This window comes from Gallinula chloropus, assembly GCF_964237585.1.
Source record: "Gallinula chloropus genome assembly, chromosome: 2".
Classification (NCBI taxonomy): domain Eukaryota; kingdom Metazoa; phylum Chordata; class Aves; order Gruiformes; family Rallidae; genus Gallinula; species Gallinula chloropus.
The window spans coordinates 147411669-147555847 of NC_140086.1; the positions used below are offsets into that span (position 1 = coordinate 147411669).

The following is a 144179-nucleotide window of genomic DNA, read 5'->3' on the forward strand; positions in this document are numbered from 1 at the left end:
GCCTTCCAGGAAATCCGTGAAGTAGTTGACTAAAACTGTCTTTTCAAAATATTAATATGTGAAGAGGAATAAGGTAGAAATGGTAGAAGTAATCAGGTGGTCCTATGGTTAGGTAGCAAACTGAGCATTGTGTGATAGTGGAGAAACTAGTTTTTCTTTCAACTGCTCCTTGCTGACCATCTTCTTTTATTCAATTGACTTTCCTACCAGAGTGATGTGATTCCCCACTCATTTCCCCTTCCAAAGGGTGGGAATGCTCATTTCAGGTGAATGGAATTTGGAGATGGAAATACAATAGCATGTGGTTTACCATATTCTGGTAACTTTAGGCTAGTTTCCTGCCTGAAATACAAAGATAAATGTAGGTAGACTTTAAAAATTGGCTTAGATTAAATGTATGAACAGCTGCATAACATTAGGGAGAAGACTGAATTGCTGCCCTTGGTTTAATTGGGCTCAAAGGTAGTCAATGTTTGGGAGTCTGTCTTCTAAAATAAGAACTTCTCCCAACTTGGGCAACATTTCCATCTTTCTGTCTTTTCAATTAATTATTTTTGGTTTGACCTCTTCTCTAGATGCTGTTATTAGTGTTTGACACATTCGGCAGCTGCAGGGGAAGCAGAGCAGTGACCTGACTGCCCTTAACAGTTGTTTCTCTGGTCACTTAGCATATCGTGATTTCATTTTGTGCCTCTTAATAGATTTAAAAAGGAAGTTTAATAAAGCAGCTGTGAAAGTGAAAGCACTATAGTGCAGGTGAGTTGAATCTCATCCTGCAAAAGTAAAAATGGTTTTGCCACCAGCTATTTTACAGTAAGGGAGACAGTCAGCACAGGCTGTTTCATAGAATTCAAGTTTGCATTGGTGAGTTCTCCACTGCTCTCTCCTTAAAGACAAGTGGTGCTGGGATAATTCTAACTTGGATACTGCATCAACATGAATCTCTGCATGGGCTAAATCACTCTGTGGGAAAGCAATTAGTATTATGGGCAAAGCCACAGATGTTTTCTGTTTGCCAAAGAAGAAAATAAAGGCAGTTGTGGTTAAAGGTGTGAGGATCAAAAAATCAGACCGAGTGGCAGGTGTTGCCTGTAGAGGTGAGCTTTCTTGCTAGGCCAGGTTCTGTCCGCTGGTAGAGGTCTCAGATCTATCTCCTGACCTCTGTGGTTCCAGGAAGACAGCTAGCTCTTTCTGTTGTATCCGTATGTTAAAAGATTTTGAGGGTAGTCTTGTGGTAGGTGCTGCTGTTTTGTTGTCTTCAGTGCTGTTTGATGTTATTGAAAGGTATGACACGGACTGCTTTCTGTGAGGTGGTTAACTGAAAGCTCAACAGAGGGTGGTGGCCAATGGCACGAAGTCCAGATGGAAGACAATGACAAGTGGTGTTCCTCAAGGGTCTGTGCTGGGACCAGTGCTGTTTAATATTTTTATTAATGATGCTGACAGTGGGATGGAGTGCACCCTCAACAGGTTTGCTGATGACCTTGAGCTGAGTGGTGAGGTTAATGTACCAGAGGGAAGGCATGCCATTCAGAGGGACCTGGGCAGGCTGGAGAAGTAGGCCCAGGTGAACCTCATGAGGTTCAACAAAGCCAAGTGCAGGGTCCTGCACCTAACCATACAGGTTAGGAGATGATGTGCTAGAAAGCAGCCCTGAGGAAAAGGACTTGGCAGTACTTGTGGATGTAAAGCTGGGCTTGAACTACCATTGTGCATCTGCAGCCCAGAAGGCCAACCGCATCCCGGACTGCATCAAAAGAAGTGCGGCCAGCAGATGCAGAGAGGTGATTCTGCCCTTCTACTCTGCTGTGGTGAGACCTCACCTTGAGTAGTGTGTCTGGCTTTGGAGCTCTCAACACAAGAAGGACATGGACCTGTTGGAGCGTGTCCAGAGGAGTGCCACAAAAATGATCAGAGGGCTGGAGCACCTCTCCTATGAAGACAGGCTGAGAGAGTTGGGCTTATTCAGCTTGGAGAAGAGAAGGCTCTAGGGGAAACTTACTGTGGCCTTCCAGTACCTGAAAGATGCCTGTAAGAAAGCTGGGGAAGAACTGTTCACGAGGGCATGTAGCAATAGGACAAGGGGTAATGGTTTTAAACTCAAAAATGTACATTCAGGTTGGATATTAGGAAAATAATTCTTCAATATGAGGGTGGTAAATCACTGGAACAAGTTGCCCAGAGATGTAGCGGAGCCCCCATCCCTGGAGATATTCAAGGTCAGGCTTGATGGGGCTCTGAGCAACCTGATCTAGTGAAGATGTCCCTGCTTACTGCAGGAGGGTTGGACTAGATGGCCCTTCCAACCTAATGTGTTCTATGATTTTATGTCAAGAGAAATTGGTAGTTCCAAGAACGTTTCTCATGTTAAAGGCTCAGACTGTAGTCACTGAAGGATCAAGTTTCTTGGGGTTCTTAGCAAACTTGCAAGACCTCTCTTCCCCTGTGAATATAGCTACAGTCTATATAGCTGGGCTTTGGAAAGCACTGTTGCTTGTGATGATGATCTTGTCTATATGAGTCAGGAAGGTAGCAATATATTCTAAAATGCTTCATGCCCTGTGTCAATTAGGTCATCCCCTTTGTCCAACTGCCTGGTAGTTCTGAAATTGGTTTTGTGTGCATTTGTGCTTCTTACACATACTTTTTTGTGTTTATTTCTTGTAGGAGGAGGACTGCCTTTTGGATTGTGAGCTACTTGGACATGGTAACACAGCTCTACTTAGAGGGTCAGGCCTGGATGATTGGGATTTAAGGTGAGCCTGTGACAACTATGAGTTGTTGGGGTTTTTTGGTTTGTTGTTTTATTTTGTTGTGTTGGTTTTGTTTGGGTTTGTTTTTTTTTTTCTTATCCTGGAGTTGTACCAAACATTTAAAGAAATATCTGTGTGTGCCTCCTAGTGCTTGTGAAGTTTTAATAAAATCCAGTGCTATAATAGCTAAGATCCCAGAGTAGCCTTTAGGACCTTCAGAAAAGCTTCATGCTATTCAAATACTTAGGAAATGTTAATGCTGCTTTAAGAAGACGTTTGATTTGTTATGAAAGCAGTAATAGGTGCTCCCAAAACTTCATCTCAGTGTGCCCTGAGAGGGAGCAGTCAGCTGAGATGTCTGGTTCCAGCCTTTCTATTATTCCCTCTTCCAATTCTTGTATAACAAAATAGCTTCAGCCATTCTAGACTACAGACAGTTCCTTCAAATTAAACAATTTAATTAATTGCAGACCAGTAGTGTACCATTTCTGTTGCTTGCTCTTCATTCTACAGACTTTTGATGATGTATTTGCAGTTTAGGTTTGATTCACTTTGTATTCAGTTCTTGGCTGTGGGAAAGCATTTCCTTAAGCAAACACAAACCAAGAACAAAGGTCATTTTATTTGTGCGTACGTTTGTGTAGCAGGTTCTGTCAGTCCCATAAAGGCAGAGCTCCCATTACTTGTGCAATGGATGGGATTAATCTGGCCCTTGGAGACTGTGTAACTTTTGTGAGCGGGGGAGATGTGATTTCTTGGACATGATCAGAAAGATCTCACTGTCTTGTATCAGCAAGATAACGTATAAAAGTTCTGTTGCTTAACTTCCCTAAAACAGAACTGATGTCTAATTCTGCCCAAATGCCCTGGAAAGAGCTGTCATCGTACTATGTCTCTTGCCATATGTAGCCTTTGTTTTTTCCTGGAGGTATGGTAGGAATTTGTTGCTCCAAAGCTATCTAAGAAGTGCTTTTCTTGCAACTTCCCATGCCTTCTGTAGGGTGGAGGAAGTATAAAGAATGGAAATTTGAATAAAAACTTTTGTTGCATTTAAAAATCTAACTTAAAACCCCTCCAAATGTTTTAATGGAAAATACTGATTGAATCTTGACAATTCTGAATTAAAACATTTGTATAAAGTCTCCTTCCAAAAATGTTTAAAGCAAGTATATTCACATCACAGTGATGAGCTGAATAGTTTGTGTGGTGAATGAATAGTTTAGTGAAGGAGAGTAGAAGTAGTCTGTTCTTGCAAGACTGAAGTATGTACTGAAAATCATATGAACAGTCCTGTGAATTTAGACTTTGAAGGGTAATACCTACTTAAATAAATTCTTCCAGCAAAGACTCAAGTAAGTCAAGCCTCCAGAGCAATTTCTTGCTGAACTTGCTTCTTAGTGTATACTGCCATAAAATGGTTGTAACCTTCAGAAGATGATGCTATCAGACTATGTGGATGGGCATTCTGGCTGTATTTTAAAAAACAAATCAACAACTAAAATCCATGAGGATTATTTTAGTAGTCAATGTAAAGAACCAGAGATCGTGCACAATTCACAGACTTAATGGGATTAAGACACAGCTTGAGAAGGTCTGATAACTAAACCACAGGCTATTTGGGTATATAATCTTCAGATGAACATATTTAAGTCTTTTCACAGTATCCTGAAATATTATGCAGTATTTACTGTACCCATGACTGGCACATATATATAGTAAGCAATTAAAGAGGCTCCAGATTATCAGACAATAAACTGATGGAAGGATGTTGGTGATCTGTTGGGCTCACGACCTAGCCTTCTGCTTTGTTGCTGGAGCTGCATCTGCCGTTGACCAGTTAACTTTAGAGGCTGGGAAGCGTGCAGGGCGTAATCAGATGAGTCACTTGTGTCTGCTGCAGTGATATGAAAAGAGTACAGTTTGTGAACAGGGTGGTTGTTTTGGAGGTTTTTATGTTGGTTTTGGGTTTTTTTAAAAAAAATATAGTTTCTTGGATTTACTAACAGCATCGTTACTAACCAGTTGTCATGTGCCACCTGTATTGTGTAGCTTCTACAAAAGACAGCAAAGCCAAGGCTTCATGTGCAAGTTCATGTGCTGCCTTGCTGGACACTTGAGCAGCCCTGCTAATGCTGGCTTATTCTTAATTACAGAAATTTCAGCCAACTCTTGCTGTCTGCAGCTGGCAAAGCAGTGAATTGTTTCATTTCTGCCATCTAGGATAGAATTGAAACACAGGGGGTGCCCATTTTTTATAAACCCCCTGCCTGTGCAGCAGTATCCATCAGGTTAATGTCACATGTTGAACACATGTGCTGTGTTCTTTCTAACCTAGCTGGAAATTTCATCCTCTCCTTTCTGAGGATAAAGGCAAAACCATTTATTTTTTATTTTTTATGATTTATTATTTGTTTTATTATAATATTATTTATTTTTATATTTATTTTTTCAGATGTCTGTAAGCCTGTTCCACTCTACTATGGAAAGTTCAGCTGCTTTTCTAAATACTTTGTAAGCTGAATTCTGAATGTTTGCACAGTTTTAAGAAGTAATGCTGTGCAGTGTCTTGCAATCTCTTGCTGACCCAGAATATTTTTTTTCCTGTTTTGAGAACATTTTACTTGAACTTGTGCATTTGACTGCTGCAGAACAGTAATACTAGACTTCTTGCAAAAGCCAAGCTTACAGGCAATGTCATCCTCTTAAAAGTGATTTGCTCTTATACAATTAATGTATGAGAATACATTTTGTTAAAACTGTGTGTTTGGTGTAGTACCTCATGTGCATAGTGTTCTCTGGCCATATTACTCATGTTCAGTTTGTCTGAGGACGGAAATATTCATGTTGGATTAGACTGGCATCTTGTTCAGAGAGTTGAGGTCCTTAGTTGTGCTTAGAAGTATACCAGCTCATTCCCTTCTACCTTGTTGGTAAGGTCTTTTGCTGTTTTATCCATTCAGTTCTTCTTGCATTCTGGGATTGCTCTACTTGAAGGCATACTCAAAACCTTGATTTTTGTCATTACAGATTTTTTTGTGTGTCTCTGTTTAGAGCACTGGGAATTTTTAGTGAAGATGTTGCCAGGTGAAAAAGGGCTAGGCAGGGAGAGTGCAAAAGCATCTTTCTTACTGCTACATCTCTCTTCAAATTAGTAGTTGTTGGTAAGAAAGGAAGCTATAGTTGATGTCACTCTCAGAAGCTTAACATGCATTTCTGCATCGCCTGGTCTGTTGCCAAATGTCCTTAGCTATTTATTATGGTTAACAAAACAGCATCCTGACTATTTGAGAGTTGTAAACTTTGGGTGAAACCGCTAATCCATTTAGTCTGACGTCCGTTCTGGCTCTGTGGGCTTCTTTCTGTAGTAATGTCTGTCCACCTGAGGCATTTTGTCCTAATTTCCGTTCAGTGAAAGATTTCAACTTTGTTTCTAGGATCTGAATTACTCATGCCTCTTTCCAAAGGTTTTCTTGCAGTGTCATGCTGAAAATACCAGCAATTTTCATCTTCAGGAATATTTTCTTTTGCCTGAACTGTAGTGACTCAAGAGTGTTGGTGTGATGTGAAGCAAGAGAAGGTCAAGAAATCTGAGCATGATGACTCAATTGCACTGCTTTTCCTGATTTCTTTGAACTGTGAATTCTAACTTCATTAGTGGCTCTACAAGTCTTGGTGTTGGAGACTTGCAACTGATACCTTTTCTAAAAACAGATAGAGGGGGTAGAGGAGGGGGAGTACTCTGTTTATTTCAACAACCACAAGCAACACTTCCAAAATACACTTGTGGTTGTATTGCAGTTATGAACCTGAGGTTATCTAGTGATGACTAACATGGTGAGGCAGTAGCCTAATATGTCCACGCTTTATTTAGAAAAGGTAGTTCTTATTTGAGTCAAGGAACAGCAGTGTTTCATTCACTGTGTTTGCTGAGTCTCTAAGTACAGATACCGTGTCTGTCAGCACCTCACACTGCAAGATACAGAAACTCCCCTTTCAGGGTCTGACTACAAAATCTTAAGGAATTGCAGTACAGAAACACTTTTCCTCCTCCACCTTCTCTCCTTCTAAATGCACTTCCTAGGCTGCCCTGTGGTTTGATCAGTTAGCAAAGAGTTGTGATACATCTTCATCAGATTGATTTTTTTTATTTTTTTTCCCCTCTCTACACTGTGATGATTTTGTTTTTATTTAGTGCTGTATTATCTCAGTGGAGTGGTGGTTCATAAATAGATTTAACAGCTTTTTTTAAATTCTTCAGGTAGAGCCTAGGTTATAATAGTTATTACATAAAGAACCCTACATCTTAAGAAACAATACTACTTTCTTCACTGTGGAGATTAACCTGTAGAGTCTGTGTGTGCATGTCTTCAGCAAGGCAGAAATCTTCTACTGTTCTGCCCATTTAAAAACCAAATGGAAGAGTAAAGAGTAAATCCTCCTTGAGAAAAGGGGAGATCCTTAGTTTTGGAAGTACATACAGTTTTCGTTGAAGATAAGCTGGGTTGGAAGTCATAGGCTTTGACAGAAAATGTGGCTTCACTCCCATACACAGACAGCGCAGCCGCATGGGGAATCACTGAAGTCTGTGGGACTGTCCTCCCTGACTTCTTACCACCTTTTCACTCATTCAGAGCGCAGGGAATTGCTTGGCCTGTGGCAGTAACACCAACTGTAGTACACTTCTGATCAGGAAAGAATGGCTGGTTTGTTCTGCTAGAGAGACAAAAAGTATTTACTGTGTTGGGGTTTCTGGTTTTGGTTTTTTTTCAAAAATAAATTAAAAAATCCTCCGTGGGTTGTGTTAGACTGTCACAGAAACTTGGATATGCTAAATGAGTGTGGTTGCCTGGCTGAGCCAATAGGGATGGCCAGGCACAGGCAACACTTTAATCCCAGGAGAGGGAGGAGGGGTGAATGAGCTGGAAGATATAAGCCGAAACAAAGCCATGCTGTCCTTCTGAGTCATTCGCATACACTGGATGGGTAAGGCTTCCTGCTTCCTGGGGCACAGAAGTGGGGTCATGATTCTAACAATGGATGCTGGTAAGTCACTTTTTATTGAATTGGTCTTGCTCTTTTTTCTTTTTTTCCTGGAAGTCTCTCCTCCTGCCCCCAGCTGAAAAGGGAAGTGTCTGTCTCCCCTTCTGGGAAGCTGAACTGTAAAATAAATGTTTACTCTAGACTTCCCAAGCTGTGTGCCCTGTGTTACGCTGGTGTTGCTCCTTGACTTCTGCATTGAAGTGCATATCCTATCATGCAATGCAACGTTTGTCTGTTAAATGACAATTCTTTTTTAACTGGATCTGAGAAGTACCTGATGTCGCAGTCTCTTTGATAACAGAGGTTAGAGTCTCTGAAAGACACAGGCTACATTGTGTGCTTGCTGTAAGTAGCAGTGAACTAATGTATTGGCTGTGCCTTCCTTTACTCTTGTGTTTGCAGAGATTTTATGTTGGGGAGGAACAGGGAGAAACAATTGCATTTCTCTAGTAGCCAGTTCTGATTTGTGTGTTTATAGCTAACCAAGTCTATGTCAAGAGAGCACACACAGCATTTGTTTTCTTTCAAATTAGCTGCAAAAGTGAAATCTTTTCACACAGTTCCTGTGTGATAGGGAGAATGAATGCAAACAGTAAGATGTTGAGTGGTTTCTATAAAAGAAACAAGCGCTCCCAGTGCTGTTTCTTGAGAGGGGGTGTGTTTCCATGTCATTACTCGCATCCTTGAAATTCCACACTATTAAAAAGACCTCGGACTTTAAATGGTTATGGATAGGGCATAAAGCACCAGTGGTTGTGCACTGGCAGCATGCTCTTACCAGTTGCAAACATGCCTGCTGCATTTTTCAGAGCTCTGTTGAACTTTTGTCAGCAGTTGGTTCAGCTAGTTTTTTTTCTCCATGGCAGGGAAGCAGAATGTGACAGGTTCTGCAGGCTGTGCTCAGTGATAAACTTACTCGGGCAGATCTTGCTGGTCTGTTTCATCTCCTTGTCACATGCTCAGTTTATTCCATGCTCACGAAAAGTTCACCATTCCCTGTGCACCTAAATTGATTTGGTTAGGCATTTGCTAGGGCCTAAAAGGGGAAAAAAAACCCTCTGTGCCTCCTTCCAGCTTTTTGACATCTCTTAGAATTCCAGAAGGTGACCCAGCTGGCTTCTTCATGCACAATTTAGAGGAGATAGCAAATTAATCCATTTAACCCACCCACACTTAATTGAAGTTGGTTTTTAATCATCTGTGTAGACAAGATTGAAGCCAGTGACCCTTTTTGTGTTCGTGGCATGTTACGTGCTTTGCAAATTGTTTAAAACACAGGCCCACTGACAGAGCTGATAGAATTTGATGCAGGCTCAGAGAGGAGTGGGATAGCTATGGCTGGTAGTTTTCTGTGACATGGAGATTTTTTGTGTTGTGACCCTTTCATTAGAGTTGTTTCTAGAGGAGTAGTGTTTCAGGCCCTTCTTAAAGCTGCAAATACTGTCAGTTATCAATCCCCTTCTCTACCCCTGCTTCTAGAGGACGGACTGATGCCTGTGTGGTAGATGTCCTTCCCAATATTATAGGAGGGTGCCCTGGCAGTGTTCAGGATTTATGTGCTGGTGGGAGATAGAGATCCAGGCTTTTTCCCACAAGACACTACTTCTCCTTAGAAGTACCAGAGTTCCTTTACAGCACTGAAGTAATTTATCTCTTTGTTTTGGAAAGACTGTGGAGATGTTAATGTTTCTGTAAAAATCTTTTTTTTATATATACTTAATGTTTTATGGTTTCTTTACCCTGTGAGGTGACCCATGAAGATGCTGCTGCTCACCTGCGTTCACTGGATCTAAACCTGTGTTCTCTGGATCTAAACCTTTTCCCAGAACATTGTCACTGCACTAGTTTCCTCCCAGTGGTTGTTCTCAGAGTTACTGTGACTGGCATGGTCAGTAACATACATTTTAGAAGCTCCTAAACAACAGTTCTCAGCTTCTCTGTGGGAAAAGGATTCTAGCTACCTGAAAGAAACATTGTAATTTATAACTCTGAGTTCTAGTACTTACCAAGTGTGCTACAGAAAAGATAAGCAAGCAATGCAGTGCTTTAATGTGGGACACAGAAAGTTTACCTGCTTGGTTTTGCCCACCTTTTAAAGCTGAGCTTGCAGTTCTTAAAATTTGAAATAAGCAAATGGTTACAAGTCAGGGCTGATCTTTTTTTTTTTTTTTTTTTTTTGGTGGGAAGGAATCAAATTCTTAATCTGAAATTCTGTTCCTTAAGATAGTTGTCAGAATACATGTCTGCTTGCTGCAATTTTCATTAAATGCAATTTGTTCTGCTGCATTTGTCTTTGCAGCTTGTAATTCCTTGCAGGAGCAGGGCTGAAAAAGTTTTGGATGTGGGGAGTAAAACTGAGAGCTGCAAGATAGAGTTGACAGTATAATTGGATTTGAAGCAGCTACAGACTGGGACTGTTGCAACAGCTGATTTGATCCTTCTGAGTTTCGAGAGCTATTTATGGTAGATTAGCTGTATCAAAGCTCTACTGTTCCAACCATAAAAGGTTGGTCGTATGTGAAGTTGCCACACTGCATTTGGCTTAGTCCTCTGAAGTTGGAGAGCCTATAGCTTTTTATGTGGAGAAATCCAGTGATGGATGGAAATACTAAAGGCAGATCAAGGAATAACATTGTTGAGGACTTCAGATGGCAGCGAACTCTTAAAAGGAGGTTTTCACTAATAAATTTTTTGCTCTGATATTTGGAATCAGCACTTGGATATAGCTGCTGCATATTTACTGCATTTGGTGAACGCATGCTTTTAGGAAAGCGCTGTTCTAAATTTATCTGACTTATCTGAATCATCTCGACTGCACATGCACTTGCCAGCCTTGCATGTTGATATTTGGTAACTTTTGTGAAGTCAGTTTTCTGTTTTCTTAGCGGGTGAATGTTGAGTCCTTTGAAAAGGCATCTTAGCTGGAGTGAGAAACTCCTCTAAAACAAGAATTATGAAAACCCTGGCTAAAGGCAGCTTCAGGCGTTATCAGTGCATTTTGAGAAGACTTTGACCCCTTCTGTTGCATCTGTACCTTCTTTCTTTCATCCCTTGTGTAAGGACAGACAAGTGGATTTTAAACAGGATTCTGAAGTAAGTAGCACCTCATCCAGAGAGCTTGCACACAGTCGCTTGAGACAGTTGCTTGAGAATGTTTGTGGCTTTATCAGGTTGAAATGTGAGTGGGTTTATTCCAGCCTGTGCATGCCAGTCATTCAGCCTTTCTTGAGGCATTTTGTGTTCTTACTCTTGGGATTTTGCTTAGAGGATGAGTTCATTCTGCTATGAGTGGAAAGCCCTGTTCCTGGTTGGTTTGTGTGTGAGGGGTGTCTCTCTTCTTTTTCTGTTTTAATAGGTTAACCTTAGTCATGGTACTACAAGCAGCTGTCAGAACACTTCTATAAAAAACCCAATGTTTCAGTAGTAATCTGATGTGTTTAAGAAGTTCTGTAAACACATGTGAATACTGTTGCATTGGATAACGCTGTTGTATTTTGAGACTTGGATCGTTCTGAAGAAATCTTCCTCCAACTTCCCATTCTCTTATTTTTAAATATTATCAGGGTTCCACAGGTGAAAGTTCCTGGAGCTGTTTTACCCTCCTTTTCTGCAGCTGTATCAGCTATTAAAGGGGGCAGAGGGGGCATAAGGGGCAGGCGAATGGGAAGAGGAGGTTACTTGCTTCAAGGATGTTCTAGGTGTTGTGTTTTAATCTCCAGAAACACAAGAATAGATTCCTTGCCAAGGAAATAAGTTTTGTGGTTTTCAGTTTCCCTTTCAGGAACTAGCAATTTAAGGCAATACTCCATTTTGTTTTGGATTACAAATCTTTATTTCTCTCTCAAATGGATCTACACCTTTTATTCTGAAATATATAAACCTGTGTTTTAACCTGGAGAATAACAGAAGACAGAACATGTCTGGAGAGTTACTGTTTAAAAACTACTTAATTAGTTTAGGGATAGGAATATTTTATTGTAATAAACCCCCCCATAACATGTCAGATACACATTTAAATACTTACTTCTATTTGCAGATTTTATAGGAGATGATATCTTCAACCTGCAGAGGTAGGGAGCGTTAGAAAGAAAGTGCCCAATAAACATCTTCCTTCAGATAGCTTGTTAATTTTTTGATGTGGATTAACAGATGTTTACTTCAGTTTTATACCTGACAATTTTTTTTACATTTCTTCCTGTAAAATTAATATTTTTAATAGGCTTCCTTTTTGTGTAATCTGATTTTTTTTACTGTGCTACTTGCATTTTAAAAATCAAATTGGCATAAATTGCCCAGCCATTTTAGCTCTTAGAAACCCTTTAAAAGATGTCAATGCCTTAAAAGCCTTAAAACAGGCCACAAGGACATCAGGTGTGGAAGTTAGGTACCCCAGTGTCTACACAAGATCAGGAAGACACTGTTAAAAGCTCTATTTGAGTGCTAGGGTGTAATGATGGGAAGTAACAATATCAGATCCTCTTTGCGCAGCACAGGTTAAACTTGTTGGAACAGGTAAACTTTCCTCCCTGCTATCTCTGGGGAATTCATCAATTTAAGCTTAGTTCTACCTCTTTCAGTGCTGTTTTGTCTTTATTGCATTCCTAAATTATATTCTTGGCAAAAAATTTTCAGTGGGAATTAGGATTTCAGATTTCTAGGAGCTTTGCACAGAAGGACTATAGCTTTGTACTTGGGTTTGTTTGCTAAATTCCTTGGATTTGATAGCTTTTATGGGATAAAGAATGTGGGAACAGGCAAGCAGTTGTAATCTGGTTATGCCACTTTGACTTTCTATACAGAGAGATTACAGTGTATTTGTACACAGAGCTCCCTAAAACTGTCTAGTTAAGGACAAGTGAAATGGTAATACATGTTTCTTCTTGAGCCATTTGTGATCAAGACATTTCCAGCCAGGTCAGAGGAGTCTTTTGGCAGTTTCTGTGTGGAAAGGGTGTGTGTATTATCCTACATATATCATAATGCATCACAGACTGATGTTTCTCCCTTGTTTAGATCCACATTGATGAAGTGGTTTGAAAGGTTTATATACTCTTAGCATATTTGTGTATGCAAAACATAATTAAGGATGCGTAGAATTTGTTTTGTGGGTTTGGTGTTTTTTTAAATGCAACATTGTCATTTTCCTTGCTTAGAACATGTTCACAGGGCAGAGGCATTAAGGTTTGCAGTGTGCTGTCTTGCAGAATGCATAGGCTTCTCTTTCTCTACAGAGAAGCCTCCCTTTGGCATGGTGGAGGGGAATAGTGAACCTTCAGAGAAGGCAATGCACAGTGGTCACTTTATCACTTCACTGATTTTACTGCTTTAGCAACTAGGCACTTGAGAGTTAATAGACACATCGGAAGGTGGTGATTTTTTTAATGAGCAAAACATGTCCTGGTTGGAATCTGCCTTAAGCAGATAAGAATGCATTGGGTAACTGGTGATAAAAATGCTTCTGATGTCAGTTACTTATGTGGTGGTGTGTTGTAAGAAGTTTTTCAGTAGAGAGACTACAGCAATTAGACATCCAGTCTTTACAGATTACTTTTTTAAAGTCTGAAAACTGTCATCACTAGAGCAAAGTGAGAGACCATACCATCAACTAAATCCAAATCAATCAGCAAAGTCAGATTTCGTAGACCCAGATTAAAATAATTCAGATTTCCAGGCATATGTCTCTTCAGGTATGCAAAAAAGCATCATGATGAACTTGGACACGAAGCACTGTGTGTTGTAGTAAGTACTGCTAGGTATGTTTGTAAAGTAACTTGAGGCTCCATCAGGCCCCTTTGCAGGAACTATGTAGAAATCTTGGCAGTCAGCAAAGACCTGCAGGATTTCATTCTTGCTTCATTTTATCAGCCTTAAATTTATCCAAAATGACTGTCTATACCCTGAAATAAAATAAAGCTTGCACTGTGTCCTGTTAGCCTGCTGCAGAAGGAGAGAACTGGGTGGCCTCATGTTTCAAAACAGTTGCACCAAATAATCTAGGGAATACACAAGTCATATGCTTCACATGAGACTTTTTCAATATTGCCCTTTCTGACAAGAAGCCCAGTTAAGCCTTGGAGACACTTAGAACAGTTCTTTAAGTCTTAGAAAATAATTACTCCAAATTGTTCATATAAGAATGAAAAAAAGGGCAGTCTTTCAATGTCCTTTCCCATTAGGTGCCAAAACCAAGGTAAGTTCCTACTGGAAGCAAGGTTTTGGTCAGCTTGTTGGCACTCCAGCAGTGAGTAGGAGTTGGAACTGTTAACCCTGTACCCACAAGTTGGGTCTGGGATTTGAGACCTGGGTTCACTTGACTTTGGTGTCAGTCATCATAACACGTGCTTGCCTTCAGTTTCCATTAAAAAACCTTGCCTGATAAGCAAGCAACTGAGGCTAAACAACTGATGCAGTTGTTGTTCCAGCAGCCCCAGATTTTCACTTTTTGTTCCTCTTCATTGTGAAGACAAGAAGCTATTTTTTGCAGCAAGTAAAGCTAATCTTATTGCAGTTAAACCATCCTGGGCTCATAACTCATTGGAAAGAAATAAACTCAAGGATTCAATGTTTGCTAATTCTATGCAATATGATAAATCCTTGGAGTTGAGAGAAATGAAGCTTACTGCATGCCTTAACTCTAGTTAGGGTTTTTAAGTTTATACTAAAACTACTTCAAACAAAAGACATATGCCAACTCTCCGAGTTGCACTCAGTGAAACCTGTGTGCATTGTACAAGCTCACTTTGAAAACATAGGTCCCACACCCATCCTTTCATTCTGATTGAGTAGTAAGTAAGGGTTGTCTCTGAAAGCAAGGAATCTTTACGTTTGTAGCAGGAGGCTCTGGAAAGTTTTATAACTGTGAAATGAACTTTTAAAACTACTTTACAGGCTTAAATACTAAATTCTCAGGTTGAGGTTTCTTGTGTTTTCTCATGAAGTTATTAGTGTGGAAACAGTAGAAAAACACTGTACTTCATGAAATACCACAATTTTGGCAATAAAGCTCTACACACTAAGATACTCTGATTGTCAGTACATGGATAGCTAAAGGCATTCTGCAAATGTAGTTACGGCAGATGCGATTTCAGTATTTTCAAAATGCATATCACTTGATATGTGCAAATATTGGAGATGTTTTAATAATTGGAGATGTTTTAATAATTGCTTTCTTAGTATTTGGGGTGGAGTGAGTCCTGAGAATGAACAGAGCCACTAAAAAGTCTTTTGTAGTCAGTTCTGCTTGTATAGCTATCATCTAGAATTGTGCTTCAACTGGTTACATATATTTTGTACCCAAAATGCTAGTGAACCCGAACACCTCTGGAAGAAATGCATTCTGTTTGCAAAAACTGTATTGTGTGGACAACTTTGATTATTTATATATAATATTCTTTTTTCTTTCCTTGTTGAAGTTTCTAGAAAGGAAACGGGTCTTTTGGCTTGTTCAGAGCAGGAAAGACTAACTGAACTAGCCACATACACTGACATGGGTAAGGTCATTTAACTTTATGAAATGCCATGTAAATCTACCCTTAACACTTCCAAGGATTTTGGAGGAGTATGGATTAGGCAGCTTTAAAGGTACCTATGTATGTGTATACGTATCTGTAAAGGGCAGATAGAGTGATGTGACTGTATTGCCACTTTGAGCAGATGTGAGTCATGCGTGAGGAGCCAGGCAGGAAGATTGGCATGTAGAAACCTATATCCAGTCTTATCTAGCTACTGATTGTCATGTGTATTTGAAGAGTGACTTGGCTAGATGGAGATCTCTGAGGTGGAAAAGGGGCTACTTAAGCTGTAGAGAACCATGTTAGGTTAGGCTCTTTGAAAGACTGGCAAAGAGTTGGTTACCCTGAAGTATCTCACAACACAAAAGAAACCAGATTTGATGAACATCTGCTCACATGTAAAATACAGTGCCAGATAAGAGAGAGAAGTGTTCTGCTTAAAAGGAAATCTGGTAACACTGAGTTGTGATGTTAAAGCTCCCAGACATGCAGGTGGATTTATGGCAATTGCTAATCGAAGAAAAAAAACCCATTAAGTCACAGATGGGACTTTGTGCACTTCATAGCTGCCCGGCTTTAAAACAAGGGATGTCAAGAGCAGCCTTGCCGTTTGCTTGCTTATAGACTGGTGTTTAGGGCTTCTTCAAGTGGGTTCAGGTTTTGGGATGGTGAGTTTCAAGTTGAGGTCTCCTAATTTCTTTTGGAAATGCGGTTTGGTCACATTCTTTTCCTTCAGGAAGGATGGTTCTTTCCACCTATGTTAGACACTGAGGTACACCTACTGGGTCATGTTCCTGCAAATGCAGCAGGCTAGATATACCAAGTTCTTCTGACTGCTTTAGTCAGCTGATGGCTTGGATTGGCAGATGGTAATAGTGGAAGTGGCAAAATCAGTTTAAAACACCAGTTTAGGAATACCTCCCATTCCCAGTTTGCTCCTGAACCACTCTGCATGTGCATCAGTTGGCTACATGGCCACACAGGTAGGGCAGCTACTCTGTGAGTGTTTATTCCCATCTTCTCTAGTTCCCCAGTCCTGCTCACCATGGCTGTTGCAGTGCTGGGGCTGATTTAATGGGAGTGGGAGGGGTTGGAGTTGAAAAGGAGCTGCTCCATGTGGTGGGAGTAAGAATGAAGGACAGGTGAGTAGGGAATGCTGTCTTGGCTCTGGTTAGCTGGCAAGAGAAGGGACAAAAATTATGGACACTATGTATGACCTGTGAGGTACTTTGGTGCTTTACATTGCTTTCTTTACATCAGGTGGATTTTAGTATTGAAATGTTTGCAACTCAAGGTCTATCATATCATATTGATGATAGTCTCAGCTTGCTTGATTTTAGAGGCTTAAACTGCAGTAAGGCAGATAGGACAATGTGTTCTGCGAGTGTTGTGCTAATATTCTTATGCCAAAGAAAACTTTTCTCTTATTTTGGCACCATATGGAATCTTGGACCAAGTCTCCTTGAGTTTCTTCTAGCCCTGTGTTAAAATTGCCCAGTTATCTACTTCAGTCATAGACATACCTCTGAAAGACTGTCATCAGGACTTAAGTCTGAACAACGTTCTACTTGAAATTAGTTCTGTATCTTTCATTTGAGATGTAAGTAAACTTTATCTTGAATTATGAAGGCTTTATGTGTTGTCTGTGCTGGGTTGTTCAGACTTAAGAAAGAATAGGTGTAAGTAAAGCTCGGACGTAATTTTGAAGTGCAGCTATGAAAGACTTATCTTTGCTATCACAGGAACTTTACAGCTTGATTGAAGCCAGCATGGAAGTAACTAGTTTATAATGAAACATTACTTAATGGATGAGTATCTCTGAAATAAACCTAGAGCCTTTAATTGAGTAGACTTTTGCGAGTAACTTGCAATTGCCTGTCATGATGTGAGACTTCAGACAATGAAATGTCATGACAACACACCTCTGTGGAAATAATTGTCAGGAAAAAAATTACTCCATGCACAGTCCTCTTGGCACACACAGTAAATCAAGAACTCTTAGGCTTAGTTGCCTTGGTTTATCCTCCTGGCATGGCAAGCAGCCTTCCAGAGCAGGTGACTTCTGAGTGTCAGAGAGAAGCGAAAGCAGGAGTTGGAGAGATTAAGGATGAGGGACCAGGCTTTAAGTCTGAAACCTGGAGCTGGTTTCAGGGAGACCCAAGGGAAGTACTTAGAGAAGAGGAGCTCTCTCATGCTTTTGTTTTTACTGTCTTGATTGGATAAATGGGCTAGTTTAAACAGGATCTTCGGGTCACATCTCTGCTGGGAACAGACAAGGTTGATATACTGGGATAATAGTCTGAGATTTAATCTGAGTATTGCATCATGGGATTACACCCTAGGAGGTGTAAATGACTAGCTCTCAACATGACTTCACTTACACCTTGTGTACCCTGATTGATGCCTCGCTTGATACCTCAGGGTACTTTATTCTACATTCATGACTTCAGTGGCTGTGAAACGCAATGTGCTGCTCAACAGCATAATGCAACAAATGGTTTGAGTTGAAGTCAACTCTGGATTGATTAACATTAATATATTGCTACTCTCCTGTAGCATATGATAATTAATTGAATTACCTGGTAGTTTTGTGATGCTTGCGTTGCTTCCACAAACGTGTTTTTGTTCTGTCTATTAGTGGGGGAGCAAAACTCAAGGGCAGCTGGTGCATATCCCAAGACTGGTAGGCTGAAACCTAATCATGAAAGTGGATGCAGCTAAGATGTATTCCTCTGCCTGCAAAGGGATGCTTTGCTGTCACTCCTGCTGGTTAGACATGTATGAATCTTCCTGAGACACAGGACCACTTTTGTCAGTTCACTAGGGGTTAAGTGTATTCAGTAGAGTACAGTAAAAATCAATGTAGTGGTGCTACTGTTCCCATGGCCATCAAGCTGTACTCCCTGTGGGTGGTCTAGTAAGGCAGACAAGCTTTAAACATTTGGAAATATTTACATAATTCGGGACCCTGACCAACATGGCTGTATATCCTACAAGAGTATGGTGTGCCAAAAAAAAATTGGGCATTCAGCTAGCCAGATGATCATATTTTTCCTTGAAGCTAAAAGTCCTGCCTACCACCACCTGCAAAGTGTTGTAGTTGTTGAGCTTTAAGGGTTGACAACTACCCAAACCTGGTTTTATTGTAGCCTAGAGATTTATCTTGCAGGCCATTGCAAATAAAGAAAGAAATGGCTGTAGAGTTTTGCATGGCAGAATTGGTTTGGCTCCCACCTGCCCTTTGAAGCTCTTAAGCCAGAAACAAGCTTTCAGTCAGGGATTCTTGACATAAGTGATTTCAACCTTCTGTTGTTGTGTTTGGGGTTTTATTTGTTGTGGTTTTTTGTTTGTTTTTTTTTTTTTAAATAATATAAAAATCTCCATTTCTGCTTCTAAAGGATTTATCTTATAAATGAAAGGGCCCTCTCCCCTCCCCCCCAACTGATCTATCCCTGTTAGTGCAAACAGGCAGCTTGTGACTTTGACAATAGTTCTTTGTGTTCTGAAGGCATAGCATAAATTATTGCCCTTCCCTCCCCTCCCCAAAAGGCTGGGAAGACAAAAACAAGGCCAAATAGCTTGGTTTCTCTCCAGAACCAAAACAGAAGTACTGTAACTCAACCACAGTTATGTTGTGCTTGCTGTACCCAGAGCAGTGTCCAGGACTGCCTGTAGTACAAAGCTTTTCAACAAGTTTTGGTCATAATTTACAGTCCTATTCCCAAGCAGCAGTCTCTGACCAAAACTGTGGCCTGGAAGCTATAGGAAGCATCAGGTGAAAAACTGCAATTGATGGATAATATTCTGCAAAGCCACTTTATTTATGGTACTTCAAACTTTCTGGACTGGCCTATAGACCATTGTGTCAGTCATAATTTTAGCCTTTCCCTTTTTAAAATGGGATCATGATTACATCCTTCAGGACTTCTGACCTTTCTTCTTCACTGTCTGAGTTCCTGGTCTCTAATTTCCCATCCCTTTCCCTTCAAGGATTGTATCCTTTTTTATTACTTAGGTTATTCTTTATCTGCCTTTCTTTCCCCCTTTTCTCCTGCTTTCCATAGTCTGCAAGTCCCATTTTGGAGACACCTTTAAATACTGCAGTTACCAAATGATACTGTTGGAAATGACTCTTTCAAATGGAGAGTTTTTCATTGCTTTTTAAATATTTGGAGCAGAAACTTTTATGATAGATCTAAACTCTTCCTGTGTTTATTTGGTGGTGATGAGGGGAAACCTGCATAATTGCTTCAGTTTTCTGAGGTAAGATTGGGCGATACCTTCAGAAAGGTCTATTTAACTTCATTTTGGTCGGAAATGAGAAAAGTAGTTCCGAGCTCTCTTGAGCTGCCTCTCTGCTGAAAAAGGAGAAGCATAGGCAAGGAATAGATAAGAGAAATGACAAATACTGTTTGGCTTTCTAGCGTTGCCTTCCAGTTTGCATGAATATTAGGAGGAAGCTTCTAAGTAACTGGCTAAAAATACACCTGACGATACAGTTAATGTAGCCTTAAATTTCACATACCTTACCAACTGTGCTCTAAGCATTGTTTGGCTGATTCAGGTCTGCAAGTGTTTGATCTGCCCACACTGTGAGCTAGTATTGAGCTCTCCTTTCAGAACTGGAGATGCTTTATATCTGAAGATGGTTGGGTCACGTTTCTGTGAAATGCAGTAATGTCCAAGCCAGTGATTTAAAACTGCAACACTGTCACAGCTCTGAAAAAAATAAACATCTGTCAAACAAATTACACATTTCACTACAGAAGAACTGTTATGCCTCTTTGGTAATGGAATAATGTGTCACAAACTTTATTTAGCTGTTGCAGTGAGCTTGTTTCATCTGACTTGTAGCGCTTGCTGAAGCAAGCTGACTGTGAAATAATTGTCTGCATGCATCTCATAAACCCTTTGTGGTTTGGGCGACTCTTCTCTCACATAGGAGAAGCCTCTAAAGAGCTGGTTGTCACGTGCTTGGCTTGTAATTCCAGTGGCATCTAGGACAGAAACAGGAGGAGATAAGGGAAAAAAGGGTTTTATCGTCTAGGAACCGATGAAGCCTGTGAAGAAGCATCATGTCCAGCGGAGGGATTAATAGGCATCCTTAGCAGTAGCACTCAGATGGCTGCTGTGTCCATTAATCTCTATGAAATGACCTAGATGGTTGGACCAACTGCAAGCTTGATGCATTTTCTGACAGCATAAAATTGGCTTGTAATAAATACACTAAGGAAGCAGCAGGAATAATGGAACCTATTTGGGAACTGACATGCCATTGGGTTTTCATAAATCCCTGGAAGTGTAATGCTGGCAAATGAATATTCATAAACCAGGCTATTAAAATTTTAAGAGAACCTTGAGGGGTTGATGATGTCAGACTCCACAGAATTAATTATAGAGATGCTAAAATTCTTGGCTAACTAGGCTGAACGTGCTCTCACAGTAGTTTTTACACAGTGCAACAATCGGAGGGAGCCACAGCATTAGATGTAGATCCTGAATCTCTTAATATATTCCCTGAACTGAAAGTCTACCAGTGTGGAGAGGAGGAAGTATTTACATCCAGCTACTGTGGAAATAAATCAGCTTACAGTAGTTCTGTTGCTGATCATTTCTTTTGTGCTTATTTTTATTACTGAATTGGTCACAATTTCTGGCTTGCTTGCCAAGAAGTGCCCTGCTGGGCTGGGAAGCATGTGGTGGCTCTCCTGAAAATTGCCAGTTGTTAAATACAATGTGTAGCACTCACTAGGCTTATTACACGGGATAATAACACTACACTAACTTTACTTACTCAAAGTAAATGTCAGTTTTAAGTATTGTTGCTTCATTTTAAGAGTCTGTTCCTCTCAACAGAGTTATGAAAAATATCTCATTTTTGTTTTGTAGGATAGCAGTTTTTTATGCTGCTTTCAGAATTGCTGATGGATTGGAGAGAGCTACAGAAGTCACAGTTCTAGTCTCACTTGGCAGAAACAAAGTGAAAAATATCTCACTTTTGTTAGTGCTCAGTCTAGGGGTTTTTTTTCTTTTTTTCCCCCTCTCACATTTTTTCCAGTATTGATTGAAACTTTAGAAGAAATGCCAAAGCAAATCCCTCATATATGTCCTTGTAGTGATACAGTGGCCAAAAATGCTGAGTGGGATTTTAGCTACTCTGGAATCAGGGTAAAGACCTAAATTTTAGAACCTTAACAAAATTGACATTACTCTTCCACTTCTTATAACGTGTAATTCCCTTCTTAAGTAGAAAGGGTGAAAAGAAGGAACATATCAGTGTGTTTCTTGAATCAAAATCTGTAATGCAGGACCCTTTTCACAGTGCAACCCATAGGAGAAAGAGGAACGAAATAAGAACTTGGATTTTTTTTTTTTTTTATCTGGGTGCAAAGCTAAAATCTAAACTGAACGAGACTAGTAACTTGTTTTGCTCAAGGAACTGGAACAGTTGATTACCCCCTTTCTTTTGGCAGAGCAAGGAACAGTGAACACTATAAACACAGATGAAGCAGTTCTTAAATCTCAGAAAAAAAAAAAAAACCTGAAAAAAATCTCAAAACATCCCAAATAGGATTCTGAAGATTTAAGAGTACTTAGAAAATCGTTATAACTTATTTTGAAATGGAAATTTTTCTTCTTAAGACACAACTCTTCATCAGTCAGTAAATGTAATAGAGATGCTGTAAGGCCATAGAAGTACAAGAAATGTTAAAAGTTCAAATGTGCTTTATCAGAAATAATGTTCCCAAGGACTCCCACCAGAAGGGCAGGTGCCACAGGCAGTCACTAATATCTAGTGAGACATACTGCAATTTTGAGAGAAGGAAAGTCACTAACTTGAGCTTTCAGCAGCCCTTGTTGTAGGGTGACTGAAGGGGCAGCATCTGCTTTTGTGTATAAAACACAGGCTTGCCTTTTTGACAGAAGCCTTTGGAGTCCTATGAGAGGAAAACATATTTATCATGTAATCTTGCCATTTATCTGATTAAGTAAGCATGAATACTTCTTGTATTGCTCAGTCTTGAGACTTTTTACTACAAAGAGACTCAACCCACAAAAACTCATTTCCCCAACCACCTCTTCCCACTTGTAGCTTACCAAAGATGCTTTAACTGTGAGATCAAGCAGGAAAAATAAAAACATACATTTGTAAGATGTGTTGCATGATGGAAAACAAAGTTCAAGACTCTTCTGGAAGAGAGCCTCTTGAATGTAACTTGCAGGCAACCAAAGCTGTGTTGATTGCATCAGTGCTAGAGACAAGGGGGCTACTTGCCGTGGAGGAGGAACTGAACAAATGCCAAACCTTCACCACAGGTCTATCCTCTAGGAAGAGAAACCTTGTTTCTTTGAATTCCAGGTTTTTCTTTCTAGTCTAAATTGTTCAGACTTGCTAGATGAGGAATCTGCATTGCTGTGCAGATGCAGGCCATGTCTGCTTCAAGAGACTTTTTGAGTACCCTCACAAGGTGAGCAGTATCTACAGGCTTAAGGATTGATATAATCAAATCAGCCATCCATCAAACAAGAGATGCAAATGGTTTCTGCCATTGAAGCCAGGTGTCTCCATGGTCTAGAAAGGTTGGAAGTGAGAGACTGGCTGCATGGTGAGGGTGATGCTAGGAAGCTGCAATGAAGTGGACATTTTTTTCTCAACTCAGCAGCACAGAGCCAGTGTGCTCAGAGGAACATAAGGAATAATCCAAGCTGAAGATTGTGCAGAATATGAACTTTTTAACTTCAGGAACAAAATTTCTTTAGCTGAGGAAGATGAAAGTACCTTTCAATAGATACCTTCTCTTTCTTGGTTGCTTTAATGCCTTTTTGTATGGTTCCTGTATCTGACCTTGGGGATATCTGAGAGGAGGAAGATGAGAAAGAAAATATGAATGGAACCTTTTTGGTTTGTGGGTTTGTTTTGTTTTTTCCTTGAAAGAAAATCCGCTGAAGATGTGGTAACTTTCCTGGTTGGGAGCATTTCTTGCTGTGAGGGAAAGCAGGATGGAGAAAGGAAATGCAGCAGATCCTGATGTTGCACTTGAGGTCAAGTTATAACTTCAGATTCCTCCTCACTTGGTCTCCTCTGCTGCTTGTATTCCCGAGGCTTCTGGGAGAAGGGAGTATCAGGAAGATGGCAGGCCTTGTTTTAATTTCGTTTATTTTTGTCAAAGTGGGCTGGTCAGCAGCTGTGTAAAAATAGTCTCCTCCTCCTGCCTGTGGGAAGAAGGGGGATGTGATCTCAAGGAGCCATCTTGCAGGTATTGCAGTGAACAGTCGAGCACTGGGGATGACGTATGAGCTCTGTCTTATTCCTGTTTTGGTACATTGATGGTGCCTAATTTGAAGCTTTATGCCCGGTCATTTGTCAGCACTTCAGTTAGCTCCCAGCCCTCATTCATAACCAGCACTGCCTCTGCATTTCATATGCCTGTGCCCTCCTATCTGGAACCAGCCCTTGCTCTCAAGAGCAAATACACTGCAATCCTGAAGATAGCACTGTGATACAGGCAGTAAGTGTCCTACAGAGTACAGCTGCGTGAGCTTCAAGCTTTGCCAGCTTTACAGGGCTTTACACTCTCTGCCTAAAAGCAGATAGTAGAATTCTCCTCTTTCCTTTAATGATTAATAAGCAATTACCAGAGGGGTTTGTTGTTTGTTTGCTTTTTCAGCCAATAAACTCTGCGTTTATTTTGTTGTACAGGGACAGTTAGAGGAGCATATGGCTGTAATGATTGTGCAGAGCTGCCACTCATTTTGCCAAGTTGTTGTTAGTGTGCATGTGGCCAGGCAGCGTTTATGAAAAAGCCCTCCCCTGCCTGCTCCGGCATTGTGTCCAAATAAAGGCATGTCTGAAAGGGGAGCTGAGCCTTCAACTGCCAGACCTTAAAAAACAAAAAAGAGAAGAGGGGAAGAAAAAAAAAAAAAAAAAAAAGACCTTTTACTCATGGATTGAAAAGAGGTGATTTATCCACAGCAAACTGCTCCTTCCCCATCTCCCCCTTCCCTTTCTCAAATTAAGTGAAAAAGTTGCTTTTAAATTTAAATCGTGACAAATGGTTGGTTTACACTCATGTTCTAAAACAGACAGTTCAGGAACCTAACCATCAGCCCGGGAGTCACCTCAAACTTATTTAAATGCCTGATAGGTGTGGTTTCATTTGGTTTGGGTTTTTTTTTACATATATACCAATTTAAACAGAAAATGCTTGTGTTCCTGAAAGGTATTTAGTAAGTGAGCCTTTCTTTGCATGGAAGCTCTCCTCTGTGTGACCAGTGGAGAAGCTGGATGGCTACCTTTATCGTTCAAGGTAGTAGTTTGGGTGACTTTGTTTTTTATTATTTCTTAAGCCAGAAGTACTCTTTATCGGGGTTTAATACTGGGTTGAAGCGACAGAGTGGTGGTTTGCTGTGTATGAGCTAAGGACTTAGCTAGCATGAGGTTGTTAGGAAGAGGTAATTTATTAGACCAGCTGGTATGGGGGGAAAAAATGAGGCAAGCTTGCAGGCACACCAGCACTTCATCGTGTCTGAAATAGAAGCAGCAGATTTCAAGGTTAAACAGCAGTTAAGAAAACTACGTGGTTTTATCAGACATGCGTTGAACTGTCAGAGAAGAGCTTGCTGGTATGATACTCCTTCAGGGGAGGCGGGAGGGTGAGAAGGTAATTGTTTTACTGGAGAAAGAAAGAAGGATTTTACAGCCTGTTAAACAGGGAGAAGCTATAAAACTAGTACCTAGTGGGCCTGTGGCTGTTCTCTGTATCAAGTCAGGAAATTTCAGTTGTTTGTCTTCGCTTTGGAAGGTTTTGTTTTTGTAGGTCGTTCTTGAGAGTCAGGATTGCAAGATCAGTCATTTGTAGACAAACAGACTTGAGTTTATGTAGAGGAATTTTATTAGGCAAGACTAGCTTCAGGCAGTCTTTGTCAACTGGTTTTCATCCATAGCATACACTGCGACTTAAGGCGCTACCTAGCAGGCAATTCACAGTTGTAAAGGTAATGGCAGAATGTAAAAAATCACCTCTGTTGTTTTATCCTCTTTTAAAAAAGCCTGAAGAACTTCCAAAAAATCAGATCAAATCTATTCTAACAAGAAGCCTTGAGTGCTATTGAGTGGTTTTAATCTATAATTTTCCTTAAGCAGAAATGAAATTCAGAGTTGAAATAACAGATATTTCACTCATGCTGCTAATAGACTTAGCAATGTGCTGGGTTTATGCTTTAAATCGGGAGATTTTATCAAGATGGATCTTTCAGTATACATTGGATTATGCACTGTCAGTGTATATTGGACTGTACACTGTGGAGAGCAGAAGACGACTATTTGGTGCTTTTTTTTCCAAAGCTTTTCAGTACTTTTCTGCAGTGTAGTGTCCTAAAGTGCATGATACTGTGGTTAAAGCAATGTCAGATTAAACATGGTAAAGTAGAATTCATTATTCTCTAATTTGTCTGATGACTTGCTGCTTTTTCATGGGCTGTCTGTACAAATGCCATCTAAATGAACCTCTGGTATATATTAATGGTTGCTTGTAAAGTTATGATATCTGGCTTTATCACGCAAAACTGACTTTCAGTGTCAATTATAATGCTCAAAACAAATGATGCTTTTTGAGTGGTGTCAGGAGTCCCGGGAACCATCTTGTTCTTTTTTCTGAGTCCCACTGCTGGATGTGAAGAGGGCAGAGCTGTTGACTCAGCTGTGTCCTTTTAGTACTGAAGGGGCTGGATAGGTAACCCTTGCATTTAACCCAAGCTCTGGGTAGGTGGAGGTCAGAAAAGTTTAATCTAATTTAGATCAATTACTTGCCAGGAAAGGGGTGTAGTTGCACTAGCATTTGTCTTTCTCTGCCAGAAACCAGCTTCCTCCAACCTGCTGAATCAACAGCCTGAAAAAGGTCTTGTATTAGGAGCAGTTTAACAGTAAGTGTGATATATTGAGGGAGAGACTGCAGCATCTTCTGTCGTTCTTGATGTTGTAAAATGTGATATATCTGTGTCTTAGCTTTCTTGATGGCATATCTTTGCCTGACAGGAACTTTCAAAGATTAAGGTATGTTTAAATGTTGCTTTCATATGGTGCTTCAGTCACTGAAGTTGTTGGTTCCATGGCTAGCACTGTAACCAAGGTTTTTGTGTTTTGTCAAATTTTTCAATAAAATACCTGTACTTAGTTGCAGATGCCCTCCACCACTGCCACTTTAGTACCACTGCTTTAGTAAGCTGTCTTTTGGGTCTCAGGAGACTTCCTGCAAGCCTAAGCTGGACACCAAGTTTTAAGGCTTTGGGTGACCTGAGTGTGGTCTCAGTGTAGCAAGTTCACAGAGAAGGTAATATAAGAAGCTAAAACTAATGTGCTGATTTGATATTTCACCAAAACCGAGTAGGAGCACTAGGCATTCACATAATTTTTTATGTTGAAGTTACAGAACTCTAACTGGAGCTTAATGGAGAGTCGTGGCTGGGTTCTGACAGATACGGGCTTGCTTTGTATATTGGCTGCACGTTGTATAGGTTGCTTTCATTTATGGCAGAAGTAACCAGTATGCTCTGTAAAGTTGGAGTAAGAGTCTTTAGAGTATTTGTAGGACCCCATCCTTATGCATTAATATTACCTATGTTTGGAAAGAGAGAATAAACTGGCATAATGATGGATTAAAAATCATTGCTATGTATTATTCTACCATAATGGGACCCAAAATCTGTACTGAATTTTTCTTACCACCTTATTTTCCAAACCCTATCTCTTAGTAAGGGTAACTGAAAGGAAGCCAAGGTCCTGATGCAGTCTCTAAATTTGAAAATGTAATATCCTGTATGGAGCCCATGCTCGATTATTTTCTTCACAGTCTAAGATATCAAGAGGGAGCTGGGGGGAAGCAATGTCTACAGACAGCAGTTAAGCTGTTTTGTAAGGGAATAGAAATAAAATGTAAGTTTTATTTTCCTGGGGTGGATAAACTCGTTACAGTATTTAACAATGTGTGTTACTGGATGAGTCTTAAGATACTTACCTCAAAGTAGTGAATGTGAAACTCCCTCAGTGTGCTTCACCCGTAAGGAACACACAACTAAAAGCTTATCACTAACAAAGGGAAACAGCCGCTTGACTTCTTAAATAAAGCAAGGTAATGTTTTATACCAGTGCAGATTTGTGGCGTTCCCAGTGCTGATTCACCTTGGCATCCCTTTGTCTCCTCCTTTCTCTTTTCTGCATTTTTATGTTTGGAAGTAATTTCTCAAAGTTACTTAGTGAGCTGCCTGCCTTCTGCTTCTTTCAAGTAACAATTGAGTGTTTATTCTAACAGATATTCTTATAGTCAATAGATGAAAAAAAGTATTTTAAAAAAAACCCTACCAACCAAACTTTTTTTCCTGTGAACCTTTGAAAAATCCACTTTATATGCAGATGGCTTTTACACACCCTCAGACCCTTGAAATATCAGAAACTAGATGCTGTCGTGTTGTTCCTCCTAATGACTTGCAAGGAATATAGATAATTCTTGGCAAACAAAAGGCTCCCAAAAAAAGCAACTAGTTGAGCACTTACATATGCCAAACTGTTTAATAGAATACTTTCACACACACACATATACCCTTGAGGGAAGAAAGTGAGAATTTGACTATAAAAATAAAATTATGCTTTCCAAGTGAAGTCCCTATATAGTGTCCTCTCTGTGCACAATCCTCTAGTTTGTTCAGCCTTCACTAAATAGCATTCTGGTGCTCTAGATGTCTCCTTGGATAGGATTTTGTTATTTTACTGCATATTGTGAGCTAATGCAACTCCTGGACGTACTCCAGTCTGTGCTGTCTTGACATCTAGACTTTGGGTATAAGCTGCTGATTATGGTTTCAAGCTTCCCAGGAAACAGAAAATAAAAAGCTGAAGAAAATGCTGCAGCTTTTCACAGTGATCTCATGCATGGCCACATGCTGTCAGGATGTTTAAGTTTCTTGTATGGAGTTTTAAGGCATACTTTCCATAGAAGATTAAAATACTGCTGTAGTTTGACTTAAAGCCATTGGCAAGCAATAAGCATTTAGACAAGACAGTTTAAATGTCTTGACTGAGCTTTTTTTCCTGTTTACTTGACTATTTAAGAACTTGATTTTTTTTTAAGTCAAGGCAAGATATGTGTATGCTGAAGTGCAACATAAATCGCTAAATCATTTATTTGGAGAAGCTGCTGGACTATCTAGCTCTCCTACTGCCTTAATTTATCCAGTTTTTCCATTAACACTTATAAAAATCAAGCCAGGTGTAGAAAGGCAGTGAGGAAAACAAGCTTCTTGCTTGGACTTCAAGATTCTTTCTGTGGAGCGTTGATACAAAATTTATTAGTAAATGTGCCTGTAGTGCTGCTTTGCTGAAATCAAGTTCCCAAATAGCTCCCAGAGGCTCCCTGTGGTTGGAAGAGGGACTGTTTTCATGCCATAAGAATACTTTTCTGCAGACTCTGTGAGCAGGGCACTGTGCTGTCAATAAACTAGGTGCATGTCAGTGAATTTCCTGTGCACCTGTCCCATACACACTATGATAATGTGCTGAAGCTCATGTACATCTGCTGTTTGGATCTGAAACGGGGGTCCAGCCTTAGCTGTGGTGCCTGTGAGGATGATGGGGCATTTTAGCAAGGAAGCTTTTCAGGGTCCATGCCCCCCCAGAGTTCCCCAAGGCTTGTGACATCTTGCTTCTCTTTGTCCTTGATTTGGGGAGACTGTGGTGTAGATGGCAAAGAAAAGTCTTGCTGCAGAATTTGCCCCGTTTCCCTGCTGGGTTTTGCAGCCCATCCCAAACTTGGTCTTCCTGCAGCAGCTTGAATATGAACAGCTGAACATCTCAGCACTAGGCTGCCTCCATGCGTGAGTGAGGATGTTGTATCATCACCTGGAACAGGGCTGTGTCCCACTGTGTCCTGCTGGGTAAGGAGCGTTGTACTGCGTGTCTGACTTCAGTGATAGTCTGTTATTCCTCAGCAGTGGCTTTGCCTCACTTTCAGACTAACACTTCTGTAGGCATGGTTTTAAAATCTGCGTTGTAAGCCTGCTGTGCAAGAACTTAGTCCAGCACCCTTTCTGTAACTGGTTGTTAGGTGTATTACTATAATAATCAGTGGCCATCAAGACATCTAGGGAGTCCTTCATTCTTTCCAACTCTAATTTGTTCAAGCTGCCTGTCTTTTCTCTTTTAAGGGATGTAACTTTTTTCCCCACCTTTTTTTTTTTTTTTTTTCTTTCCATTACACGTGCTCAGTGGCTCTCTTCAGGCAGCATAGCATTCCTTTGATGCTATTCATGGGACAAGCAAGTTGACTGATGAAGGGGAATTTACCTGCCAAAGAATTGCTCTGCAGTTTTTGGCCCGCTTCATAGTGTGCTGCTGCAGTTAAGCTTTGTGTGCTCTAGGTTGGTTCAGCTATCAAAAACACCTTTCCTTAGTTTCCCATGTGGAGATCTCGCCTAGTAAAGGAGAGAGTAAATACCGAGCCTGGTAGATTGGACATCCCTTTAGCAAAGCCTCCCTGAATAGGAAAACATAAACCCAGCTCAAGATGGTAGCCTGGTTTAGGAGTGGATAAAAAGAGTCATTGTGGTGGGACTGGGTCCCCAGTGGGAGACTCTGCAGTGGGAACTGTAGAAGAACCAGAGCAGAAGTGGAAGGAGATTGAGGAGCACTGAAGAACACAAGTGCATTATGATGGGGTACAGGAGAAGGGGAGGTAGGCAGATGCAGCAGAAATAAAGTCAAAAGAGAGGGGTGGGCAAGGAGATGAGAGCTGGCAAACTCCAAGGGGCAGAGCTGGGAATGGCAGTTCTAGTCTCGGGAAGATATGTGAATTTCGGGGCAAAGCACAACTGGGCTCTTCCCAAGTGTCAGTAAAAGCCGTGGTGAGGCAGTGTCCCTTCCCAGCCATCACACAGGCACCAAGGCTGCACCAGCCTGGGGGCCTGTCCTCTGCACGTTCTCCAGGTGGCACAGGGAGACTGGACTATAACCAACCTCTCTGTTCCCTGAGCAGCTGCCTTTGTTCTTTCATTTATAGACTGTTTTCTCTGTTCACTACATAACATTTGCACAAAGTCATGATGTTTTGCTTTTCAGCTTGAACTGACCATCTGTACACCAGGGGAAGAACACCTCCCTGTTACCTCACTGAAACCCCATCTGTCTTCTCAGTGAATGTGTGCCTGCAGCACCTAATTGGTAATTACGTGGTAGATGTGTTTCCTCTCGTGTGACCCAGGGCTGGGGTGGCAGTTGACTCCATTAAGATCACTGGAAGAAGCAGCCTGTTTGTGGAAGCGTGTGCAGCAAAATTCTTCAGCCTAGATTTAAAGTAGAGGTCTTAGGTTAGACATTACCCTGTTCTTTCAGCATCGGTTTTGATGGGCATAGATTTTGCTGATACTACTTTTCTGTCCTGTTCTTGATGAATTCAGTAAAAACTTTACTTGCTCAGTGCAGAGCTAGATAATATAAGTACAATAACAGCAATGAAAAAGATGTGCTTCTTCATGAGGGTGTCTTCTCTAGCACTTAGGTGTCCTTTTGCATTTAAGTTATTCAGAATAGAGATTAAGAAATGTTAATTCTTGTGTGTCCCCCATCTTTAGCAGAGTGGAGGAGATACTGCTGTATTTCTAAACCATCCCAAAAATTCCCGAAGTCTGTCTTATGGAATTCATAGTATCTGTAAGCAGAGATGGGAAATGGGAGTATTAGAATGGAGGAGAAAAGTTAAAGCTGTTGCTTTACCTCCCATTTAAAATTAAACCTGCAAGAGAGTAAAAGCATTTGATAGTGTGCAGTTACACAAATGGTCCTAAATTAGCTGGTGTTAAAGAAGTAGTTACCTGTGGGGGTATCACAGTGGTTTTTCTGAATGTGCCTGAGTTTATCAAGATCCTGATTTTTAACTAAGAGAAGAGACAGTGTTCCCCCTGCTACTTTGAGTGTGTGTTCTGAGAGACTAGAAATGAATAGGTGAACCCATAGCTCTGGCAAGTGGTGCAAACCTGATAGGTTTCTTCTTGTCCCAGCCTGGATGTCTGTGTAGTGTGACTGACTTCCATAGTTCGGGGCTATCCTGACTTCTTCTAAAAACTCTGTTGACAGGTCTAATGCACACACACCAGTCCATCTCATTCCTAGTGTGTTATTTATTTTCCTGCAGCATACATTATTGATGCTAGATAGTCATAAGAGCACACTGTGCTGCTGATCTAAGCAGATCGGACACAAAGTGAGTTAGCTTATTTTAGAACTACTTGTGTGTAATTGTATCTGACTGCCCCTGTTTTGAATGTGTGTGCCCCATTTCTTTGTATTAGTGAAACATATTTAGGGTGAGAAGAGTCTTTTAGCAGAAAATCAGCAGTTCTCAGCCAAGATCTGCATGTACATCTGGGCACAGCTTCAGCCCAGAATGATAATGGCTAAGCTTACAAACTGTCAGCATGATTCCCAGCTGCAGTTTTTAATATGCACTCCTTAGAGCCGTATATGCTACCACTTTTAATTAAAATAGTGTTGAGTCTCAGGTTTGTTGCAGCAACAGAATGTAACTCTCGTAGTTTGGTTTTACTGGGGTGCTAATCATGGTTTAGTTTTACTCCCTGTGTGTTAGAGATTCTCTAGCTGTGAGAATAATTTGGTAAATGTATCGCTACATCTGGTAGTGCTGGGTAGATATTTAAGGCACAGTACTTAAATACTCTGGAATTTAATTTTTACAAGTCCTTTTTCTAGTACTAAGGAGCTGTGATACAGACTTCACAAAATGCAAGAACTAAAAGTTTGCTGGGTCATGGTCAGGATCCTCGATTTGCTCTCTGGTGCCCTCCTGTCCTCCTGTACTGTCTGTGCCCCTCCCTGCTGACTCGAGACAGTCTCTGCAGCCCTCCAACAGCGCACTTGCAGGGGATGCTTCTTTCAAGGCAGCAGAGTGCTTAGAAGATTGGACGCTGGGTTTAGAAATATCAGGGTACACGTAACATCTGCATTGTCCTGCTGTTTTACTGTTCAGTGCCAGATATGGGGAATGAAGGGCAGAAACGCACTGTCTGTACTGAACTGTATGGAAAAAGCTGCTCTGAGCACCCCCTTGGAGGAGGCTCACAGCAGCGCTGCTGGAGCAGGTGACCCATGCTGCTCTCTTGTCTGCTGGCTCTAACCACAGAGAGGTCTTATGGCTTTGCTTGCAGACTCTGTGCTGGGAAAGAGGAGAGGATGGTGTCCAAATCTAGCATCTTGAAATTACCTTGGGAGAGATACAAAGGAAAAACTAGTCTGAATCACAGGAGAGGCAGTGAGCAGCAGAACTAGGGGTTTTTTTTTGCCAGATAGCTATTTTGGGGGGAGTATATCATTACTTTTGAAGCCATCTGTCTAAATTGCAGTGAATCTCACTATAACTGATCAAGAGTGTTAAATAATTAAATAGTCATGTTGAACTGAGTGTCTGTACGTTGCTTTCATCTAGTTCACTTGGTTCTGGTGGTTGACAAGTACCTGTCTGCTGCCCTGGAGCTGCGAAGGTGGCTGTTTATACCTGTGCTGCTGGCCTACTTTCAGTCAATTCATGCAGTGAGAAACCTGATTATTTTTTCAGTCTAGTGGTCCTGAAATGTGCTGTGGTGAAAACTACCCGAATTCACCACAGTTCCACGCTGCCTGCGGTAAAACTCAAGTATGTCTCCCTCGGCTGTGGGCTGCTTGCTGAGCTTAACATCTCACGGAGAGGCAGGAGAGCTCCTGACCAGCGCTGCTGTGCTGAGACTCCCCTGGATCTGCGAGCGCGGGGACGGCAGAGCGGTGGCACGGCTGCCGAGGGGGCCGCCTGAGCCCCCTCCGCCGGCCGCGGGGGTAGGTGGGCTCCGGCCGCTGCCGTGCCGCCGGCTTGCGAGGTAAACACTGGGTGACCTAGAAGCCAGCCAGTCAGTTCGCGTGTGGCCTTATTAGGCAACCCGCGGCGGCAGCGGCGTCTGGGGACGGAACATGCTGGATGGCGGCGGGGAGCGCGCAGCCCAGAACGGATCCAGCCCAGACCTCGGGAGAGACGACCCAGTACTGCGGCGCTGGCAGCCGGGGAGCTGCCGCTGGCCGGGCGCAGCTGTCGGGCTGAACGCTGCTCGGGGGACATGGAGAATTCTGCCTTAAAAATAAAGCACAACCAAACCCTTTTGTGTCAATGTTAATAGCACCAGTTCTCTTTCCTGACGTGTCTTTCATGTGCCTGCTTATGACCTTAGGACGCTAGTTCAGGCTGTCATTCCATATACTGGAACGCTTCGCCCTGGCCTTTGCTAAGAAATGTGTTTTCATTCCTTGTGCTGCCTGCTCTCAGCCACACACCTGAACTAAGAGGAATGGTTTGGGTTGGTTTTTTTTTTTTTTTGATGTATGACTTCAGGACTTGTTTCTTTTTTCTTGTGCAGTTTTATGCCCTTTATTGGAAGATTGTTTGCTACTGGCTAAAGCAATGATCATGCTCCCAGGAGAAGGGAAATATTGGCACCTTCTGCCTGTTTGCAGACCAGGACTCAACTAGGTTGTTTCATATCCACCTCATAAAAACTGACTTTTGTATGGAAGAAGGCTTAACAAAACCTCTGTAACTTTTTTTTTTTAGTAAAATACCCACAGCTTTAGAAGTACAGGCAGGTGCTGTGCAAGCTTTCCTGGACAGCTCTGGGAAAGCTCTTCAGATCTGTCTCATGATGAACTTGCCATTAGTGTTTGGTACCCTCCTGAGCACAGGGCACGTTTGTGATATTTTGCAAGGGCCTTGGGAGTGTCTGAGGACAACACAGAGAAAAGGCTGTGCCTGCTATGAATTTAAACCTGCTCTCTAGAGAACAGGCTTCAGAACTGCAGCATCACTGTGCTAAACAGATTTTCTTTCCTCATGAATTTTTGCTTAGCCATGCTGGATGCAAATAAAGGCTGGTACATGTGCTCTTTTATAGTGACATTATTTTCAGTGACAGGACTTGAAGTTGAGCTGTCCTACCTTGACCATCAGTTCTTGAATAAAACACATGATTCTGCTATATTTCTTTTACTAAATATTTAATTTTCTGAGAAAACATTGCAACATGCTATAAACAGGATGCAAGCCAGGGTCATGGATTTGTTGTCTGCAAGGCTACTGTCTGCTTGAGGCTTGAAAATGGCACATGTTTCAAGGTCTTCAAGGATATGATGTGGCCTGCAAAATATCACATCACAGTGGTAAACAAAATTGATGTTTTCCTAAGATGACTATCATGAAGAGCCAAAGAACTTTGTTGTAAATTCTTTCTTGTGGTATGTGTGCCTCTCTGCTCCCTTACTGGGCTTTCACACGCATGCAGAGATAACAGTGCAGAGGTGTTCAAGAGCAGCCAGGAGGAAACTCAGTAGCATGGCTGTGCTTTTTGCATTGTTTAACTACCCAAGGCCACTTGCCACTCCAGGAAAGGAGACAGCCTTGTGCAGGTTGTACCATACTCTAACAGAAAGTTTTCTGGAGACTGAAGAGGCTAGAAGCATCAGAAGATGGGGAGGTCTGTCCTAGGAACCCTGGCCACTTGTTTGCAGGACAGAAGGGTTGCAGACAGTCTTTCTACAGAGTGCTTTAAGCCATTGGTCATTGCAGCAGCAAAGCTTTTACTCTCTCCAGTAGTAAAGCAGCTGCCTATTGTATGATAGCGCCCATGAAGGATGTCCACAAAGCCATGGCTAACCCTATGCCTTAAATCTGAAGTTCACTTGCTTTATAGTGAGCCATGATCTGAAACACTCTCAGACGTTGTTTTGCTAAGTTAAAAAAAAAAAAAAAAGTCTCCTCAAAGTCCTTGGGCTGTTTAATCATTTAAATTGTATGTGTGGCTGGGATAGGAGATCTTGCCTTATGCATTGTTTCCAGCTCAGTCCCTGCCTAACCCCAGACCTGTGTGTGCCTGACATCATCTGTTACTGTTTCAGGCCCACCAACAAGTCTGACTGAATTTGGATAATGTGCCTCACAGGTATATCTGATTACCACATGTGAGGGGCATGGTTGGCCTTTGAATTTCCTTTAACAACCTAGTCTAGACTGATCCTACTCCTAAGGAGGAAAACCTTGAAGATCTTTAATTATGCTACAGTCTTGCCATGCGGTTTTGTGAACAGTGATATGAGATGTAGGAGTGTCAGGGGACATTACCTTCACGTTCCTTATTCTGAAAATGTGTTGCAGGATTTAAAGGTGCTAAAATCTCCTTTTAGGAAGCTTTTGAATGATAAAATTAAACACTTGGGTGAGATTTCTTCAAATCTGAAGTAGTAAAGCCAGAGACCGAGAGGTTCTCTTAGAATATGCATGGGAAAATATCTGTTGTTCTCCCTTTTCCTAGAACACGTGAGTAAATATTCAGAACAAAAAGACCATCCATATTCTTCTAACACAACTGTCACCTTGTCTTAAATAACTTAGTCCCCTTTATGACACTTACTAATCACCTTTTTTTATTTCTTTACACATAACCTGTTTTAAAGTATACACATGGGCAGCACAGTGCTGAAGTTTATCTGAAGGCTTGTCCAAAACACAAACCACCAGCCAAAAAGCAGAAATCTTCTTGCTAGGTTCGTTATTCAAAACCTGTTGCACAGTGTAAGTGTGTGTGTGGGGGGTGAAAAGTCAAAAGGATTAAAATTGCTTCCCAATGGATGTCAGGGCACTTTATTCTAGTTTAAAGGAAGTTGTCAGAGTTTCCATTTAGGAAATGAGAATATCACCTGTCTATGTACATGGGGTTTGCGTCAAGAACAGACAACTGGCTGGCATTGCCAACCCAGAATGTCTACTGTGTTTCCAAGCCAGGATACTTCACATGGCTTGAGATGATAAGTTTGTTAAGTGATTATGCTACTGAAGTAGTCTTTTCTTAGATTTTTGACCTGTCCTTCATCTTGAGGCTAAATTATTTCCTGAACACCTTGGTAGAAATCTCAGGAGAGTGAGGGGAAGGGTAAATAAGAAAGGGGAGGCACTTCTAGTGCCTTGCCACTTACCTTTGGAAATGTGCCTATATGCCAGAAAGTGACATGTGGCTTGGAGTGGGTGAGTACGCTGGAGTCTGGGAGAAGAGGAGGTCAGATGGAGTGATGGAAGAGAGTGGTCTCATTTAGACTTCTTTCAATCTTAATTCCTAGAATCACAAAATGGTAGGGTTTAGAAAGGACATCTGGAGATCATCCAATCCAACCCCCTATTAAAGCAGGATCACCTGCACATAATCACTTCCAGCTGGGTTTTGAATATCTCCAGAGAAGGAGATTCCACAATCTCTCTGTGCAGCCTGTCCCAGAGCTCTGCTACCCTTAGAGCAAAGAAGTTTTTCCTCATGGTGAGATGGAATTTCCTGTGTTCCAGTTTGTGCCCATTGCCCCTTGTCCTGTCACTGGGCACCACTAGGAAGAGTCTGGCCTCATCCTCTTGGCATCCACATGTTAGATATTTGTAAACATTGATTAAATTCTCTCTCAGTCCTCTGCAGGCTGAACAGCCTCAGCTCTCTCAGCCTTTCCTCATATAAGGGATGCTCCAGGCCCCATATCTCTGTAGTTCTCAGTCTTCCTCACTGTCCGCTTGTCTAACCTATGCTTCTTGCTTATGATGGTGTTATGGGATACAGTGTCAAAAAGCCATACTGAAGTCAAGGTAGACGCCATCCACTGTACTTCCTTCATCTACCCAGTCACTCATGCCATCACAGAAGGTAATTCTAGGTCCTAGACACTGCATCTCTTTGAAGAACAAAATCATCTTCCTCCTTGCTCTGTACTCTCAGCATTCATCATCCGCAGCATCTCAGATCTTACCACAGCTCACCTTGACTTGCTTTTCCAAGGGCACTGTCATTGTCCAGAAGAGCAGTGGAATAAAATTCATTAACTCCTTTAGACATCTGCCCATGAATATGGGTAGATAAGATTTCATCATCTTGTTCATACAGATCAACTCAGTTTTCCATGCTAGTAAGAGTCCTGTTTGCCTAACTAACATATTTGCTGAAAGCCTCTTTGCAGTCACTGTGGGTTTTCTTTTGTCTGTATTCTTGTTTTTTGGGTTTTCTTTTTTTAAATTATTTTTAGGCATTCTTCAAACAGCTGTCATGGGCTTCTTTGATTTTTGTTTTTATGATAACTGCAAGTCACAACAAAGTATCTAGTTCTCCTTATCATAGAGGAACACTTCTAAATATAAATTTATAAGCGATCAACATTCAGAAAGAAAAAAACCCCGTGAACTTTGTGGGATCTGATTCAGAACTCTTCGGTACTTTGGGGTTGGCAGCCTTGTAAGTTGGGAACAGTTTTGCAGGCCATTTATACTCCAGCTTTGATTACAGCTATTAGTTTTGCCAGACAAAAGGAAGATATTTTCCTTCTCTTCCTGTGGGAAGCTTCAGAACAACATTTAGCTGCCAGCTGGTCTTTCATGAGTAGTCTCAGATTTGAAGTGTACGCATGCTTTAACCTCTAGCTCTTTGCCCAGATGACTGCAAATGTAACTTCTAGCTGGGCTGCCTCCCTTTCTAGCAGCTGAACTGTTGTTCTGTCTTTGTTTGCTTATGTTGGAGGCTGTTAATACTCAAGAATTAATGATGACAGAGGAGGACAAGAACGTTACTACCAATTTGTAACACAGCCTTGATAACATACTTTCAGCATAATTCTAGGTCCTGGAGACTGGATCTTTTTGAAGGACAAAATCTTCTTCCTTCTTCCTTTGTCAAGTATGTGGAGATGGATTTCTTTTGGGAAAGACTTCCTCCTAAACCTACTGTTTCCAAACAAGTAGCAAAAAGTGAAATTCAAGGCTGCTTATCTTTGTACTATTGCTTGACTGACTTGGTGTTTTTATCAAGGTGTCTTCTCCACTGGCAAAGCTGGTTAAGGGGCAGCATGGAGACCTGTCTTGCAAGAGGTGATCCCTTTTTGATGGAAAGGAGGGGCGCAGTTACCAGTTATCTATAGTTCTGTCTTTTCAGTGTTCTGTGTGAAATGTATAGTGTTGGTGTAATACCCTAAGGCTACAGCATCTCTTGGTATTAAGAGTTTTGATGTTGGAAGCAGTGTTGGTACATACTCCTCATCTTGAAATGAAGCTGAACAAACTCTGAGGTCACAGATTCTGCACTGTATATAGATGCCATGCACAAAGCCATGACTAACAATCACCTTACAACCTAAGATGAGGAGAGCTTGAAGCCAGACTCTTGATTATGGGTGGTTTTGGTGTTGGATTTTTTTGTTTTGGTTTGTTTTGTTTTTTTTGTTAAGACCTTGATACAGCTGTTCCCTTTACTGGATATTTTGTTTTCTTCTATAATAATCCTCTTTGGTCCTATGAGATGGCCCCTGTGTTCTTGACTTGCTGGCTGTAACTAGTAGGGGCAGGAGTCCTACTCCCACTAAAGCCCCTCACAAGTATTCTTTCACAGTTGGTAGTTAGAGCTGATAGAGAAACTGGTTTTCTGCTGTGTTCTGCAAGTAGAGTTTGAACAGTGCAGAACCCATTTAAAATATACACATTTGTGAAAGGCACTCCAGAGTTTTTCTGCAGCTCTCTGCACTTTACCTTTTGCATCTTGTTCACCAGAAGGATGCTGAGGACTAAATGTTGGAGATGATGTACAGCAGAGGAATGTTGGGAGCCTGTTGCCTCCCTCCACAGATAAAAATGTACCTCCCCTTCTCTGACATACAGGACATCACCAGACAGGGATGACAATCAAGCTGAGCTCACCTCCTTTGTTATTTAGAAGGGTCAATCCCTTTCCTGATCTCAAGATCCTGTGCCTTTTTCTTTGTTCTAGTAACTTCTGAAAGCATATTCAGCAAAAATAAAAGGGAACGTTTACTACCAGTTTAGTCATCTAACTGGGTCACTAGGGGAGCAAGACCTAGCAGAGGTCTTGCAGAGAGAAATAGGTGGGACTGGCTTTTTTAGGCACCCGTGAGCTATTGCATCAGCTCACCTGTCATGTCTAACTTCTCCAACCTTGCTGAAGGCTGCAGCTATGAGATTTATCACATGAATGTTATTTATCTGCTCTTTATAAGAAACAGTTCCCTTACTGCCTACCAGATGAGTTACAGGTGCCTAAAAGCACTCCAGGTAAGAATACCTCTATTCACAAGACCAAGGAAGCAGCCTTCACACAGGCAGAGCCTGCAAAGAAGGGACCTTTTCAGAACTGGGTGTCTCTTATTGATAAACCAGATACTGGTCCAGAACATCCCCATTAGTGGTTACCAGCAGCTTCTTTGTTATTTCTACACTGCTTCTTTTTTGTGTTTTAAGTACACCTGCACTTGTGTCTAGGCTAGAAAGCAGATTTTCAGGTTAACTGCAAGTTTGGATTCATGTCAACTGATTTTTTAAACTTCTTTTTATTTTTTTACTGTTTTTGGCCTTCACAGCTGGTCAAGAGTGCAGCGGTGTTCGGTTTGTGTTCTGGGGGTAGTGCTCTGCAGTGATTAGAATGAAATGTGAGAGGCAGTAAGGTTACAGGCAAAGAAATAAATCTGTTATGTACCATCAGGTATTTCTGAACAGAGGATATTACTTTGCGAGTCAGAGCTTCAATGCCATGTTCCATGTGTTGTACAACTTATTACAGGGTGCTCTGTACTGTTAAAAGGTTCTTTAGTTAAGGTAACTCCAACATAATTCATGTTTAAAAAGGAATAAACAAGGGAGTACGAATAGCAGGGGCATTAGGAAGGAACACCTATTATTGTGTCCATTGCAAGAACTTGTGAGCATGAAAAGTGGTGTTTTGATGATCCTGACAGGCTAAATACAACTTCATGGTGAGCCAAGAGAAATTAATATGGTTTTGATAACTCAATTTTTCACTTGTGGTTTAGCAGTCTCTTTCACAATATCATTGCTTTCATTTGCCCTGTACATAGAAATTCCCAGCATGGATCAGGGTCTTGTTGTACCAAGTATCATAAAATAAGATTTAAAAAGACAAGAACTTGAGTCTTGTGTTTTAAGGCTACCTTTTCATGGTCCTGACAGCCCCAGCCTTGTGGGGAGTTTTCTACAGATAATAGTTAAAATCTTTTTGAAGGGATGAAGTCTGTTGGGGGGAAGTTCATAGGCAGTTACTGCCTTTGGTTGGATGGGGTTAAGTGCATGGACCCATTTCAGTCACATATTCAATGCTCGTGTGTGTGTGTGTGTGTATCTGTGTGTGTATGTCTGTGTGTGTGTCTGTGTCTGTGTGTGTGTGTGTGTGTGTGTGTGTGTGTCAGATGATCAGGTAGTTCAGTGTAGAGGACTGAGCCACAGTTACTGAACCATTTTGAGCAAATACTTCCAGACTTTCAAAATGAACTATAAAGGGTTCTGACTCTCCAGTACAAAATCCATCAAATCTGTTTAATAAAAAAATATGGTAGCTAGGCAGTACTTTTGTGCAATTTTACACCTTCTGTCTCAAATTAAAATATTTGGAGCTGAAGTGTCTGTTCTTAAATCCCCACCCCCACCAGTAATTTTGCTCATATGTTATCCATAAATCTTGCCTGGTTTAAATGTTCCAACTAATAGTTAGGCAAAACGTTTAGCATAATGATATGATTAACAGAGTCCATTTTTTTGGCAGCCTGGATGCTGTTTTTCTTAAGCAAGCACTGCAGTTTATCCTGATTAGAGATACAAAGGAATTATTCCTCTTCTTGGAGGCTTTTTCTTTTTTTTTGTTCCCTTTTTTTTTTATATATGAGGATTTAGGGGTTCTGCATTCATTTTGCAGGTATATAGTGTGTGATTTAGCTGGATCTTTGAAGTGGTAATATTATAAATCTCCCAATCACCATTGCCCAATCTGTTTTAGCATTCATGTGCCTAATTTCTGTTTGTAATCTGATTACTGGCTTGAGCTCCTCCAGCTTGCAGCCTATTGCTATGCATTTACTGTACTCCCTGGGACGCGATAGCCTGACAGCTCCAGTCCTGTGCTATGAAAAATCTCTACACGATATTGCTAAGACAGGCCTAGGGCTGTGGCTGCTTGAGAATTAGCTGCTATTGTAGTTTCTCTTTGCCGAATCCTTTGTTTGTGCAACCATGTTCAGAAATCCTTGGATCTCCAGCTATTTGGGAAATGTTAAATACTCTGAGGAGCAAGGTAAGAGTTCCAAGTACGCAGAAGAAAATGCAGCTCATTTGTGTGTGTTTAATCTCTTGTCTGTATGTATGCATGTGGAAATATTGTTTGACTAGCTCTTCTGCAGCTCCATTAGCTACTTTAGCAATCAGTGTACAGTTAGTCACCTAGGCTATTTCATTATTTCCTAAAGGACACTTTTAAAAGATCCGATTAGATGGATCTTTTAATTAGCTTAGCTTGCCACCGACTTAGGGTTTTTAAATATACTAAGTAATACTGGAAGACTGCATCTACCTTTTTTTTTAAAAAAAAAATCAGCAATTTATTTCCTATTTATTAAACTATGGCTATGGGGTTTATCTGGTAGTTTTGTATCTAAGAGGGAGAAGGACTAGAACGAACAGCAAATGGTTAAACTTGTGAGCAAGTTTGATTTACAGTTCAGTAAATATACTCTTAATTTCAAACACAAATATTTAAGATTGTTTTAATGTGGTTTTGAGCGTGTTTATAATTCTTCAGTGAAAGAAGGAACAAAATGCTGTTGCAAAGATTTTCCTTCTGTGTATCAGGTACTGTGAGGGTGAGGTTTTTTTCCTTTAAATTAACCATTGCATTAAGACTGTGTTAAACCGATGTTTCTCTTGGGGTCATATTTATTTTCTTTTGAAGCAGAGTTGTTTTACTTTTTCTCCTTTGTTTATATTTAATGTTAAGACTTCCATATTGTAGTAAGTTAGTTTTATTGGACTCTTTATAGGATTTAATTCAATCAGGAGGAAATACATAAAATATAAAAACTGTGTAACAGAATGTAATTGCCTGTTTGGTGTTTTGTGTTGGAGGAGAGGAAGAGAGGAGCTTGCCCCTGTGAAATACAGCAAAGTTTTTACATGTTATAGATGTGGTATATATGAATGTGTTTAATGGGTAGCAAGAGTCAGACCGGCTTATGTGCCCCCTCTTAGCAGCCTTTCTTCCTCCCTTCTCCCAGCAAAGAAATAAGAGCTACTTTCTTCCCTCCTCATACCCCGCTCTGGTTTTGGCGAGGGTAGGGAGAATTTCTCTGTGGTCTACTTGTGGTTTTCATGGTGGACAGCTGGTTTAGTGCCAAAAACTGTAGGATGGGTTATATCCCGTTAGAACAGCTATAAATTTAAGATATGCCTGGTTCTGATTAGCTAAGCTGATACTGAGCTGGTCTTTTTAAGTTACTGCATAGTCTTCTCACATTAATGCAAGTCTGGCCTTTTTAGAGGATACTTACAGCATGGAGGATTTGTTTTAGTGTTGTAGTGTAAAATAAAATGATTTATATACCATTCATACTGTTTTTCTTCTAATAGTCTGTTTTGGTCTAACAAGATGTTTCTGTGTAATCTGTGTGCTTTATTCGCCATTTACTTGGAAAGAGAAAATGAAATGTTAACAAAAACAGGAAAAGTTGCCTATTAAAGTTGAAGAATGCTATTAGCAAAGCTGCCTGAAATCTGCAGTGACTTGTAGCAGATGCCTAAAAAATGCCTTTTTGCACATTTTAAGCCTCTTTGTCAAGCTGTTAAAATGATCTTTTCTCATTTACTTTTTTTTTAAAATGTGTTTGCCTGGAGTTTTAAAAGACACAGACAAAAGATACATTGTCTAAATTAAGACCCATGTTGTCAGCAATAATAAGTTTAATTGGACCCTTTCTGCAAAAATAAGAAATATACTACCTAGATATATAAATATTTGGTATAAGCAAAAAATACTTTCTGCCAGTTAGTTTTTCTTTGAAATCTCAGTTTGGGGCAGAGTAAAAGGGATGTTGCTGCTTTTGAAACATTCTAATGTCTAGGTACTCAGGTCTGTCTTTGAAAAACAAAATGAACAGGGCATCAATGACCAATTAATTTAGGGTTTTGGGACAGTTGATTTCATACAGATGGGATGGAAGGCAGTTTTCCCGTTGGGAGTGAATTAGTAGTTGCTTCATGTGTTTTTTGATAGCAGTCACAGACTAGGTGCTCCTCTGTGCCTTGGGTAGCACTTCTCCAAGATCTCTTAATAGCATCCTTGTTGAATGGAGGAAGCCAGTACTTGGAGCACTGTTCCAAGTGTGTGGAACATTTCTGTCTTCTGCAGTGAATATGCAGTTTTTATGGTATTGCTCAGCTGCAGCCCAAAAGACTTTTGCTCTTTGCAGCACTTCTCATTTGCAGAGTGCTTTGTAAACATGTCTACCACCCGTTTTGCAAGCTGGGAAACTGAGTCAAGGAGTTTAAATGATAGCCCCAGGCTGCAGTGCTGCACCATGAGTATTGGGATTAGAACATGGCAGTTCCATAAAGTGTTCACACTTTTGGTTTGTGTACATTTTTTTTTTTTCCAGTGGAAAAGGACTATAATTGGAGACTAGAAACTAGTTTCCCCTAAGTTCCCCATTTATTAAAGCATCTTCACTATGGTGTGGCTTGTGTTTTTCATTTCACAGATTTTGACAAAGAAAACTCAGTCAGATTTAAACCTTCGCGGTTGCTCCAAAGGAAGAGAGCGTTCAGGTAAGGTCAACTCTTTCTTGACCGCTGAAGATGACCGGTTGTACCATTAACTCACAGTCATTGCTTGAATCCATGTTCATTCTTTTGTCAGGGAAAATGAGTATTTGTCCTCTCGCAGGACCAAGCTTTGCCATAAAGCAGATGCTCTGAACATGTATTGAAAACACCAGCTGCCTCCCAAGTCATGTGAAAATTCACAGCTCAGTGCTAAGGGAAGAGTCCCACTCAGCACTGAGCTACCAGCCACCACAATGCCCATTTTTCCTTGCATGGTGGGAGATGGAGGGAATAGGTGTATAAGACACACTGTGTTATGGAAGGCAAGTAGGGGGAAGTAGAAATGAGAGAAGTAGGGAAGGATGTGACTGTAGAATGGACCTTTTTACATAAGAGTCCAGAGAAGGAAATTTTCCTGGAGGTGGAGAAAAAGAAGAAAAATGAATGCCAAACACCTTGCTGGCAGATATACAAGTGGATTTTCATGCTTCTGTTTCAGTCTCAAAATCTCAGTATATCCCATAGCTTTAATCCATATGGCAGGGCACTCTTACCACTGGCATTTGGATCAAACTTCTGATTGCTTTTGGGCATGTAACTAGGTTAGTGGGACAGCTATTTAGAAACTCTATGCTGCTGCTGCAGCAGCAGATGAAGTTTTCAGCCTGGAATCCCTGATGTATAGAAGCAGCCCACACATTGGTTAAATTGCAAGAGCAGTGTAACTACTGAGGCTCAAATACTCTATTAATGCTAATTTATACATTTTTTAAAAATAAAAACTATTGAGGTTGTGAAATATTTTTGTCTGTGTTGTAATAGAAATTGTATGAATTCCTGAACATTGAAGAGTATAAGTTTGTTTGGAACCTGAGAACAAACCACATACAAATCCTGTGGAAAACAAACTTGGAGGACCTCATCCTGTTCATGGCATTTCATGAACCATGACTACAGGCTGTATTTCAGGAAGACAAAGTAGAAGTTCCTCTTTTGGTACCTAGATTTAAGAATAAAGAATTCTTGCAAATTTATGATTTTTTTCGTTTTTTCATACAGTGAAGCCTAAGTATGCCTTAAATGATTTCAATAACAAATACGCATAGGCTTTCTATGAAGTGTGAAGCACAGAAACTTCTGGTGCTGCTGCTCAGTATCTGCACCTAGATTTATAGGATGACTTGAGAAATTAAGCAAGGGTTAATTTTAGAAAAGGGTTGCAGATGTGTTTGAAGATACTTGGGGCTGAACCATAACAACTTGATAAGCCAAGTCTGAGACTCTGCTTAAATAACTAAATTGCTGCTTCAACTGCTCCTTTAGCAGAGAAGCTAATAAAGCAGGGATGTGTCTGGATGGATTCCTTGGAAGCGAAACGAAGTCTTTGCGAGGAGTTACTTAGGAATATATTATTTTGAAACCCTTATGAGTAGTGTCCTCTAATTTATTCTTTAAATTTTTTTTCTTGCAATTTTGAATTGCTTTAACATCATTCTGACTTAATTTAGATTTCTAATGACTGTTCTTGTTCTTGTTGAATACTGTGACATGTCCTAAATATGCCTACTTTCATTTTTAGAACTAATTTTATATATGTATCTATAAATACCCAATTGTTTGGCTTGACTGTCATCTTCAGAGCACTGCTTTGCCTCTGTCTTCTTGCTGTGCAAGTTAAAGCAATGTGATCGATTGGTTTAAAACATTTTGTGTTTCTAATGTGCAAATACTTAAAACAGGCAGTGCCAGCTGCAGCTTTGCAAGAGAGCGCAAAAATGCCTCTGAAAAGGAAAAACTCATCCACTGTTGATAATACATGACTGTGAGAAACTAGTTAATCATTTAAAAATAACCAAGTAAATAAAAGTGACAGTCTCTCCAGGGAGATGGCAAATGAAGTCCTGAGGGAAACTGTGAAAGGACTTTCCACGAAGCAGATAACCTGTGATGCCGTGTAGCCCAGCGAGGGTTAAGCTTAAGAAGATGTGGTTATTAAAAGAATTTTAATGAAATCTGCCAGTGAGCAAAGGTTGGAAGCCACCCCCAGTACAAAGGAGGAGGAAGCTTAGCTACAGGAAGCACTGAATGACCTTGAGGAGTAATAGAAAAGGGATGTAATGTAATAATACTAAGTGCACAGTTGTGCATTGGGGGCTGATAAATTTTTCTGTCACTTGCAGCTGATGAAAGCAAAGCCTTGGCATATTAGTTTCTCATGCGAGGTTGAGCAACCCATACAGTGTAGTTATAAAAAGGCAAATGTGTTGTAGATCCTAGCATTCATCTGGCTAGTCATATAATAATGCTTTCTCTATTAAAATTCCTATTTTTATAAGATACTGCTAAGACCAAGTCTGGAATGAAGACTATCCAGTTGTAATCACCATCTACAAAAAAGATGACATAAAACTGGGACAGGTAGAGAACATTTTTTACAGAGACTCAATGAAACTGAGAACCTGTCGTGAGGAAGCTGAGCAGATGTAGAAAGCATCTGTTGGGGAAAAAAAAAAGTAAGGTAACCAACAATACAGTGATGAGAAGAAATGGATGGAAACCCAATGAAAGACATTTGGACTGCATTTGGATGGTGTCTGGCTTCAGAGTCCCTGGAGTTTGGAGAAAGAGGCAGGACTGAACCTGACTAGTTTGCAGTATTTAAAAAGTTTGTTGAGGGTGTAATAATACAGTTTGTTTTAGAACCAGCAGGCTAGTGACAGTACTGATTCTGTATGATTTTACCCTTGGAAATTTGTGTGAGACTGAGGCATAGTTGTGGATGTTAGCACACAGTTGATTTAAACAAGGATTTTGCTGCATGAGTGAATGTTTTCTGCACTGAATGCCATGTTTATAGAAACTTAAGGTATTGTAGTTGCAAGCTTTGTGGAAGCATTTGGAGATGCTGCTAAATAAAGTCTAGGTATTCAGAAGTCATGAGCTGGGTCCCTCACATTTGAGACAAGTCTTAAGTAATTACATTGATTTGAGAAAAATCAATTTTGGGTTTTATTTATAGCCCTAGGCCAGTATTATTTACATTTTTCAAACTCATCCTCAGACAGAAAGAGTAGAAACTACTTTCAAATGGAAACTGGGAGTCCCTTCACCTAGGGCTTCTCCAGAAGTTGTGTCTGTAAGGAAATAACATCGTGAGGCTAACGAGAATCACAAGTGTTTGCAATGCTGTGTTAGGCATGTAGAAACATGCAGTTAACTCTCAGTCTCAGATGACCCATTTGCCTGTGGCTCCTCTGTCCTATATTTTGGGGTTTTGCTTAGTTCCATTAAACTGTTTTCACCCTGTAAGTCTACAGAGTTTTCTGTGATGGATGGCTTATTGCTGCTCTTCATCTTCTATTTGCTGTTTTCTGTAGCAGCTAACATTGCTTTTCTTGGCAGCACCTGGAATAATTTCTGTAAGTGCATTTGTTGGAGATTATTTGCAGCAGGTGGCATGGTGCCTGAATGTGACACAGCCCAGGTTCTTTATTGTCATTTCAAGGGTTTTATTCTCTTCTCAATGTCTTCTTGCAAAGGAATATTATTTATAAATTATAAAAAAGCAAATACTACTTGGAGTTCATGAGAAATGTTATCAGTTGTTATATGTTAAAACTCTTTTTGATGAGAAATGGAATAATGAGAACAGAATATATATGTATTTACTATTTTTTTATTTTCTAACCAAGTACTCTTGATGAAATGGTATGTAGTTCTTTAAAAAGCCATAAAAAACTGTACTAAGAAAGGATTTTTGTAACAGTAAAGTCTTGCAATTTGTCTTCCCAGAATGACAATAAATCATGTGGCACATCACAACCATGGCAAAATGAAGAGCCCAGGATCGCTGTGGATTTTTATCTGTTACAACTGTCTACACAGCTTATTAGAGGTTTTAAGATTAGTATTAATTTTCTTATGCCTGGTTGGGATAGCTTAGAAGTAATAATTGCAGAATACAGCAATTCTCTCTCTATTTTTAAATTACCGAGAAAGATCTCACTTTGTTTACCCACGAGGAGGACTTCATCCAGTAAGTCTTTGTAGACAGTATCTACTTTAGACCATTATGACACCTACAGTTTACATTTAAAATTTGTACATGAAATGAACCTATTTAAAGAAATAATTTTCTCACTTAAAGGGACATCTTTGCTGTTTACAAAAGACAAGGCTAAATTATCTGCTGGTTGTATTAGTATATTAGTATAAAAAACCCAGAGATCAGTACAGTAACAATAGGGCAGTTGTGCAGAAGGCTTCTAGGTGGAGTGTATACATACATCACTGCATTTGATGAAATAAGTTTTAGTATTCATGGAGAATCATTCAATATAGATTATTCCAAATGTAATTGCTAGTAGACCATTTTGAAGGCAGTCTCTGGTCAGTAATTTAATGCAAAAATGTGTCACAGTCAGTTCCAAACAAGTTTCAAATTATGTTGGGTTTGGCTTTGTGAGTTTCTTGGGGTTATTTCTTATTTCGTTCTTATGGAAAATATTTTCTTTGGTATCTCTGTTAGACTGGCTTGCAGTAAATTGGTTACATCTTGGCTTTATTTGATTTGTAGCAGAAACATCCACAGTTCTGTAAACCAGATGTTGCTTTCAGTTTTCAGAAGGAGTTCTCATTTGAAGATAAAGAAGAACTTGCAAACAGCACAAAGGATATTGATGCTAATCTCTTAGCAGTCCTTCCAAAAGGTAGGTAAGGGAGACGCATTATGAACACAAGTGGCAATTTAACAGCATGTGAAGTTCAGTATATGCAAGAGCAAGGCACACCTAAAATCACTTAGGCATGAATTTTTGTAAATTAGTTTTGTTTTCCCTGTGAAGTATGCATAGGGGATGAGATGGGGTGAACCAACCACAGTGTGCTTTTAGAAGGCCTTGTTACACCCCTGCTTCTTAAAGCTCAGGGGTTTCTTTGTGCAGTTAGAGTACTACTGAATCCAAGGTCTGAATTTAGCAGGTAATCATAGCTCTTTCCAGCCCCCTTTGGCCACTGGTAGAATCCCTGTGCTTGCATGACCAGCTCACTACACGCTGAATTTCAGTCTTGCATGCTAAAGGACCTGCACTATATATGGGGTTGGGGATTGTTGGGCTTTTTGAACTTCTTAGTCCAAATAACTTCTGAAGAACACAACAGTTCCATTTTTATCTTCTAACACAGTTGACACAGAGGTGAGAATTAATTCCCTTGAATTATTTAGAGGAAATCATAATATGCTTGGAACTAGTTCTTGATGTGTAAAGGGTAACGTTTGACTGAAGAACGGTGTGTAACCAGCATGAAGACGTTCCCTTCACTCAAGGATGTCGTGGCTCTCGGAACTTCACTTAAAATGGTGTGTGTTCCTTCAGAAAGGAGCCCTTCTTCCAGCATGTCACATTGCTGCTTTTATAATATAATCATTACAGCTGTTCAGAAAGAGACTTTTTTGACACCGTGATGGAATGGAGTGAAACATTTATATGGTACAGTCTTTAGAGCACTAGCCACTAGGAATATGTAGGCCCTCATTCCATGTGCATAGTCTTGGGCTCACGCTAGTTCACAAGTTAACTGTGAGAGCCTTCACTCACAAGTTGATTTGCAGTGAACTGATTTCTGTTCCAAGCTGTCTTTATTTTTTAAAGAAATTATTCTTACAATAAAGGCATCAGATTTGATATGTACCAGACTTAAAATCAGCAGAATATATTTAATTTTCAAGTGATACTGACTGAAGTGGGGTTCAAAGAGTAGCTGAAGATTTGCATGTTGCTGGCTGCAGTTAAGCACTGAATATGTTAGTATGCCTCTGCTAGCATAAGCAGAAGATAAATCCTTCACTGACCTGGTTTATAGACCATCGTCTTTCCAGGCAAGGAGAGGAGGAGTTGTGATGCCTACTGGCCTCATTCCTTTTTCTGTCAAATTTGCCTCAAAATGAATGTATATACTTGCATTACAATGGCTATTCACCACCTCTAAGAAATCAAGCTTCTGGCAGGTAAACTTTTCATCCACATCTATTCAGGCTTCACAAATATATGTGCTCACTCTCTACTAAGGACTCCTGGAAGGCTTGATTTAGTTTTTACAGCTTCTGTATTTTAAAAGTAAAACTCTCACATGCCTGTAACTTCATCCGCACGCATCCCCTCTGCTGTTACCAGAGAGCTTTCAGCAAAAGCATGTTTATGTGCTATAACAAATGTTTCTGAAAAATTTCTGAATTGTATAACAAATCTTTCTCTTTTATTTGAGGAGTTTTTAAGGCATTTTTATAAGGTGCACTCCAAATACACTTTGGGTATTTTTCTGGGATGAGACATGGAACAACATTGCTTTTGCTAAAATACAATGAAATTATAAAGAAAATTCTGCTCAGAGGGTCTACAGTTACCAAAATGAAGATGCCTCTTGGCAGTCTACCTTAGAGCATATCTTAACAGGGCTGTTCCTGAATGGTAGCTCTTCTTCCTGTTGCCCTTAACTATATTGACTGGTTGTGCTTACACATGCTGGGATGAAGTAACTTAGATAAGGAGCTTTTCTGTAAAATGAATTACTTTAAGCTTCTCAGTCTTTTCTTGTATGCTGAACCAGATTTTTGTGCTACGTTTTAGGTAGAAGCATTGTTACTTTTTAATAGTGTTATGGGTGTCATCGAAATGTTGTAGGTTCTGATGGGTCATGTGGAAAAACATCACATGAACAGATAGGAAATTGGCACCAACATATTCAAATTGCAAACTAAAAAAGAGAAGCCTGATGATCTAAGTTTGCAAGGGCCAACTAGTGTCCTTGGGAATAAATTTTTTCTAACTGGCTTTTCTGTTTTGAAGTCAAATAGTTTATTCAGCAAAAAGAAAACACTAGAGTAAAAGGGTTCCTGCATTTTACCTTCTTTTTTTTTCTTCTTTTTTTGTGCTATTTTTTCCCCTGCTTCCACAGAAGAAAATATTGTTGAAATTGTTTTCACAAAAACTCTCTGCAGATGTTGGCCAACCTAGCTGAAATTGCTGTTTGGAATCTCAAGTGTGGAAAAACTGTAAGGCAACATAGAGTAGTCCCATGCTATTTTAGTCCCATCTTGTTTGGGAAGGTGTTGGAGAGATGCTTCATGAGGCCAGTGCTCTTTTTAGGACTGCAAAGCGGTAGTAGAATCTCTGGAACTTCAGCTAACACATAGCAAGAGGGTGTTGAGCTAATGCTGCTGGGAGTTCTTTGGATGTTCCACATTTCTTGTGTGTGGACAACTTGTAGTCAAGTTTCCTTTTTTGGGGAAAAAAAAAAAAACCAAGAAGACTGTAGTGCATGAAGCTGTGCTTTAGAGCTTTATTAAAGCTATGTAAAAGACCTGTTCTCTGATGATGGTTTTAGGGACTGAAGAAACTGGTGACTAGGGAAGAAAAATGATCAGGATATGGATGGAATGTGGGTTTATTAACTGTGAGCTGTGGAGGCCTGTGACCTGTCTGAAGAGGCAGAACACTTGTGGGGTTTATTTTGACCATTTTATGTATGTATAGCCAACAGATGGAACAGAAAAACTCTTAATACAGGAACAAACTTAAACAGAAGTGTATTTGGCAGAGGTGAGAGTAAAGTATTTATGAGAAATCATTTCCTTTGGTGTGAATGTGAGATGAAGGCTGGTTCTCTGTTTAATACAGTTCCATTGCTAGCACAGCTTGAGTAGGCAGAGCATCATGCGGAACTGCTTGTGCATTGAGAGAGAAGTCTATGAAAACACAACATTATGGCATGGTTTTGCTTTGGTGTTAATTCAGAATGCAAATTTTGCATTGCCCAAGTCTGGTTACCATCCAGCTCCAGCAATCTGGGCCTGGAGCTTGCTGATGTTCACTGGCTAGTTTGCACTCTCAACCTGGTCAACAGTGTAGGCATCCATCTCCTTTGCTGCAGATGCTGAAACTAGGCATGGAAAAGGTCTCTCTTGGCTTAGCACTGGTAAATTGCTGGCATGATTACAATCTGAGCTAACTTGACTTGAGAAATTGAAGTGGGTAGCCTGAGTCTGCTTTCTATAAAAATGTAGAGTGAAGGAGATGTTTTGGAGTGTGGCCCAGTTGATTTCTTTCCCTTGTTCATCACACATTCTCAGTAGGCACTCATCTGTAGCCTCAGACACTGTATTCATACCTCATTTATTTGCTTCTCTGACTAGTCATGATCAGGTTACATTCATTCTTGCTGATCCAAGATGTTTTACCTGGAGTCCTAGTTGATTTTTAGCATGTAAGTTTGATATGACAGCCAGTGTCAGTAATATGTATTGAGGTATGAGCACTGGTAGTGACTACAGCAAACTTCCTGGGTATGTGTCAGCTCAGCTGAAACCCTGTCTTACCTGGAGCATGTAAGCTCTTGCGGTAGGGGAGAGGGAGAGAAGGTGCATCTGACCTTTAAAAGGGTGGTGTTTCAATAGTGTTTATCTTTTAAGTATCTAGAGCAATGAATTTTGATAGGGAAAGACTTGATATATCGATTTACTTCTGCAGTGTTGTGGAACTGCGTCATCTAGACACTCTGGAATCATCGGGTATTTCTGATGTGAGTCTAGGGCTGATGGATGACTCACTAGGCTTTGACTTGCTTTAACTTTTGATCCCTGGGTCAGCAGGATGAGAGCCACAGAGGTGCATTGCATCAGAATAAGCGCACACAGCCCTTAGTGCCATGTCTTTGCCAAGACAATGACACGGAGGGGGTGCAGAGTGTAGGGTTTTGTTAGACACACCCCACATCCCCCCCCCGCCCCCCAGTCCTCTGCATCCTTTGACAGCCCAGATAGTTCCTCTTCCTGATTGTAAGGAGTTGCACCACGCTTGTTTATGTTGCACTCACTATTCCAGTGTGGTTTGCAAACATCGCTGATAAGTGTGCACATATGTGTATGTTTACAGGGATTACTTCATCTAACATGCTTCCTGTTGGTTCGCAGGGTTTTGTGAACTGTGACAGCTGTCTGCTACCACAGCAGGGAGGGAAAGTGTGTCCAATTAAAACTGCAAGGGAAAATTAGCAAAGTAGAAAGTGGTTAACCATGCAGGAGTATTGTGGAGGTACACAGTAAAATTTGCACTCCGGTCATGAGTCGCTGGAATTCTTGTGATTTGCTCAATATAAGGTGGAGGAGAAAGGTAGGGAATAGGGGATACAGTTTCTCTTTAAATGTAGTCAGTGCCCAATGTTTGTGTAGACAGAGTAAGCAGTAATTCCATACTACCTGCTTTTGAAAGGGGTTGAAAAGTGCTAGGATGCACAGCAGATTGTAGCTTGGAAGTACCTGGAGGGGAGGACTCCTTGATGTTTCCATCTATGTGCCTAATGTACTTTTCACAATGTGAGCTTAATAAACTAGCAAGAGGAAAGTGCTTGTTCTGCAACAAAAGCTATTTCAAACCCCTTAATTTTATGTAAATGTTCCTTCTTGTTCTGAAGTACTTTAGCAAGTTTCTGTGAGTTTCTGAAACTTAGTAGCTTATAAACTGCATAATCTTTTGTTGTCTCAGTTTCAGAATTAAGAAAACTGTTTGAACCAAACAACCAAGATTTTTTGGAAATGAAAAGGTAAAAAAAAAATAAGTCTTTGGCCTATAAAACAAAACACACAGCTTGTTTTGTTACCTCCTCTTAGAAACTCTCCCCTTAAGTCTTCCAAGATGTCTGATTTCACATTTTTCACTTATTTTTTTCTTTCAGAAAAGAAAGAATAGCTAGACGATTAGAGGGAATTGAAAATGATACACAACCTATGCTTCTACAAAACTGTCCAGGATCAGTCACACACCGTTTACTAGAGGAAGATACACCAAGATATATGCGTGCAACTGATCCATACAGTCCCCACTTAGGTAAGTAGTATCTATCAGTCAGTCTTGCACTGCTGAATTACTTGGTATTTACTATCCTATCATTTGTGCAGCACATGAAGAGCTTTATAGAAGAGCTGTGGTGAGGGTGGTTTTAAATTGCCCTTTAGTCCTCTGCTTGTCTTATTTGGAAAAGGCTGTTTTTCTGTGTTGTTTTAAAACAACAATAATTTGATATGAGACTCTTAAAGAATTCCAACGTAGACACATTTCTTAATCGTTTCTATGTGCTTTTGGAGACATAAGAGCAAAAATGTCTAATGTGTCTGTGCAGTCACCAGTACACTTTGATTTGGAAGAAAATTGGAAGCTTTCAGCTCACTGGATATGAATGGTGGGTAGGGTGCTCAGAGTTTTGGGATGGTCTTGCTCATATGTGTTTTACTTCTGACAGGAAGATCAAATGAAGAGGAGGAAACTTCGGATTCTTCTGTAGAAAAACAACCCAGATCATCCAGATACCGAGCAGAAAACAGAGGAAGTAATACAGAGCCCTTGTATAGTACAGGAAACATGGATGTCCAGGAACTAGAGTCAAAAGCAGAAAGAATAGCTAGGTACAAGGCAGAGAGGCGGCGCCAGCTGGCAGAAAAATATGGATTATCCCTTGATTCTGATTTGGATTCTGACTACTCATCCAGATACACACGAACAAGGAAAGATCCTGACAGTGTGGAAAGAAAAGGAGTGAAAAGTGAAAGGCAAGATGATGAAAGCAAGGACTCTGGCTCCCTGTATTTGTCCAGGACTGAGATGAAAGAGTCAAAGAGTGTGATTGCTGAATCCAAAGAGTACTCCAGCCGTGAAAAAGATGGTGTTCCAGATAAAGAAAGCCTCTCAAATGACAAGAGTGATAGAAAAGTAGATGATGACAGTGCCATTAGACAGGTTTCTGACCCCTCAGCAACCTTGGATAATTCTGTCTCCCTTTCACTTTCCGAACGGGAATCTTCCTCCTATAACAAAGTGCCAATATCACCAAAGCAAACCCCCAGGGAGTCCCTTTCCTCACCAAAGCGGGCAGCCTCACCCATCCATTTGCAGAATGACCAGCCCTTGCACAGTAACATCAGACAAAGGTAAACATGGGGTTTATTTGTTTATACAGTAGATTACTTTGTTAATCACCTTCTGCAGAAGTACTTATGAGTATGTATTTAATGTCTTTATTACCCTTGAGAATGTATGTAATGGCTTTGAACGTCTCGGGCTGGATTGGTTGGTTTTATTGAATCACAGTGTGTTTCTGATGCAAGGAAGTAGTGGGTATCCATTTCTATGATTAGCTATGTCCTTGGTTTCACTTTGTATTTATGGAATTTATGCTAAAATTAGGCCCTTTATGGGTGGTTGGGGGGTGGAATAACCGATGTTTAAGATATTTAAACACACTAGAAATTGAAGTAGTTGACGTTACTAAATTTGCCTTTTTTTTTTCCTTTCCATCTTGTTTTTGTTTTCTTTCCATAACCTGTTAGGGCAAGTCTTTAACTTTTTTTCCTCTGTATCCTGTGATTGTTTAGGTGGGGATTTCCAAGTAAAAGCAGGTTATTTCTCAGTGAAGATTTTAGTAGCTTCATGATGACTTCTGCCAAAACGAAACAGGCTTCAGAGTTAGAAGCTGAAAATTGTCTTCTGTCAGTTGAAATAATAGTTGATTTGTTTTCCTGCTGTGAAAGTGTAAAAACGCTTTTGAACTGTGTTAGTTAATCCTTCAGATAATAATTAGGGGGTGTGTGTGAAGGGGCAGAGAGGAAAATTAAAATTCCATGCTGAATTTGGAAAACGTATTCTGAATTATTGGTATGCTGAATTACTTAAGATTTGACAAATTTACTTAACAGAGTGACCAGATTCTTCCAGAAAGGGGGGTGGGGGGAAGTTTTCACTAATTTCACATGGTAGTTTCACACGGTAGTGCAAAAACAGACTGTCAGGATGTTATGGTGATACACAGTGTATGCCTAAGAATTTTTAGAAGTATGATTTTTCTCCCAAGTGTGATTCTTTAATTACTATGAGGGTGGATAAGTGGAAAATATTAACTGTAAAAAATTTAGTTAAAATGTTGCAGCTAAAAATGACATAAATTGTAATGAGAATTTAATTGTGAACACATGTGCATCATGCTGAGCAGAGCTGACTGTTTCAAAAACACTTAAATGAACTGACGTAAACTAAACCATTTACACTTTTTTTGGATTTTTTGCAGTAGGTTCTGAAACAAGCTACCTTACTTGACTGGACTTCCTTGACCTTCCCATCAAAATCACAAAACTTGATTCTTATTGTTGTGCCCTTTCTTATTAACTCATAGAAGTATACTTTAAAAATTGAGTGAGGAAGTAACCTTCCGTGCCAGAAGGTTAACCTGTTGGATTGGTGATGTAATCTGTTTACCTGACCAGTTTACAGTCTCTGTATACCTGACCTCCTTTTTGTTTCACTTCATTCCATATGACACACCAGTAGTAGTATCTTAATTTTTTTTTCATAGCCTTTCATTATTCAGGTGACTTCTCATCCTGTTCATGTTCTTCAGACAAATTTGTGGCTATATGATATATCACTGGACTCTCCCAATGAAGCCAAACTTAAAGAAATACTGTCATTTCAAAAAAGTCATTAGAGGGAAAGTCAACATATTTAGGAAGTACTGTCTTGTATTTAGTTTATGTTTTAAGTTTGCAGTTCTGCTACTGTAGTAAGAAAAGTAGTCATCGCAGGATCATCCATACAACTGAGACAAGAGCTGTGTTGAAACTCCTTGAGCTGACTAGGTTAGTCCAGACTCAAAAAAAACTTGTATCTGAAGCAGTCCTAACTCAAATACTGCAAAATATTATTCCTTATCTTCAAATGGTCAATTTGAGATAAATCTCTTGACTAATCCAGTTCCTGATAGGAAGGAATATTGGAGCAATGGAGTGTATGCAGATTGTTTTCTTTGCTTTATAAGGTGAAGGAATGGACAAATTTTTCAGCCTTAGGAAAGCAGAGAGAATAGCCCATCAAACTTCATAGCCAGGAGTGTGTGTCTGCTACAGTGTAAAATGGGGGGTTATTTTCCTCACTCTGCTAAAGCAATGCTAGTCCCTGTTTCTGTGAGGGGAAACCAATGAACGCACCGAAGAATGAAAAGCTCTCTGGTTTCTCAGGGGAAGCGGCGCTGCTGGTGGGATGGCAGCTGCCTTGGTGAAACAGCATGTTGGCCATAGAGAGATACCCAAACCTGCTCATTCACATGTTAGCCTTTAACGTGGAGAAATCAGGCTCCTTATAGAGCTCTTTCAGTTTTAGCTAACAAGGCTTTTTCTAATGCAGCTCTGCAAACCCATACAAGTTCAGAGGAGCAGAGCAGGCTCAAGGCATTATCAAATCATTCACAAATTCCAGCTGTTTCTTTTAAGAGCTGCTACTTGTAGTGTTACTTTTTTTCTTATGGCAGTGCTATACAAATGAGAGACACGGGGCAAAAGCAGCAGGACCAAGTCGTAGCTTAATACAAATTGCTGACCGCATTATCACTAATTTTAGATCCTTTCTGGATGAGGCTTCAGTCAGTACTTGCATAAACTATGAAGAATAGGTTTTCCACACTTGATCTTTCAAAGGAAATAATTTGCACCTACCAAGATGTGGTGTAGCTCTTACAGCAGCCAAGACCCAACTTGGCATTTGGTCTGTTGTTTGGCTATTTGGGATTAGTCGTAGGTGGGATTTTAAAGAAGTTGCCAGGAGCCCATTCTTCATTTTAATGCCCCTGACAATATCCGTTGCCAGTGCATGCTCACTGGTGTGATGCTCAGAGATTTAAGAATAACCTTTGAGAAACTCTTGTCCCTGCCTCTGAGTGGTAAAGAAGTCATTGCCTGTTTGAAGTTACTGTATGGAAGGCCATTTGCCCAAGCAAAATAAGGGTTAACACCAGCTTTCCAGGTGGATGCTGTTTTGAACTCAGTTCCACATTTATATAGGTTGCAAAATTGCTTTTGTTAAATTCACTGAATTCAAATTGGAAAATAGTGGCACTTTGCTTTGGTATACATATGAAAGCTTTGTGCCCTCAGTCCTAAGACGATTTAATAATGAATCCTATTACCCATCACTGGAAGAAAACAAAGTGCTGAGAAGGTATCATTTGACGTGTGCTGCCTTTGGCTGCTGAAGTGGCTGATTAACTGTAAATTCAAAACATGGCTTGCGTTCTTCTGACTGCTCTCTTCAAAGGATGACCAAGTACAAATAATGGCTGTTTGGGCTGTGCCCACTATAAAAATGTGCCAAAGTACACATTTAGAGAGAAGGAAGTTTGCTTGCTACAAAGCAATTCCAGCTACCTGATCAGCTGCTGGGAAAGGATTTTACCTCCTATTTGGTCCTTTTCTTTAGGAATTCAGAACCATTTGGAAGCACAAAAGGTGTTTTAACAGTAAGTGTTTGACTTTATTCTAAGCTTCATTTGGATAAAGTGACAACTGTAGTGAGCAGTTCTCAAATTGAAATTTATTTGCAGTAAATACACTGTTGTTTTCAAGAACAGTTGTTAATTTGACCTTTTAAAATTATATTTATTAAAAGACCAGCAAAGACAAATCGAGGTGGGTGTCCTGGAGCTTAATTTGGGATTTTCATCCCAAATAATCCTACAGCAATGCCAGTTGTTCCTTCACAGGCAGCGATAGGTGTAATGGAAAGCAGCGTGGCTGCTTGCCACCTCCGTGGAGTTTGTTTATAAACGTTAGTGTGCCAGACACTCTGCACTTGGGAGGTTAGAAGTATTTGATGTGATCTGCTGAGGGACTGTAGCTGAAGGCAGGCACCAGGGAAGTCTGCCTGAGTAGCTACACATAGGTAGTCTGCCAACAGCCTTTCCTGTCCGGCGTGAAAAGTTGCAGTTCTCTTGTTTCTTTTTATGCTTTTAGCTCCAAAATGGAAACAGAAGGAAGTTAAGACAAGATCGAACTGGGGGTTACTTTGTTTTTTTAAGCTTTTCCTTTCCCCTGTTACCAAAGGACATGGCAGGTTTTAATTGATCTAACTGGATTTAGATTTATGAAGCCTTTGTGATGCAGGGCTAAAAGAGGAGAGAGGGGTTCCAGCTGCTCTTGAGAATTTCTTAGGAAGCCTGATATAGCCTTCTGAATTTCTAACTTCATTAAATTCATACTGATACTTCACTTTGGACACAGTGGTCTTTACAACTTTGATCCACAAATTAAAGGAATGATTTTAGCAACTTTTCCAGGTGCTCTTACATAAACCTTTCAAACTGACCTGTGATGGCAAATGGAAAAAATAAGACTGTGTAGTTGCTTTCATTTCTGAAATTCTGGGAAATGTGCATTAATTAAATTTACCTTTGCTGATCACTTAAAATTCAGAACATCTTTTAAATATTTGTGGAACTAATATGGTAGTTTGTTTCACAGTTTATCACCTTTCAGTTTGATTAATGTGCTATACTTTTATTTTCATGAACAGTCCATCTGTGATGGAGCAATTAAACAACAAACAAGTGGTGGGTAAGGAATATTGGGAGCAAAAAAAAAAAGGAGGGTGTGTTGAGAACTCAAAAATTACCTACGTTCTGTTTTCTGTAGTAGTGCAGGGAAAGCAAAACCTGAATGGTTTCTTCAGAAAGATTCGGAAGGGGACACACCTTCACTTATCAGCTGGCCTTCCAGGTATAAAATACAGCAGTGTGGCTAACAACCAGACTAGAAACCTCCCCTTTCTTTCCCTGTGTTCCGTCTTCATTTAACACGATAATCAGCTGTTGGTTTTTTTCTGAAGCATCTGCTTTTACTGTAACTTACCAATTGGTATTTTGCTGAAATATAAATGCCCCTAGCTTCTTCCATGGCTACCGTCATTCTGGATTCTACTAATTTTTATAACTTCTTTTTTTATGCCATTTTGTATTCTGCAAATCACCAGATTTTTATACCACGCACCAATGCGGTTTAGCATTCCCTACAATTAATTCCTTGAATTCCAAAGGAAGTGGAACAAGAGAATGAAAAAATAAATAAATACTGAGAAGTAAAGCAAGAACTTGATCAGACCTACAAGCAGCTGCTTTCTTCCACTTTGGTAACATAGTTAGCCCACTGTGAGAAGCATCATAGGGAAGAGACTTTTCCGTGTTCCTAATCAAAGTTGTTCTTATAACCCGGTACTAACACCGGTGTGGATGTTCGGGAGAAGGCTTGGTATGTGTACTTGAAAGAACCAGTTTTCAGACTGAACACGCTTTCCGTGATTAAGTAACTTTGGGAATGGAAGAGATACTGTGCATGCAGTATTTACAAATGCTTGCTGTGTAAGCTGTCCAAACAGTGCATCTGTAAAATTATAGGAGAGCTTACCTGCAGTTGTAGTCACTGAGCAAAGGCTGCCTCCAGCAGCCCGTGCTTGGCTTCCATTAGTGGAGTTGCATTAAGTGTCTGAAGGTAGAATACAACTGTCTGGATGTTAAACAACAGCTCAGAGGTGTTTCTAGAAAGTACACTGAAGTAAGGTGACTTTTGGGAACAGTCCTAAAAGTTCTGCATGTTAAAATGTAATGATGTGTTCTAAAACAGAATGCCTGGGATTGATTGCTTGTTTGGGGTTTGATGGGTTTTTTGGTGAGGGGGGTTAAGTCCTTTTCTCCCTAACAAGCCTTCTGAAGAGCAGCAGCCTTGCAATAGTTTCACTTTGGGCTTTAAGGCTTGCACTTTCAAGGTTTTTCTTACTTAACAGGTTACACTATATGTAACATTTGAGATGTCTTATAAACAAAAGTGGGAGTAGAAAAGTCTGGCAAAACATCTGAAGGGCTAAGTGGAGAGATAACAGTATGGGCTTTTTTATCCCATTTCCCAGCATCTCGGTATGACGTAAGCTGCCCAGTGTTTAGGCAGCTTCACAAATCTGACCATGTACATGATCGCAAATGGAATTTTCAATTTCAGGCAAACCCAACACTTAGATAATATGAAAAGCATCATCTTGCTTGTTGGAGGCTATGGGTATGTGCTGTTTGACAAATGCATATAGTGGCCTTGTGGCAACATGCTGTATGTTTTCAGAGCTTGCTCAGTTACCCTCGCAGGAATCATGCATGTTTGAGGGCCTCTGACTCACTTTTGAGCCATGTTACTGCTAAGATTCAGGGGGGAGGAAGGGGTTGTATCATAAGATTGTTTTCTTTTATGTATCGACTGCCTTTTATTTTAACCCAATGTTCCTGTCTGTACCCATGGTAGGTGTCTGTGTTCCTTCCCAGATTGGGTATCGCTGTTCACAGCTATAATCCTTTTTCTTTCTTAAAGAGTAAAAGTTAGAGAGAAACTGGTGAAAGAGGAAAGTGCTCGTGGAAGCCCTGAACTTGTCACAGACACAGTATCTCAGAGAAAATCCCATCCAGTGCCAGCCCACTACATGCCTCTTCAGACAGAAACATCTGCCTTTGATAGGGTTATAAATCAGCCCGTCAGTTCAGTCCGCCAACCAATACATGGCTATATTCAGCCTGCTGGCATTGCTCACACAGCTCAGCTGATGGCAACAGAAGAACCAGCAAACATCTCTGTTGGCAGCCTCCTACCAGACAACGTTAGCCTCTTAACAAAGCCGTCAGCAGCCACTGCGTCAGAGAGTGAAAAGAAAGAGGGACTCGGTTATGGAGCAAAGCCTGATGAAGGAGATTCCTTGGAGGGTGAACAGGCTTCCAAAGGCAGAAGACCAATATTGCCATCTGAGATTCGCAAGCAAGGGAAGAACCATGAAGGCCTCTTTGGAGGAGAATCGGATACCCCCGAGGGGAGTTCCTCTTTCGCAAGCAAGCTGAAAGTTAACTCAGAAGTTCAGAGGGAACTGGAGTCCATTAAGAGGCAGGCTCCTGAGCAGCAGTTTAAGACCCCTGAGAACATAGAAAGGAGTGAAGCTGTTATGTACATACAGAGTGGGTCTGTATCGCAGCCTGCCAAGGCAAAAGCTCCTGTTTGGAAAGTGTCGACAGCAAAACATAAAGTCCTGACTCGCTCAATGTCTGACTATACTGTGGCTCCTAAGCTAGAAGCTTGCAAAAGTAAGAGTATGGAAGCAAATGCACCGAATGGTGAGATTGGCATGGTTGACACAAAGGTCTCTGTTGCCCAGCTCCGTAATGTCTTTCTGGAGACTGCTAATGCCAACAAGAAAACGGAACTGTAGGTGACATTTCAGATGTATTTTTGTGTGAAACTTGCACGTCCTTGGCAAAAATTACACACACTCAACATCAGTTGTGTTCGGCACTTAAAGCACACAGCTTAGCTCTCACCAGTGTGTATTGGAGGCTGACATGGTTTGAATCCTGCTTCTTTGCTTCTGCTTGCTAGTGCAAGTTGTGATATGGGGGAGCTGGAATGTGTACATCTGCGCATGTGACCGGAGGAGCATGCAGAGTGATCTCTAGTGAATTGTTGAGATGCTTAAATCTATGCTTTACTTCTCTCTTTCTTTTCTTCCCTATGCGCTTTCTATCATGTGCTTTAAAAGTGAATCTCGGTTTGAGATGTCAACGGCAGGTAGCACTTTGTCTGCCAATGGTGACCGTGAAAGAGGGCCACGAAGGCCGAGGCGCTATTTTTCTCCTGGTGAAAATAGAAAGACTTCTGAGAGATTTAAAACTCAACCTATAACGTCAGCAGAACGAAAGGAGACAGATAGGTAGGCACGTACGTAGTTCTGTGTAGCGTTCTGGTGCAGGTAGACATGAACAAGCTTGTGAAGAGACTTTGTTTATTAGCATAAACATTTTGCAAGGTTATTGTTTCCCTTTAAAAACAATCAAGTATTTGTTACAGCTTCCTATAAAATAAACCCCCAAACACTGCCAACAAAACCAATTTGTTGCAATTCCTCCCCATGTAAAATGGCGAACAGTGAATCATCATAAAGCATTATAGCTGTCTGGTTCTGTGTAATGATAAATGCTTTTGTCTGGTTTTATATAAAGAGTTTCCTTTCCATCTACTCTGCTTTATCATTTACTTTTTTGTAAACAACTAAAACTACATATTTTACTTTTAAAGAACTGGCAGCAAATCTTAGATTTTTATCTTCTGCAAGATGAACTGGAAATCATTTTCCTTTACTGTTTCTAAGTTTGGCTGCAATTGCTCGTCTGTATGCTTTATTAAAGGATGTCCCAGTGGAAACTTGAAACTTGAATATAGATAGTTTTCCCACCTTTAACTCTTTTGAGGTCCTGCTATTTCAGATGGAGTTTGAATTCAATTTTTTCATTCCAACTAACTTATTTCTATTTGATAATTTTTCCCTAGGTCACTTTTCAGTGCAGAAATACCAACTGCTGAAGGTATGTTACTGTACTATTTTCTGAGGAAGAAACGGGAATAAATGTGCTTTGTTCTGTTTTAACTGAAGAACTACTTGATAATGAAAACAAAGTCCACTTGAAAATAACTATCATTATATATGATATGCTTGAAGTACCAATTTTCCTTGGGCTGTGTCTACCACAGACTTGATTTCAAATGCATTTAAGTCCAAAAGTCTGTCTATGGATACTGAACTTTATTTAGGAAGCAAGGGGGCGGGTGGGGGAGGGCAGGGGATGGTTTGGCACTTGTCAACATAGTTGAGTTCTTTTTCCCCTGATTCAGACCGGAGGCAAGCTAATTGGTGGGGGAAAAATGACACATTTTTATCAGTGGTCTAGGAATAATAATTTAAAAACTCTTTACTATAGTGTGAAACAAATACTGGTAGTGTATTTTCTAGCTAAGGAAGTTGCAAGATCCTGGTTATTAAATTATATAATTCAGCCTGCCATCTTGGTTCTCTTTCTCTCTTGCCACTCTCGGCAAGTCTGGCACAAATTAAGTAGGTAATCTCATGAGTAGCTAAATTTAGTTTTAATGCCTTATGCTATTTGAAAGCTGATATTCTCTGCAGCTTTGAGGTGCTGGCTGTTGGATCTAGAGGATGCTGATTTCACCTCCTAAGGATACCAGTTGGGCCTATGAGAAATGGGGACATAAAGTGCTAATCAGAATGACCAGCTTCCAGGAGAGACCATCTTGTGTGGCCAACTAATAGAAAATAAATGTTCTATACAGCAGGATGAATGCTGACCCCTAAGATGGTCTTTTAGTCTAATTGTTTTCTTGGTCCATGTGTTCTCATAGGCTAGTGTAAGCTTGATTATTCATAAAGGTTGTTTGGATAACTTGAGAGCACATTAACTGTCCTGATGACAGATCTTTTGTTCTCAAATCCTGTTAAGAATTTTTCTCTGATGCAACACGTGTAAATACAAGTAAAGTTTACGCAATTTCATTCATGATACATCTTGTTAAAAAGGAGTAGCAGCCATTTATTTGCTGGTGGTGCTTCTTGTCTATGTTGTAGAACATAGTTTTTGAGGAATTCAGAAATCATTTAGTCAAAAACCTTTTGCACTTAATGCGCTTGATTCATTACATTCAGCCTCCTTTTTACCCCCTCTTTGTGTAGATGAAGAAAAATTGGATGACCGAGCCAAACTAAGTGTAGCTGCAAAGAGGCTGCTTTTTAGAGTAAGTATTACATTTTCTTAATAGAGCACCAAGTAAAACATTTCTTGGATGAGACCCTGAGGAGCCCAAGGTGTGTTAGAATAAAGTGTAATGCAGTTAACCAAGCCCAAGCTATGGAACTTTTTTCTTTTACTACTTCAGACCTACTTACACAGTAGACCTGTTGCTCCATATCCTTCTTTAAGAACATCATTGAGAGAGATGCATAGTTAGTTTTAACTGCAAGATGCCTACTGTGCCATCACATCCTGCTTCTAATCCAGAGATGGACATGCAGGAAATTCACTACTTTGCATGCAAGAAATCTAGAAAGAAAATACTGTTTTAAAAATTTTCTTCCATGGTTTAAATTATGACATATGTCCTCTTAGGAAATGGAAAAATCATTTGAAATGAAAAATATTCCTAAACCACCTCCAAGAAGTTCAGCGGTAGAGAGAAGGTTGCGGCGCTTGCAGGATAGATCCCACACACAGCCAATCACCAGCGAGGAAGTGGTCATTGCAGCTACGTAAGTCCTGTACATATGTCGGTTCTAACTTTGGTTCCTGATTTTTAAATGTAGGAATGGGTTCCATCTGTGTGATGTTTACAGCTTTGTAGCAAGGAAAACAATTATTGTTAAGAGCCCGTTTCCTTGAGAGTCACCGGGGAAGCTGTATTGAAATTCCTTTTCAGAAGTAAAGAGACTAGTAAAGCTTGAGTTCTGTGAAGTGTAATTTGCAGAAAGGTTATGAACCTGTAGATTAGGTAAACAGGATTAATCATAGTCTGGGTTTGTGACTCGAATGAAAAAGATACTTTGCATTGAGGGAAAATCGCAGTTTCTTATGGAATGTATTTGTACTGGGGAAAACCCTTTTCACTCTGAAATCGCAAATATACTTTCTGGAAATGCATTTCTTGCACTCTGATCATACATGGTGACGTTTTCCTAAGCAAGGAAAGTAATTTGGGGGGGAAATTAAACAAAGGCTAATGAATATTCACCTAATGATCTACTAAAAGATAGCTTATATTATGGGCAGTGAGTAACTTCAAGAGACAACCTGTTTGCTCCTCTGGAGTTTTAGGTCTTTCAAAGTGTTTGAAGTTACTCTGCAAAGGTCAAAGCAGATAACTCAGTTAATTAAAAATAATTGCTATTTGTTTTTTTCTGTTTTGTTTTGTTTTGGTCTTTTCTGTAGTTAACACTTAATGTATTGCTTTTCTTAATGCTTTTTTCTTCTCTCTCCCTGTGAATTTTCCCTCCTTGGCAATTCTTTAAAGTGAAACTGCCCCTGCTTCACGTTCTGTGAATACCCACTCAGTAGTGACAAGAGTACCTAGTCCCACTGTAGTTAAGAGCACTGTACAACCTATCAGGTACTGGGGGGGTTAAAACATGCATGTGACATGGAGCACAAGATTCCTCAATAGCAGATGCATCTTTAAAGTCTTGAATGCCTTTTCAATGTGTCAAGTCAATTGTCGTTTCAAGAATGTTTAAAACATTGGTCAACTTCTTTTATGTTTGCATGATAAAATAACGCTGCTTTTTCTTTGTCAAGCATCTGTTTTCAGGACCTTTCTAACCACACTTACCTGTTGTAGAAGCATATTCTTATTTGTAAAATAAATGAATTTGCATGTGAGAGAACCTAGCAGAACCCTCTTTGCTCACACTTTTTTTTTTTGTACAGTAATGTCGTCTTGAGATGAAAATACCAAAGCTGGGTGCTTTATGTCACAAGCAGTACATACGCTCTTTGTCTGTCTCTACATATATTTTTTTAGTTTCCAAAATTAAAGATAAGAAATTGCACCACCTATAGGTAAAGTCGCAGAATACTCTTCAGCTGTTCTGAATGAGAGAACTGTAGCCGAGACCACGACGCGGAGGGGGGGGGGAAGAGATTACTGCTACTACTAATTGCATAAATATGGCTGAATGTAGCTAGAGGTGAACAAAATACATTATTGTAGAGACAAATGCAATTACAGCTTTTATGAATGAATGTGTCTGCCTTCAGCATTGGTCCAACCATCTTCAAAATTAATGGAGTATATTTTAAAACTATTTCTTGTTGTTTAGTTACTCAGAACAAGTCAGTCTCAATTTTTCTCCACTTCAAATTACAAGAGACATGATTTATGCTAACCTAAAAGCATGACTAACTTGGAGCTTAAATCCATCTTTTAAATGTTTTTATCATGTGTGCTCCACAAATTATTTCTAATCAAATTGAATTTATATAAATTGTACTGCAGGACCCCTGTTTGTCCTCTGGCAAGCATCTCAAGTGTCTCTCCATGTGTCTGTATTCTCTATAAAGAGACAGGTCTGAAAAGTGTCTCTTCAATCTTGAGTTCCCTTTTTAAAAAGATGATGTCCCCCAATCAAATGAATTTGTAAATGAAAATGTAACTTTTTTTTAAATCTTCAGCTGTTGAATTAGAATTCATCATGCCAATGTTGAACCACTGCATAACCACTTAGGCTGCTATATTACATTGGCTATTGTGCTTCACGTGCAGTTCTGCTTCTATCAGGTTGAGATTCTAAAACTTCGTAATGGCTTCTTCAAAACTCATTTCCAGTTCTGTTTCTTCAGCTTGCAGGCATCAGCGCACCAAAAAATTTTAGCTAAAGAGGAGATCAGGGCAGCCAGAGAGGCAATGGGGCAAGATCAATCTGATGAACCAGATTCTTCTACATTAAGTATGGCAGAAAAGATGGCTTTGTTTAACAAACTGTCTCAACCAGTGTCCAGGGCCATCTCCACAAGGAGTCGAGGAGATATCAGGCACAGGAGAATGAATGCTCGTTACCAGACTCAGCCAGTCACTCTTGGAGAAGTTGAGCAGGTAAGTCCCATCTTAGCACTCTTGTTTCTTTTCATTGGAGCTTTTTCCAGTAAAGATGCCACAATAGCTGGCCTTTCCTGTGAGAGTTGATGACGTATTCACAGGAAGAAGCTTGTCAGGAAGCAGTCTTCTGACATTGAGGAACAACATCCTCTAAAATGCTCAACTTCATTGGTGTGTTCTTTAAGTAATTGAAGAATGTGTCATCTTCCTGATCGGTGTATGCTGTACCTTTCACAACATCTTGTCTTTTCTGGTTGAATATAACATGCCTTCTGAAAGTCAATTCCTGACCATAGGGATGAAAACTGTGACACACATCATCGTGCTTTAAATATATTTTCAGGAAATTTTGGAGCTTTGCTGTGTGCAACTTTCAGATTCTTTCCTGAAAGCACTATGTATTTCCATTTTCCCCTGGGAGGGGACATTTGATTTTTACTTTTTCATTTTTCCCTAAAGGCAAAATACTTTTGAAATTCAGAAACTCATAGTCAAAATGAAATTATTTAATATGTGCAGTGGAATTGGGCTTCCTGTTCTGGAATCCTTCATATAATTGGAACTGCAAAGGAATGCCTTTTTAGTGAAGTTTGAGCATAAGAAGGGCCAGCAGTGGTCTTTTAGAGCTGATGTTCATCATAGCAGAAGCCCCTCAGTATTACAGCTGTAAAAGAAATCACTAACAGCAAAGCACTACTCCTTAGCATGTCATATTTCTAGGGATTTGGATCAATCTGAGTGTTAGGAAGTTCCTACCCTTCTCTTTCTATATGCTTCATCCCTAATTATACATTTTCCATATTACAGTAATAAAATAGTGAGAAAGAGGGATTTCTCTACCCATATTGGTGCAAAGCTGTGCAGTTCTGTAATTGTACTTTATGCCTACTTAGGCATGAAGTAGTAGTAAATATTTGGTACATTATTTGTAGGAAGACTTCCACACCTTACCTAGTCCTCTTTCCACTCATTTTCCACGTTTCGCACCCTGGCGTCTTGGTTGGTGGTGTCACTAACTCGTTTGGGGGGCAGGAAGGTGATGAGCAGAAACGGGCTGTAGCAGATGAGAAAGAAGTGACAGCCAAGTTGGTTTGTCAGACTTTTGGAGGACAAACTTCCTTCAAGTAAGGAAACACAGAGGAAGGATGTTTTGTCATTTCTTTCTGAACCTAACAAAAGAAACCAAAAAGGTTTTTTTTATGGTGAGCTGTTCATTTGGAGTGTTGGGATATTTTGAGATACAGTAACAGTTTTCTTAGGAAAACCTGAAAGAAAGTTGCCAAAATAGGTAGCTAGAGGTTATGCTACCAAAATATGTAATTGCAAATGTAAGTATCTTGTAATTAAAGCTGAAATAAATCCCTTTGCTGTTCTTCTCCAAATTTCTAATTCTGATAGATGCAATGGAAAAAGACTAAGCTGGAACTATTTTCTTAATCTTTCTTTGGCATCTTTGAGCCAGCTTAGTAAGCATTGCTCTGCTCTCCTGTTTCTTCCATGAGTGTGTTGTCCATGAAATTCACATGTGCATTTTAAGTTTTCAGTTAATTTCTTCCTACTGGTGTGGTTTTTTGTCTTCCTTTTGCATGCTGCTCATCAGCCCCAAACAACAAAAAAAGCCAAACAGAAAACCTCTCCTGATTGGTGTGGAGGCATGTTTGTCAATCTCGTTCACAGATTTTTGTCTCCTTTGAAGAAGAAAAAGCCAAGCTCTGCATTTTTTGCATCTTAACTGCCTCTGGCAAAACTTCATAAAATTATTATGGTGGATGAGAATTGTTCCACTGTGGAGGCGAGCAAAGCAGATTTGGAGTGTTTTTTAATATGTTTCTTAGATTCAAAGACTTTGCTCAGGGACGTACATGACAGGCAGTGTTCACATTTGAAAAAGCCTTAGACTAGCAGTCCTGCATGAAGGTGATTTATGTGGCAGGAGCCTCAGGAATGCCTGCCCCATGTAGAAGCACAGCACGGAGCCGAGTCTCTCTGGCACTGAGCTAGCTCCAGAGCTGGAAGCTGCAGAACGGTATCAGAGCAGAGCTGTGCCAAAGCTAATTAGCCCTGCTGAGATGCAGGGTTGATTAGCTTGGACACATGGCATGGCATCCGGCGTCTGGAACCTGAACTGATTTCTTTCCCCAGTGCTGCGCAGCACCATGCCAGTATGAGCCATTTCCCAGAGCCCTGACACAACGTCATGTTGCATGCTACACATACCTTTTATTCCTAAAGGTGTTGCTGTTCACATGCAGTCGTGTCTTCCCTGGGTGGAGTAATCTATCTGCAGCCAAATTATGGGGACATTCTTGTTCTCCTTATCAGTTTGTAGACTACTATAGAGCATGATGTGATTAGACTGTTTTGGGAAACTAATGATTTCAGAGCTTTTTAGCCCTTTTTAATATTTTTGTGATTATTCATAGGTACAGAATGAAAGTGGAAAAATTGCTCCCCTTTCAACTGCAATTGCAACATCAGTTTCATCGATGGCATCTGCTCTCTCTGCATTGCTTGCTGGAGACCTGCACACGAAACGAGCGAGTGAAGGAAGCACAAGTGCTGCTGCTAGAGCTGATTTGAGATTCCATTCTTCAGCAGAAAACTTGGACTCTTCAGGAAAACACGCACAGAAGTCAGAACAGTGGCAGCCCTCAATGGAAGTGTTAGAAAGCAAAAGAGCATCTAAGAAGCATGAAGAAGAGAGGAAGAGGTTTCTAGCACATGAAGCTAATGAAATTATGAAGTACGGCTCCTTTGAGGAAGGAACTGCACATCCTGTTCCTGAAAAAACAGGAGATCACCATAAAGAGGCAACATACAGCTACCTGAGGAAGGGCAGCATGGAACTCCTTAGTTCGCAAGCACTTTTTCAGCCTCTTGAACAGAAGGAAATGGATACTGGCATGCAAGGCAAATGGGAAGTCAAAGAAGGCCAGTCCTTTGAAGAAAAGATGGATTTGGAAAGTGTTATGAGAAGCAAGACTTTGCAAAGAGGTGCAGTATATGCTTGCTACTAATGCAGTCTTGGTTAGCAAATGATGGTGTTTCTCTAGTTTTAAACATCTTCGTTTCAAGCGTTACCAAGGCTGGTTATGTTTCCCTTTTTAACACTGCTTAAAAGTAGAGAAATATCTGTGGAATCTTAAATTTTACAAATACAGTTTTCTCTCTGTTATTCTTTCAACACGTGAGCCTTTAAAGGTGGCTCAATTTTATTCAGATTTCCTGACTTTGGAAGAAGTGGTATTATATCCTGAAGCCAAGATTTATCCTTTACCTCTTTTGCCTTTGCCCCTGCCCTCCAACATGCAGAACACGCTAAACTTCCTGCTCTTAATTGGTTCTTGTGCATATGTGATTATATATTAATTACGTATGTACATATATAGCTATTAGTGGACAATTTTCAGATAACTAATTTTGCAAAGCTACTATTACTTTCTCTTCAGTGTAGTGATGAAGTATAAACCAAGTAATTTCCAAAGTAATTGCATTTCTGTATGCACAGTATAAATCAAACTTAAGTAAACTCATAAGTAAAGTCATAAAGACTTCAGTTGGATTTAGAAATAAGTTGTATTAGTTTTCTATTGTATTATGATAGAGTACAGGACCACAGTATCCTGTGAAGTTAATTTATTTTTACTGTAATGGTCTTTGAACAGGTGTAGGAAGGAAGGTATAGTTCTGCCTGTATTCCTCAAAAGCAGCATCTGTTATCCAATTAACTTTTGGTGACTGCAGGGGAGACGGAGACTGGAATAAACCAGGGGCAGTCATGTATCAAAGAAGTGTTGTGCTTGTAAAATATCAAAAAGAAAAATTAAGATTACTTGTATTTCCTTAAGGATAACTGTAATGGTGCATTTCTCTTTCATCAATGCAGTTTTTTCCTGTGGTTTAATTGCTGCTTGAAAAAACAAAACCAGAAAAGCCCCCAACATCCTCCTAGAAAATAATACCTTTATTAGGCTATTAAATGTCCTTCTTGGTATGCTGCTTAGGCATGAAACTGCTTTACCAATAAGTTATTTTTTTATTTAAATGTTGGCTGCTTCTTTTCCCCTACTCTTTGTTCCCTGCTCACTTTCTTCTGTCCATTTATTTTCCTGTTGGTGTGATGACAGGAGCAGCAGTTTGTGCCTCATCCATATGGAGTTCAGAACTGTGCATTGAACAAGGTGTTCTGTGGCTTCATGTGAACTTGAGTTGCAAATGGCCAGTCTATGCAGCAGATCATACACCACGATTAATCTTTGTACTCTGGCTCAACCAGAATTTTTTTCTCTATTAGTGTGTGATTTGAATGTTAAAAATCAGACTTGCTGCTTCAGTGCTAGTGAGGTAAAAGATGTTTGAGAACAGCACTAAGTCTAACTCAGCATTTCTCTTTTAAATGGGCAGACCACGCTGAGCCTACTTCTGAACTTACCAGCGCATCAGCAATGAGGACGGTTTCACAAACTGCTTCTGCAGCATCCTGTAGACTGCAGGAACTCTCTGAACAATTGGAAGGCAAATTTTATAAGAATTCCTGTGAGATGTTTTCCACTGGAGAGAACAGAGCACAAACAACTGAGGATGTCCTTGATAACTCCAGCAAAACTATGTCAATTAAGGAAAGGTACTTAAATTTCACTTTTGAAAAAAGACCATTATTAGGCTGATGGCACTAAAAGAAGCTTTAAACCCGATTCTGAAAAAGCTAAGCAGTGATTAGTAGGCTTTATTAGATGTCAAATACTAACAGCAGAAACATGCAGCTAATCTGCCTGACATGCTTATAAAGCAGATGGTGAATGAGCATTACTGTTGAAGAGAATGTGATAAACTGATTTTGAAAAAGCCACCTGAAAAATCAGTAAGTAGAAGAAAATGAAAGTTGTAAAAATACATGTTCTAGTAACATTTATACTGATATGCTCAATATACTTCCCCAGGTTCTGCTTTCAATTGCAACAGTTATAATGTGAGGATTTGGGGTTTTTTAATAGCCAGTTTTTTGTTGGCCTAAGGGAGTCTCTTTTAAATGAGCTCATAACAAGTAGTCAAGAGCAGACTCTGTGATGCTTCCCTCTCTACTTGAGAAATATGTGGTTGCCGTTTTGACTTCTGAGAACTTACTGTAGCAATTTTCAAAGGGTAATAAGTTGGACGGGTTTTTTCAGTGTATTAGAAATACTTGTTCCAACCCAAGGTCATTCTGATCTGAAACAAAATGTTAAGTGTTTTGCACTTGTGAGAATAGTAGTTCATGGCTGGAGCTCTAATAGTGCTGCAGTTGTAAAAGTCGTTCTAATTTAGTTAAAAATTTGAGAGTATAAATTCAGTCCCAAACTGTAAAAGAACCAGGTAGCATTCTGGTGAGTAAACTTATAGTTGCTTGCTTCAGGTTGACAAATAGAGGCCTGCCTTTATTTCAGCTCTCCTGCAGTGCAGGCAGAACTAATAAATAAAAAAGGCTGCGTGATAAATCTTGCTATGTAAAGGTATTCCCTCCCTTGCTGAGGGGGGGTGTGATACCAGAAACTCCTAACCATTGTTTTTAACACGATTCCAAAGCATGCTTCTTAAATTCTTGTATTTCTAGGAGATATGTGAATCATCCTCATTTGTTGAGTATCCCCACTCCCTATTACCCGCTTTATCAAGATAAAGAGGGGCTACAGGGGCAGCTATAACAGCTGTCCAGTCTTAGTTCCCCTTCTGAAGGGTGTGCTTACCTTTACCAGTTTAATGTTGTTTCATTTAAAGCAACCTTCACCCCTGTCCCACCCCAGCTCCCTTCTGTAAGCTTGTCACCTGTCCAGGCAGATAAGGTTTAAGACCAGTAACTTCAGTTCACAGGGGGGTAAATGGTCTGCCTTTCCTGATTCTGACAGGGAAAAGATGTTGGAGGGAAGGGAAGATCCAAGTATTAGCAGCTGTTTCAGTCCTAAATTTAATGCTTCAGTTGAGTTGATCTCTTGAGGAACTGATGTTAAAGACTATCAGTCACACTCACAATCTGGAATTGCTTTCTTTAGGCCTGCAAGACTGTCTGTTCAGTCCCAAAGCTGACAAAAGAAAATACCTGCTGTCTTGTCAGGAATTTGTATGTCCTGATTCCACAAACATCTGTAAATGGTAGAGCTGGTATCAAAATATTTTAGCCTTCCAAAATAGCACAGTAGTCTACTTCTTGGCCCACAACTTAAAAACTACAACTAGTTCTTTTCTTTTGCTTGGCTGTACTTTATGCCAAGTATTCATAAACCTCAAAGAACATTTCTGCTACAGATTAACTATTACACTTTGGAATTCTTTCTCCTCTTACATTCACTAACTTCATCTTCCCATCCAGAGGATTTTTCTGGCTGTGTCAGACATTCTTTCACCTTCTGGAAGAACAGCTTTTCCACAGATGTAATGATATTTAGGCAGAATGCATTCATGCTGGTCTGGATGAAAGTGATTTTCCATAAAGATTTACTTCACTGAACTAATGCTATCCTTGTGGACTGAGTGCATACCTGGCATTTTAAGAATTACCTGTATTATATGGAAGAATGAAAATGATGATTTTTTTCAAGGAAGAAAAGATACCTGTCCTCTTTTTCTGCAAACAGTCAGCTTAAGAGGTGTGAGGGAGCGAAGGCTCATATCTTTGAGTCATTTTGGCAGTGTTTTGTCTTAGGCAGTCCAAGCCAACCCACTGATGTGTTATATATAAATGGCAGAAAACTTTTTTTAGTTGTCTTGCCTTCAGGAAGAGGAATGTCTTGGAGGACTTCGAAAGGATTATCAATTGCATGTAACCACCTGTCTTTGTGCATTTATGGAGACCAAAGTTGCCAGAAGGCCACCTCTCAGCTCCACTTTAGAAATCAGCTGCATGTCATGATCACCATTCAAAAAAACCTACGGAGAACTCTTAATTTTTGGTGGACCTCTTAACATCATTCATTCCTTCTCAGAAAGAGCCCAGCCTAAACCTATTTGCAACCTTTTTTTTGATGTATGGACACCAGATCAAGGCTTTCCTACACAGACTAGTCCCCACTATAGTGAATTTATGCACTCTTTAACAGTTGGCTTCCTTTTTGTAGTTACTCATCTCATATTGGCCTCCAGGATTTATGATTTAGCTGAAAAGAACTGGTCAAGTGCAGCCAGTGGAGTACGTGTGAAAGCCAAGCTTGTGTTCAGTTTAATCTGTCTCAAGGATAATACTACCAGCTATGATAGTAAAACATTGGTGTAGAAATAGTACTGGGGAGGGGGGGTGTTGCTATTTTGGGTTTTTTTGGGTTGTTTTGGGGGTTTTTTTTGGCCAAGGCTTTTCCTATAACTCTGTTTAGGCAAAACCATTGTTCAAATCTTCAGTGTTAATCCAACATTTTGCCTTCCATTATGAATGCTTTTGGTTTGAACTCATCCTGACACCTCTGGGGTGATACCTATCTTGATGCTACTGTCTCAGTAGCAGGTGAAAGAAGGCGGCAGAGCAAACTGGGCAGATACCTGGAAACCTTTTTTCTTTCAAGAAAAGAGTAAACCTGATTTTTTCAGATGGGAAAAGGAACTTTTGGAGGCAAAAGCAGTATGAATAGCACTGTGAAAGTGAATAATGAATGCTTATTCATTATTTATCAAAAGTGGAAAACTATAGAGGTATGAAATGAAATTAGTAGGCAACAGGCCTGAAACAAATTCAAGGGTTAGACCAAATAATTGCCTTATTTTTGCAGGCTTTCCAAAGAAATCAACTGCTGTGACTACTTTGAGTTAAGCTCCTGAGCTGGTGGGCTTGCTTGTGACAACTAGTTCAGTAGTTCTTGCATCTTTATGCATACAAAAGTCCGCCCTCGGGTCGTGGCAGTCTGAGTTGATTGCTGTTTCCATCCTTCAAAATAAGTGCTTGGCTTTAGGTTTTACACAGCAGTGAAGTTTTCAGTGGTAAACAGGCCATACATGTTTCTTTAAGTAGTGATTTCTTCCCACAAAACAGATAAACATGTGTCCTCACTCTAGGAACAACTTGTTTCATTGCATGTACAAGTGAAGAGTGGAAGGCTAGTATGAATCCATCCTTATGACAAAGGAGGAAAAGTCTCCAGAGACACAGAAGCAGTCTTAGAATTATGAATTTTCTCTTCCTGATCAACCAAGCTGTTTTGGGTAGTAAAGTCAGGCTCAAAAAAACAACAAAACCCCACAAACAAACAAAAAAATAACCCCAAAACCAACCATCTGGCTCCTATGCTGAGCAGCAATCGACATTTCAAAAAAAAAAAACAAACCACCAACTCATCTTAGGCCAAAGCCAACCAAATTGCCTTCCAGTGGCCAAATTGCAGCTTCAATTATCACAAATCATTTCTAAGCAAAGTTACCCTGGGAGAACATAACTATTAAAGACAAATCAGCTGTGTGGTGGCGATTAAGTCCCATCTTGGTCTCCTCCACAGTTTCACACATGCATGGATGCATGCCAGAAGATTAGTTCTGGGCAGTGAAATCTTGTATACATTCTGGAAACAATGATCATGGCTTCAACTCCTTACTGTGAGTCCTTCTCACCCCTACTCATCCTGTGCTGTGAGGTATGAAGCAACCAGGCAATATGAAGCCTGCCAGTGCTGCCTGCCTGGGCAGGAAGAGAGGAAATAACTGCTTTCTTGACTACTAACATTCTTACTGCCATTGTATTCTGTGGATTCACTGGTTTCTGTCTTCTCAGTTTTTCTCAAATGACTGCCTTAGGACCAATTGGTCATCCTTGAATAGGTCAGTAGCACGGTTGCACACCCTGGATTTTTGCAGGAAGCATCTGCCTGAAACTTAGCTTCTGACTAGACCTATTTGGTCCTGCCCTTTCCTCCTTCTTGGAGTTTTAGGACAAGACTTACTGTGAGGGTAACAGTAATTGCATCTCTAAAAACAGTCTCCATATCTTGTGGTCAAAATATACGTTGCCAACGCTGTAACTGCGAAGCCTGTTCAGTTATTAATAGGGTAAAGGGGTTTGTATGATCCTTACTGAAATGTCCTAGATTAAAGAAAGTTAGGTAGTAAAACTTAATTCAACCAAAATAAGACTTACTCAGTGGACCGAGTCAACTGTTTGCACAAGTATTACAGATAATGTGCTTTATGGATTACTGACAATGAGGTCTGAAAGCCAGAAAATCCATACAATTAAAAACTTCTGAGGGAGTTAAACTGAAGATCATGTAGAATTTGTATTCCTAACCTACTTCTCCTGCCACCAAAACTAATCACATCACAGTTTGTATGGACAAATAGGCTCTAATTCTAGCAAAATAAATCTGCATGCTGTCCCTCCAGAGCCAGCTTTGTGCTATATTCAGAATTTTGCTTGAGAATAGGAAATAGTACTTACTAAAAGATCCTACTTACCTGAGATTAATAGTAATCCACATTTTAAATAGAAGATATCCTTTCAGACTTCACATCTTTAGTATAGTTAGCACCAAGTTACTAGTGCACTGGTACTACAGATTTGTGTGACAGCAGTGCCTGTGCTAAGTGAGGAGATAGTGACCCCTACAATTTCGGTAATAACTTCAGTCACTGGAGTCACAGAGAAGGCAGTAACTGCCAAGCTGTCACTGGATGTGCCTGATGGGGCCTGACTGGTGGGTGCCTGCTGAATTGAGCTCTTTCTACTTGGGTTTTGTAGAAAATATTTTTTTAATGAGTACAATAAAGACCAAAGGTAGGATTCATCTTATTATCTTTGGACATCTACAGCATAAACATCCATAGGTGAACTAGTCACTCTCCATGCCTTGTCAATAGAAGACAGGGGGAAAAAGTGGTGATTAATCTAACCTATTTATATGTCAACTGTAGAATAACCTGTGTTGTACCTTGGTCTCCCTTGACTGTCTTGGCAGTTTCCCCTGTCTATACAAATTAACTGGGGTGCCAGTGGCTTGACAGGTGATTCCTATTCAACACGTTCAGTAAAAGCTTGATGTTTGTGAGCTTTGTGTATGTATATAAAATGTAAATAACTATAGTTAAGTTATAGTAACTATAGTTAAGTTATAGTTATTTAAGTTAGAAAACAATTTTAAATTTTCTTGAATGCTGCATTAGTGGAAGAGTAGGGGTAGCTTCTGAGGACAATAGGAAGTTACACATACAGTGTTTAAAGCCAACTGTTGGCATGGTTTCTCTTCTAGGTTGGCATTGCTGAAGAAGAGTGGTGAAGAAGATTGGAAAAGCAGGCTCAGCAGAAAGCAGGAGTATGCAAAAGTGTCTGGCACTGATCGTAGTGCACAGATGCAAGAAGTTGAGCAGCTGTTGAAGAAGGTAACTTCTTGTTTGGAAAAAAAAATCTTGCTTGAAATGCCTCAGCTTTTTGAAGGTTCATCCACCTGGACAGGCATGCCTAATATTAGCTACTAGCTCCTGCTATTCATTGTCACGCTTGTTTGAAAAGCAGTTCTCCCAACATGAATGCTCTTTAAATGGGAATGTCTTGGGACATCTGCTGTTGGTTACAGTGTCTTTATATCAGCAGATTGGAACCGCAAAGTACGCCTGTGAGGCTTCTGAAATGTTTAGAGGTAGAATGACTTAAGGCTTTTTTTCCCCCCAATGCAATTGGCTTAAGACTTTAAGTTCATGTCTTTTCTTCAGTATGGGTGAGTTTGCAAAGATTTCAGATTCCTAAAGCTGTGTTCTCTCTGTGAATACAATTTTTTGAGCAGTAATTTTGGATCCTAGAAGCACTGAGGAAATGCACCTAACAGAGCACTGATGAGCCATTTGGCTTTTGGTTGTCTTGCATGATCATTGGTGTTTGTGAATAGCCAGAACCACCTGGACAAAGATTTTATTTGTCTTGTCAGTATTAGTGAGTAGAGTGGGAGATGGGTAGAAAGGTGTAGGGGAAAGGGAAGTCCATGTTGTTAGCACAACGTGGCTATGTCTATAAGTGAGTAGGTTGGGGTGCCCAGCAGGGAAGTGGATGCGTAAAGCAGAAGGAGCTGTTATCACACCGTACTTGCTTGTTTTGCTTCAGGCTAAATTTAATCAGCTCCTGTGGTCCGACTGCCCTCAGCAGCCATGGTGTTATATGGGGATCCTGAGTGCGCTTCAGGGCTTAGTTTCATCTAAAAGGGTCTTTGCATTCAGCAGTGTGAACCAAAGAAAGTGAAGGTCAGGCTGGACATTTGCTTCAAAATGGACTGCTGGTTCAGACCCCAGGCTGATATCTGCTACTCCCCTTCTGAGCCTGGCATTCTGAAAATGAGCATCAATTAAAATAGCCTTTAGTTTTTGGAGGAGTATTTTCACACACAAGTGAAGATAAAAATTGTGTTACAAATTTAACTAGTGGGGACAATGATCATGGAATCACAGAATGGTTTAGGCTGAATGGGACCTTAAAGGTCATCAAGTTTCAACCCTCTGCCATGGGTTAGGGACACCTCTCACTAGACCAGGCTGCTCAAGGCCCCATCCAACCTGGCCTTGAACACCTCCAGGGAGGTGGCATCCACCACCTCTCTGGACAACCTGTTCCAGTGCCTCACCACGCTCATAGTGAAGAATTTCTTCCTAATATCCAGTCTTTGGATCCAGTTCTTTAGTTGAGAAAATACTTTCTGTTAAATAGTGCAGACAAACAATATCAAAAATTCTCCTTTTCCATCCGTAAGAGTTAACACACAGTCTGTCATTGAGGATAAATCTGACCCTAAACATGTGACTCGTCAATGATTGTGTGTTAAATGGATGGGAAAACAAGAAAGCCGATTTTTTTTGCAATTCAGTTTATGGGGTTTGTTTTGGTTTTGCCCTGTGGATTTACTCAAAAATCCAGTTGCTTGTTTGAAACATGTCCTAAAGCAAAAACAGTTTCAGAGTAAAGCAAAATTGTGGTCACATTTTTAACAGGCTAGTCTCCAAAATGACAACTGTTGAGATCAGATAACAAATGTACTCCAGCTAAAGACAATGGAGTTGAGAAAAAGCTTTAAGCAGCTGCCAAGATTTAGGCAGAGACAAAACCTTTGTTCTCTCTTCTGGCTCCTCAGCACCCATATCCTCCCTGCTGCGTGCAGCAACTTCACTCAGCATAGCACAAGCTAGGCTTTTAAAGCAAGTAAGAGAGCATGAAGTGCTTGAAGGGTACAGGCTTTGATGTGGCAATGCTAGTAGTGGGAGATTCTGTGACACTGGGTCACCCACTCTCTTGGTTCGTGTCAGCTCCTGGCTATTTACAGCCTAAATCAAAGGATTTGCATGTCTGCCAAAGGGTGTAGTCTTGGATGTATGGAAAAAAACGTTAGTCTTATTAGATACACAACTCTCTGAACTGTATGGGTATTTGTGATGCTGATTCATTATGTGATGCATGATAAATAATGCAAAGTTCAGCTAAGCTCACCACAGTGCTTACAATGCATCATGTCAGCTGCCCTTAAATCTGGAAATAGTTATTGGTAATTAATCAATGTGATGGTTGTTATCCTTTGAGGACCATGAAAAGCAGTGTGCCACCGAAGTCTCTATTTGTAGAAGAGCTTTGAGACCGCAATGTACTTCAGAATCTTAGTGCTTTCAGTTGCTGGCTTGTGATAGAAACGCAGGAAATGTATTGATTACTGCGTTTTCAGCTAGTTAAAATCCAGTTTCCTCACGGGGCAGTCGTGCATTGACGGCAAGGGTGTGTAAACGTCTGTCATGCCCCGCTGGTTCACAATAATGCCTGAAGGTTTTAGCTGTGGTATCACTCCTGTAGTCAGGCACGTTTTTAGGTTTTCTTTTGTGTGTGCCTGTCTTTTAAAAGGTTATCTAACTTGTTCTGGAGATTTCGTTACTGAAGCGTAACTGTATAAAACAGAACTTACAAAAGTACATTTAGATTTGTTATAAACAACAGAAGTTGAAAGACTCATACTCTTAATAGAATAATTAAATTGAATAATGCTGCTTGGTCACCTCTAGTCAAAATGCTTCTGCATAGTCTGCATGGTGAGATTATTTCTCCAAATATATTAGAGTCATAAGTGGGTAAAACTGTAGAAAAAAAATAAAATTAATGGAAAAACTGACAGAGCAACCTTAAATAGGGAAAAAGGGGAATAAGGCATTAACTGAAGGAGATTGAGATTTATTTGGAAGTCCAGCATCTGCTTTGGTGATTGCTGAGCATATGAGGAAAATTCGTTGGAATCCGAGAGACTTCTTAAATTATACATTTGTATGGTAAAACATACTTGAACGATTCAAATGGATCTTAACATCAGGGGAACAACTGTACACTAAGGAATGTTTTACTGGGAAAAAAAAAATCCCTTTTATTTGGGGAAAATATTTTGCCTTTAGTATATTTGTATCCATCATCTTAAATTAGATGAAAGACTTCATTTTGCTGGTTTGTGTCTTGGGTAGAAAAATTAGCTAACTTTTGAAATCTTTCCTTTGGATCAAGATAGCAAGATTTACTAGGGTGAAAATTCCTGTTTTATAGTCAGCCATTTTTAAGAGACCCTGATTAATGTGATTACCAGCTGCATTGCAGTCACATTAAAGCAGTGAATGACATTTGAAATACACTTAATTCTTATAGCCAGTTCAAATTGCAGCTCAGCACTGGTGTTAAAGGCTAGGACTGAACAGTCAATTCAGAATTACTCACAGATGAAGCGTGTAAAATTCCTGAAGGGAGCCCTTAAAAAGTGACCTTTAGGCAAAACATTGTTCTCTTGCTGTGATAATAGTTTTATCCATGTCATGTATGGCATTCACTCAATACTCATTTACTTCTAACCGAAGCTGGCACTAATGATTAGGCTTCGTTTTGAGCCATTCTAATGAGCTGCATTTACCCATATTCCGCTCAATGTTCCACATTTGCTTTAACCTATGGAAAGGAAGAAGAATTTCAGTTGATAAAGCCATGGCTAATCAGCTTTGGGTAAGCCCAGCTATGAGGCAGGGGCTATTGGCTTTGTTTAGGATGGTGTACTCACCTTCGCAGAGTGCTGTGGGCTTAGCAAGTCCCTCCAGATGGCTTTTGAGTATCTCTGGTTTAGTACACATTCCTTCCATTCATCCAGAAAATAGATGGCTTGCTATTTAGCAGGGTCTGATTAAACTTGCAGCAGAATTATTCACGTTGTGGTTGACATGATTCATCAATTTAATGGTGCATGAAACACAGACATAAAAATTATCAGCATATGAAAAGTGTATCTTCTGGCTGTGCTGTTTGGTTCTGTGTGGAGCTGCTGCGATATTGTTACTAACTCTTTTCATACCTGCATGCCGTGGCTTTGGTAAACATGCTGTTGTATTATGACAGCATTTTTGATTTCTGGCTTTCATATAAGAATTTTTTTTTCTAGAAAACTAAGAGATTCAGATTTACTTAAATTTAAGAAATTAGGGGAAGATGAGTTATTTTCCCCCATCTTCATTTCTGATAGTCCAGTTCTTTTCTAATTCCGTTGCTTTGCTTCTCTGCCCTTGTCATAGGAACCTGTATTTGCTTCTACTTACTCTCCCGTTATACCTGCTCTCCATAAATTTCATCCTTTTCTACCTATTAATCAGGTGAGCAAAAGTCTGCACAATTTAAATGCTTGACAATTTCAAGTAAGCCCATTTTGACAGGTTTTGTGGGTTTGTTGGTTTTTTTTACATAGGAAATTAATAAGCCTCTCAACTGATTAACCAGCTTAGTAAATGCTGCTTTAAAGAAACATAGTATTATGCCACTATGTTGCTTACTCTTCTTCAATATGCACTCTGCTAGTGTTTCTCTTAGGGGTAGCTTTTCTAAAAATTCTGTGTCTGTTAGACTATATAGGTGAGAAAGTAAATGAAGGAGACATTGCATTCATTTTAACACTGAAAACTGTCAAACTGTTAAAAACAGCATATAGAAGAAGCAATATGTAACTGCACAGCATTTAGTTTAGAATAAAATACTGTGTAGCCTGACTTCTCTGCAAGCAATGCACATATACAATGTAAGACATAAAATCATCTAATTCATTGACTGTGAAAAAACAAGCTGCTTTTGCTCGGAGGTGACTTTCCTATAGTGGTTTTCCCTGGTCCTTGTCTGATGATTTTTGTTGTGGTACATCCTACTTCTGTTCTCTGACTGTCCCATCTTCCTACTTCTCTCTCTCTCTTTCTTTAAGGTCTGTAGTACTAGTTTGAAAGAGTCAAGCTCTCTGATTTCTGATGAACATCATCCTTGGAGATGGAAGGTGAAATGCTGTACAAACTTCCTATTTAATTATCGGAGGGAGGACTGAGAAAATTACATTCAGGCAATAGTTAACTGTGTGTGTGTGTTTGGGAATGGAATTCTGCAGTGTTTCCAGTAAATGTTAGATAAACTTCATGGGAAGTGTTCTTCAAAATCTTGTCCATGGTTCTGCAATTCCCTCATAAGCAATTAGTTATGAAGAATTAATGGATAATGAGAAATAGAATCTTTTGTCAGCTAGAGGCACATAATGAAAGTGTCTGAGCCAAACTAGAATACTGAATCTTGATCTGAGAAAACAGTACCCATTGCACATGATCAGGGGTTTTAAAATAAGCAAAGGCAGGAGCAGGCAAAGAAACAAGTGAAATAATAAACAAGGAGAGTTCACTAGAAGGTCTCAGTACATCTATGCAAATCTATATCTACTTTATTACACATCCTGTCCTTTGGCTTCCTGCTCAGATCTGTGGTTGTAATACTACAAGGAATCCATTGGGTTCTTCATTCCCTCACAAAATACAGCGTATGGCGCATGTGAAGAGCATTCTGGCCAGCATGCCTCATGGTGGTGAATCCCAAGGAGCAGATGGTCGCTGCTAGAACAGAGGATGATCATTATAGCAGAGGCTACTGGAACTACCATAAATATTCTGACTATTGATATTTATAGTTCCCATGTTCATTTTCACAGCTGTTTGTTGAGGGTGAACTTTTACTCTGAAATGCTTTTAATTAAAACTTAGATTTGAGACCAGTCACTGAACTGTCGTAAGTGTAAGCTCTGGATTTAATCTAGCTTTATTGCTCTTCAGGTAAACTATTAATTTTGTTGTGACACCAGCTCTATGTACCTAGAAGATACAGCCTAATTTAATAAAATAATATCCCTCTGGTACTGAGAGGAAGCTCTTCAATGGGCTGTTCATCCCATCTATCTTAAAAGGAAAACACCCAAAAAGTTTTCATGTTCCCATCGACTAGGGTGAGCTACATCCAGTCCTCTTAAAATTCCTTCCTTTTAGCATAGTATCAAGGTGCATACAGATTTGTTTAGGCTTTTTCCTGGCACAATTAAATGTTTTGGGTTTTGCTTCAAGCGCGAGTTGAGTATTTTCCATTTTGCTCAAACCACTTCTGAGCAGAAAGCCATGCTTTTGCACTCCTTATGACAAGACCCATATGAAGTTGCAGGGGAAAACAACACAGAAACTTTTCCATATTTGTACATCTGTTTAGATTCTTTTTGTGCTTTTTTCTGTCTTAGAAGCCTGAATTAGAACTTGTATTAAAAAGAAATAGATACGTTTTGGATTCTTCTTTTATAGAATTATAATATTGGTTTTTAGTGGATCTCTCTTTTAAAAAATACAGGGTTTTGTGTTCACTCTTGGTTTGGACTCTCCCAGGTAAAGGCAGTCTTGATCTTCAACAGAGAAAATCCTGAATTATCTTTATTTCTTGTATTAAAATCCAAAGACGACCCCCAAACAACAGATGCTAACAGGCTCCCACTCTGCCGTCTTGTGACCTAGAGGGGTCACTGCTTGATCTGGAAAATTACAGGGTACAAGATGGAGCACTGCCTAGATGTTTCTTGCATTGAGTCTATAAGTGAGCCTATAATTCCTTTTCGGGCTTAAAACAGATCTTTTTGAAAAACACAGAGTCTTTAAACTGTCAACATACAGAAAATTCCCTGCAGTATTAAGTAATTATTCTTGCTGGGTAAAACCTAACTCTTAACCCTCTCTTCAGTAAAAATAAATACTTATCAGATTTAATCTGCAGTAGATTTTTCCCAAATCTTGAAAAAATATTTCAGCACTTTACTGAAACCTTTCAAAACTGTCAGCACCCTGGGTAGAACTGCAGAGGCTGGAAATGGATGAGCTATTGCAGTACAGATTATCTGTAAGAACAACTGCTCTGTGGGAATTTTTCCCTTTCTCTGTCCTCCTAACTGACTGGTTTTTGCTGTTTCCAAATACACATTTCTCTTTAAAACCTGGTTTACCAGTTTTTTTTCTGATAACTTTTTTTTTCACCCATCTATGTGAAGATTTCATTACCTTCATCAGTCTGTATGGTGGTGCCATCCTGAGGGCCTTCTCAGCAGAACTCTCTCTTTTCTATGTGTGTGAAGAAATTTTGATGGAAGTTGGGGTGGATCAGATCACTGCCTGCCTCTTTTCTGTTCACAAATAATGTTTCAGTCACTTAACCAGTTTTCAGCCTGTAAGCTGAATGGATATTTTTATGTTGCTCAGAAAACCTCAGAATGTCATCTGTGATTAAGTCAAATATATTAAAGAAATCAGAGGTAACTATGTTAACATATTTAATCATACTTGATCTCATCAAACTTACCATTTTGATTAAACCTGTTTTCCATAATGCCAGGTGGAATGGCATTAATTATGCATCTGTGCTTTAATTCTTTATTGATTGTCTTACAGCAGTCTTCCCTTGAGTGTCTGGAACAACACACAGCTTGTGTGACCTGTACCTACTTTAGTTCTATTTCTTCTAAATATTGTCCCCATCTGAGCTTTTAGCAGTCCTACGTGTTTTCCCATTTGCAAAGGGGGGATTTTTAGGGCACTGCTTTCAGTTACTTCATGTTGCTGGATGCCAATTCTCTTGATCTTTTTTCTGTTTCACTTCATCTAAAGAATTCATCATTTGAAACAAGAGGTATCAATGAGCACATGGAGGTATTTTTCATGACTAACTCATTTGCTCTAAGCCTTTTCTTGTTTAATGGAAAAATAGCATTGGAGCTGTTGCCTTCCTAAGCTTTTGTTTATTCCTGACACACTAAAATAATTCTTGGTTTGGCTTTTTATTTTGGTCTTTAGTTCCCCTTATCAAAATGTCACAGTTACGAATTTAATTCTTCTTTCGTATATTAATTTCTTTTTTTACTTGGAAATAAATTTTGTACCTAAAACCTTGTCAAGTTTTACTTGTCTTGACATATTTTCTCCTAAACAGAACATGTTTTGACCAGCTCATTCCTCCATAAATGCTGTCATTTTGGCAACTGTGAAAGCTTTCTAAACTACCCCCAATTACCAGGTGTATTTGTTCTGAAATTCCTTTTGACAGTTGTGTTGATTCATGTTAGTTTTCCAGCTATAGAAAATTAATCTTCTTTTAAACATCACATATACTTTTGGTTTTCACCAGCACTGTTACAGCAACTTTAAGGGTTTAAGGAAGGCTTGATGTCTATTCACCTTACCATATTTTTTAGTTAATTTATTTAGTAGCTCTGAGCTTTGTAACCTACACATCCAGTCTGATTTATCTTTGATTTTAGGAACTCCAGGGATGTTTTTCCCCAAGGAGCAGCTTGAAATCTTCCATTTAAAAAAAACCCAAAACACCCCAAAACCTTTGCCTCTACCAGTAGACAGTTACTCTCTTTTGTCGTATGACAGGGCTCCAGAATTGCTTGTGATCTTTCTTACAGTGTATATGTGTAGTGATTAACATACATGGGTTCCAGGACTGTCTCTTCAGCATTTCCAGTAGCTCTGCACATTCTAGAGCTTCAGACCACTGCATGCCTCTTTTCTGGTTAGAAATACTTAGTTAACTAGTTTCTTCAGGTATTTGCTGGCGACAAAATTCAAAGTAAAGCCCCCTGTAAGAAAACATAAACAATACATGTGAAAGAATCCATATGACTCTACTTCTTCCTGCCACTCCCATACTTACCCTCAAATTGTAGTGGAAGTCAGCAGCCTCATGGAGTTAAAAGTATTTGTTTTGTGTATGAAATATCACTTGTGGTTTCATTGGGTATGTATTAATTTCCTGCCAAAATCTCCTTTAGTATCTTGCTTTGGGATTTTTTTTCCTACCAGCTGTTCATCCTGGAGGTGTCTGTGCTTCAGATATTGGAATGGGTAGAGATTGGGGGAAGTGGAAAGAGGCTACTTCCAGAATATTTATTTAAAGCATTCGAGTGCTTACAGAGAAGAGGAAGCAATATTGTGTAGACTTGCATCTTGTTACTTCTATTGAACATTTTGTATTTCTAGGGAAAGATCCGAGGGGTTTATATTGATTATCATGACTTGCAGTCATAGTGTCGGGCTGCCCAGCTATCTTCCTAATAAAAAGAGAGCAAGCATTACCACAGAGGGCTGCAGAAATGTGTGGGGGAAGAGGAAGGGTTGGAGGGCTTTCATGTCCTGGTCCATGTACAAGCCACTTCTTGGTTTGTCTTTACTCTTCTAGCTGATGGATATGCTGTTCCTGGTAAATATTGAAGGCTATAAAAATCTCTATTTCAGTATGTCCTCTGCAGTCACAGGAGTTTTATATAAAGTGACTGCTTATTTTATTCTGTTTGATTTTAAGAAAATAAATAAATAGGAATATCTGGGCATGTATCTCTGCCTTGTATCTCAAACCAGAGAACAAAGTTTACTTTACGTTCACAAGTTTTTGGGTCCTTTTTCATTTCCCCTCTGTGATTGTATGAGCTAGAGCTGTGATAAAGCTTTAGACTTTCATGTGTTTGTTTCAATTTTAGCAGCTAGGCTGTAAAGAAAAATGCAAAACAGCACACAACTTGGAAGTAATTCCAGAGCTGACAGTCCCATGCATTAAAAATACTTTTATACTTTATTTCTGTGCAGTATAATTCTCAAAATGTTGCTACTTTGTTTTTTAAGATAAGTGTATTGAAGCAATATTTCTTTGGCCTGATCTAGCTACAGCAGAGTATGCAAATTCTGTTTCTTTCCTCTTCAACTTACCCTCATCAATCCTTTGTGTTAGTAGAACTAAGTATCTTAATACTCCTAGCTGCTCCTAATCACTCAAGCCACTCAAGCTCTTGGCTCCCACCCTCTAAAGCAAGTGAGGAAAGCTGAGGGTGACCTATTTAAAAAAAAAAAAAAAAAAAAAAAAAAGATGGTCACAGTCACTGGAAAAATATTCAATAGCCCACATGACATAGGAGCTAAAGTCATCATCCTCCAGAGAGACAGGGCTGCTAATCCTGTCTGGAGAATCCAGTTACAGTATGAGAGTGATTGGGAAATCGCAAACAGAAGTTTCACCTCCTTATTGTTATTCCCTGTGCCACCTGCAGATTTGCACACTTGAAAACACCTGCTGAAAGTCAGTTTAGTGATCTCACTAGTGCAGCAAGCTGTGCTTCAAAAGAACAAGGTCTGGAAGGTTGTCATATGCAGAGTATTTGTTTGCTTTGCTTAGAGCCATTTGCCTTGGCTCTTAGCTTCAAGAAAAGGTCAAAGAGCACACACCAAAACCTTACTTTCACAGTGTAACGGGGCAGCAAGACAATGAAGTTTCTCAGGGTCAGGTTCACTAAGCTGTGCCTGTGACTTTCCTTTAGTAGCTGGTTCTCCTGTTCTCTTCCCTCTACAGCTAGCAGTTGAAATGTTCAGCCAGTCCGTTGCTATATCCTGGTTACCTTATCTGTTTTTTTCAAACATCTCTTTCTCTTTTCCCCAAAAAAGCAGAGAATGACAGATAACCAGGAGAGTCAGATGACCATTGAAGAAAGGAAACACCTGATTACAGCTCGAGAAGAAGCCTGGAAGTCCAAGGGTAAAGGAGCAGCCAATGACTCCACACAGTTCACTGTAGCTGGACGAATGGTAAAAAAAGGTCAGTGATGAAATGATCTTAATATAAATAAGCTACTGCTTATCTGTCTAGTCAAAATAAACTCTAGTTAAAGCTATGCAGACACAGTATCCATGTTTAGCAAGAGGACTGTTTATCTTCAACTGAATATCATGTTATGAGGCTGTTCACTGTAGCTTCTTGTGGCCTTTGGTATGGATCCATTTTGTCTGCACTGTTGCAGTACCACCCAGTTATTACTGGGCTCTGCCTGGTGGTAGCCAATCACTTGAATGGCCATATGTTTCTCACTTCCTGCTAATACAACCAAGAGCACACAGTTGGATTATTCTTTTTTATTGTTCCTTTGAAAACCCAGGTGCACTGTTTTGAGGAAAGTTGTGAAATCTAGCTCTTGCTATTGCTGGCACTTCCTCTACTCCTAGGATCCCTGGGAGTATTTTGCAACCATGTGTGGATTTTATGGATGCTCTTTTGGACAACTTGAAGTGTTGTATTTGGCTGAAGAAATCACTGAACAGATTTCTGCATAGAACCAGGGAGTAGAAATGACAAGGGAGCAGTACTGACGTTTTTGGGATCTCTTTAATTCAGTCACTGTTTCCAGATGCAGTTGTTCTTCTGAAGTGGACAGAAGTCTCTGAAGGCTGCACGTGGTAGACAGAAATGTAGCTGTTCGTGCAGTGTGCCTAGAATGGCAATAACTTTGGGAAGGCAGCACCTAAACTGATCTGTTGTGCTTAATGAATACTAAATTTTATTTTCTTAAAAGAACCTGCTGTTAAGTTCAACAGCAGTGATCCTTGAGTTAAATGACAACTGCCAAAAAACTAATTGTGGGGTAAGAGCAGCACTGCAACAGGGAGTAACTCCATTTGCAAGCTAAGCCATGTTCTGTTGCAAATAAACACAAACTTGGTATTAGGAATTACATTTATTAGTAATGTATTTTAGCTGCTGCTTACATTGTTTCACTGCTAGAAACACCAGTGGTCAGTGTTTAAAGACTAACCTCTTTCTAAAGGTCACCCAGAAAAAGTGTTCAGTTGTCCACAGATTGCTTCTTGGGTCTTTTGCCAAATAGGTTGGTCTTTGGAAGGGAGTAGAAGGTGATAACATTTGATCATTTTAATGGGAAAAGTACCTTAGAAGGATCTCTTTAGGTGCTGCGATCGTTCTTTCGGAGAAGCAAAGTAAAGCAGTGACAGTGGCATCAATAAAAGTAACCCAAGTGGGATTTTATTCAGATGTGTGCTATTTTTGTTGCCTAAAAGAATAAATTATCATGATGAGTTTTTAATTTAGGAGATGATGAGAAAGCAATGCAAAATTAAATCCTTGTTATATATATATGTGCACAGATGCTGTATTTAATTGCTTCTTATGGCTGAAAACTTTTCAGTCCCAGTTGGAAGGTGATCCTTTACTAACATCTGAAGCGGTTCTCAGTGCAGTTTTGTGGATTAAGTCCTGGGAGAGCTGCTTAAGTAAGAGCTGTCCCCTCTCAAATACATCTTGATGAAGGCTTTACTGGTTAACTTAAAACCTGCTGGAATTTTGAGTCTCTTAAGTACCAGGGGAAAACATTCTTTGTGGAGAAGCTACTCGATTACATTCTAAATCTGTCTTGGTGTCTGACAATTATGACTTGCTAGGAGTTGCAGTAAGGATAGTGGAAATGTGATTAGCATGCATTCTCCCAGCACAATATCAGTGTAATCTGATAAAAATAACTAAAGGCTTAAACTTCTGTAGCGCAGCAATTAGCTAGCTATGGTCAAGTGGAAAATAGATATTAGAGGAAACTTTAAATGTCAGTTTCCCTGTTTACTGAAAATCTAGGCAACAAGAGGACGTAAGTGTGATCCTTTGCTTTCCTACTTAATAAAACCCACAAAACCTACAGAGTGACGTTTCTCTTACTAGAGCAACATTGATTCACCTAAAAAGAAGTAAAAACACTATTTTATCCACTGGGTCCAGAATTAATTGCTTAATGGTAGTTACTAAAGGAGAGCATTACAAAAGGAGGGAGTAGTGCTTGATACAGTGGGGACTCTGACTTCCATTTCTATGCATTCTTAAAAATGAAACAGACCCTTAGAACTACTTGGATTAAGGACAGTGTTCACAGGTCAGCTGCAGCCTGCTGTGTATTAATAGAGATGGATTTACATTTAAAAAGAGGAGTGAGGGTTTGGTGGTTGTGAAGATGACAAGCAAGAACTTGGGGGTTTCCTTGCTAACCATATCTTTTAGTTCAGAAGAGTTGCATGTTTTCAAACTGTGGCTTGTTGTAGAACTGGAGTCCAAGATGTAGACCAAGTGAACTGCTGCTACCTTGAAATTGAGCAAAACGACTGCTGTATTCAAGAAAGAGCATGTATCTTGTATTAGATTGCTTGCAGACACTTGGAAACCAAACTTTGCCCTTGTGAACAATACAGTGTCTGAGGAGCAGACAAAGCCATATGTTCTCCAATCCCTAAACAGCAGCTGTGGAGGCTAGGGAAGTATGAAGGACTGTAGGAGATGGCCTGGTTTGTTTGCTTCCCCTAAATCGTTCCCTGGTCGTCGTTGGAAACACGGGCTGACCTCTGACTGCATTACCCATGTTCTCTGTTATGCAGGCCTGGCTTCTCCCAGTGCGCTAACACCGGTCGCATCCCCTTTCAGTAACCGGCAGAAGTCCACCACTCCAGTTACAAAGCCCTTGGAAGGTAAGGAATGAAAGTGGCTGAAACGCATTCGGGCTTTTTTACTTCCTGTCAATTAACAAATTTTACTCTCTGGTTTGCTTAGAGATTGAAGCCAGGCCTGATATGCAATTGGAATCAGATATGAAGCTTGACAAGTTGGAGTCATTCTTGGGAAGGCTGAATAACAAAGGTTGGTAGAATTAGAAAAGGTGTCAATGTATCCACTCTCCAACTTCAGTAAATCATTTTAATTACCTCTTAGTTAAAATACCTGCTAACAGAAGCAGAATATTTCTTTGTTCAGGCTGCACTTGCTGATCACAGTTTATTTTTGTGATGCAGTCCTTGATAAATTTTAACAAACAAGCATTATGCTGTTTTCTTAAAACCATACAGTTGGTCTGAACCATATCATCATAAGCAGTGAAACAGCTTTAAATGTAGTTTAACCTTGTTAAACTCAAGATAAGACACAAAGCTGTTCATTCACTGTACTGATTTTTTGAAAACTGGCTCTCTGTAGCAGCGCATGAGGCTTCCTTGTACCACTTGTTGGCTATTTCTGAAGCTGTTTAGAGTTCTCTGGTTCCATCTCATAGGTCTGTCCGCCATCTGTAAGACAAAAATTTCTTATAACTTGTAGGGTGTCAAATACCATTTGAAAAGTATTCACACTCCAGCAGAGGAGGCACTAGTGTAAGATAATGAGTGAGCCATACTCACTAGTCTGAAGTAGTGACTTTTCCATTTGTAGTTCTAGTAGATCTTTTCTTTTCTAGATCTACTAGAACTACAAATGGAAAAGTCACTTTTGAAAAGAAGAAATGTTATGGTTGGAGGCAAGACAGACTATCGAAGACCGTAAAATGCTTATATCGTCCTACAAAAACACCTCATTTTTTTATATGTCTCAACCATTTTGTAATAAATAATGTTGCATATGAGTATCAGTTACACTCAGTGTTTATAATTCTTTTCCAACAGATTTTCTGTCATCTCACCTTGAAATTCAATCACTTTAAAAACAACCAAAAAACCCAAACAAACCACCACCACCCAAAAAAAAACCCCACCCCAAAAACTAACAAGCCATGTTTACCTGTTATAGGGTTAGAAAATCAAGTATGATTATTTTAGGTGAGGTGTTTTTTTCCTGCAGTTGCTGGGATGCAAGAGACAGTGCTGACAGTTACAGGGAAATCTGTGAAAGAGGTGATGAAGCTGGATGATGATGAAACATTTTCCAAATTTTATCGCCATGTGGATTTCCCTTCCTCCTCAGTGCCTTTGGACCTTGATGAGGACTTTGATGCCATCTTTGATCCTTATGCACCAAAGTAAGAACTGGTCTTTTTCTCAGATTGTTTTGAATGCAGACATAAGGGCAGTAGACAAAGTGCTTATCTTCAAGTCATCTTGTCAGTATCTTAGTACTGGGCATGTCCATTACTTCTGCTCACCTCTGAAATCATTGTCCTGCCTGAATCAAGGAACTGACAGTGATTTCCTAACAAATATCACACCCTAAATCAAAGTAAATCTCCTGACACTAGATTACTCTGACTAGAAAAATGAACTGATGATTATAAACCCTGCTTGTTTTTCAGGTTAATATCTTCAGTAGCAGAGCACAAACGTGCGGTTAGGCCCACGCGCAGAGTCCAGTCCTCTAGAAACCCCCTGAAAATGCTGGCAGCAAGAGATGATATTCTTCATGAATATACTGAGCAGAGACTGAATGTTGCCTTCATGGAGTCAAAGCGAATGAAAGTAGAAAAAAGTAAGCTAATGGGATGACTTGTACAAGACACACTGGCTTGCTATTTTCATTAAAAACAAAACAAAAACACCCCAACACAAAACCACAACCAAAGGACTGGGACGTATTCTCTGAGAGGCAATAAATTGATCAAGGTTGAATGTAAGCTGGGAAGATGGGAGTGAAGGGCACCTGTGAGTCCCTCAGGGAAAGGTACCTGCAGCCACCTCCTGTGCATAGATTTAATTATTTATTTTCCACACAGGCACTTTGTGCAGAGAGAGAGGGAGTGAGTGCCAGTGCCGCTGTGTCTGCAGGGTGAGCACAGGAGACCAGGGAGCGCAGATCTAGCATTATGGTATGCTGGGGGCAGGGGAGAGAGCTGGTAAGAAGAAACTGCTGCTCGGGTACACTGGCTTTAATTTAGGGTCTTAGGTTTCTCTTAGAAACTGGAATTAGCCTTCTTGACTCCAAAATACTATTTTCCATAAAGGATCAGTGCACCGTGGCAGGGCTTTGAGTTCTGCTTGCTTTCTCCTGGGGACGAGGCAGACAGCAAGAGACATTGTAAAAATTGTAACGATTTATCAAGCCACTTTTCCCACTTAATGTAAAGTTTTTTCTTACCACGTTTGAATAGGGGAGATCATCTGTAAACACTGTATGTATTGATGAAAACAGTAATTATATGCCAGGTGATGAGAAGCATTTCCCTGAGTTCTAAATGCATAAAGCACCTTGGTTGAAAAATAAGCAAAAGGAGCCAAGAATTTCAGCTTTAAGTTTACAGTAAAAGATGACTCAGACTTTGAAATGTAAATGGCTGTTGCATCACACTAGCTGAGACAAATTTGAAGAGAACTTCAGTTAATTAGCCTTGGCTATTCTGCTGTCTTTTATCTTTAATCAGTTGTAAGGTACTGCAGATCTATCTATAAAGTACTTCGCAAAACATTGGGTAAGACGTGTTTCCTAGCAAAGCTGGTATTGCTGCCAAGTAACATGATTCTGACACTGACAGTTTTCTCTTGGATGGTATCTAGAAACTTAGATACAACTAAACCCACAAAGCTTTTGGGCTAGCAGTTAATGTGAGTTCAACCTGGTTTTGCTGTTGAGTAGGAGAAATAACGGAGTGGTTTATTTTCTTTTTAATGTGACAACAAATTTCTTTTTAATTCTGTCTCTCTTTTTTTGTTCTGTCTTGTTTTCTTCTGTTTTTTTCTCCAACTGTTTTATATATAAGTGTCTACAAATTCAAATTTCTCAGAAGTAGCACTTGCTGGCTTGGCAAGCAAAGAGAACTTCAGCAATGTTAGCCTGCGAAGTGTTAATCTAACAGAGCAAAACTCTAACAACAGTGCTGTGCCATACAAGAAGCTAATGCTGCTACAGATTAAAGGTATGCTGGAACTGCTTTTACTTTCCATTCAGGATAGGCTCATTTTAAAATACTGGAGTTGCTACCACAGTTGGTTGCTTAGCTTGTTCTAGATCTCCAGCTCAAGATTTATGTCCTAAAAGAGTGAGAACTGTGTCATAAATGCAACGCCTTACAAATAGATTTACATTGTGGCCACTGGTGTGTGTTTTCCAAGGTTAAAACAGTATGTTTCACAAACTGTAGCCATCTTCTGTAGAAATTTTTGAACTCTTCTGTTCTTCCAGAGCTCAGTATAACTTGGAAGAGACATGACAGTGTTCTTGCTCCACTTTCCCTTACAGCATGTAGGAATGTATCTGATTTTGCAAAATAAAAGCTACTTTTTTGACAAAGTAAAATTCTTAAAACTTTTTGCTGCCTACAGAAACTATGCCTTAGCTTCACTCACACAAATGTAAAGGATTCTGGAATTTGGCTGCTGTCTGCCATTTAATTAATTCATTTCTTTCCAGAAGGACAGAAAGTTGTTAAAGCAAGAACAGGAAATAATAGAAATAATAGCTGATAGGAGGCAGCGAGGTTTTTTTGCTTCCTGTGAGTAAATCCTTTTTTCACAGTAGTGGTCTTTTAGTTCTGTTTTAACATTCTGTTTCCATATCTTTTGCTAAATGTGCTGGGATTGTTTGTATTTCATTCAAAACAAATTAGATTTGGCATTTGATAGCAGTAGTCAAAGGAATATAATTAGCTTTGTTTTGTTTTTAGGAAGAAGACATGTTCAAACGAGATTAGTTGAACCAAGGGCCTCCTCTCTGAACAGCGGAGACTGTTTCCTGTTGTTAACTCCACATTTATGTTTCTTATGGGTAGGAGAGTTTGCAAATGTCATAGAAAAAGCAAAGGTCAGTACAAGTTGGGGTTTTTGTTATTAATTTTTACAACTGTCACTGCATATGTTTATTTGATGTCATTGAGCCTTAGTGCCAATTGTCTCCAAAAGTGGCATGTAACTGATAGTGGCAGGTAGATAGGCAGGATTCCTACAGATATGTTTTAGCCTGTGCAATGAATGAAAGCTGACACGCAAGTGTGCAGGTTGTGAGGCTGCAAGAGAAAAGAGGATATCCTCAGGAAACAGATTTTCACTCAGACAAAAATCATCTGAATTGCAGGATGTCCTTTTTATTCCTGTGTTCATTAAGATCAAGCCTTGTTTTAAAGCAACTGAAAGAATGAATGTATTGCTGTAGCATATCGTCAAGTGTCTGTTTACTTAGTGCAACAAATAGTAATTACAATAATTTCTCCTGCTCTTTGCTCTATAATATTCTATCTACTTTTGCCTTCTCCGTGAACAAGATATGCACAAGTATTCCAAAGACTTAAGCAATCCTGTTCAGTCAACTGTTAATCTCTTAGGCCTCAGAACTTGCAACTCTAATTCAGACGAAGAGGGAACTTGGCTGTAGAGCTTCTTATATACAGACTATAGAAGAAGGAATAAATACCCATACCCATGCAGCCAAAGACTTCTGGAAACTCCTCGGTGGACAGACAAACTATCAGTGTAAGTGTTCATACAGTATCAGATGTTTTATAACAGTAAAATAGTTAAGTCTGTTCCCTTTAAAGGTAGCTGGATGTTAAAATTTATTATTTTTATATTATTTTACTTAAGCTGCTGGAAGTCCTGAAGAAGATGAGATGTATGAAGCTGCAATAATAGAAACAAATTGCATTTACCGCCTTGTAGAGGATAAACTCATTCCTGAGGATGACTACTGGGGAAAGGTGCCAAAATGTACCCTGCTACAACCAAAAGAGGTACAGTGCTACTTACTGCTCCTGTGATAAGTGCAAGAACATACAGCTGATAATGACTTTCACTGCGAATGCCCTTGGAAAGGCTCACTGAAAATTGTGCCTTCTGCGTTTCTGAAAAGCTGCTGGTTTTAGTAATAAGAGCTCTCTAATCTGCTAGTGAATTAATGCCATGATTTAACCTGTCAGGCAGCTAAAACAACCATACAGTTGTTTGCTCACCATCCCCCCTACTGGGATGAGGAGAGAATCAAAAAGAAAAAGGCCCTGGCCTTACTTGCATTACAGTGTTGGTTGTGGGTGTCACTGCAAAAAATCAGATATTTGGAGGAGTTTGTGTTCAACACACTGTCAGCTTGCAGCACAAGGAACTGGAGGATCAGGGTATCACTTAACTTGTGGTTTGGTTTTTAGGTGCTGGTGTTTGATTTTGGCAGTGAAGTATATGTATGGCATGGAAAGGAAGTTACTTTAGCACAAAGAAAAGTGGCATTCCAGCTGGCAAAACACTTGTGGAATGGCACCTTTGACTACTCCAATTGTGACATAAATCCTCTGGACCCAGGGGAATGCAATCCTCTCATACCCAGGTATTAAAACTCAAGTCTAATCTCATTGCAGCAACTTTTCCTTACTTTACTTCAGTGTTTAATTTGATTTTTTTGTTGTTGTTGTTGTTCCCTTGTACAGAAAGGGACAAGGACGCCCAGACTGGGCTGTGTTTGGCAGGCTCACAGAACATAACGAGACCATACTGTTCAAAGAAAAATTTCTTGATTGGACAGAGCTGAAGAAACTCAATGAGAAGAATTCTAGCGAATCCCTTCACCAGAAGGTGCATACTATAAGCATGCTAAGTATGTCAAGCTAGATGACACAGCTGGGATGGAAGCCAGGGAAGCCAGGTCTCAAGGATCCAGAGCACTTTCTTTATCTTGCAGGCTTTGAACTAGGGGCAAGAACATCACCGCCTGCAGTGAACCCACAGAGTTGCTTGATGTCAGTGCCGAGCAGCTCAGTGAGCACTGCCAAGGTGGCTTTGACAAGGCATCAAATGGTGACAGGATCTCAAAATACTGTTTGAGTGGAACAGTGGGTTAAGAAGGAAAAAGCTGTGCTCAAAGAAATCTCTTCTGTGTTTTTTGACAGGAAGAATCCAGATCTGACTCTAAGCCATATGATGTCATGCTTATGGTAGCTGTGCCCCAAACGACTGTAGGCACAGTCTTGGATGGGATGAATATTGGCCGGGGCTATGGACTTGTAGAAGGAGAAGACGGGAGGCAGTTTGAAATTATCACTGCATCTGTGGATGTCTGGCATATCCTGGAATTCGATTACAGTAGACTGCCTAAGCAAAGCATAGGGCAGTTTCATGAGGGAGACACGTATGTGGTGAAGTGGAAGTACATGGTGAGCACTACAGGTTAGTGAACAATTCCATTTCATCCAGCTAAACCTGCTGCTGTTAGCAGTGAGATCCAGACCTAGACTTCCTTGGGTGTTGAAGGTTGGAAATGCTAATCTAGCCTTCCTAGGCCATTAAGAAGTAGAGCTGCTTATTTAATTTTGTAGTTATTTTTCATGCATCAAATGTAATACTGTCCATCTCTCCTTTTACCCAACAGTGGTGTTGTACATGTTCACAGGACAGCTCATTAAACCAGAATTGTGCCCACAGCTTAACACCACAATAACTAGGCAGCTGGACTAATGACAATGGTCTGAATGTCTTGCGAGAGGTAGGCTTAGCAACAAGGAAAGCCGTTGTTGGGAATGGAGAACAGTAACAATGACAGGAAAAGCCCTTGCCAACTGATTGCCCTTGCTGTCCTTTTTGCTGTTTCTGGAAACCCTTTGCTGTGGCTTTCACTCAAGTGGAAAACTTTAGTAGTGTTCTGACAAAGAGCCCAAGAACAGCAGGTAAACGTTGAGAATCAGTCAGCTCAGTATGCTCCTTGGAACTCTCCCTCCTGGCACTGAGTTAGGAATAGGTGGCTTTTGCGGTAAGTAAAATAGAAACAGCCTAAAAATAATTGTTCCAAATAGGAAAATATTAAAATTGGTTGAAAGCAGAATAACAGCTATACAGCTTCAGGCTTTTAGCCAAAAAATGTAGGTAGGTCTTATTCCGGATCACTGAGTTCAGATACTGGCAAATCCAAGAAAAACAGAAAAGCTTGTAAATCTTGGGAGAAGTGGGTAACACTAATACTGAACTGTAAACAGGCTCCAAATCCAAATGGATGAAAATGTATTCCATCACTCCAAAAGAGCATAAATTTTTATGTAGGAGGCAGTACTTTTACAGGCTGAATGAACAGATAAGAGTGAAAACCATAAATTTTAGAAGTGACTAGTGGTTTGAGTATTCTCAAATTGAAAAAAGCAGAATGCTTTCTCTGAAGTATTTCAGTTGGATGCTGCTCAGCATTGCAGCAGAAGGTTTTTTGGTTGGTTTTTATTTTTTAAGAATCTGTTTTAAAGCTCTTGGGTTGTTTGGGGTTTATTTAATCTTTCATTATATCTCTCTATTCAGTATTCATTGAAAAGAGTAAAATACCCCATAATTGGTTGTATTGTTGAACTTCATTTGCTGCAAATGCTTGCTTATCATAACAAATAAATATTGATACTTTTAAAAAAAAAACACCAACAAAAAACCAAACTGTTGCTGCTAGCCCACTTTCCAGACCAACATGAAGCACTGAGCTAATTTTTTTAAATACATAAACTTAGCCAATCCTTTTTAATGACTGCAGAATACTGCTTTGGTGTTCTCTTGTTCTGTAGTTTTCCTTTCTAATATCATTTTACATAAAAAGACTTCTTTTAATGCCCATAGCATTCTCAACTGTTGCTCTTTCCAGTATCTCTCCTCAGCCAGCTACTCTCTTACTGCCAAAGAACTGTATAATGAGGAAAACGAGCCATACTGCACTCTTCTGTTAACATGACTGGACATACCATTTCACACACAAACTGGCTCAAGTGATGTCAGTTATTCTTTCCCAGATAGCACCAGTTCTTTCTGCATCTCTTTCTCTGGCCAACACCAGCATCTCGGCCTGTGGGCTTCCATTCACCTGACGAGACAACGTCAACTTTACACGGGGACGTCCTGGCTTGGAGACCCAGTGTTCCCCCAGTTGGATGCTTTATTTTTCCTGTTCTGGACGGGGTAGCACTGAGCTGGCAGATGAGATGAAACCACATGCTGTTTAAACTTATAGCCAGAGTACTTTCTCCAGCATGTGCTTTCTGTTTTGCAGTTGGAAGCAGGCAAAAAGGAGAGCAACAAGTGAGGGCTGTCGGAAAAGAAAAATGCGTGTATTTCTTTTGGCAAGGAAGGCACTCCACAGTGAGTGAGAAAGGGACATCAGCACTGATGACAGTGGAACTTGATGAAGAGAGAGGAGCACAGGTAAGCTTCCTGCAGAGCTAGGTGGCAGACCTGGTGAAGACTTGCTTGCCCAAGTAGCTCCTAATGAAAAACACAGACTAACTTTTTTACCTCCTCTCTTTCTGTGTTCTTGCCAGTACAAATAGCCAGACCTCTAAAATACTTTTGCCTTTATTCCAACTTCCAGAGACACACAAGGTCCTTTATGGATTGTCAATCCCAAATCCCACTTCTAAAGATAATATTGCTAAGCATGGCTGCAGAATATCTTCTCTCCCTGCAGGAATAGGTGAAGCACAGTTAAATTTCTGTCTTCACAGATCTGTCTGTGACGTTATCTGTCAAGTACAGATAACTGTGTTCCTAATGCTGAGAACAGGAGAAGCACTTTCTGCCAAGGCATGAAAATACATTTGAAATGTTCAGGTCTTTTACTCTGTAATTGCAGAGTAGATTACCTTGTTTTGCAGAGATTCTGACAACTGTAGATTCATCTAGTTTGAAGCTCAGAGGACAGGCTAGCTTGCTGTGTTCTTAGGTAGAGCTAGGCTTTGCTGTGCTTGACTCTTAACAGCATACAGGATGCAAGGTTTAAAGAGTTTTTGTACCTTGGTAATGCTGTAATTAGTCTTTTAAAAGCAGTGTAGACACAACCAGTCAGACAGGAGATCATAGAGAAGATTAATAAATCCACTCAATCCAGAGTGTGGGATTCTGTGCAGCATAGCTGATTTAGAAGTTGGCCATATCCATTTTGTAAACAAAATGCAGTGTTTAATGAGCAAAGGACATGCATCTTGTCATATAAACTAGTTTTACAGCAAAACTTGAACCTACTACAGTTCCTACATTATCTTCTTAATAGTCTCGAAGAATATCAGGCAAGATAGCCCAAGTCCTGTAAAGAATTTAAATAATAGTTGAACTAATTTAAATTAGGCTTATTTGGTGTTTCCTATCCTCTGAAACTCTTGATTGTTGGATTCCAGCTAGAATTATCTTTTAATATGCAGGTCACATCTGAAAGCCATTGCATGCAGATATATATGGTAATTTAAACAATACTTAGCAGTTGTAAAGTAGAAGGAAAGCCATCTTCGTGGGTGGCTGTAACTGTATAATTTTTAGTAATCCACAGAGACTAGTTTTCCTGAGTCTATATACTTGCTTCAGTTTTTAATGAAGAGTGCTGCTTTCAATTCCCAGGTACAAGTGCTTCAAGGGAAAGAACCACCATGCTTCCTGCAGTGTTTCCAAGGAGGGATGATTGTGCATGCTGGAAGAAGGGAAGAGGAAGAAGAAAATGCACAAAGTAAATTACTGTTAGTTAATAATTTCTGCTTTAAAAAAAAGCTGCTTCTTTTTCCTGTTGTGAAGGGCTTTGAATTCAGTCTCAGCTACCATACTCTGTAGAGAGGGGATGTGAATGCCATGAGACTTAAGAGACAGCTTTGCAGTGCTTTGTTTTGAGGTAGTTTGTTACCTCTTTGAGCATAGGATGGATTTTGTCACCCTAGAGCAAGCTGGCTTTATTGTATTGATTCACACATAAATTGTTCTACTTGGTTTTTAATTTAGCTAAGTGCCCCTTTGCTTTAAAATACTTCTTTTTTTCTACATAGGCTGGGCAAGAGAGTATTTTTATGACCAGTTCTCTTGCTCCAAGGAGAGCTCTAAGCTTTTGTTACCCATTCACTACATTTGCAACATACTCCTTGAATGCTGCAGTTGAGGTAGGAGAATTTCAGTGCAGGTGTAGCCTGGATGTGTTCCAGTTTGCATCTGAATGTGACCTCCTGTGCCTAAGGTTCACAGGGAAAAAGGAGCTGAATAGAAGGACTACTGTATTTGTTTTGCTTTTTTCCCCATATGAAACAGCAGAAACTTGACCCTGAGTTAACAGAGCAGACTCTGTTAGCTCTTCAGCTCTTGTACTCTTGTAACAAGGTTTCAGAAGGTGCCTCTACTGCAGGAGGGTTTCTAGAGTAGTGTAAGCCATAGCTGATGCTTTGGTAGTTTGTTCTGTGACAGTAGAGGTGTGCTGTGTGTGAAATTCATCCAGTATTACAACAGCTGATCCAGAGCAGAGGTCTTGAATTTTCCATCCCACGTGACTGTGTAATACTGCTGCACTGTTCCTGTCTGCCCCAGGTGACTGGAGACTATATTGCGTGCGAGGAGAAGTTCCCAATGAAGGAAACTTACTGGAAGTAGCATGTCACTGCAGCAGCCTGCGTTCACGGACATCCATGATTGTCCTCAACATAAATAAAGCTCTTATCTACCTGTGGCATGGCTGCAAAGCACAATCTCACACCAAGGATGTAGGAAGAACAGCAGCCAATGAAATAAAAGAACAGTGAGTGTCTGATCTATGTTTTGGACGTGTTGATACAGGCTAACAATTTACTTAAAATAGTCTGCCTCAAAGAAAAGCTGAAATAAATAAAGCTGTCCTCTGAGTATGCAGCAGCATGTGTGTGCTTAGTAAGGAGAAGGAATGATGGGTTGTTGATTTGGTGTAGTGGGAAAAACACATGTTCTGTAATCACTTTCACTTACAGTCAAATGCACTTATTCTTCCTACTGTAGTAATTACAGTTGCAAAAAAAAACCCAGTCTCTTTCCATTTGGAGAGAGATGTTCAATATCTGAATTGCAAGCTGAATCCCAGTTGATAGGAGGATTGGAATCAAGGCTTGTGAATAAGGGAAAGGAAATGGTTTTGGGGAAACATAGGAGGAGGACAGCAGTAGTTACAAACACAGGCAGTGAGCATCCCTACTGAGATCTCACGCTCTTCCTCTCTAGGTATGTGATCAGAATTCGTATGAGAATGATTGATTGATTGCTGAAATTACGTATCTTGTTTATTGATAATTTTTGTCATCATTGTCAAGAAGTCTGTGTTGACATGAAGTGTGCAGCAAGGCTGTAGGGTGCTTTTGGGCTCCAGTAACACGAGGGGCCAGCAGGCTTGTGTTAGCTGTGTTGGGGGCAGGAAGGCTGGGCTCACTCTCTGTGTGTTTTGTAGGTGTCCACTGGAGGCAGGGCTGCACAGCAGCAGCAAGGTGACGATACACGAATGTGACGAAGGGTCAGAGCCCTTGGGATTCTGGGACGCGTTAGGAAGGAGAGATCGGAAGGCCTATGACTGCATGTTGCAAGGTAGACCTGCATTCCTGGATTTGGCACTCACATTTTACTTCACTGGTCTGCAGTACTGTGAGATTTAATGTAAAGCTGTTGAAGAACTTCATGGTAGTTGAGATGATCCCTTCAGAGAGATGCTTCCAAAAACCTACTGCGTTAAGTAATGCTGTTCTAGAAGGAAAGTGTTGGAAAATGAAGTGTTTCATTTTGTTCCCTCCTCCTTCTGCAGCCCGTCTGTGGTCATGCAGCACAGAGCAACAGTTAACGCTGTTAACAACACACTTTGCTTCTCTTCTGAAGGGATTTAGGAGGCAGTTCAGCACGAATTCTTCTCCAGTCTTTGCTTTGAAACTGCCAACAAAGGTAGCAGGGGGATTGATTTACCAAGTGGAAAATTTGTCAGCTAAAAAGTAAACTCATAGATGGGCTTGCTTCACTTAAACAGCAAAACAGCCAGTTATGAAATGGCTGAGAGCAACTAGTCTGGATCAGATTCAAGCTGATGGCAGCCAGCCTTTTAGCTGAAGTTCTTCACAGCTGTTGCTTGTCCCCTACAACATCTGGTCATCTTTCTTGATTAATTTGTTTTTAAAAGAATTTACAATCACTTTAAAAGTTGAATTGTTTTTATTTTTTACATTCATCCCTGGCATTTCCTACTGAAATCTTCATAATTTTTGTTCTTTAAAGATCCAGGAAAGTTTAATTTCACCCCCCGCCTGTTCAGCCTCAGTAGTTCATCAGGAGAATTCTCAGCCACCGAGTACGTTTACCCTTCAAGAGACCCTGCTGTCATCAATTCCATGCCATTCTTGCAAGAGGATCTTTACACTGCCCCACAGCCAGGTATATGCTTTAAAATACTTAAGTAAGAAGAAAACATAACTCCTGTCCTGCATTGGGCAGTTACTCATTAACTGTAATAATTTTTAACTTGCTTTATCAGAGGAAAATGCATGTGATGCTTAAATAGTATTAAGCAATAACAGTAATTTTCCTGTGATAAAGTTGCTGAGAACTAATCAAACGTACATGTATTTCAAAAGCTTGCTATAAAAATAAGTTGTTAATGTCAGACAGTCTGAGCTCAGATGAGGTTCAGCTGGAGGAGTAACAAAAAGGATTGGTAAGCTTTAAAATGACCCTGTCCTGATGCTGACAAGTGTCTAACATGGGGGTTGTTTAGGGGATTCTGAGAATTAACAAGTGGCTGATGATGGATTTGGCACTTTTTGGCTATGTAGCACTGTTCCTTGTTGACAATCACCATGAAGTGTACCTGTGGCAAGGCTGGTGGCCTGTGGAAAACAAAATCGCTGGATCAGCTCGAATCAGGTGGGCTACAGACAGGAAAAGCGCCATGGAGACAGTGCTCCAGTACTGCAAAGGTAAGAGACTGCTGTGCCTGGCTCAGTGTGATACCTTCTTGGGCCTTACTGTCTCAGGTGCTTCCCTAACAGCACTGATAAACCTCAGGGTATGTGAAGACACTCTCACTACTCTTTCTTCACAAATTTTTTGTGTAGTAATGGCATGGTTCCCAAATTGCCAAGCTACTCTTTTGACTCAGTTCTCAGAGGAAAGGCTTTATTTCTTTTCTGTGTCCCCACTGTGGGGAACAGTTCAGCCATGAGATCCCTAAACACAAATTCTCAGAACACAGCCTCTTAAGCCTGTCTAGTTCCTTTTAGATTTTATAAACTTCTGTGCATCAAAAACCTGAATGAAGGTAACATCTGCTGCTGTAACTGGGTTTTGATTTAGTGGGAGAGGTGGAAAGACTTTGAAAATTGAGAATAAGTCTGCTACAGAAACAGGTGGCCATTGGAAGTGCTGGGGCACAGAGCTGAGGCAGTTATAGCCACTCAGTGTGCAGTGCTTCAAGCTGCAGCTGATGATCACGTAAGAGTACACCGGCCAGGTTGTTTTCTGCACCAGCAGTTTCCTTGAGGCACCATAATGCTTCCCTCACTTCATCTAGGCTTATGTGAGGCTGGGAACAGACCTTGCATCTTCTGATGGGTGGTGAATAAAGCAGGCTGTGGGGTTACCATCCAGGAAGGGGGCATGAGTAACAGCCATGTTCAGAGCATGCTAGAGCCATGTACTAGAGCATGCTAGTTGAGAGCAGTTTCCCACTGTGAATAAGTCACTAGGGCTGAAATGGTGTGAGCTGAGCCCTCTTGCAGGGAAAGCCTGATCACTTCTAGACCTCTTGATGCCACCAGTTTCTTCGGTAGCAAGTAAACTTTACAACTTCTGACACAGGTGTCTTCTTTCGTCTTCTTCCATAGACATTTTTATATCTGAAGAGGGAAAGCAATCCCTGCGTGGGATTCCAGCATTATGAGGATAAGCCCATCTCTCTTTCCCAATCTGCAGGTCGAATAGGAGTAGGAGCAAGTGTTCTGTTTCTACTCAGTTGTCTTGTGTCACCGAGGGGAGGTGGCACAAGACAACTGTTTAGGAATGGGATGCTAAAATCAGGACAGTAATTGGAAGAGTCTTTGGCAGTGACTGCTGAGTTCCTAAAGAAGAGGCCAGTAACTTGTTCTCCACCACCTCCAGTTTTTCTAAGTCAGGAGGAGTGATAGGAAGCATTTCTTTGTAATCATTTCATACTATGTGCTTCGCAGCAGCACAGGGGATCAGAGTCCCAGGCAATGAAGTGCCCAGAGCTGCTCAGCAGGCTAGTGAGAGAGATGGAATTAAGATCCAGGTCTCTGTGTTCCTGATGCAGTGCTGCAATCTTTTGGTAATGAAAATCATGTTTTCTGGCCCCAGCAGAGATGGAATCAGATACACATGCTGAGGCTTGGGTACTTTTCCAGACTTCTTGAACTTCATCAAGTTTGATGATGGGAAAAGGGATTAATGACTTCTGCTCTGGATTGTGTTTGCTGCATCTGAGTTCCACACACAGTGGAAAGCTCTTCAGTGACTCCTTTTGTGTCTGAAGTTTAGCATACGTATCACAGGACAAGTGGGTTTGCTGGATGCTTGCTTCTTTACTGCTGGCCATGGCTTTGCACCAGCTTGTCAAGAGCTTTGGGCTGTGTAGTTGGGTGGGTACAGGGCAAGTTTGTTATGTTAAAGACTGCTTCTACTTTTGTTTTTTTTCTATTCTAAAGCTGATGTGAACCTGGTTAGCAGTTTTTTACAGTTCAAACTATGCTGTTCTGGTGGTCTATCACTTTCATGATCTGGGATTCTGTCAACCGCTTCAAAATATCTCTGCATTAAGCTCTCAGGGCTGACAAGCTCTTACATGTTACTTATCGAGGTGGAGGAATTGAATTTCAGGAGATACCAATGCTGCTGCAGTTATTTTGACTACCAGGATATATTTGAGTGGTCAGAAGCATTAAAACACTTTTCTCTTATTTTTCTCTGTCTGTGTCTTTCCTCATCAATGCCCCTCTCCCCTCCCACACCCCCATGCCTCCTTTTTGTTTTTTTCTTTTCCTGGCTTGCAATGTTTAACTGCATAATGGTATGAAAGAGATTGATTAGCAGCTCTGGCTATCCCTTGAGTGTGCTTAGCAGTTCTCCCTGTTCATAAATCTTATTTAACTTCTGAAAACATCTTGAAAGTTTTTCTGTGGTTTTATCTGCTAAATCATCAGTATGTTGAGCTGAGCCGCAGACTGCTAGGAGAGGGAAGAATCTGGTTTGCCCTTCAGGGATCCTTAGTGAGGAGATCAGCTCATGCTGAGGGCAGAGTTCATGCAATGAAAATGCTTCTCCACTTACATAAAAATCATCTTGCCTATACTGGAACATTAGCAAACACCACTCTTCTTTTTGTCTCTTACTGAGTTACTGACAGTGGAGTAATGCAGCTAAAGCAGATTCACAGGTATTTTTTAAATGCAGAGTTTTTAAGTGTTGTTGAATCGTTCATGGTAGAATAAACAAATAAAGCACAGTGAAAACGTGTAGGAAAAGGCTTAAAATCAAGTGCTCAAAATATCCTGTCTCAATTGTGTAGTTAAAGCACTCACGTTCTAATAGACTTGTTGACTGCCCCACAGAGCTTTTACAGCTAGTATTTGGGGTTCCATGTGAACCTCCTCTCTATTTGCTCCCAATGTCTGATGCAAACCCATGACAAATGTCATGGAACAAGTTTGTCCATCTAGGCACCCATCTGCAGTCAGCACAGGGGTTGCACCACGCCCCAGGGGTGTTCCTCAGCAGTGGGGAGGAGGGAGCTGCTGTTCTTTTACACCTTCCTGCCTGCCAGCCCACATGCATGGCATGCAGCTAGGGACAGCAGTGAAAAACGACCCTCTGTAGGGGGCTGACACCTTTGGAGGATAACCTAGTGCATTAAGGATGCTCTGAAGTTGGATGTAGGGAATAACAACATTTTGTAGGAAAGCTACAGCCCTCTGAAGTGAGGTGGTATCACGTTGCTCTGTTAGTTTCACCTGATTCTGGATTTTGCAACACCTTCAGCTTTCCTGTTGCCTATATTGAAGAAAGATTTGGTTAGACTGAGCTGGGTACACTCTTGTTTTTTTGAATACTAGTTCCTCCCAGTCCCTAACAGCCTGTCTGCCTCTTTCCAGTAATATTTGGAGTTTATCAGTGCTTGGGGAATGAAATCATTCGACCAATATGGCCTCTTATCACCAAGACTTGGTATAATGACTTCAACCACTTAATCTGATAGAGCATTGCTCCTAGGTAGGGTTCTGTCCATGAACTATAAGGTGTGCACATTTGTGGGGTTTAAAGCAGCAGGATTTTTCTTTGGAAACCATCAATATTTACCATCCAGCTACTGCTCTGTTAATTTTCAGGTTGTGTTAGACCTCGGTCAGCTTAAGCTTTGCTTGCTGCTGGCAGAACGCTTTTGCTGAGTATACCAAAAGGTTTCATTTACCTGAAGCTGGCTAATTTCAGGTCACCACACACTGCTTACTCTATTGTAACTCTGTTTTTGCAAGATAAGAAATACACACAGTTAGGAAGTAACTGGGGGATTTTCAATATACATAGTTTGATTTTTGTGGTCAGATATAGTGAAGGACAGATTTAAGAATACTGAAACACATGTGAAAGGTGCCATACTACATTTAAAAAAATCCTGGGGAAATTTATTCCTACTCCCTTAAATTAGTTCAGTTTTTCAGGAAAGCACCAATTAAACATGCTAACAAGGTAGCTTTGCATAGTGAGTGACACTGCAAAATATGGTACTGTTTGTAATTTCTCTCTTTATTTTTTTTTTCTCTTGTGTATTTTGGCTGGTTTTAGGAAAAAACGTGAAGAAGCCCCCCAAATCCTATCTGATTCATGCCGGCCTAGAGCCTCTGACCTTCACCAATATGTTCCCAAGTTGGGAACACAGGGAAGACATCGCAGAGATCACAGAAATGGTACATCTCTTTATTGCACAGACTCTTTCCTATTGCTAGTAATAGTGCCTTGCGTTGTCAGTGGCATTGCTTGCTTGTGCCCCAAAATCCAGAGGATGAACTTAGAAAGCAGAGCTCAGGAGCCTGCACAGGAAAAAAATCACAACACAGCTAAATTCTGGCTGGGAGTGGGAAATACCATAGGTGTTTCTGCTGTTTTTTTCATTTAACTTCTTATATGTTTTTTTGTTAAAAACAGGAAGAAAGTGTTATCTGGATCATCTCTTCTAAAGAGATGTGCTAGAGTTTAGCAGAACTGGTTCAGTTGTGAGAGACAGCCAGCAGTGTGCAGTTCTGGTTGGTCCTCCAGTCTCAGAGAGAGCGAAACACCCTGCTGGAAACTGATCAGCTGGCTCCAAGAGCTCCAGCACTGGCTTCCCCACATGGGAAGCAGAGTCACAGCTGGATTATGTGTGACTGCTTTAAAAGCCTTTGGTGAAGGGGCATCTCAAGGCAAATGACACTTTCTGCCTTGTAAGTCTTACGCAGCCATACTTCGTGGAAAATGCTGGCTTCATGGCTAAACAGAGAATTCATTCTGAAGCTGAGCTTCTGAGAGCACAGGATGGCCTTCTGCTAAGCACTGCCCTTCTCACTGTGAAATTGTTGTAGGGCAGAGCTTTTGCCTCTCTGCAGACCTGGATGTTTATATCTGCTCCATGGGCCAGGTGGTGCTGGGTGATCCTGTGCCATCTGCACTGCGGTGGGAGTGGCTGGGGGTTTCAGCATCATGATCCCAGGTCTGTGTTTTCCTTTCCTCCCTGCAGGATGCTGATGTTTCTAATCAGATAATCCTCGTCGAGGACGTGCTGGCCAAGCTGTGTAAAACTGTGTACCCACTAGCAGAGCTGTTAGCTAGGCCTCTCCCCGAGGGAGTTGATCCACTGAAGCTTGAAATTTATCTTTCAGATGAGGACTTTGAGGTAAGGAGAGAAAGGGTGCACCACTACTCTCCTTGTGTGCCTAGCCATGCTGTGGAGCCATTTGGTGGTGTTGCTGCTGCCAAGTGTTTTTACTAATGGCATATCCTCTCCTCTTAAACGCAGGTTGCGTTAGAGATGACGAGAGAGGAGTACAACGCGCTGCCGTCTTGGAAGCAGGTTAACCTGAAGAAGGCAAAAGGACTTTTCTAGGTTGTGTTTGTTGGAGTGAGTGCTAAAGGGATGGCTGTGTTCACTTTCTGTGCCCTTTAGAAGAATTGTACCCCACATTAACAAATTGCATAGAAATAATCTGAAGTTATTAGTGACTACCTATCTGGAGGTGTGTAATATTATAAAAGGCCAAGAGAACTCTTTGGAAATGGAATTCAGTTTTGACTGTTAAGGGTAAAGTGTTTCAGCTCTGCTCTCCTATGCACTTAAACAGTAGTTTCTTGAGCTACTGCAGCAGGTGTCCTTCGGCTATACACAAAACTTGCCATTTTTGTTTTTGAAGAAGTTCTCTTTGTAAAGTGTTATTTTGTTAGTTTGTGGATTACAAAGAATTTATATTTATATAAACACATAGAACAAGTATGTATTTAACAATGCAATATATATATATATTCACTTTCAAGACTTTCATGTCAGAACTACAGAAAAGTAGCTGGATAGCAGTTGCTTGTCCTGAATTAGCTCTACCACCATATGTATCTCCTACGCATTCTGAAAAGTTTCTCTTTGCAATAGGTAATGAATTGTTCTCAGTGCTGCTTCAGGTGCTAAACGGAACAAAGCATTTGTATTTATAGCATGGATTTCCTGAGAAACTATGCGACTCGACCTTTATACTTTATTACCCAAAAATGTATAGTGCCTTGTTTTTTGTGTACAGTTTATATACAAAAGAAAAAAGATTGGTCTGCGTTTTGAAGATGGCTTAGAACGGTCTCCTATGTTACTTTTATAACAGTAGAAATAAAAACATCTCAGTTTCTAATAATTGTTGTAAACATTAAACATGTCTTTTGTGATATAAGAACGGAAAGTAAAAGCTTCTGAATAAACTCCTAGCGATTCGCTGACTTGTCATTATTTTGTACTGTAACCTGTACTAAGTCATTGAATCCTTGATAACGTTTTATCAAAATATTTGCATCTTAGATTTCTGCAGGTGTTGTACAGACTTATAATTTGAGAAGCAGATAATTTAGGAAAAAAATCAATGTGTGAGATGAAATCAGGTTGTGCAACACTTTATTGCTGAACATTGGAACAGCCACACAACTCCTGTATCCTTTGGGTTGCCCTGTTTTATACATGAAAGTAAAACTATTATGTTGGTTTTCAAAATTTGAAAAAAATCTTTTCAACCTTTGTGCAATTCGGAGTAAAACTTGAACTGAAAATTAATTTGGCATCGTGTCTGTTCTTTCAACACACGCCACAGTGAAGATTGTTTTCGTTCAGCTGATCATGACACTGAATAGAGTAATCGAGTAACAATTTGCTGCTGTTGGAAATGTTTTTCAGGCGTTTGGCATTTCTGTAGCAGCTTGTGTGGTTTCCCTTTGGTAGCTTAGTGGATTTCAGGTTTTCATTCCTGCCAGCCCAAGTTCCCTTCTCCCCTGCAGCCTTCCAGGGCTCCTTCCGCTTCCATAAAAAGCGATCGCCCACAGGGGTGCCTCTTGCTGCTCCTTCCCTCCTGGGCTCAGGGACATGAAGTGGGATCTTTGAACGAGAGATGTGCATTTCAGCAGGACTTGCAGTGGTATCGCTCCGTAGTTAAAACTAGTCTCATTTTGACAGATCACTCAGTGAGTTGCAAGCTGGCTTTTAAATAAGCCAGAAGCCTAGAAACGCACAAGTGCTTTGCACTTGACCTGAGATACTACTGGTGAATTTTCAGCACTGGTTTCTGCCCAGAACTGAAAATAAAGAACCCAAGAAAAGGGCAGCAACGGTATTCAGAGCCGGGGTAGTTCTTGCATTGCCTCCAGCAAATAGTGAGATGCTGAGATGTCCCAGAGGTTCTCAGTGCTGCCTTCTGCATGAGGGCCACTTAGTCTGAAAATCCTGAGCTTTGCAGAGACAAGTTTATTTTTTGCCTGCTGAGGTTTCCAAAGTCACTGCTGTATTCAGCCAAGTATTTTTGCACCCTTCTATTTTCCTCTTTCACCCTCCGGTGCCAAAATCAAGCAGGAATTAAGTTTTGTTTATTCATGTTCAATCTGTATGGTGGGGGTAGCAGGTTCCTCTGTTTTGATTTTTCTCTCCAACAGAGAGCTGATTTGCATGGCATGATTGACCTTGTTTTTCCCTCTGGCAGGGTAGTATCATTTGCTCTTGTTTTTTGAAAACACATCAGTCCTCCAAGTGCTGCTGAAGGGCAACATCCACCCACCCTTAAAGCCTTCAGAATCCCAGCTAAAAGACAAGAGAAGCCAGCACAGGACCCCGCAGGCAGTGAAATGTAACTCAGTGCTGTCGGCTCTTGCAGCTACTGCTTTTTTACACAATTTGTACCTTGTGTCTCGGCTCCAGGAACCGGGGTGCAGAACCCTTTAAGTGCTTTGCTTCTAACAGAAAACATCAAGGTTTAGCAGAAAGTAAAGATTTTTATTGCCCTTAATATACTTGTTATTTATCAAAATGCTTTCCTGAATTATGAAGCTGAGAACAGAAAACAATCAGTGTGCATAAGACTCAGACAGAACTGTCTTAGGCTTTAACTTTCTGCTGCTTTCCCTCTCTGCTGTGAGGAGATGTCATTTATGGCTGGAAATTGGAAAGGGCCATTAGAACCTTCTTGAACTGTTTTCTACAGCCCAGTATAGGAAATACAGCTGAAATAGGTTCTGTTTGGGACTGGGGAGGGGGTAGTTTGTTTTTGTGGGTTATCTAGTGGTGGTTGCTTCTTTCAAACAGATCCCCAACAACAGGCTTAATGCCTAGGGTGAGTGCAAGGGAAAGTCTCTGGTACAGGAGCTTTGCATGTGAAAAAGGCAGTGCCTTGAACCTGGCTTCTGCTTTTTCTGTCCATTTCCAGCTTCCAGGCCTTGAGCCACAATTCTTACCTCCTGTGGGTCTGAGCTGCTCAATCCTGACTCTTAAAAATACTCTTTGCACATGCAAGGATTTGTTAACAGTGAAATGGGCTGGGAACATGAATGCATCAGTATGCCAAAACAGCAAATAAAGTCTGCAAAATCTGCACCCCATACGCCTCAGGCAGAAGTAGAGGGAAAATAGGTGGGTGGGTGAGTGGGTGGAAAAAACCAGAACTGATCTTTAACAGTTTGGGAGAGCTTGTCTCTGATCGCTGCTGTCCCACCAGTCTCCTTGACAGGATTTAGCTGAGCTGCAGTTGTGGACCCACACTCACCACTGGTGAAAGCTGCCTGAGCTTCCCGAAAAGCCTGCAGCACCTCTGTAGGAGCGGGCAGGGGCTGGCACAGAGGAACCTCCTGTGCCATGGGGCTCTGAGGCTGCAGAGCCTTCTGGGGCAGAGACTTTGCCTGGCCCAGACCACCCGGCAGCATTAAACCTGCTTCCCTGTAATGGCAGGAAGAACGATTTGACCAGTCTCTGCCAGTGCCAGCTCTCGCTCTGACTCTCCCTGATGGATCTGTTAGCAGATGAGAAACAAATGGTTCCGTGTGATGTGCCATGTGCCTGCTTTCTGCATCCCTTTGTGGGAAAACTAAAGCAGGTTTGTACCAACAGGCCATTGCTGCCCGGAATGAGGAGAACACAACCTGTACACCCAGGTCACTGCTCTGTGAGGCCCTGGTTCACCTGTATGTCACTGGGAGCCAAGAGCAGATGCTGCAGGGAAATCCTTTTCAGTGTGTGGGGGGGCAGATGGTGCTCAGCCCATGTCAGTGCTGGTGTGGCTCTGGGCCCCCTCTGTTTGCCAGTGATTTCACCTGTGGAGTAAGGCGAGCAGGGGAAGAACAGCTAATTGTGAGTAGCTCCTCTTTGTGTCGCTCCCCAGGGAGTTGGTAGCTAAAACTGTCTGGAGAATAGGCTGGAAAGTCAGTGCAGTTTCCTGATTCATACAGTTAAGTCTTGTTAAAACCTGTACCTGTGGTGCAGTGTCACGGTGTTAGTTTTTCTCTATCTGATCAAACTGACCTGACCCTGGAATAACTGCAGCAAAAAAAACCCCTAAAATATCTTAATAATATCCTGCCCTTCTCGTTAAGCCTTAGCACAGGAGCTGGATGGCTTCTTCCTAGTGGTATTTTTCTGGGCACCGACTTCTGAACTTGAGGTGAACAAGTCTGGAGAAAAGGAGGCTGAGGGGAGACCTCATCGTGCTCTACACCTACCAGGAAGGAGGTTGTAGCCAGGTGGGCCTTGGTGTCTTCTCCCAAGTAACGGGTGGCAAGACAAGAGGAAATGGCCTCAAGCTGCACCAGGGGAAGTTTAGGTTGGGTATTACAAAAAAATTCTTCACTGAAAGGGTCGTCAGGCACTGGAACAGGCTGCCCAGGGCAGTGGTGGAGTCACCACCCCTGGAGATATTGAAAAGACATGTAGATGTGGTGCTGAGGGACGTGGGTTGGTGGTTTTCACAGAAAGTACCCTGGACACATTTCTTACATCCTGTTGCTAAAAGATATGGTATTTATGCAGAGGCAACTTTGTTTTCTGCCCTCTCATCACAATAAGCAACCGGAGCATTGAAGGAAAACTTTTATCTTCTCAAATAGAAGTCAGAGTCAGTTGAAAATATTCATGGTAAAAGCTACTGGCTGCAGCTGCAGTCCCTGGCTCTGCTACAGGCCTGTGTGCACAGTCCAGGCCCTGTGCTGTCATGCATTTCCATGCTTGTGACTCTTACCAACCCACCCAAGCTGGAAGGGGGCCTAAGGGATTCTCTGTCCGGGCCGCCTACACCATGGCTGCAAGCAGCACCTGAACCACCCCAAACTTCTGCTCTCCCCTGAGGGAACCTGTCTTGTGGAACTACTCACTGAGTTACTGAACCAGAGGAAAGTCCTAGAGCACACATGCTGCTGGAAGAGCAAGGGGAAGCAGAAGACAACTGCCGGCCTTGCTCCCGCTCTCCATATTTCTAGCTGATACCTGTTCAGCTTCGGTGTTGCCCTCTCATGAAGTGGTGTTTGCTCAGGGCATCCCCCGCCCCAGCCTGTGGGTTCCAGGCTGTGCCTACCAGCACATTCATTTTTCAATGGGAATTGCTGAGCCACTTGTTCTGTGACAGCAGCACTCTGATATTTAATCCCTTTAATTCAGAAGTTTGCTGTATAAAGTGGTAACTGTTTACTTGCAGGAGTATTAATTGTCTTTCTGCAGCCTCAATACCATCACTAGTCCTGGTAACACTACGAACTGCAAAGATAGGCACCTGCTTCCTAGCTGCAGAAGCTGGGTGCTGTATATAATCATGTTGAAGTGGTAACACTTTATTTTAAGTGCCTCTGTTCTCACAGCAATCGTTGTTCATTCTGTGCTTTAGAAATTGCTCGTGACTTACAGACAGAAAGGTAATTGATTTGGCCTGGTTTATTTATGGGGCCCAGGCAATATTTTATCATTTCACTCCTATAGTTTTTTTTTGAATGTAAGTAATTTCTGTAAGCAGCTTCCAAGTAAAATCTCAACTAGTTCTCACACTTTTTCCAATTCGATCTGCTACCTTCATTTCACTGAAGTCTTACAATTTAAACAGGTGGGGTTTCCTTTAAGCCATTCTTACTGTCAGGAATTTGATTGCTGGTGCCTTATTGCATAGTTGGGGGGGGGGGGCAGGGGAGGGCTGTGTGTATTTCCCTCCCCTACCCCCCACCCCAATTCTTTCCAAGTGGTTTATTAGTGATTTGGGAAAGATGACTATTTCAGAAAGATTTTCAAAATTTGGCTGCAGACCAGCAGCAGAATGCTGCTGCGCTGTACCACACCAGTGGAATAAATGCTCAGTAACGTAGTGCACTTCACAAAAGGAAAACCATCAGAAATAGTCTGAGGTTTTGGCTTTATACAGAAGCCTTTGGTTTACTTCAGTATCAAAATTTCCAGCAAAACAGACTTGTTTTTTGCAAAGCTTTTTGATTTAGATAGAGCCATGTGTTCTGCCAACACAACTGCTGGATGAGAGAAGATGTGCAAGGCAGGCTTTGCAGAAGCAGACACAGCAATCAAAGCTGGGAGTAACACAAGGCACAGGACCAGCCAGACTTATGCAGGACTGAACTTTAGGCACCCAGATCCTGAGCAAGAGGGACAAGTTGGAGCCCTACAAAAGTGACCTGTGAAGATGAGATCCTCTGGAACCACCTCTGAGCCTGCCAGTTTGGACAGAGTAGATATCACAGAAGATCTCAGTTTGCCCTTAAATATGTGCAAAGGCTCCATAATGTGAGGTTTATGAGAGGCACATGTTAGCTGGACAAATAAGATACCCCCTCTGCCAACACACCTCACTTGTTGATGTTCATAGACCAGGTGCTAGAAGAATATGTGGGTTTGTACTGAAGGATCTTACCTTGGCTACCTCACTTCTGATGATAGAACCTGCAGTGGTAACAGGTGAGAGCCTGGGAGCAGCAGATTCACTTACAGGATTGCCCCCTAGCATAAGACAACCCTTATGAGGCACAAACCAGCAGAAATGGAGCTTCTGGAAACACACTCGCACATGTGGCTTCCTCTCTCTGTCCCCTGAGGGATGAAGACTTCCTCCTGAAGGGTATACACCAAATGTTCCCCCTTCTCAACCAAACTCATTAAGAAAAGTCAGAAAATCCTTAAAGCAGCATTTTCCAAAGAAGGGACTGAGCGGTGCGTGGGGAGGCAGGCAGTGCTGGGTTTGGTTGGGATAAAGTGTCTTTATAGGAGCTGGTATGGGGCTGTGTTTGGGATTTGTGCTGAAACACTGTTGATAACACAGGGATGTTTTAATTACTGCTGAGCAGTGCTTACAGAATTTTCTGCTCCTCACCCCACCAGCAAGTAGGCTGAGGGTGCACAAGGAGTTGGGAGGGGTCACAGCTGGGACAGCTGACCTTGACTGACCAAAGGGATATTCCAGACCATATGGCATCATGCTCAGCAGATAAAGAAGGGGAAGATGATCAGAATGATGGCCAGTTGTCTTCCCAAGTCACCATTACATGTGATGGAGCCCTGCTTCCCTGGGGATGGCTGGATGCCTGCCTGCCCATGGGAAGTGAGGATTGAATTCCTTGGTTTGCTCTGCTTGTGTGTGTGGCTTTTGCTTAACCTATTAAACTGTCTGTATCTCAACCCATGGGTTTTCTCACTTTTACTCTTCTGATTCTCTCCCCCATCCCACTGGGGAGTGATTGAATGGCCATGGAGGGCTCAGTCACCAGCTGGGGTTAAACCACGACACCAGTCAAAGCAGGCAGAGGATGTTTGCTAATGAGAAGCCACTCCTGGTAGATGGGATAATGATTGAGCCTTCTTGGAAGGGAAAAGATGAGGAAGAACCGCTGGAAAAATGCCAGTACAGAGTGATTAAAATGCATTTTCATTTTATGTTAAGGAGTGGCTGAAGGCTGCCAGCTTTGTTTCAATGTAAAAGCAGCTTGTCCTTGCTCCCTGCTCACGCTGAGTCATGCGAGCCATGGCCACAGGACCTTGTGAGGGCAGATGACTTGGCAAATGACCGGCCACCGCACTACACAAACACCGCTGGCAAAACCCGAGCCTTGTGCTCCATGAGTAGCAGCACAGGTAACGCGTGTGCCTGGCTGTGCTCCTGCCCTGTTACCACCTCAGCCGGCTGGGACGGACAGCCCGCTCACGCTGGACTGGCTCTGAGCCCTTCAGAGCCTCTGCTCGCTGTGAGCCACCGTCCCCTCAGAGGCTCAGGTCCTGCCTCTGGCTGCACCCGAGCTGGGCGCGGCTCCTGTGTTGCACCGGGGAACTTCACCAGGTGCCCTTTCCCTGGACGGGCGTTTCCCGGGGGTGAGGACGGGGCAGCTGCGGTCCCCGGGCAGACCGAGTGCCTCGTCAGTGCTCGGTGCAGCCGGCCGGCGCTCCCGACGCGGCTGCCGGCTCGCTGGGGAACGTTAGGCTGCGGCCACAGGAGGAAGCGCCTGCGGGGCACGGGGCAGGAGAGCGTCGCGGCGGGGCTGTCACCTCTCCTGCCCTCACACCGCCTTCAGTCCTTCCTCTCGGTGCCGGCATCAGCCCCCGCGGGCCGGCGTTCACCCCCGCCCCGTGCCTCGGGAGACCCCGGAGCCGGGGCTGCAGGCCTGGGGCACCTCGCCCCGCCTGCCTGCCGGGCGCCCGCGACAGAGCCTTGAGGAGCCCCTCCGCAGCTCCCGGGCCCGCGGCGAGAGGCAGCGCTCAGCACCGCGGGCACCGCCCGGCCACCGCCCTCCCGCCGCACCTCGGGGATAAACCCTCGGCCCTTCCGCAGGGCACGGCCCGCTCCCGCCCCGCGGGCCGCCGCCATGGAGTCCCGCCGCCGGCAGGTGGCACCGCCGCCGCGCCGCCGCCTGCGCTGCCCGCGGGGCCCGGACTGCCCGGGGAGCACGGGCGCCGGCACGGTGGGCCCGAGGCAGGTCTCCGGGCTCGGCGGGCTCGGCCTGCCGGGGGCGGGAAGGGAAGGGAAGGGAAGGGAAGGGAAGGGAAGGGAAGGGAAGGGAAGGGAAGGGAAGGGAAGGGAAGGGCCTCGCTGCAGGCATTTGCTTTCTCAGTCGAGGACGGGCTGACCAGGTTCCCGTTTGCCCCAGCAAAGGCTGTAAACCCCCAGGGTATGGGGGTTATGGAAGAGACTCAGGACCCAATGCTGGCCACTGTGTGCCGAGGGTGCTCCACTACAAAATGGAACTACCGGTCTGTGTAAGCCCCTCCTGCCTGAAGCAGCTGCGTCCGTGCTGTCCTCCAGCATCCCATGGTGGGTTAGAGCTGTCCTGACCCAGCCCTCTTCCCACGCAGATGACACTGATCCCAGCTCCGGGACAGAAGCTATGGTTGACTCAAGCCATGTAGACACACATGAAAGGGGCAAAATGGCACTTCGGCCATGAGGAGTGTCCTTTGGGGGCCGAGGCCCAGGGGGCTGTGGAGGTGGCAGAGGATGGCCCAGCAGCCCTCTGTGCTGGCACTGGGCTTTGTGCAGCATCAGTACAGGAGCAGTTCTGGGGCTGAACACTTCCTTGCCAACCGATCATCTCGTAGCTGGTCTAAAGAAGCTGGTGCTGAGGTCCTGTGCCCTGCAGACAGTGGTTTGGTTTTGTGGCATTCCGTGCTCTGGAATAGGCATGGAGAGCACAGCAGTCCTTTCCCTTTCTCCATAATTTGTGTCAGCCAGGCGGCATCTGTGCGGAAGCACACCCCGAATATTAGGGGTAGGGAATTTGGGAGCAGGGTGCGTATGGGTAAGGTTCTGCCACAGATCCACACCACCTTCTTCCAACCCCACCGGCCATGAACACACACATATGCGGCCAGTGGCTCCTGGCTGCTCCAGCAAAATAATTGGTGCATTGACTGGAGGAGCGGTGGCTTGCAGCTGGCACGGATCAGCCACGGCTCGCTGGCCCCAGCCGCTTCACTTTGAATTCACTTGCTTGCTGTCGCCTCTTCCTTCCCCCCTTCCTCCCAGAGCCACACAAAGGGAGCTGGCAGGGCCGCCCGCCAGCCTGGCGGGCACAGCTCACCTTGCCAAGCAGGGCCCCTCCGTGCCCCTTCCCTGCGCCCCTCGCCCCCCCCCCCCAGCTGCTTCGCTTCCCCGATACTATTGTGTTAGCTTGCCTTTGAAATTGGCAGGAGACATCAGCTATGCTCAGATGATGAAAAGAGAGAGAGAAGCACCTGCTAGCGTTTGGGGCTTGGGTCTAGAGCAGTGCTTGTGCTGAATACATACACCCTTATTTGGGTGTTTGGGGACAGAAGAGTTGGAGAGGGGCTTTTATTCTCTTGCTGGAATATTCAGCCAGATCCCAGCGCTGCAGTTCGCAGAGAAACCACTGCCCCCACCCCACACATAGACAAAACTATTATTTTTAAGCACTTCATGTGCTGAATATTCAAGTGGCTTTTACCTTGCAATGGGAACACTGTTAGAAAGGGCAAAATGGGCTAACCAAGAGCAGCCTTCTTGTCCTGGGACACACCAGTGACTGTGTGTTGTCCTCTGCATGCATCGTATCTCTTGGAAGTATTCTTGGACCATAACAATTTCAACCTGTAGGACACATTTTAACACCTAGGAGGAGACAGGAGTTCTCTAACATCAAGTGAGAAGTGAAAGACACTTGTCCAGGACATGGGAACAAACAGAGTGAGGGTAAACTCCTTGTGTCGGAGGCTTGTTCACAGTTTGCTCGTTTCCAAGGCATAGATCCAAATGGGTGCCCAAAGCCAGGCTCAGACTTCCCTCTCTCTCACTTACTATGACTTTTTCATGAGGTTTATTACAGTATATGGAGGAGGAGGAGGAAGGGCAAGGTGGGCGTAGCATGTGTGGCCTGCAGCAAGTAGTGGTTATGAGCCCGTTTGCCCTGAAGCAGGCAGCAGCCTGGGGCTGCCCATGCACAGAGAGCTGGTAACAACAGGTGGTGTCACACAGACACAGCAGTGCGTCTGACAGCAGTGCTGACACATTTGCCTGGCACTGCACCTGGGCTAATAAGCCCTGGGTCTGTTGGCTTGGGCACAGCGCTGCGCTGACGTCAGGAGACCTGCGATGCCTCTGGGCTGTTTCCCCCGATCCTGGTGCTGGGTAAGCACAGACAACTTGAGGACTAGTTCAGCTATATCATTCGAAGTCTCTCTCACTTTTAGTGTCACTTACTAAAGATGAAGGCCCAGTAGTTCCTCAGCTTTTGCTCACGCCTACAGAGGAGGAGGTGGCCAAGAATGGGAACGGTAAGGGAGGGCATGGAGGCTTTGGTGCTGTGACCATTGTAGTGCCCTGCCTGCCCACTCTGCCTTTGCCTGGTTTCAGCCTTCAGACTTGCAGAGTGTCTTTCCCCTGAATCCACCTCATGGCTCCACACAGCGGCATAGAGGTTTCAGGGAAGCAGTGACTGAGTGAGAAGAACTCAGTGAGTGCACAGAACCCCACTGTTGGGAGTCTACGGGTGTTTTAAGTTTTCCCAGTAACGCAGGGCTTTGAGCAAGGGGGGCTGGCCTGAGCCCTTACCATTGCAGCAGGACTGCTCACCTTCCCATGGAGAGCTGTGGTCCTCCTCCCTGCCCTGAGGGACTCCAAGGCATAGGCCCTCCAGTGTGCACCACCCCGGCTGCTGTTATGCTGGCGAGACATTATGCTGCCTTTTCCCCATTAGACTGTAGTTGGAGCTGTGGAGAGATTTGGATTTGATGGCTGGCCTGAGGGGCTGCAGAGCCATCCCCCAGGCCACCACCACCCGATGTCAGCCTGCTGAGGCAGGGGGTAAGCGGAGGAGGCTTGGCTCGTGCAGGGGGAGCTCGGGCATATGTTTCCTCTGTATCACCTGCCAGGCACTTCGGCACTGGCTAGTAAGGGTCTGGGGCTCACATCACATCGGCTGCTCTGTGGAGCTGGCCTTGCCTGCCCAGGTGTCGAGCAGCCAGGCACTGGGAATATTCCAAGGCTTGAGTCCAACTCAGTAAATACTAGTTCGCAGGATCGTTTGTGGCCTAGCAAAATGTAAGCTGTTCCTTGCTAAAGAGCCATTTTTCTAAAAGCTGACGGCAGGGAAGTTAGGAGCGCTCACTTTGCATGGGCAGGCACAATGCCTCAGTCATCAAGTGGGAAAAAGCCCCAAGGAAGTGAGAGGTGCAATGCTGAAAGGTCATGAACAGCTGCTGAAAGTGTTCGTGAACCAGGAGTAACTTTCCTAGTAAAGAACCAAACCACAAATAAAGCCCAGTTTGATTAAATGGGTGGACTCGGGAAAGCAGATCGCCCCCTGGGAAGCAGCTTATGTAGGTGTGAGGCAATTCAGGCTGTTTCTGAAGAGGGAAAATATGCAACAGCTTGCTGGCTAAAGCACAGATCACCCCACTCCCAAGTAAGGCCACAGAATTCCAGTCACCCTTGTCATCACCTCTTCAGTCCCTGTGCTCTTGGTGAGTACTAGTGTCCCTCTGCCTGGTCTCTGGCTCCTGAACCAGAACACACACACATGCACAGATATGCACACAGGCACACAAACAATTCCAAAACCGCTGAAATTCATTCACCTACACAAAAGCAATTTCCAAGGTAAAATTCAAAGGTGGTGAACCTGTCTGCTCTCGGTCAAACATGTCCACAGCTCTATTCTTTAGGTAGCGTGATGGCTGAAATCACCAATGGAAACTACAAGCACTTGGCATCTGAAAATCAGGACACGTTCACTTCTGTGTCTGACCTCAAATAACTGCTTGGAAATAATACCTGACAATCTCCCCTGAGGACCTGAGGGCTCCTTGCAGGTCATTGTAGGAGTTGGAAACCTTCAAGCCCCTGTGACCATGTGTGTGGGTCAGCTGGTGACTGCTACCGATCCTGCCCTGCCACCAGGTAGGCTGGAAGAAGAAAGGCTGTTTGCTAACTCCCGGTCTGTCACCGGGACTTGCGAGAGCCAGGAGCTTGTGGCCTGGGTGATTTCTTTGCAAAATGGCTGGCAGCAAGCCTGGATACACATCCTGGCTCATCTCTGCTTTCTCTGTAATTTGGCCCAAGCAGTTGAAAGCAAACGAGGGAGGATGTAGCAACAATCTGGGGGAAGCTGCGGAGGTTAGAAATATGAGCAGGAAATAAGCGAATTAGCCTGCGCCTGGGAAAACTGAAGTTAATGCATTTGGGGGAAATAATCAAAAATGCTGCTCTTCAATAGGAGAGGGAAGCAGCTGACTGACAGCAGCCACTGCTGCAACGTGGGACAGGACAAGGCTGGGTGATTTGGGGCTGCCCAGCACCAAGGTATCGCATCCAGAGGGAGGATGTGCTGGGGCTGCAATAGGGCTCTGCTGGAGCTGCACCTGGGCTGCTGGAATTGCTGCTGTGTGCCTCAGGCCCGGGGTGATGCAGACAGGCTGGAGGGCTTTCAAAGAGCACCACCACAGATGAGTGGTGGGAGGGAATGGCTGGATGAGGAAAGCCTGAAAGAATTCAGTATAAACAACTTTTCCAAATGACGAGTAAAGGAGGAGGATATGATAACCCTCTGCAAGTATTTGAAGGCTATAAACACTCATTTGGGATAAGGTTAGATGTAATGGGATGAATTTATGGACAGGAAAAACTGTGTTTAGTGCAAGGACGCAGGTACAAATTAACAGAAGTTGGTAGTTTCCCAAAGTAGAGGTGGAAGTCCCCTTGCCATATACAAAACCGCTCTGGGTATGAAACGAAAAACCAAGGCCCATGTGCCGTTGGAGAAGTCCAACGCAGGAGAAGTAGATCAGGTAGCTCCTCTGCCTTCAGGTCTTTTGCTGCAAGGCTCACTGTTCTGCTTTCTGAGGAAAACTTACATTCATTTCCTGCTTTAAATTCCCACCAGAAGCAAGCTGAGCGCAAAATTAGGATATACACCAACATATATATATACAAAAGTAGGTGTCAAGACTAATTTTCCATGTTGGTGAAAGACATTGTCATCGTAACCTGGCACATCCCTGCTTGTACAATGAAGGAGGTGTGATATTCTGCTTTACTTGGGTTTTGTTGAGGATCTCCAAGAGGACATGAAAAAGGGATAGTTGGCTGCAGCGAGCTATCGCTCACGTCACTGGCAGCACACCAGCAGTGTCAAGGTGATTTCATCACAGGCTGCATTCTTCCTGGAAATGAAATTCAAATTAAGTCAGGGTGATAGTGACAAAAAGTTTCTCCTATCCCGTGGCAGTTGATTGCCCTCTGGGAAATAAGGTGGGTAGGCTTTGCACCTTTCCAAGGGAACTTCCATAAGGTCAGTGGTGCACAAACTGAGTTTGCAGTCTTGTTCCTGCAGAAAGCAAAGTCTAGTTGAACCCTTTCCCATCCATGGAGGGGAAGAGATCCTTACACCGAAACTCTTCCCAGCATGGCCGGACTATTTTAGAGAGGCAGGAGGTACACACCCTGCTTAGTTGAGAGGTCCATCCTCCAAGGCAGTCAGTCCACCCTGCACACTGCTGTTAGATGAAGGATGTTGTAGCGCTGCAAGGCCAGCACAGCAAACGAGAAAAACATACAGTTCCAGAGAGCTTTGCTCCATCTTACAAATGGTGAGATGGCTCATGAGAGGAGCATAGGTCCCTTCTGCTCCCACTTGAATGGATACAGAAGGTGAAGTCACACCTCCTGCCTTTTAGCACCTGTCTTGGATGTCCTGGGTCACCCTTTGGGCATCATTTCTGGTGACAGGCGACTCAGGTGCTCGACTTCAGGTACCCCAAGCTGTACTGCAAGGTGACTGTCTAAGCAGTACAAACAGCCACCATGTTTATTTCTGTATTTCCAAATAAAAGAGCAGGCACTCTGTGATTGCAATGGAGCAAGTACTTTTTTTAGGAAAAGATGTTTTGAGACAGTTAAACAAATATAGAAATAAATTTTCCATGCAAAACATTGGGAGTGTTTGTTGGCCAGGTACCCAGTGGCCAAGCTCTAATTAATTCCTGGGATTACAGCGACAATCAAACCAGGGAAGGGGTGCCTCTGTTCCACTGCTAGTTTTCCTTCACAGCAGAAGTGAGGCACAATTTTTCACCTCATGTTTTATTCAGACCCTTTGCAGGCTCTGGCTTTCGCAAGGCATTTTGAAGGAAAAAAAATCCAGACTTGGATCCAATCCTATCACCTGCTGATGGCTCCTTCCACTCCGGTCAGTGTAACCCTAGGCAGGAAAGGGGTTTTTTTCTCTGTCTCTCTCTTTCTCTCCCACTCCCTGAAATCTGTGGGATCTATAGAGGCTGGGGTATTCAGTGCTGCTCAGATCTTGTTCTGTGGCTCATTAAAATGTCAGGCTCACCACTGCAGACCCAGGGCACGCATTCCTATTGACATCAGCGGACAATGAAGTCGGTGGGAATTGGGGAAGTAGGAAAAGCCCACAACTTTCTTTATGATCAGATTAGTGATCAGAGTAGCTTTAAATCGCGTTAAACTCCTCTCGTGTCATTAAGCAGTTTTCAGACTGTTTGGTCCAACACAAACACACAAGCATTTCAGTGAGTGTTCCCTTGTGTGACTTGGGAAAGAAACGTGTGTCTGACAGTCACCCGTGTGCCGGTGATGGGCTGTGCCAAGGCTTTCGTGTCACTGGGGCTCAGTACCTGAGGAAAAGGGATTTTGCTGCTGTGTTCCCAGCTTTTATAATGCACCACACAAACAGTTTAATAAATACAGAGTAAAGTGAAAAATAAATCATTCCAAGGGAAGCCCAAGGTGATATGAAAGCTGAGCACAAAGCTGTCACTCTGCTTCTCCGGGACAAAACCTTTCTGCCCCTTAATTTTCAGACTATAGAACTGAGTTAGCATCTGCTACAAACCCAGTTGTACATCATCTAGTTGATGCCAAACTTTGCCTAACAAACTTTGCCTAATTTCTTAATGAGAAAATAAAACTGGTCTCAGAAATAGTGCAGAGCTTGAAAATAAACGTTGACTAGAGTGAAAATGTCAGTTTGGAAGAGTGAACTATTGCTGTGTGACCACTTCCTCGCATTTACGAGGATCTCTCCACTTTCACATTCAGACAGATATGCGCCTTTCCCATGGATGAGCCTTTTATATCCCCAAATATGTCTAATATGTTTAACTCTGGAAATTATTTTAATGAAGAGTGTGTCTCTTCTAATAAACTGATATAATGGCAGCTCATTAAATGTAATCGAAAGGTTCCTCGTGTAATAAATCACCGTAATATTTTATTGCATATGAAAGCGTAGGTGATTCTCAGCACTGCTAAACACCCCATGCACGGACTACTCTTCCAGGATATTGCTGAGGAATTATTTTTCCCTGGGTTTTCCCCAAATAGAACCAAAGAGTTAATGCTTCTGCTTCAGTTTCCATTCTCTGCTGCAGCAGAGGTTTCTTTGGGAAGCTGATGGGACCTGGCAGCCTCCGCGACTCGGGCTCGAGCGTTGCCCCGCTGTTTGGTGCTGGTGTGAGGTGGCAGCGGTGCTGCTCGGGTACAGTACAGGCACTGGCTCCTCAGGGAATTTTCAAGTAAGTGCTAAAAGGGGCCAGAGCCTGTGTGGTACAAGGCATTTAATTAGCATGTTAAATACTCACATGTACGTGTCAAAACAGTGCCAGCTGAGCAGGAAAGCAGCGTAACTCGCAGTTTGAAGGGAGCAATCAGATTTGCAAACCTTTTCCCCCCACCCCAGGTTGTTTGTTGCCTTCTGAATAGCAAAGGAGATCAGGTTTTTTTAGAAGCAAAACGTGCATTGAAGGTCCTTATTAAATCAGCTGGCTGAACCGCAACTGCCAGAGGCAATGGTGAGAACTGGCCGGTTCCATTTGAAAAGCATCCTCTGTTTCTGGGCATGGTTTGGGCTGTGTGAGTGTATTGCAGATGCTGAGCTCTTCCCAGAGGGTGGGGCACGCACTGCAGCGTGCATCCTTGCGCATTTCTGGGACACTGGAAGGCTGCTGGAACAAGTTGTCTTGCTCCACCTGGAACCAAGGGAAAAGGAGATACCTTTCTCTTTGATTCCTCGGTGTCTCAGCCAGATGAACTTGGAAACTCAACCTGCCAAATTCACACAGTTTGAGAAGGTTCAGATTAAACCTATGGGACCTTACTGTGCTTTCCAGAGCTTTCACCTCACATTCTTCCTCTAGCAATCCCTTCCAGCTCCATCACTCTGACTGCCCGATGCAAAAAGTCCTCAGGAAAACGCCTCTGACCCAGTCCTTTAGCTGCCAGCTGGCACTCATTTCTCCTGTTTGGGCCATCTTCACTGGAGGGCCAAGCAGCAGTGTCCTGCACAGGCAGCAGAGGGCAAGCAGGTATCTCACCAGCCTTGGTCAGAAACAGCCATGGCCCCACTGCAGCCTCTGCTGCCCTGCAGACATTTGTACATGGGACATAAAGCACTCACACTTGAAAACACCCACCAAAAAAGCACCAAACCCTTCAGCACTCCCCCAGGTTATATTTCAGAGACTCTATGAGTTGTATTAAGTGTAAAGTTAATTGACATTGGAACCACCATCCAGGGAACTGTAAATTGCTGCTCCCCAAGCCCCACTCTGGTTAGAGCACCTTGGGTCGGAAGGAGCGGGAGGGTGCAGCATCACTGGTACATGTGCTGGGGGTTCCAGGGGGTTAGTGGTCCTCTGGGCATTGCATCCTGCCACGCTGCCTGCCCTGTGAGTGAGGCAGCCAGGTGAAAAGCTGCTGCCAGGGGAGGAGGGGCTTGTTGTGACAGGAAAAGGGTGGATTTAGACTGGGCATAAGGATTAAATTTTTTAAAATAGGTGTTATGGGACACTGGCGCAGGTTGCCCAGAGAAGCTGTGGCTGGCCCCTCCCTGGCAGTGCTCAAGGCCAGGTTGGATGGGGATTTGGGCAACCTGGGCTAGCGGAAGGTGTCCCTGCCCATGGCAAGGGGTGGAACTAGGTCTTCAAAGGTCCCTCCCAACCCAAACAGTGCAATGATTCTAAGAGCCACCTGCATCAGAGTGCCAACAAGGGGGAGCTGAGGGTGCTGGGCACATTGTGATATCAGGCTAGCCGTAGAGACACTAGACCCTGCAAGGCTCCCTTGACCAGGCATGTTTTGGTCATTGAATACCGGTCATTTGGACTCAATATACTCTAAAAACATATTAGATGACAAGGTCCTGGCTTCTGGGAGGTGTTGAAAATGAGAAGGTGCCTGGGGAGACCTGGGAGTTACAAGAAAACAGGAGGTTGGAGACAAAACTGCAATTTTTAAATCCCTCTCTTCTCTAGAGTTTCACAGTCTACTAGGTTTGGCTTAAGCTGACATGAAAGATCTGGTGTGTTTCCTGTTACACGTGAAAAATGACATGCATGCCAGTAACATCAATATTATTAGAATTTCTTAAAACTGGACTTCACACATAATTTTTACTAAAAATATGTATTTTGAGATTTATAGTTCAGCTCAGCCTGGGTTTCCTCATTGAGCGTGGCTGGAGCTTTGGGAAGAGCGATGAGAGAATGCGTCTCCCAGGCAATGCCCATTGCTGCCCAGAGCTGAGTCAGTGGTGCCAAAGTGCCACCTGCATCTTTAATAATGTCAAACGGATTCAAAACACTGACATCTGCTCATGAGGTTTGTGGTTTAAGTGATTTTTCAGATATGCAAGTCAACACTCTCTACCTGGAACCTCGCTCGGAAAATGTTTGACATTTCTATAGCAGGCATTTGCTCACTTAGGAAAAAGTTATCCAGAGAAAATAAGGGCTCTGCAGCTCTGCCAGTTCCTGCACACACCACAAGTGAGCTCCCCGTCCTCTCTTTTCTTTGCATTGTTGTGTTTCTACAAGGCAGAGACGCACCAGGGCCATCAGCGTGCTGAGGGCTTTTCCACCCCCACAGAAAATCTGCTTCAGCACTTGTACACGGGCAAATTTTGGTTTATTTTTGCTTGACAACACATTAACAGAAGAGCAGTGAAACTGTTTGGGTTTTTTAATTATTATTTAAGTAGGGATACTTATAATTGCTCAATAATGTAACAAATCTTGTAAGGGGATTTCAATTTTCACCCAAATACCAAAATCCCTGGCAGAAGTTTGGTATTTCTCACAATTCAGGCAGCCTTTTTAAAGTCCAACTGTACTTTAAAATGTCTCCTTTTTATTTATGTATTTTAAAAAATATATCTTTGTGTACACGCTGTAGGGATTGGGCCATATCATCACCTAAAGGCCTGGGTACAATCCAGTACGGAGCAGCTGCTAGAACAAGAACAAATCAAATGGGGTTGGGTTTTTTTCCCCTTTCCTCAAAACAAGAAACAGGGCTGGAGCTGCACCAGCTGCAAGCAGAGGTTAACCCTGGCGTGATGAATCTGCGTTTGGGTTTATCCTTTACCACCAGGCATGCCAGACAAGAAGGGCACACGTCTTGCAGTCACCCCCAGACACACACACACGCGCGCGCACACACACACACACACACACACACACGCGCGCGCACACACACACACACACACACACACACACACACACAGCTGCCCATAAGCATGATGGCCATGCATGGCCACATACCAAAAATACCCCAGTCCTCCCCACGCACCAAACCAGGGCTGCCTGATGCTGAGGTGGTTATAAAGCCAGGCTGGGGTCAGCACCCTGCTTGCTCAGCATCTCCAGATGCCGAATCAGGCCCTTACGCTTAAGTAAATCACAGCAGCAGCACCCACAACCCCAGCACAGGCCTGTGGGGAGCTCCCACCCTTGCTGTCACCCCCCCTCTGCAGCTTTCCCAGCCCCCAGCTCTGCTTCAGCCCCCATACACCAGCACCAGGGAGCAGAACCTGATGACACAGCACGGTCCAAACACATATTTCTTCCTTATAAAACCACAGAACAAGACATTTGGCTTCAGTTACCAGAGGCCTGGGGTATAATTAATCCACCCTATCTTATATTTTTAATTACATCTCCACTCAAGTATCTGAGTCTTTCACAACCCCAGTACTTTTAAGATGCAGGAAAAATATTTCAGCCCTGTCTTCACAGGGAGAGAGGCTGTGGTGTGGAGACTCTGCCTAAGTAGGGCAAACTTCAGAGAAAACCTGGAGCACGACGGAGAACAGAACCCAGATGTACCCAGGGCTCATGCTTTGCTCTAAATACAGCACTAGGATCCCTCTCATTCATGATGCCAGTATAATGGCATTTCCTCTCCTGGAATGGTGTGTTCGGCTTTGGCCAGCGCCTCTTTCTCTCTCTCTCTCTCTCTCTCAGAAAAGTCAGAGGGAGAAACAGGCCAGAGAAGCACAACCAAGTAATTTTCATTGTGCAGAGAACCTCCATACAAGGCGAGGAAGAGGCACAGGAACGTGCAGAAGACCACGAGGTGCCTTGCTGTGGGCAGACTGGCAAGCTGGCAGTGCGGGGCTGGACTTCAGCCAGATGCAGGGTACCAGGGCTTGGCATCGGGGAATTTGGGCTCTGGAGCTGCTTTTGTTTTTCTACGTGTCCTGGAACAAGATGTTTAACACTTTGAGTTTTATCTACTTGAGATCACTGGATGCTCCAAAGGCTTTCTTAGAGGTCTTGTATACAGGCACTTTGTGCACAGTTTCATGGCCATGTGTGTCATGATGAATGTGGTGTGAAGAATCACAGAATGGTATAGGTCATCCTCTGGACTTCTCCAACAGTTCCAAGTCTTTCTTCTGTTGGGGTCCCCAGAGTACTCCAGGTGGGGTCTCATGAGAGGTGAGTAGAGGGGGAGAATCACCTTAGTACTGTTTACAGTGTTTCTGGTGGAGGTAATCCCCTAGTCAGGAAGAGCAAAGCTCAGCATCATCAAACCTGAAGACCTTTAGATATACCACAGTAGGAGAAATACAAAGTTGTTCTTTTTTCAAGCCTTTATTGGTCCAGCATGACCTGTCTCAAGTAACCCCACACTTAACTATGCAATGGTAAAACATTTACCCAAAGGAAAAAGAAAAAAACTTAAAAGACTTGAAAAATAGACAAGAAAATAAGCCAAAATAGACTCTTCAGTGTGTTAGGGAAACACCTCCTGGAAGGATTTGAAAAAAAATCCTTCGTTCTTTAACCGAGCTTTTGACACGGTGTAATTACTTTGTGGAGCTCTCCCAGTTTATCCTCAAAACCTACAGAAAAGGGCCTCTTGTTTAACAAAAATCTTGAGTTTTTCAGGAAGTCACATGGCTCAATATTATGAGTTGGGAAGGTGCAAGCTATCCAGGGTTGCTCTCAACATCCCCAGGGGTTGCAGACACCCATGCCAAGGCAGATGCTGCCATACCTTCAGCATTTTTGCTCTCTCAGGCATGCCTGCCTGTGCCAGTCCTGCCAGACTGCTGAGCCACTGGAACACAGAGGACAGAAATGAAGTTGTCCATGAAGTTTGGCCCCTGACAGAGTGGCATTCCTCCCAAACACAGACTGGAAAACATAATCCCCCAGTTTCCAGGTACTTTTTCTAGGCAGCTCTCCTGAAGTTCCTGTGCCACTCCAGGAGAGTCTAATGAACCTGGCAGTGTGGACAGTCATCAGACAGGCAGTCTGATGGCACAGAAGCCATTGGGCAGAGATGGTTCCTCTCTCCGTAAGCAGAGCAGCTTAGGGCTGTCAGCACCTGCCTCTATGTTTGGAGATGAGGGAGGCCAGGAGAGCCCAGGGTTGCATCAGATCCCAGGGCTGCTTTAGGTCTTTCATCTCAAACATCACAAATCCCAAAGGCATCCTCTCCACCACCACATCCTGATTCTTTCCTGTCTCTGGAGGCCGAGGTGACCTTGCCTTCCTGACACCACTTCCTGTGATTTGTATCTTTGTCTCTGAGAGGTTCTTTTCCATCTTAGCAGTTTGTTCTCCTTACAGCCCAGAGCCACTGGTGAGAAGGCATCCTTCCTCACATCTGCAGGGCTTGCACTCACTTTGAAATATGAGCTATACCTATGGCTCTGCTCCACTGCTGTGTGCATATGTTAATGTGAACGTGGGAGTTCCATGCAGATTCAGACAGAGATTTCCTTTGGTAACCACATCTATGATCTTGAACCCTGTAGATCAGGATCTCTTGGCAACCTCTGGCAATCATTTTTAGTTTGCACAGCTCTCTCCTCTACCATCTACCCTCTCCCACTCAAGAACAGCCCCCTGTAAACATTTGGAAGTCATCTCTAATGAACTTTTCTGCTGTGGTGTCTGTGAATAGCTTTCTAAATACAAATGTTTGCTGTGTCTGAGGCTGATACTGTTTTCATGTTCCCTCACCTCTGGGCTTGTTTGTACTGAAAACTGGCTGAGCAATTGTCCTTTCTTTGACACAAGGTGATGATGGTCCGGGATATCTGATACTCTGTGAGGCAATAATAGAAGTGGTAAAGAAATAATTGGACTAGTGCAGGGGAAAGTACTTGCTATAACACTGGTAGGAGAAGGAGATCAAGTAATTCCCCTAAAAAGCAAGTTGTTCCACATACCATCGTCTTTCATTCAAATCAACCCATCAGGACCTATGCTGGTTTGAATGACCACATTTGCTTCACCAGAACATGCTTCCCCACTAGCTCTTCAACTTCTGATACTCTTCACTTTGAAAGCCCACAAACATAAATCAATTAGAAATAAAATTTAATTTACAACATCAAAAACAGTCACATTTGGAAACAGCCTAATTCCCTGATGCTCAAAAGCACATCACATTATAATTTATCAACCATCACATTTTTAACGATGTCAGACATTTGTCATAAAATCACCATTAAATTGGTATCTAATGGCTTCTAATAAATGTCAAAAATGAACTTGCAGATGCCTATTTGAAATATATGAGAAGCCATTAAACAGCAATTAAAAGGAAGTTTCACAAATAATATTTTATATTAGCTATGTCGCAGAGCCACGCAAGGAAGGCAGCATGACATTTTGAGGAACCCCTGAAAATGCTCCCTCGTGCCACGTATTTCTGCAACAATGGACTGCATGCCTCCCTGGAGAGGAGCCCGTGCTTCCTGGGCAGCCAGAGCCCTCCCTGTGGAATGAGGCCCCAGCCACTCATGATGTGGTTGCCATAAGTCATTGCTTTAAGGCCCAGCATGGATGGTTTGTGGTGTAATGGCATTATGGCCTCTCACCCTCATCCCCTTCTCCTTTGGAGGCCTAGATTCTTCCCTGTTGTTGCTCTCCAGGCTGCTGGGATCTGGGGCCAGCAGGGATATGGGGTGAGAGGGAATAGCTGCCAGTGGGGAGACAGATATATGGGGCAGTGACATTCGCTGGTGTTTAGCAGTGATAGGCAGGGGAAGATCTCCAGAAGATTTTGGGGAGGCTGAGTGGAGAAGGGCATATGAACAGCCTCCCTCCCTTCGCAAATGTGATGCGATGGGAAAGCAGTACGAAGCTGGGTAGAGGGACAACACAAGACTATTCACTGAAGTCTGCATTACCACCCCTACCACCTTTTCTCCAGTCCATATATTAGCAAACCTCACCCTGTGCACCTGGTGGGGCCCAGTAAGAGCACATCGCAGGGTGTCTCAGGGAAGCACTGAGCACTCCTTTTTGCCTTCCTGCTCAAAGCTCTCCAGGAGCAGTTGTGTGCTGAGAGCTACTCCTGGTCCATGTTATGCCCAGGAGTCCATGTTCCTGCTATATGTACATGTTAAGTACATGTACACACATATCTATGATTGATATAAAATACACATCATCTCATTAAAAATACACCCAGGCATGATGTCCCTGGCTTCTCTTGCAACACAAAGCTTATTTTTCTCTGCTGTATCTTGAAAACGTCTCAGAAACATTTAACTTTTGAACACTAACAAGAACTTCATAGTGATCACAAGCCTGTATCAGTCCAGTCACTGATTAGAAATAGTTAAAAGGAATTTGATCCCAGCTTGCTCCATTCCAAAGCCAGGCTGCCTTAAAAGAACAGCTTACTTTCTTCCATTGTTTTTGGTTTTTTTTTTTTTTTATTCACCTTAGCCCTCACAAACAGGAGGAAGGGAGGGATGGGACTAGATGTGACCATTAATCCTGCTGGGGCTCAGGCCAGTGCAGTGAGAATTAGGTAAGCGGGAGGTTGGGGAGCGCGATGGGGACAGCACGTTCTGGCGTCGTCAGGAGAGTGAGCAACAAACCAGCGCCTTACACAAGTAGGTATCAGCAGCCAGTAATAGATCCATTGTGTCAGTACACAAATATGTTGTTATGCTCCACCTTCTGTCCTATTTGTTTCTTACAGTACTATGGCTACTTTCCTCTCCCGTTTATGCAGCTGAGATTTGGTCCTGACACAGAAAAATGAGGAAAAAAATCCCTTACCCCCACCCTCCTCATCACTGGTGCTGTAAAGGGCCTGTTTATACAACTGTGGAAGAGGGTGTGTATTTACATATTAAATGGGATGGAGAAAATATGTAACATATGTTGCAAACAGAACTAATGTCTAAACACACATGTAAACCTGGGCGAATGGGTCCTGCCAAAATATTTTAACCATCTGTTTTTACTTAGCAGTTTTTGAACAAATTATGTTTATTATGTTAATTTATTTTACTGTCAACAACACCAAATGACAGAGTTGCCGCTAAACAACATCATTATATATCACATTCTGGCATAATACCAGCAGGTTTTTTTTAATGCGACAGGAATAAATGCATATTAAACTGTCAATTTGTTTAAAATCTAGTTCAGGATGGTAAATACATCTGCACGAATTCATCGTGTTCCAGCAGACACTGTTTGCACGGAGACTACTTAAAGATAAGGCGCTTTGACAGGACTTGCAGAAAGGCAGGAGCGCAGCAGTCCTGCCTGCACTCCTGACTCCAGCTTTGAGACCAGTCCCAAGAGGAGGGGAAGGGAAGGCATGAAGGGGAGGCTAATTTACATTTCAAGAAACTTCCTGTAAGTCCATCTTCATTTGCAGCATCCAGGAAATCTCCCTTAGGTGAAGAAAAACTGAAATTGAGATCAACCATGAAATAATATTGAAAACTGAAATTGAGATCAACTATGAAATAATATTGATCATTATCACAGGTCCACGTCCTATTCTCCAGCATCTGCTGTTTGTGTCTGGGCAGGAGTCTCTGGCCCTGGGCTCTGCCCCTGGGCTGCAGCAGGGCAGGGTCATCCAGTGCCACAGGCAGCTGCTGCAGCAAGCATGCATCCAGCACGTGAGGACAGTGAGGGATGCTCCGGAGGCCTCAATATCCTCTCAAAAATCCCCCGTGGTATCTCCCTTGCTCAAAGAATTCTCTGCTTGTTTCCCAAAAGCAAACGTTTGTTTCAGCAGGATTTTTCATTTTGTTTGCTGATTCCCCTAAGAAGAACGATTTCTCTGGAAGAGGAAAGTTCATCAGTGGCTTCCTCACCCTCCTGGCTGCCCACCTTCCCTGTCCACAAGTGCTGCCCAAGCAAAATCATTCCTTCCTCTTTCCATTTCCAAAGTCAGTACCTGTTCTCCTAAATCAGTCTGCTTCTCTCAGTCCTGTTCCCATGTAGACAGTTGCTCACACCTTTCCCAACAAAATCACCTTTTTCTCCAAAGCAGAGGTGCTGACCCCCATCATCTTCTCTCATTCCAGCACTGCGATCTGCTCCTCTGGATGCCTTTCCCTTCCAGTAATATTCCAGGGATTGCCCAGGCTGTTTCTGTGGCCTGGTAGTAGAAACACAGAAACTGGGGCGTGGTAGGACAGGTAGCCACCTTTTCCCTGGTGGCTTTATGTGGACCTCAGAAGAGAAGAAAACAAGCCTGAAGTCTTCAGAAACGCTGAAGAATGAGAATGAAAGAAGGTGAAAGTGGAACAAGCGGGAAAGCCAAAGACAAGACCACAAGTGCAACCACGGCTCTCTGGCCATCATCAGCCACTGTGCTTTCAAACAGTTCACTCAGGGAGCTGTAGGAACTCGTGACATATAAGCCCTTGACAATGTGATATATTACAGGTACGGTACAACATAAAATGCAGTCAGACCGTGGTCCTGCAAAGACCCATACACAGGTGTAATGGTGCACGTTGTCCTGCTGAGGCCCAAGGAATTACTCAGCACAGATAGTTGAACATACGCACAAAACCTTGCAGAGCCAGAGCCCGGGAGAGGTATGGGCAAGGAGCAGCTCTCCTGCCCCAAGAAATCCTAACACAGCATAACAGGGCTTCTGATATTGAATCAGTTAGCTGAGAAGCAACCAGTAAGGAAATACGATACTGTTTTCTGGGAATTAAGGAGCAGGCATCTTGGGAAAAGATTTTGTTTAAGACGAGGAACAGGCTCCTGATTAACCTCAGCCTTTTGAAACGTGTAGCAAAGAAATGCCGTGCACATAAATATTTTGGTATCTTGCTAACAAATATTATAAGCCATGCCACCTTTGTTTAAATGCCCTTCCCCATCATGACAAGGGTTGTTCACACAGGATGGTAAAGGAACCATTGTTTATAGCATCCACTACAGCACTAGATTTTGTCAAGTGCTGTGGCATGTGAGAGGCAATGCCACGCAGTGCAAAGCTTGGGGGAATTCCCCCTCCCCTCTCTAAATTCTGGTTTTATGAAGAGAAAGGTTACATGGCTTATATTTCAGGAGTTGAAGTCCTGAGAAAATAAACCTCAGTCCAAGTACTTGTCCAGCATACAACAGATATTCTATAAAATGTATGGGCTGATTTCACGCATATGGCTGCTCATTTTACAAGGGGATGATTAAGATGGTCATGGTTATGTTGGCTTTTAGTCCTCAAATGCCTCAGCTGTTCTGGATTCATTTAAAATCATAATGTACCTCTGTGTGCAAAAAGCGACCAGCCAGCACTCCTCTGCTCTCACCATCCTGCAAATCCAGCTCTTCGCTTTTGACGGTGTTTCCAACATGGTTCATTAGTCACTATTGACTTACGCGGTCCATCTCTTTCTTCTCACAGCCTGCCATCTCCCTCTGCTCTGGCACCAAAGAGACTCATGGAGTGGGCAGGGCTGCCTTTGGAAAGAGATGAATTTTTATTGCCTTTAGCTGGCTTCCACCCCCTTTCCTGCTGCCTTTCTTGCTCTTTGATATCTCCCGACCGGCATTGTGCAGCCTGCCTCCCGAGGGATGTCAGTCTGTCCTGCCCCAGCCTTCCAGCCAGAGCTCACCGAGCCCCTCTGCCTGTGCTGTCTGAGCAGCAGGCTGTTCAGAAGAATTCTTACTAGTGGGAGTGAAGTTCAGAAGTGCTTTTTTCTCCCAGCAAGATCAAAACTTCAGCACTTGCACACTGTGTGGAGAACCAGCTTTTCACCCTGGGAATGGAGAAGGCTGCTGTGACACGTTCTGGCTGGTGCAGCATCAAGCACTGTTGGGCCTGACATACCCCATCCCCTCTATGGGAGTCATGCAGAGGGTGATTAAGATGGCAGGCTGTGACTCGAGGAACGTAACCACCTTTTCCCATTTTAATCTGATTTGGTCATCTCAGGTTTCTCATGCACACTGTATCTGATGCTTCCTGCTGCAGAGGTTTTTTCTTGCTGCAGCTGCCCAGCATCCCTTCCCCTCACTTTCCTCCACATCTTTTCCTGCACTTGGTTTATCTCTTCACTGTAAAAAGGCATTTATTGCTTCGCTCACATTAAGTGATTATCATGTAACAGAAATAAACTGCTTGTTCCTACACAATCATAGATCACTTTGCGGAACCCGGGCTTCAAACAGCAGAGGTAGAAGCCTGCAATGTTTTCCTCCAAAGCAATCTTCGTTTCTTAAAAAAACCCAACAAAACAAACACTAAAACCCCTAAGTCAGTATCTTCCCGCAACTGCAGCTGATTTCCTGTGTAAACTAAAACCATGTGATATTCCATAAATGCTTCCAGCTCTAAATTACAGGAAATGAAAACCATCATGGAAAAGGAAAGCTTTGGACTAAATTCCCAGATCAGATATCATTATAACTCCATTTCAACCTGATTGCAATTTGGATGCTTTCTAACAATGTACCTGTTAGCAATTAGAGGGGCTGATAACAGCTGATGGAGCGCAATGTCACCCGCGGCCTCGCTGCAGGACAGAGACATCTTCCACACCTAGGGCAATGCCTCAGAGGTGCCACAGCTGAAAGTGTGAGCTGAGGGTGATTGAAGGAAGCGTTTTTACACAGCCTTTGTGAAGGTCAAGCTCTGAACTTTCAACTGCATTAAACTGCACGTGCTGTACCCAGTCACGGTTTGCAATGAGCTGGCTGCACACCCACATCTGCACGTGTACATGCTGCTTCACCATCAAGGGCTTAGTGGCTGTGCAGCTCTTCATTGCTCAGCAGCACGGTTTGCAGTAAGAAAGAAAGGGAGAGTTGTGCAAGGGAGGAGTATGGCCAGTGCTGGTACAGAACGTATGTGTTATGGAGCACACGAAAAGAGAGGAACTGACCTCACCCCATCCCACCTGAATTTGGAATATATGCTTGGTCCTTTGGCAGTGGATCTGTCTACTGCTACTTAGAGCCTGAGGGCTGCTCTAATCCCTAAGATTTAAGCCATGTTTGGGTGCTACTGTGATGTGCACCACAGAGTCTGAACGTACAGGAGATCTCCATGTTTTCCCCACGGGTCCCTTGACAGAGAGCACCTCATAGCTATGATGAACACACCATGCACTTCTCAGCCCTCCGCCTGCCAGGTGGATTTTCTGTAGCTCTGACTTGCTGGCAAAACAAGTGCCCAAGCTGAGATTTATGGAGACTTGTCCCAGTGTTCTCATCCTGTAAGTGACTGCCGAAGGGATTTTCATTCCTGTGACCAGCACATTCTCTTCATTTCTGCAGAGTATTTGTGTCCTTCAATGCACTAAATCAGCCTAGCTCTGCTAAGAAATAGGGACTTCAATTAAACAAATTAATTGCAATGCTCTCATACAATTTGTTAATTGATATGCTAGGAGATTTTTTAGTTTGTTCAGCCAAGATCATGATAATTTTCCTTTTGAACCGATGCAATGAATTATCATCAGACCGAAAAAAGTTGAGGCAAAGTACTCATTTTAAGGACAGCTCTTGGGTACACTATTACTCATTTGGCATTTCAAACGTCACAGGAGCAGAGCATCATTCTTGCCATGGAAGGGAATCTTGCTGGGTGTCAGATTAACTCCTGTATGCCACAGTTGTCCCTTCAGATGTTGTAAGTGCTGCTGCCACTTCTTTACATGCAGAACATTTGGGGCAATCCCTGGTGCCTCTGGATGTTAAATTCTAGGCTGCCGTGTTCTTGGCATTATGAAAACATTTCTATAAACAAGAATACCTCAGCCATACATATATCATTCACATGGAGGTCTTCATTGATTTCTGCCTTGTTACCAGGATGAGGCAGATGGTCCTGTGGGACAGAGGGTCACACATCCAGTGCCAAAGGAACCAATCATTTTGCACAAATGGAGGGATTCATCCAGTACTTGTTATAAGATGTTCTTGCCGAACATCCCAAATGAGAGGCTTCAGTGCCAGCAAAATCATTAAAGTGAACAGCTTTGCCTGTTCCCTATCCAGCAGACATTTCTGTTAGGGTAGGTCATTAGTTATTCTTGAGGTTGTTAGGTTATCACATTGAATCTTAATCCATCTAATTCATCCCAGCACACTCCCATTTGTTTCTAGTGCTTGCCTTTTAAAATACCATTAAATCATGTCAAAGGCCTTCTCCACACCTGCCAAGAGAGCTGCATGCATTCTCTGATTTTCTTTGCCAGGTGAATTCTATTTCGTATATTCCTGGAGAAGACAGCTCATTGCAAATCCCATTTCTCCTTCTCCTATTTCTCCTTCTCAAGCACACTTCCTCACGTGCACTGGGGGATTTTAACTTTAAGATACCCAGCTCAGCCTGGGCTCAATTCAATCAGTGTTGTCCTGAACAGATGCTGGCGGGTTTCCATTGCCTTGAGCTAGCCTGAGTGTCCCACTTTCTCTTGCTGAGATAAGAAGTAAGCAGGGAGAAGAAAGAAGAAACTATTTGCCTTTGATAGTGTAATGGGAAAATAAAGAAATCCCAACAAAACCTGCCTTTCTTGTGCATAAAACCCTTTGGTTAAGAATTCTTAGCAGGATACTAAAAATAGAGAAACTCCGCTGAGATCAGTGCACAGCTTTAAACCAAACATATAAATTAGTAAAGAAATGGTATTCTCAGTCCTAGATAGCTTGTAGTGAATTAGACCAAGGCTTTTACAGAACAAAGGAACCTAACCCCCCCCCTAATCTCACTTTGAAGGAAAAAAGTCTCTGATCACTCCACCTGCCACTTCCCTCTGTGCCAAGAAAAACTTGAGTATACACCAAAAATGCTGAAGGAGAGTTGAGTGTTGCACTAAATTTATGTACCACTAGAGACTAGGGTTGAATGTGCTGACTGAACTTATTCTAATAACTTAGATGGGAAAAATCCATACTGCAAATCACTTTACTTAGGTTGGTTTAACAAGAACTATTTACCCAAGAAAGAAAAAAAATACCCACAACCCCCAAATGCTGATTGCTTGCTTTCTCACCCAAGATGCAAGAAATACACATGGACAGAGCCTGAGGTATATTTTTTTTCCCTAGCTTCAAAATACAACAGAAGACGAAGGGGTGGGTTTTGCAAGGAGCTTGTGTTTGTGCATGTGTCCTCGATTAAATGTTTAAGGTGGGCGCAAGGTTTAAAGGCTCACAGGGATCCAGGACATCCAAGGCTTGGCTTAGTCGTCACGGTGAGCCTTAGGGAGTGCATTCGCCCTGAATTTCCGAGGCCGCGTGGTTGTGCCAGGCCTCCCAGCTCTCGGGCCCTGCCGGGCCAGCTACTTCACGGTGAGTGCGTGTTTGCAGGCTCTCACCTCACGGGTACACTTAGGTTGTGGGTCTGGGTTTGGGGGCTGGGCCAGGGGCATGGGTGGGAGGTGGACAAGGTACATTGAGGGGATAAATGGGTCACTGCAGCCACTTCCATTGCCAGCGATTACAGGGTGAAAGTCGTGTCCACCCTGAGTTACAGTAGGTGAAGAGAGCAGAGCCCTGATCTCATATGGGCAAGCCGTGTCCCTGCACTTGTCCAGCGAGACCCATGTGTGGGCTGAGGAGCTAGGGAACACCTGTGGAAGACCTGGGAGATGCAGGCAGGGAGGGAGCGAAGGGGCTAAAACTGGAGCAGGACCTTGGGGAGGCTCAGCACCAGAGATGGGCAAACCTGCTTTAATTAAAACTTCGGGACTTTGGGGCCTTGCCGAGAAGCTGGAGTGTCTAGGGGCAGCCTTTGCTGCAGCCCTGGTCTGCAGCAGCTTGTTTGGTGCCTGTGCCCATGTGTGGGTCTCCACTAAAACTGCCAGGGCAGTTTCCAATTAGCACCAATTGAGGGAAGTTATTTTGGGATTTTAATCGGGCAGGCACACCTCCCCTGGGAAGCAGCGTCAGACCACCCACCCGTATTGCATAAGCCACCAAAAAGCCATTAAACTTATAGTAACCACTCTGAATCACTACCAACCCACCCTAGATTTGAACCATCCGCCGAAAGGTGAAAGGTTAATGTGAGATAATTTTTTTAATCATTGCTGTAACATTAAGAAGAAGCTGTGTTAACCTTTTGGGGACTGCTGACTTACAGCCTGGTGTTCATTTGGCTGATCCTACAGGCTACAATCATGATAGGATAGTTTCCCAGGAGAGCAAATAAAATCCAAGACGTACATTTTTCTTCTCAGCACTTGCCTGCTATAAGACTGAACCCTTCATTAAAAATGTGATAAGCCATGCAATATATTTCCCCTGTATATTATAGACTTTAATCTTTAATGTTAATGACAGAAATTTTGCCATTACCAGGCCTGTATTTTGTCCCGCACCTTAGACATTTTTTTGTAACCATGTTTTCCTCTTTCAGGCAGATGGTAACTATTTCATCTTGAATTCCTTTTTATATTAGCATAAAGAGAATTAAAAAAAAATACTAAGCCATAACTAAAATAGAAGAACTTATTGCAGTGAAATGTCAAACACTATTTTCCTAGTCATGACCACCCTTTGACTTCACCGTTACTAGGTGTGTGTCTCAAAACTGAGATCAGTTTTGGAAATACTGGTGATGAAAAGGAATCAATCCACCTCAATCCCCAAGTCATGCTGACTTGACTTGTTCACCAATTTTAGAGGACAAGTTATTGGCGGATCAATAGGAAAATGTGTGTGTTTATGAAGTATGTAAAAGCCATGTTGAAGACTAGGGCTTGGTCCAACAATTAATAAGAAGGCTGGTAAAGAAAGAATTCCCGAAGTCTTTCCCAGTTACACATTTCTTTGTGTTCTTTACACAAGCCTTTGAAATTCCCTTTGTAGCTTCGACCTTTGTACCTGTTAAATGCAGGTAATGGCAGCGATGGCTGTATGTCACACCAGTTTTGTGAGGAGTCATTAGCTGCATTGCATGTACTTACAAGGTTAACATCACATTTCAAATACAGTTGCAGCCAACACTCAAAAGCCACTATGGAATTAACCACTGCACTTCTTGAAGTAGGAAGGCAGTCCTGAAGAAAGACATCAAGATGGAGGTGGGGACCAGGGGATGGGCAGAGTGCCGAGCATGATGGTATCCAGTCTGCTGCACACCATTGCTGTGCTCACAGGGGCATGGGAGGAATAAGGAAAGATTTCAGTCCTCACCTTGCTCCAGAGAGGTTTTCTCTTAAAAAAGATCTTTCAAGCACAAGGTTTGGGGTGTGAGATACACTCCCACCACGTCCAGCACCCTTCTGCAGGCAGTTCCTTGGCCATTGGCAGTAGCCACGAGGTACCTGCAGCACCCAAATATGCACTGGCCAGGAGGCACCTCTGGACTCAAAAGCCAGTGTGGGGGACAGCCCAGGAACTGCATGACAGGCAGTGGTCTTCACAGCTCATGATCATCCTGGAGGTGTCAGAGCAGGGATAGATTTTAAGGAAGATGGACATGTATGTGTGTCTGAAACACGAAACTGGTTGTACCCAAAAGGAATTATTGGATCCGGTCATGACGTAAATGGTATGGAATAAGGGGTGGATAATGTTCTGGTTTCGGTCAGGATGGAGTTAACTTCTTTTGTAGCAGCAGGTGGAATGCTGTGTTTGGGTGTTAAAATGGGAGCAGTGCTGATAACACCCTGATGTTTTTAGTTGTGGTCAAGCAGTCAAGGACTTTTTCAGTTCTTCATATTTCTCTATTAATGAGAAAGGAGAGGACAAAGCCAGGACAGGTGACCCAAACTGGCCAAAGAGGGTATTCCGTGCCAATTACGTCATGCTCAGTATAAAGGGGGGCTGGTGGGAGGAGGAGCAGGGGTCGCTCCAGGACACGTGGTTTTTGGGGGACGGTTGGGTTCTGGGACAGCTCTGGGTGGCACAGCCTGAGTTGTGGGTTCGATGAGAAACTGCATTGTGTATCAGCAGTTTCATATGTTTTTTGCTCTAAAGTCCTGTTAGCATTGTTATATTGTATCTTTCTGCTATTCTAGTAAACTATCCTTATCCCAACCCACAGGCTTTTGGTTTCTTGGTTTCAGGTTGTTATTTTCCCCTTCCTTTTCCCTTCCCTTCCCTTCCCTTCCCTTCCCTTCCCTTCCCTTCCCTTCCCTTCCCTTCCCTTCCCTTCCCTTCCCTTCCCTTCCCTTCCCTTCCCTTCCCTTCCCTTCCCTTCCCTTCCCTTCCCTTCCCTTCCCTTCCCTTCCCTTCCCTTCCCTTCCCTTCCCTTCCCTCACACACACACACTCCCACACCCACACCCACTTCTCCCCCTTCACTTTTCCTTTAAAGAGCAGGCAGCTGCGTGGATCTCAGCTCTCAGCTGGGGTGAAACCACGACAGTCTACTAGAGCTTCCACTGACTTCTGTTCCTTCACTAAGGTCAAGGAAGGGGATGAGGTGCCCATGTAATGACAGGTACTATTGCAGGCAAGGACAAGTGATAAACCACTGACAGCAGAGCCAAGGGGAAAGGGCCTGCTCCTCCAGTGGACCTGTTTTCGTCTTCAGTGGACCCTGGGCCCATGGCATGAGATGATAGTGGATAACACTGGTCTGCAGGCAGAGGGCAAGCACACTACCTCCTGCTTTGAATCACAGATTAAATCTGTCAGCATGGGCTGTATATCCTGGAAAATCATTACGTCTTAGCACTAAACTCTTTCTCCAGGCACTTCAGACTCCAGAGCAGCACTCCTCCTTGCCAGGGCTGTAACATCAGCTTGAGCCACAACACACTGCGGAGCAGTGGGGCTGTGTGGGGAGCCCAAAGCTCTGTGCCACTTGTCATGAAACTGAAGGGATGAGGACACCTGAGATTTATGAGCAACTCCATGGACCCGGTGAGCTGTGGGCACAGTGTCACATGCAGTGCTTTGCTGGACAGGGTGCAGGTACACTGATCAGTGGTGAGCTGCTGGCAGTGAGTCTTTAGTCTTCTGATGGTGGGTTTGGGTGACAGGGGCAGGACGGAGCCTCCCCAGAGCCAACAACAGGGGAAAACCTTGGTGAAATTCTGCATGAGGAAAGCTCAGCTGCTGCCCAGCCCCTTGGCTGGCTGAGGGGAAATCCAGTGAAGCAGAGATGCTGCTGACAAGCACACCAGTCTCCATGATTAAAAGGCACTAACCGCTGCTGAGCTGCATAAACCAGAGCCCAGTGCATTTATGCCCATGAAAGCAAGGCATAAGCTCTGGCTAGTGCCAGCATCCCCAGACATACCATGGGTTGTTTTGCAGCCTCAGGGGCCTGAAGGTGAATGCAGGCATCCAATGAGAGCAAGAACCACCAAGGACAGCAATCCTCCTTACCCTGAATAAACAGGTACGTGCATCTTTCATAAGCTGGAGTAGTCCAAAACTAATGGAGGACATCCAGCTCTTTCACAATACATACATTAGGTCTTCAGAAACATTTCACTTTAATGCTAACAACATTTTACTGAACTGGGCCACAACATTCACATTTGACTGGGTTTTGACTAAGTGGGAGTTGGTCTCCTCACCCATCTCAATTGGACGAGAGGACATGGTCTCAAGTTGCATCAGGAGAGGTTTAGGTTGGATATTAGGAAAAATTTCTTCACTGAAATAATGAGTCAGGCACTAGAACAGGCTTCCCAGAGAGGTGGTGGAGTCACCATCCCTGGAGGTGTTCAAAAAATGTGTAGACATGGCACTCCAAGACATGGTTGAATTGACATGATGGTGTTGGACAGACAGTTGGACTTGATGATCTTTGTGGTCTTTTCCAACCTTAAATTCTATGATTCTATGATTTATGTCTTCAGTGTGAGCTCTGCTTTTGATGGCTTTGACACCAGGTATGACAAATTCTGTGGAAGGATGCTTTCATTAAAGCTTTCATGTGCCTGGCCCAATACATCAGTATTGTTTTAATCTTCTATTTCCATTAACAGCTCTATATTATAGGGTTTGTATCATAAATCTTAATGGCCACCGAGGCTCTCTTGTGACTGATAGTGTGGATGTCTCTTTGTTACCTGCACTGCACCTATAGCCGGTGTGGTGCCTGCTACCATGTTTGGATGCTGTTCTGTATTACCTCAAACACTGGCATCCTTTTCTGCACTTAAGCAGAACGTTCCTTACAACTGTAATGCAACAGTGTTAAAATCTAGGTGCTGATCTCTATCTATTAGAGCAAATATTGAATCAGCAATGAGCTTAATTAGCAAAAGGTGAGAAACTTTCACCCTCCAACAAGCTCCTTAGGAAGGGAGGGAGGCACATGGACCCTCCTTGTCATCATCAGTTCGGTTAC

General features: G+C 42.0%; 1 protein-coding gene and 1 long non-coding RNA gene across 2 annotated transcripts; both read left to right on the forward strand.

Annotated features, from left to right (window-relative positions):
- Positions 1-10667: 10667 nt before the first annotated feature.
- LOC311205653 lies at positions 10668-32940 on the forward strand. Its single transcript, XR_014618168.1, has 3 exons — positions 10668-10886; positions 30411-30512; positions 32920-32940. It is a non-coding gene; the product is annotated as an uncharacterized lncRNA (long non-coding RNA).
- An 8487-nt stretch (positions 32941-41427) lies between these two features.
- Positions 41428-109856, forward strand: SVIL (supervillin; the record flags this gene model as incomplete). Its single annotated transcript, XM_084260697.1, has 40 exons — positions 41428-41488; positions 43944-44010; positions 48625-48716; positions 53547-53604; positions 53737-53888; positions 54301-54985; positions 59510-59593; positions 61226-62104; positions 62436-62606; positions 63224-63258; positions 64419-64480; positions 64852-64991; positions 65750-65845; positions 67075-67327; positions 69754-70324; positions 71735-71954; positions 77524-77653; positions 81833-81910; positions 82507-82575; positions 88082-88232; positions 90842-90931; positions 91014-91100; positions 92070-92247; positions 92518-92690; positions 93916-94071; positions 94819-94955; positions 95473-95620; positions 95732-95877; positions 96289-96464; positions 96565-96709; positions 97024-97300; positions 99147-99298; positions 100484-100589; positions 101429-101636; positions 102312-102445; positions 103121-103276; positions 103675-103818; positions 107696-107817; positions 108624-108779; positions 108903-109856. The coding sequence occupies 40 exons, from the start codon at positions 41428-41430 to the stop codon at positions 108987-108989; spliced, it is 7032 nt and encodes a 2343-aa protein (XP_084116823.1). The 3' UTR covers positions 108990-109856.
- Positions 109857-144179: the final 34323 nt, after the last annotated feature.